Below are 144179 nucleotides of genomic sequence, written 5' to 3'. Positions count from 1 at the left end.
GTTTGATTATCAGTCCAAAGATGTGCAGGTAAATTGCCTCTTAGTGTCCAAGGATTTGTAGGTTGGATGAATTGGCCATGCTAAATTGTTTTCGTTTAAGTTTAAAGTTTATTTATTAATGTCACAAGTAGGCTTACATTAACACTGCAGTGAAGTCACTGTGAAAATCCTCTAGTCGCCACACTCCGGCACCTGTTCAGATACCCTGAGGGAGAATTTAGCATGGCCAATGCTCCTGACGCTGTGGGAGGAAACCAGAGCACCCGGCGAAAACCCATGCAGACACAGGGAGAACATGCAGACTCCACACAGACTCCACACAAACAATGACCCAAGCGGGGATCGAACCCAGTTCTTGGCCTGTATGGCAGCAGTGCTAACCACTGTGCCACCTCTTAGTGTCTGAAGATGTGCAGGTTAGATGGATTAGCCATGGTAAAACACAGGATTACAGGGATAGGGTGGGGTGGTGGGCCTTGGTAAGATGCCCTTTCAGAGAGTCAGTACAGACCCGATGGGCCAAATGGCCTCTTTCTGCACTGTAGGGAGTCTATGAAGTGCATTCCGTTTTGTTTGATGATCATGTTTTAAGTCCTGCTGCTTTTGACCTGACTTGGTGTTGCTGTAATCAAACTCTTTAACCTGCATTTGTCTGCTGCTAAACTATAAAAGTCAGTATTATTTCGATGTCGGCACACGGAAGGTGCAGGTTAATGAAGCCTGTGGAGCAGTCTATTATTGAGATGTAAAGCTCCTCATTGTCCAGTGTGCTACTGAATGATATAAACTAGCAAGGATCCAGATTTGTCTCTTGAAGTAATGACATGACTCTGAAGTGATGTTGTGATTATTTCAGATGGCCTCTAATTTAAGGAGAAAGTTTCCCTGGATTCTTCCCATGGTTGAATAGCCCGGCAGTATTGTCAATGTGTAGATATGAAGAATGGCCACCTGAGTGAGGTACTGTGTAGCCCCTGTGAAACTGTACCAATTGCATGTGCCATTGCCTGCAAAAAGGAAGGCTGTTAAAAATACAGCAGCAACCAGAATATTATAACCAAGGCTCACACCCGTGTGAAATCTTTTAAAATGGAATCTTCAGTCAGTCTCCTGAAAGTTCCATGTGAAGGAGGATCTTACCTATATTAAACTGAACTTTCTCTACACTCTGGCGATGACTAGCACTACTGATGGGATTTTACAGCCTCACTCAAACAAACCAAGAAATTCTCGCCCGAGGGCAATGGAGATTTCCATTGTCCACCTCTTTGCCCACTCTGATTCTGTGGCGGGCAAGGCAGAGGAATTCCGGTGAATGTTCTGCGCCCTCTCCTTTCCTTCTCTACTATGTACTCTATGTACAAAGAACAAAGAACAAAGAACAACACAGCACGGGAAACAGGCCCTTCGGCCCAACGAGCCCGCGCCGCCGTCCCCCTGTCTCAGTGACCTATTCATGATTTTAGTCTACACCTAACGTGCGAGGATCAGGGAGGTCCAATTTAGGGACAATTTAGTACCCAATCAATCAGCCTAAAAGCACATCTTTGGGGGATGTGGGAGGAAACCGGAGCACCCGGAGGAAACCCACGCAACCACGGGGAGAACGTGCAAACTCCCACAGACACAGGCCCAAATCCATGTGTCCGCACAGCAACAGAGATAGTCTCTGAGCTGTCATGTTGCCCTCGAGATGGTCCAGTTTAAGCACACTAACGACATGAAGCAATAGGCAACTCCCGAAGCAACGTCCAAGAGCAGCCCACTACAACCTGCCGCATGTACGGTATGCTTTGTCTGTATCGCACGCAAGAAACAATACTTTTCACAGCATCCCAATACATGTAACAATAATAAATCAAATCAAATCAAACCTGAATGTCTGGTCTCTCCACAGATGCCAACTGACTGCTTTGCATTTCCTGTAAGTTCTATTTTGTGCTTTAAGTTCCATTTCACAAGCTTATTTGAAAAACAGTGTTCCTAAAGTAACACATCCAGTGAGGAAGACAGTCTGCTTTTATCATCTAGGCTTCTGTGAATTGTAAAACTGAAATACTTTGATCATAGATAACTTTTTGAATGTGATTTGCATTATGATCTTACAGGAGGGTTGGTGAAACCCTAGCAGAATGAACAGGAGGGGCAACACTTACCTCTCAGTTTCTAGTTTAGCCAAAAGAGCTATGCTAATTTTCCTGACTTGCTTTTACAGATGCTGATTGGCCTGGTGTGTATTTCCAGAATTTTCTGACTCCAAAATGCATCTCACTTCTTGACCTTCCCAAAAATCTCCACCCCCAAAAAAGCACAAATCAGATGTGTGAAGGAATGCTCTTCATGGACTCAATGTGTGCGCAACAACACTAAAGGAATCCCAACAACATTCAGGACAAAGTGGTCCCATTCACCGGCTTAAACATCCACTCCCTCCGCTGTGGCTACAAGGAGCAAGAGATACCACAGCAGCTCACCAAGGCTGCTCCCCAAACCTGGAACTCCATCATTTGGACTATTAAGGGCAGGAGATGCATGAGAACATCATCACGTCTTAAATTCGCTCCAAGCCACACACGATTCTGAATGGGAAATGCGTCCACGGGGCATGATTCACCCAGCCGGCTGTGCTGCTGAAATAGCATCGCCAGAGATAAGAACAAAAGAACATAAGAAATAGGAGCAGGAGTAGGCCATCTAGCCCTTCGAGCCTGCCCCGCCATTCAATAAGATCATGGCTGATCTGTCGTGGCTCAGTTCCACTTTCCTGCCCTCTCCCCATAACCCTTAATCCCCTCGCTTATCAAAAACCCATCAACCCGCGTCTTAAAAATATTTAGCGAGGTAGCCTCCACCACTTCAACGGACAGAGAATTCCAGAGATTCACCACGCTTTGAGTGAAGAAGTTCCTCCTCAACTCCGTTCTAAACCGCCCCCCCTTTATCTTGAGGCTGTGCCCCCTAGTCCTACTGTCCTTTCTGAGCGGGAAGAGTCTCTCCACCTCTATCCTATCCATCCCATTCATCATCTTATACATCTCAATGAGATCTCCCCTCATTCTTCTAAACTCTAACGAGTACAAGCCTAGTTTATTCAGCCTCTCCTCATAGCTCAATCCCCTCAACTCCAGTATCAGCCTAGTAAACCTCCTCTGCACTCCCTCCAAGGCCAAAATATCCTTGCGTAAGTGCAGCGACCAAAACTGCACACAGTACTCCAGCTGCGGCCTCACCAATGCCCTATACAGCCGCAGCAAGACCTCCCTATTTTTATATTCAACCCCCTCGCTATGAAGGCCAGCATCCCATTCGCCTTCCTGACCACATGCTGCACCTGCAAGCTGGGTTTTTGCGACTCATGCACAAGGACCCCCAGGTCCCTCTGCACCGTCGCCTGCTGCAGTTTTTCGCCATGTAATCAGTGTGGAGATCAGTGTGGAGCCGATTGGAATATTTAAAATCTAATTTTAATCTCACTAGCAGGCCCGGGACTGCAGTCTCCAGGCCCGCTAGCCTCTCCCCCCACCCCCCACCCCCCCTCCCTCCACCCGCCAGGAGTGGTTCACTCCAGCGGGGTTTACAACAGTTCCCCATTAACAGGGAGATGGCAGCCCAACACTGCTGGAGTGAAGAAAGGCCATGCAGGCCCCCACCCCCGCCTCAGGAGGTTGGGAGTAAGGAGAGGGTGTACCCTGGGCATTGCCACCCTGGCAGTGCCACCCTGGCCCTCTGGCACTGCCCAAAGGGCAAAGTGGCAATGCCCAGGAGGCACCTTGGCACTGCCTTCCATGCCTTAGGCGTGGGGGTGGGGCCTATTGGGAGTGGGGCTTCTAGGGTGCGAATGGTGAGAGTGGGGGGGAGGGGGGGTCCCGCTGCCAATCTGCATTCGGGATCGGTGACAGAGTGAGGGGGGGGGCCAGCAACTGAGGCTGGCCATCAGGATGAGGGGAGTGTCAGCCTGCTGGGGGGTGATGGCGGGGGAGAGTCGGGACTGTGATGGGGGGTACCTGGGAGATTGGGACTGCCAATGGGAGGATGGGGTCAGGGGGAGATCAAGGCAGATCCGGGGGGGGGGGGGGGGGGGGGGGGGGGGATTGGGGTTGGTCCGGACACATCCAGGAGCCCGATGATTGAGCCATGGGAGAGATTTGGAGAGACGGTGTTATGGGGTCATGGGGGGCTGGTCAGCGATCAAGCTGGTCAGTGATGGGGAGGCCAGCGGGGCTACAGTGCTTGCACCGATCTTGGCTCTGACAGATCAGCACATGCACAGTGGCCCACTCAGTGCTACTGCTGGCCTCTCCAGCTGGAATAGGGTCCACCCCAGCTCTTCATTGTGAGTCACGTCAGTGTGATGAAGAGTGTGGGGGATTTATTTTGAAAATCCCGCTAAAAAAAGCAACGGGATTTACTCTGGTGTTTGTGCAAATTTGGCACTCCGAAATTTTTTGGGAGAATTCCATCCCACATTTATTCATTGTCACTGGATCAAAATCCTTGAATTCCCTTCCTAACAGCACTGTGGCAATACCTCACTGCATCGTGCAAAAAGGTGGGCCATCACCACCTTCTCAGGGACAGTTAGGAGATCTGAACATACGCAAATGCACCCAGCTTTCGGAGAGTTTAGTCTGCTGGTGGGAAACAGATCTTGCATTTTTTTTTCCCACAGGGATGAGATTCAAGTTTGCCCAAAACAAAAATTGCATTTCTCTCCAGTTTTCACACTCGTTTGGCACTTTGAATTTTTTTGGAAGATCGCCCCTTGGTTCAAAAGCTGGCCTAGCACCACTTTCCCATGGGCAATTAAGGGTGGACAACAAATACTGTTTCTCTCCTCATTCCTCCTGTTTCTTTTTCTTAAAATCAGTGGCCGGAATTCTACTGTCCCGCCTACCACGGGATTCGGAGCGAGCGAGGGGCAGATCACGGGGAGGCCCAGTGACCTCAGGTGGGATATTCTGGGTTCAGGACGAGCAGAAAGGGGAGAAAGAAAATATTCTCTTTTTTTACTAAGTGCACGACAGAAGTTTTGATGTATTTGTACCTGTTATCTGTTTATCATGACTCAGCCCAACACAAAGCTGAGGAGACGGTACCAAAAACTCTGAACTCTCATCTACTGTGACTGTTACTTTCCAAATCAGTTCGCAAGCCTGTCTTATCAAACACTAAGTAAAACGAGACAGAAGGTGATGGAGGAGGGAGATTACCATTAGGAGCCTGTAATATTATCAACTCCACACAACCTCATTCCAGCAACACCACATCCTGCCACCCGATGCCCTGCCATTGATGGATTTTAGATGCTGCTATTTCAGGGCTCAGCCATGAATTGGACCTGCCTCATGCGCTTTTCTTATGTGTAGACTTGGAACATTATATCAGAACAACTTCCTTTCTGTACCTCTCCACAGCAGACAAGAAAAGCCTATTCAAATGCTTCTGGCTTCTCACTGGCGTGGCAGACGCTGACTCATTGGTCCTCTGACTGAGACATTCCTGGGAGTCAGAGAAATCTATCAGCAATGTAGAGATTTCATCAGTAATTCCAGAGCAATTCATTGCACGGTAGAGAATGGACACAAGAGACAACAGTCACCAAAAGACAGTAGCCCTTTTATTATTATCTGGGCAGCAACCTTGACAGAGTGACTCAGTTTTAACATCCATTTTGTCGTATCGGATGACTGTTTTACAGTACTGAAGATATTTTGGGGCGATCTTAAAACCTCATCCCGCCCATTTTTTGGCGAGGTGAGGGTTTAAGATCAGGAGTGATGATCAGGAATCGTGCTCATTTTTGCACCAGTTCCCATCGCTTTCCTGGGCGCGATGAGGAGTGCACCCAAAACGTCAATCTGCATGCATCTCGGGTGGAACAGTGACACAGTGGTTAGAATAGAATAGAATCCCCACAGTGCAGAAGGAGACTATTCAGCCCATCGAATCTGCACCGACTCTCACAGAGCACATTACCAGGCCCTATCCCCTTAATCCTATATATTTACCGCACAAATTCCCCTAACCTACACATCTTGGGACACTCAGGGGCAATTTCACATGGTCAATCTACCTAACCTGCACATCCTTGGAGTGTGGGAGGAAACCCATGCAGACACGGGGAGAACATGCAAACTCCACCCAGACAGTGACCTGAGGTTGGAATTGAACCTGGATACCCTGGTGCTGTGAGGCAGCAGAGCTAACCACCATGCCACCAGGATTTCTGACAATTTCTTATTCTGTTTTTCTGAGTGTCCCCAAATGTAATTTCTCCACTTTTGGTGACTGTACCTTCAGCTGCCTGGACTCTGGAATTCCATCCCGAAACCCCGCTATCTTTTGCTCTCTCCTTACTCCTTTGAGACGCTGGTTAAAAGCCACCCCTTTTGGCCAATGTTTTGTGAAACACCTTAGGGATGCTTTATTTCATTATAGCTGCTATATAAATACAAGTTACTGCAGTTGAAAGCAAGACCTGACTACCTGAGCAAAAAAGTTGCTGCCCTTGATATTAAAGCATTTTCCATTATAAGACTGAGAGGAATTCTCACATTAACTGGGGACCAGATGGAAAACCCTTCAGTGAATGCAGTCATACTTGTTGCAAACAATGGTTATATTTGTTGGAGTCTAATCCATACAGCAGCAGTTCGACCCTCTGTTACTGATTCCACTTTATTGTGATCACTCTAAACTTCTCTAATAATTAAAAAATCCATTCCACCCTACAGCAGATCTTAGAATCCGACAGTACAGAAGGAGGCCATTCAGCCCATCGAGTCTACCCCGACCACAATCCCATCCAGTCCCTATCCCCAGGGCCCCATATATTTATGCTAGCTAGTCCCTCTGATGCTAAGGGGCAATTTAGCATGGCCAATCCACCTAACCCGCACATCTTTAGACTGTGGGAGGAAACCGGAGCACCCGGAGGAAACCCATGCAGCCACGAGGAGAATGCGCAAACTCCACACAATGACCCAAGCCGGGAATCGAACCCGGGTCCCTGTTGCTGAAAGGCAGCAGTGCTAACCACTGTGCCACTGTGCTGTGCCTTGATCTTGATCAACGTCTATACTCAGTCTGATGACTGGTAGAAGAATTTGCAGCAAATGTGTGTCAGGTAATGGCCATTTTGACCAGCTATTTTCCCCCAAACTATAAGTGCAGCACACTCACTGATCACACTCTATCCAAATCCTAGGGGATCACTATTAACCAGAAGCTTAACAAAGCTAATCACCCTTACACAACTATTACGATGAGCTTGGCTGGTGTTGTGGGGTAATTTGAGATGGCTAATTATGTTTTAACTATTTGCAAAATTCACAAAACAACTATCTCTGTATGAAGATGTAACATTTATTTTAAAAGAAAAACATCAGACAAACAAGCAGCTGCCCGAAGAACATCAAAGGGTTAAGTAACTCTGGGATTAGAGTGACAGCACCACTCCAAAAGCTGTGATGGTTACAGCCAAATACAGATCAATTATAATTTTTTTCTTATCAATCATTCCACCTTTCATTAGCTTAAAATCAATCATATTTAATACTCACATACCAATACAAATCTCTGTCACGTACTTCAGCCAAGTGTATTGTACTTTACAGCATGATGGTATCTTATTCGTCCAATGAGTCCAGATGCTGTCTCCCTTCTTGAATCAAATTCCCTGTTGCCTGGTTATGGTAGACCATGGAGGTCAAAGTGGATATTCCCACCAGTTCACTGGCAAGCTGAATAGACATGTGATCCTGCATTCAGGAACATATCTATTCTGAGTCTATGCAGTGACTGTACCTATTTATTTGCGTTGCAAAATATGTTCCCTCACAGAATCCTCCTGGCATGAGTTTTACTAACTATTAGGTTCCCAAGCCTTTGGCTCTGAACCTTTTACTTTTACCATCATGCTTTTGGTAACTTGCCTTTGGCTGACATGAAGAACAATTCATTCAATATTTAAAATACATTTAAAATATCAGCATATATGTTTTAAATTCATGAACACTTATTTAATTCTCTTATTGCATCCACATGAGTGTAAACCTTTTGTTTCATTAGCTTATTACCTTTGCTTCAAGAGTCATTTAACTCTGTGCTGTCAGTGCCTTATATGTTCTGTCTAAATCCTTATTGTCTGGTTAATAATTTCTCTGTTCAGCTGGGTAGACCGGATTACCTCCTGACCTCTTCCAAAGCCCCTTACCGTCCATGAGACTGAAATCTAGATAGTGATAAAATAATCAGTTCTCACTGGGATGGATGAAGCTATAACACCATCCAGGATTTCGCAGTTCATTCTGGGAAGGACCCCTGCCACTGGATTCAGTGGAGGCCTGCGGTTATGTGCCATCTAAAATATCAATTCATTAAATTCACTTCCAAAGTTCCTCTGTCCCCGACAACCATTTTTCCTTGAACGCATACCACTGTTCCTTCACTGTCACTGGCTCAAAGTCTTAGAATCTCTTAACAATGTAACTGAGAGAGCCGTCACTTCAGGGATTGAAGGAGGCCTAACATTGGCAAGTAGGAATGCAGAATAAATACTGCCTTGCCAACATCAACCACCTCATGAAAACATAGCAGAAAACAAACATGATTTATAAACTATTCTGGAATGGCTGACTTCCTGATGGACACTTCACAAGGAGGCTTTCACATCAACCAACGCCTCATTATTTACTTGGTTCCAAAATATGACTCCCTTATGTAACTTTACACATCACTGGGAAATGTCCTTCTGTTTAGCAATCCCAATATCCCACCTGTATAGATCATAGAATCACTACAGTGCAGAAGGAGGCCATTTGGCCCATCGAGTCTGTACCCAACCACAATCCCTCGCAGCCCCTATCCCCATAGCCCCACTTATTTACCCTGCTAATCCCCCTGACACTAAGTGGCAATTTAGAATGGCCAATCAACCTAACCTGCACATCTTTGGGGTGTGGGAGGAAACCGGAGCACCTGGAGGAAACCCACGTAGAGAATGTGCAAACTTCACACAGACAGTGACCCGAGGCCAGGAATTGAACCAGGGTCACTGGCGCTGTGAAGCAGCAGTGCTAACCACTGTGCCACTATGCCATTCAAAATATTCTTTCAGCCACTAAATTTGCCCCACAAGCGTAGATGATCTTTATTGCCACCTCTTGAGGCAAAACATTGAAACTTCCAGCGTTGTAATTGCTCCATGAGACATGGGGTGGGATTTTCTGATCACGTCTGTCCCAAAGCCAATAAGTCCCATCCCATCAACCTTTGCATGGTCCGTGTCCTGCTCACTATGATTCCCGTGGCAGGCGGAATGGGGAAACTCCACCCGTGGAGTCAGATATCTGTCCAGGCAGGGTTTCATTTCCAGTTCTGTTTGATATTCTGCTGGCAGACAAACAGTTTGGAATTCAGAACAAAGCTTTCCTTTGATTTCACCGTTGGAGACTGTGAGGCGAACTATAGGGAGGATGTCCGAATGTGCGTAGGTTGGGTGGGTTCGCCGTGGTAAATATGTAGGGTTACAAGGATGGGGTGGTGGAGAGGGCCTGGGGAGGATGCTCTAACAGAGAGTCAGTGCAGACTCGATGGGCCAAATGGCCTGTATGGGATTCTATGATACATTCAAGTGCCAAAGCTGATCAATATATCTCATTCTCTCTGCTATTGAGACATGCGCTGGAATTCTATTGCCTCACCCACCACGGAATCGGAGCAGGCGAGGGATGGACAACGGAAATTTTGGTTGACCTCAGGCAAGATTTTCCGGTCTTGCTTGAGCAAGGCTGTAAAATCCTACCTATGACGTGTCACCGATTGTTTTGAAGAATAACGTTGGAATAAAACCTTTATAATGCTGTGTTGAAGTTCAACAAACTAATGGCAACCGCTCTGTTTATCGTTGTTCGCTGTGCGCTGCAATATCCACCTGGAATCACCACGAGACTCTCCCACTTCGCTATTCCAGAGATTTGGCTTCTTTTTTTTTATCCTGATTATTTGTCTGCTGCTTTCCCATTATCCCGCTCTTCTTGTTCAGGTAAAAGGATGAAATAGAAAGGTCCTGTACTTATAACCCCCTGGGGCAATGCTTGGAAAACCTGTGCTACCAAATAAGCCTGTTGGACTTTAACCTGGTGTTGTGAGACTACTTACAGAAAACGCCATGCCAAGGGTGATCAAAACTAGCTTCCCCCCCTCCCCCAGGCCCCCCTCCCTAGGCTCCCTAATCCCTCTTCATCCAAAGCTCCTGACTGACCTCCATCTGGGATCCATGTTAAGTTGATCTTGCAGCCTACCTGCAGTGCCAGCAGCAACCACTACTGAGCACTGGCGCTGTTGGGACCATTAGAGCTGCTGGCCAATCAGATTGGCCAGAAATAGTGAAGGGTAGCTGAAGTGACAGAAGTCCCAGTCTCAGGTTATGTTAAACAGTAGGCCACGTTAAACATCAACCGGTTGGGGACCAACATTTCTTCCTGGGGATGGTTGCGGTGAGTAGTTCCCGGATCTCAATTTCTTCAAGGAGTGTTCACAGGTCAGAATATCCCTCTGTGCTGTGGGCCCCGCCCTGTGGCCAGCTGCTCCTGCGGAAGACATTCTTCCAAAGTGTAAGGAATAGAGCAGTGGGCCGGAATTTAACCATCATGCCCAATATGGGAATCGGGCAAGGGGCGGACCATGGAAAGATCCATCGATCTCGGGCGGGATTTTCCTGTTTCTGGGCGAGTGAGGCCGGAAGTTATAGAGGTATAGAGCACAGAAAAGGGCCCTTTGGCCCAAAACATCTGCACCAGTTAAAGACAAATCACCCAACTATTCCAATCCCATTTCTCAGCACTTAGTCCATAGCCTTGTAGACCTTGGCATCGCAAGTGCAACATCTAAACACTTTTTAAGTGTGACAAGGCTTTCTGCCTCCACCATCCTTTCAGGCATTAAGTTCCAGACCCCACCACCCTCCGAACCTCTAAACCTTCTGCCCCTCACCTTAGATCTATGTCCCTGAGCCATTGATCCAAGGGGAAAAGGGTAGACTTGCAGTGCCAGTCATAAAGGTGGGCCAAGTAAGCATCCTTCCTGATCCATTTGTCCCTCAATCTGCTGTTGCAGTGTTCACCCTGAACTGGATCTTAAAGACTGAATTCTACTTTGATGCACTTCACCACCCAGAAACCCATTTTGCACAGGATTTACACCAATCGCTGCTCCAAAACACACACAAATGAGATGATTTAGAAACCACCACCCCCCCCACTCATGTGAATCTCTCCTCTGAACACTAGTTGGCACAAGTCAGGCTTGGGAGGCTAGGGAGGAAATTGCGGGTCCCCTAACCGAGATGTTTGAATCATCAATAGTCACAGGTGAGGTGCCTGAAGATTGGAGAGTGGCAAATGTTGTGCCTTTGTTTAAAAAGGGCTGCAGGGAAAAGCCTGGGAACTACAGGCCAGTGAGCCTCATATCTGTGGTGGGTAAATTGTTGGAAGGTATTTTGAGAGACAGGATCTACAGGCATTTAGAGACTCAAGTACTGATTAGGGACAGTCAGCTTGGCTTTGTGAGTGGAAAATCATGTCTCACAAATTTGATTGAGTTTTTTGAAGGGGTAACCAAGAAGGTAGATGAGGGCAGTGCAGCTGGTGTTGCCTACATGGACTTTAGCAAGGCCTTTGACAAGGTACCGCATTGTAGGTTGTTAAATCTCACGGGATCCAGGGTGAGGTATCTAAATGGATACAAAATTGGCTTCTTGACAGAAACCAATTGTGGTTGGCTCTCAACTGCCCTCCGAAACAGCTTGGCAAACCACTCAGTTGTACCGATTGCTCATGAAAACCATCTTCTCAAGGGCAACTAGAGATGGGCAATAAATGCTGGCCAGCCACCGACACCCATGTCCTACAAATTAATTTTAAAAAAATGTCGACAATGGAAGTGATGGCAGGAGATTGGGAAACACGCTGCAGAAACTCTATTGAGAACACAAATCAGGTCAGTTAGGAAATGCAGCATAACGCCAGCTATAAACAACTTCCCCAATGATTTATGATATTCTTCACATCTCCATTTGGACAATGTTCAGTGTTTCTGAAGCACTATTAAACAGTAAAGGTTTCTGGGTCATTTGCTAATCTCCCTGACTTGTCTTTTGCAGATGTGATATTTGATTGAAATAAGATATATGAATGTTTACAGACTGAGACTGCAATCCTTTTCGAATTGACCTTCCAAGTAAAATTGAACAATATCTTGAGCATATGAAACTGACATGATAATTTGTGAAGTTAAAGCTATACTTGCAGAGAAGTAGTGCAGTAGGCCAGGTGTTCATCTATTATGCCAGAAACTTTAGATAAGATGAAAATGTTTAACAAAATGGGGACTTATTCTTTTTTCTCAGAGCGCATTGGGAATGCTGGCCTCAAACCATCATAGAATCCACACTGCAGAAGGAGGCCATTTGGCCCATTGAGCCTGCACCAGCAACGATCACACCCAGCTCCAATCCCAATAATCCCTAATAATTACTCTCCTACTCCCCCTGACACTAAGGGGCAATTTATCGTGGCCAATCAACCTAAACCTTCAGACTGTGGGAGGAAACTGGAACGCCCGGAGGGAATCCAAGCAGACATAGGGAGAACATTCGGAGATGACACTAAGATGGGTGGAAAAGGACGCTGAAAGTCTACAAAGGTATGTAAATATTCTAAGTGAGTGGGTGAGGGTCCGGCAGATGGAGTACATTGTTGGTAGATGTGAGGTCATCCATTTTGGTAGGAATAACAGCAAAATGGATTATTATTTAAATGGTAAAAAATTGCAGCATGCTGCTGCGCACAGGGACCTGGGTGTCCTTGTGCAGGAATCTCGAGTTGGTTTGCAGGTACAGCAGGTAATTAGGAAGGCAAATGGAATTTTGTCCTTCATTGCTAGAGGGATGGAGCTGAGGTGCTGGTGAGGCCACACCTGGCATACTGTGTACAGTTTTTGTCTCCTTACTTGAGAAAGGATATACTGGCACTGGAGTGGGTGCAGAGGAGGTTCACTAGGTTGATTGTGGAGTTGAGAGGGTTGGCTTATGAGGAGAGACTGAGTAGACTTGGGCTGTACTCATTGGAATTCAGAAGAATGAGGGGAGATCTTCTCGAAACATATAAGATTATGAAGGGAATAGATAAGATAGAAGAAGGGAAGGCTTGATCTGGAGGCTTGATGATTCTTCCAGATCTTATTCTGGTCACATTGGGAGGAATGGCAGGCTCTGTTAATTTGGGCAATCATTGTTGGTCAGAGTTTGAACGTAGCCTGTGATTCTGGCATTGGTTGACTCCTAATAGATACAGGTAGAGGTTTGCCTTGAGAAGAGACTCCTCCTGATTGTACCTTTCAGTTACTGGCTGAGCTATGACCTTGGCTGGTCATTATCTAACTGAACTATTGAACATAAATGAATAACAGATAGGCCTGGATTTTCCTCTGAGTTTGCACTCCAATTTGGACTTAAATACGACCACCTCAAATCTACCATAAAAAACCACATTTGAATTCCCTTTTGAAGAAACTGCCTCCTAAGGCACAACAGATCAATGTATCACATTTAAATAGCATTAATGATATATAAATAGACACTCAACTCCATTCCACTCTGCTTTCACCCCAAACACATCCAAACTTCAGCAAAATATCCCTGAGGGCGACACCACAGAGAGGAGGCCATTTTGTTTCTTGCTGCCTGACAGTTAGTGCTTTTTAAAGTGATCATTTTAACATTTTGTGGATCAAGTTGAGATTTATTCAGCTCTGCTCAGTTCACTGCTTTGGTCTCCAAAGGGATTTCTCAATGAGATTCCCAATATTTTAATATGAGAAGACCAATAACATGGAGGAGAGACCAAGATGGCGACTTCTAATTCCCAGATTTTACCCACATACCTCCCTACCCTTGACCATGCCTGACAAGAATGCAGTATATAGTTATAAACATCCTTACTTCTGTGTTTGTGATGCCATTTTTGCTTCCAGGGGTATATGACTTATGAGGCCCTGATTTAATATCATTCAAAGAACAAAGAACAACACAGCATGGGAAACAGGCCCTTCGGCCCAACAAGCCCGCACCGCCATTTTAACATTGTGAGTTCCCTCTTCCACCCGTGACCCTTGCCTACGCTTATGGCACTCCACATTGGAAACCAGATTGAGGGGAGACTAATTTAGGGACAATTTGTTACACCAATAAGCCTAAGAGCACATCTTTGGGGTGTGGGAGGAAACTGGAGCATTCGGAGAAAACCCACGCAAGCACGGGGAGAATGCGCAAACCCCCACAAACACTGGCCCAAATCCATGTATCTGCACAGCAAACAGTGATAGTCACTGAGCTGTCGTGTTGCCCATCAGTTGGTCCAGTTTAAGCGTACACTAACGACGTGAAGCACTAGGCTACTCTCGAAACATCCAGCAGCCCTCGCACGACCCACCGCGTGTATGCCCCTCATTAGACAACAAGGTGGACCGAAGCACCAGTGGATTAAAAGAGAAAATTCAGACGCTAATATTATTTTATCTCACTGCAAAAAAAGACTATGGATAAGATACAGGCCTTTTAACACTGAACTACCATTGGAAATCATAGGAAGCCCCAGAAAAGTATCAACAAAATGTTAGAAACCTCGAGAGATTGAACCAACCGCCACAGAAATCCAGCCCCAAATCAATAAATGTTGGAGATGTGAAATTTAGAATTAAAGGTGCCTGAGGGGAGGTGATAGATGACTGCTTATTTCTTTTATAGATCCTCGGATTAAAACAACAAATAAAACATGAAATTGTACAATGGGATCTAACTGAAACCATTTATCTCTGTTACCGTGTCAGATTTCTGCAGCTTCGAAGTACCTTCACTTCCTGTAATGACTTTAATCAGCCAATTGAGGCTGGCCTGTTAGAATATGTATCCCCCAAGGTGATGGGCCAATTGGGGAGCCTCTTGCTTTGTATTTAACCAGGCGTGTCAGTTCCTCTGGGACCCCGAGTGTGGACTGCTTACTGAAAGCACTCTGTACACTGCTGTCAGACTTGTAAATAAAGGGTGAAGGGACTCCTGCTTCTGAAAACATATAACACTTCTATCATTCTAGTCAAGATGAGAAAATAACTCAACAAAAGCCCCCTCTACAGTCATGGAAAAAGAGAAATTTCACAGACTATTCCATGTTGGCTGTTAGTGTCCCATTGCTTAATTTCAGGAAGTCTACGGAATTGGAGAGGGTGAGGAGTGGACAATTGGAAGATCCATTGACGTTGGGCAGGATTTTATGGTTTTGGAACAAGTGAGGCTGCAAGATCCTGCCCAATACTTTCTGATATCTTCGCTGGTGGTTCATTCAAATCCATCTGTCACGATAAATAATATTCAGGCATTTATTTCCTAATCCAATGAGATAGATTCACTTTCATAGAATTCTTACAGTACAGAAGGAGGCCATTCAATCCATCGAATCTATACTGTCCACAGTCCCACCCAGGCCCCATTCCGGTAACTCACATATTTACCCTGCTAATCCCCCTGACACTAGGGGCAATTTAGCTTGGCCAATCAAACTAACCCACACATCTTTGGACTGTGGGAGGAAACCGGAGCACCCAGAGGAAACCCATACAGACACGGGGAGAATGTGCAAACTCCACACAGACAGTGAACCCAAGGCCAGAATTGAACCTGGGTCCCTGGTGCTGTGAGGCAGCAGTGCTGACCACCATGCCACCGTGCCGCCTGCTTTTTTCATACCTAAGGGAATCTGTATGAGCACCTTCATAAAGGCCCAGTGCCCACCTTCCCAAGGATAACCAGGGAAAGGGGAGAAATAATGGCCTTGACGATGACACCATAATCTCAAGTCCTTGTGTACAAGATAAATTGTTGAATTCAGTACAATCTAGCTGACCTTGAAATGTTCGGGGGGGGCTTCAGTGCAGTGGGACTGAATTCCAACCTGCCCTCACCTCAAGGCAAGGCTCAATCCAAACTTTGGAGTGGCATCATCCACATGGCCACACAAACACTGGAAACCATTTCAGCGCAAACAGATTATGCCACTCACAATTCATTGGATGTCTCCCAAGAGCCAAATGGGCAAAGAAGCTCACTGACACCTCTCCAAGTGGAGGAGGTCATCACGCTGTTGAAGGCTCGGAGACATTTAAAAGATTTCAATGGGATATGTGAGAACTCCACAGGAGACCTCAAGATGTTCCACTGAGGGACTGGAGTTTACAGGGCTCCCTGCTCTCCAGATACCTGGCTTGGTGCTGCGCTCACCCGCATGATGCAGTCGGAAAATAATGATGTCTGCTCCTAATCAATTTTAATACTAGGAGCTGTGCTGATTGCTTTAAGGCGAGACTTCCATCCCTCCCATGGGAGGAGCTATACTGTAGAGAGCTGCCGGCCAATTGGATGACCAACAAGCTGTTTAGTCCCAGCAGTGCCAGAAGGAGCAGTGACCTCTGTCGAATGACAGGCAGGCCTGACGAAGAGGAACCCGGACGCGTCTGGGGGATTGCTGGAATCTGGCCTGTTAGGCCCAGCAAGGGGGCAGGGTTTGAGAGGCCAGATCTGCAGGCGGAGGGGGAAAAGATGACCTCTGGGGAGGGGGTTCATGTCCCTGATGATATCTCCTTTGACATCAGGGGATGGCAAGGTAAGGGGTAAAGGGGGAGGGGGGGGGGGAGACTGGGAAAGGCTGCACTTAGTCACATGACAATGGGGGAATGATGTGAGGGAGAGTCCTCTGGGCCGGAATTGGGAGAGAGTCTCCTTTAGAAGGACATAAGCAGATCGGGTCAGGGTGGGAGGATTGCAGTGAGGAAGCACCTCAGCTGAGTTCCAAAGACAATCCTTGTCCCAGTGTGGGGTGGCAGTGGGCCTGACAGTCCACTGTCAGTCAGACTCAGCATAGTGTGTGCAGGGCATGGTCATAGAGCCATAGAGTCGTAGAGGTTTACAGCATGGAAACAGGTCCTTTGGCTCTACTTGCCCATGTTATCGTTTTGTTTTAACACTAAGCCAGTCCCAATTGCCCGTATTTGGCCCGTATCCCTTTATACCCATCTTACCCATGTAATTATCTAAATGCCTTTTAAAAGACAAAATTGTACCGGCCTCTACTACTACCTCTGGCAGCTCGTTCCAGACACTCACCACCCTCTGTATGAAAAAATTGCCCCTCTGGACCCTTTTGTATCTCTCCCCTCTCACCTTAAACCCATGGCTTCTAGTTTTAGACTCCCCTGCCTAGCAGTACGAACAGTCGCCCGAGCATTGCCAACCTGGCAGTGCCCACATGTCATTGCTAGGTGACACTGCCAAATCGGCACTGCCAAATCGGCACTGCCAGGTGGGTATTTCCAGGGTCATGAGGGAGGTGAGACCTTAGAGGTATGGTACATAGGGAGTCATGAAAGGGGGCCATGAAGGGGGTCATGATGGGGGATCAAAGAACCCCAGTGCCCTGACGCTGGCAATCTTTGTTGGGGGGGGGGGTGGGGAAACATGCCTTCAATGGGGGGACTAGGGTGTGGGGGGGCTGTACCCAATGTCTGTTTGGGGAGGGCGTGGGTCTTCAATTTCACTTTGAGATTGGGGCACCCTTTAAAAACCATGCCCAATCTCCGTGAAGCTGGCGTGTTTAGGTCTTGCCCCTCCCAGACCTGAGCACACGTCAGTCACCCCCCCCTCCCAAAAAATGACTGTGTCCCACGGGACATGTTGATGCAAATCACATCAGTTTTTCACCCCAAATTACACTTAGTCATTTTTTGGGAAAATTCCATCCGGTGACCGGAATTTTACCGCCTTGCCTGCCCCGGAATCGGAATGGGCAAGGCTCACAGAATGGAATTCTCCATTGGCTTCAGGTGGGATTTTATGAGCCTCGCCTGATTGAGATCATAAAATCCCTCCCGATGACTCCAAAATCTAATGAATATCTGGACAAATAAGAGAAGCTTCTTGGAAAGACCACCTCAGAACATTCCAGCTGCCAGGTTCAGAGAATTCCCAGGTCCCCCCTAAACAATCTCATCCCCTCACATGTGACCTCATCCATATTCCTACACATCCATATTCCTACACTAGAGAATGAGGTCATATAGTTTTAAGCTTATATTTATTACTTTACTTATTTGCAGGAAGACTTACATTAACACTGCAATGAAGTTATTGTGAAATTCCCCTCATCGCCACACTTTGCTGCTGCCTGTTTGGTTAAACTGAGGGAGAATTTTAATCATGGCCAATACACCTAGCCAGCATGTCTTTCAGATTATGGGAGGAAATCGGAGCACCCGGTGGAAGCCCATGCAGACATGGGGAGAATGTGCAAACTCCACACAGACTGTGACCCAAGCCGGGAATTGAAACCAGGTCCCTGGCGCTGCGAGACATCAGTGCTAACCACTGTCACCGTGCCATCTTAGAGTTCATGGAATGAGTAATCTATCATGTCAAATAAATGCAGGTCTTTCCAGCGCCTGACCAAATCCATCTTATGCAATAGATTGACTGAAATGGAGCCAACTATATGGTGGTGGGTAAGGCTTACTGAGACATGACGGGGACAGGGAGGGGCGTCTCCCTCTCGACATTAAAGCTTCCCCACTGCCCCCCTACCTTGCTTACCCATTAACCCTATTGTTATGTATGAGGGCAAGATGGAGGAATGTGCAGTTGACAGTGTGTTGGATAGAAAATGTCACGTGAAGATGCATTCATTGATTTTCGTCACCTGTGGGACTCCTTGTGACAATGCTTCCAGCTCCTCAAGGCAATTGATCTCTCTGACCATCTGCCCCATTCCCCTCTCAAGAGGGTGCTTGACACCCTCCTTCTCCCTGCCCCCGAACGTTCCCCAACCACATCCCACCCAGCTCTCACCCCGCACACACCCAACTCCAGTGAAAAACAACACGTCTCTCCTCCTGCCCACCATGCCCCAGCAAAACATTCAGTCCTTCATCCGTCACCCTGGGGCAAATGGAGAAAAGGAATTTCTAGCCCATTTTACACAACAGGACCAGTTTTATTGTAAAAAAAGAACAACAAGACAGATTCACCTTTATACAACGTCATTCGCAGCCTCAAGACATTGCAAAGCACATTACAGGTACTTCTCAAATGCAGTCATTCATTGAGAAGTCCCAGACCCTCCACGACAGGTTCTCCTCCGGCGCACAGGGCAAGCCATTCAAATTCCTGATGACTTTTGCAGCATAGGAAGATCCCACCAAGGGAGGGGCTGGAAAATTGTTATAAGGTAAGAAATTTTCTCAGCTAAAATTGAAACCTCGCTGAGAGTGCAGCATTCCCTCAGTGCCACACTGGTGCATCAGCCTGGGTTAATTCCATAAGGCTGCAGAGTACGACTTGAACTCACAATCACTTCAAAGGCAAGATTGTTATCACTGAGCCAAGTGCATAGTTTGCAAATTAATGCGAAAGCAAGGATTAAACAAGGCTCAATCAGAAGTGATGTTTCCTGGGCATAAGGCCAGGGACGGAGGTTGTGACGGGAAAACTACCTCTTACAAAAAGAACGTTCCTTCCAGTGCAATGCTTTTTATCTTTTCTTGAGATGTGGGGCCACTAGCAAGATAGTATTTACCAGCCATCCCCATTAACATGGAGGGCATGATTCAATTGTATAGTTTGAACTGCAGTCACAAGCAGGCTGGACTGGGCAAGGCCCTCCAGGTGATCAATCACTTTTTAACAGCTCTCACAGCCGCTTTCTAATGACAGTTAAGGATCCTTTGATTCACTTCATAGCTTTTTCCGTGATGAGATTCTGAACCAGTTGGCCTAGACATTGGTCTATATAACTTCAGACACAACCTGGCCTACTATGGGTCCAAGCAGGGGGCAGGACTGACATGCAGGAGTATGCCAACTGCCAAATTGGGGAAGATCAACTGAGAAGCATCTTTTATCCATGTCTGAAGGAGGCACTAGTCCCTCCACACACAAATGAGGAGTCTAACACCTGCTTGAGGTTCTCTTGTGGTCAAATGGGCAACAGCCTGAGCAACTAGGCCCAACATAAAATTAGACCCTTTAAATTGATACAGCTAAAACTGCTTCTACAAGGTTACCACAGGTCAAAAGTCAACAGGGACACATACCAGAGCTGCCTTGCACATCTAACAGGGGGATTTCACTTTAACAGTGGGGACGCCATCATAACCCAAAACCAGAATTCGGACCTCACATTTTGAAAAGAGAGGCTCAAGTTTAATTATGGAAGAATAGTTATGGCCTGAAAGTCATCAGGAGGTGCTGAGCCGGAAGACATTATGATTGCGTATTTCAGCCAGACACCCTGTTATTAACCACATCCTGAAAGGAGATAGGTATGACCAGGATGACTCGGCCTAACCCCATTGGGTGTTGTGAACTGCCCCATCCCCACCCTGTTGCTTCATTGGCTGAAAGCTGGAGAACATTCCAGAAGGGGAAGAGGAAATAAAAACTACCATTTTCAAGACAAACTCCAGTGAAGACTCCACCAAATCTTGGCTGATCTGAGATGATGCAAGAGGACAAATGAGATCCACCTTATGCTAAAAGGACCCTGAATTCATCTGTCATGAATTGAATCCAACAGCCCAAACAATTTCATCAGACCAGCTAATATCTATTTCTCAGGTAATTAGCCTACTTTGAGGGAAAATTGTCTTAATTTATTGTTTAAGAATTTTATTTTTTTAACTAAAGCTAAATTTGAACCACAGTCCTTTGTCTGTCTGATAAAGTAAAAGCACTTGGATAAACAAATGTATTTTGAGTGATAAACTAGTCAAAGCATCTGTATAAAATATTGCACAGACAACACTTCTGTTCCAGACTTAATTGCCAGGAGACAGCAGTAAATCACACTCAGGAAAACCAACCCCCTGAGATCACTTGTAATAAAGAAAGTAAGTCAATTACTTCAATGTGAAACCAGCAGAAGCAAGAAGGCTCCCTCTGGCCCCACCTTCCCTCTTGCTGCACCTCTACTTGTCTCAGCATGGGGTTCCTGATCACCCACATTGTGACTCCTGTCCTGCCAAGTCTCTCTCTCTCTCTCTCTCTCTCTCTCGTCTCTGTGCCTCCGTGGCCCCAGTCCTGGCCGTGATCCAGTCCCAGATTAGCTGTCACTGACTGCTCTCCTGGCCCCACGTTCCTGATCGTACCCTACACACCATCCCCACACCATTGAGTCCTCTCAATTAAAAATGAACCATTAAACAATTCATTGTTTATCTGGTGGTATCTGAAGAACGTCATGGTAACAGAAAGTTGCGACTAAGTGAGGTCTACCTACAACTGCTGCAGCTAAACACAGACATATTTAAAGACTTGTTCAACAAGAAAATGCAAAGAAAAGTCAATGATCAAAAATGGCTGTCATGAGTCACCTGATGTCTGACCACTTGCCTGGACAGTTTCTATGTGAATTGCACTGCAGACTTACTGCATGGAATTCCCTCCCCTCCCCTCTGCCCAGGGTGGGGGGCACTTCATTTCAAATGGTGACTTTTTTTGAAAGGAAGGCATCAAAATTGCTGGACTTTAGTCAGTTGTAGTTCCATCAATACAGTGAGAGCTTCCAACCAGTCATCGGACATTCAGAAATAACACCATCTCATGTTGATTTCTATCTTGAGATGTCTTGTACGTTTCGAAGAGTGAAAAGATCAGAAAAATGGGATTAACTGGTCCGCAACAATGACTGCAAGGCATGCTAATGAAATTCCTTCCTGGGAATATACAGACAAGAGCTTTCAAGGAACTGGCTTGCTAAGCAGAATCAGAAGGAGGAGGATAAAGAAACATCACAGTCATCTAAAAACACTGCTGGAAGGGAGCCAAGAAGTGCTCTCTCTCTATCTGTCTGTCTCTCTCACTAAAGCTTAGAGTGTCTGGCCACGAGTGCAAACCTGAACCAAGTCAATTCCAAAATTCTACAGGAATCCAACTTCTGTATGGCTGCATCCTTCAACATACACCTCAAAGGCAAGCAAAGGACTGAGTGGTATATATTCTTTCAACTTTTTGTTGGGCATAAGGGGAAACCAATTTTGGAACCTGTGCTGTGACCTAGCGAGGGGGCTGACAATCTCACTCCTCACCTGGTCTTCAGAGGAAATAAAGTGGGGTGATTGCTGTGGCGGAGTGCTCAGACTTGACAGCAGGACCTTCCAGCCATCAGCTTCCCTGGCAATCCCTCTATACTCTCCCATCATTGCTCTGGTTGGTGATTGGTGGAACTGCTCAGGATGAATGAGTGGCTTTGGGCCTTCACCATTTCCTGGTGAATCCTGGAAGGTTTATGAATAAACCCCTTTGGGATTACTGAAGGCTATCCGGTCTGCAGAGATGTGAGCCCCGCCATGGGGACTCTGGGGCAGCAACCTAGACTCCGAGAGAAGGGAATGAAAAGAAATAGGGGGTGATTTTCCCAAAAGGCTTCTAAGTGTCATGACAGCGTGGAAACGGGAGTCCTCTGCGCCGCTCTCTTTTGGGCAAGTCCGGCACTGTTAATTCTTCTAACGTTTGGTTTTGGTGCGCTCCGATGCCCACGTGCAGCTGATAATGATTCAGGAGACCACCTCCTACACTCCCAGCCCCTCCCCAACACCCCCACTCCCCCCTCCTCCACTGACATTGGGTTCCCCCCTCCCCCCACCATCATTGGTAACATTTCTACTTCCCCCTCGTGCCCCCCCCCCCATAGGTCACCAACATTGGGGTATCAGGACCCTCCCGATGAGAACTCCCTGGCAGATCATGGTCACGATCCACTCTGCAGAGCTCCCCCTGCACAGCTCCCCTCTTACATAACACCCCCCGCCACATATCCTCCCATCACTGTCCCAAACCCACTCTGACCCCACCCTAATTTAGGCCCCACCTCCTTGGCACTGCCCCGGCACACTTGTGATAGCAAATGGACACTGTCAGGTGGGCAGTGCCAGGGTGCTAGGTGGGCACCATCAGGATGCTCAGTGGGCACTAGCCAGCCATGGTGTCCAATCCCTCCGGTGTGGCCTAGTCCCCACGACTATACAGCAGTAGTGATTCTCTCCAGTGTGGTGTCTCGCAAGCGAGGGGCGGGGTCGCATCTGTGAGGGTGGAAGCACTCCATCAGTGGATGGTAATGCAGTCTATCCATGTTAAGTTGTACTAGCCGGTAAAAAGATGGCGGTGGAGGAGGTGGTGATGGGTGTGGGTGTGATGTTGGGTTGGGGGTGGAGTGGGGTTGGGGGTGGAGTGGGGTTGGGGGTCATGGATAACCCCACTCTGAGGTCAGTGTAAGTCAATGTTTCTGGGTGCACAAGGCAAGCTGGAAATATTCCTCTCCTCATGTGAATTTGCCTCCCTCACATCACCCCAAAGGGATTAGTGTTAGAGTGCATCCACAGATGTTATCCCTACACAGCAGCACAGTGGTTAGTACTGCTGCCTCATGGTGCCAGGGAGCTGGGTTCGATTCTAGCCTTGGGTCGCTGTCTGTGAGAAGTTTGCACATTCTCTCTATTTTCCTCCCAAAATACAAAGATGTGCAGGTTAGGCGGATCAGCCGTGCTAAACTGCCCCTTAGCGTCAGGGGGACTAGGTAGGGTAAATGAGGCTTACAGGGATAGGGCCTGGGTGAGATTGTGGTTGGTACAGGTTCGATGAGCCGAATGGCCTCCTGTTCTGTAGGGGTTTCTGTGAAAGCTGGCAAGATAAGATCCTGAGAGATTTCAGTCCCACACCTCACAACTATGACAAAAATTTTCCTCCAAATATATTTCAGCATGTTGATAAGATAGCCTAGATTTGATTTGTAAAACACACAAGGCATTATTTTACAAAGTGATATTTTCAAATGGGGGGGGGGGGGGTGGGGGCGCTGAAAATGATAAGGCTTTTTAAGTATAAATTGCCGTCCTGCTCCTGAAACTTCAGTTGCTGTGTGTGTGTTTAAATTTGCCTTTCTGTGCTGCAGTGAATGGAAAGGCAGCGAGGCAGGAAAGAGAGTCTTGGCAGGGCTGAGGGAAGGGCTGCATTTGGCAGCTGAAAGCTGTGTGTGTGCACACACAGATAAACGGAGGGAAACTCTTCCAGGAGGGCAGAGCCAGTCAATGTCTCAACTATTTTGCCGCTTGGATTGAGGGCTCCATTCAGTCCAGCCGTTGGATATTTGAGGCTGTAATACCAGCAGCCAGTCCAGGTGATCTTATCACCCACCACAGGGTTACCGAGAGGCCTTTCCCTCAGGTAAAGTAACTACTTTCACAGCCTCACACAGTCTCGTTTCATTTACCTTCAGCTCCCCTCACCCTGAACGTACAGGGAGTTCAAACAGGGACCGGGGATTGATTTAAATCTGAGAGGGGGGGAAAAAAAAAGAAGCCTTCCCTTTCTCTTGTTTGCTGAAGCATTTTCCTCCTTTTCATGTACCCGGTTGCTTGTGTGCATACTTTAGTCTGATGCTGCGGTCCTCTCCCTAGCAGGGGAGGTTGTTCCTTACAAGGGGGAATGCCTGGGCTTGCTTTGCAGAGGCTGCTTTCCAGCGAGGGCTGCTGCAGAAGGGGTGTGGGGGGGAGCGGAGGCAGGCTGCAGACAGCTTGCTCCTTTCCCAGCCCCGGCATAATTTGGCACAGACGGTCAGAGAATTCCGATGAATCTCTGCTGCTGGTGCGGGGAGTGAACTAAATCCAGTCATTGTGCTGGGGATGCCATTTGCTTCAGACACTGCACTGTGCAGAACTGGGGCACGGTAACACAAGCTTTTCAGCATGTTTTAGATATGAAAGTCTGGCAGAGTCAACGCCGATTGACTTTTAACCATTAATCCAGTCATTAGATTCAATCCAGACTTTTTTTTTCATTTACCCAAGGTATATGTCTGCCCTGTTAGTTGTGCTTCTTTTTTAAGTGTTTGCTTTGTGTGCTTTCATTGCACATTTCCCAGGACCCCTTTTGCACTATTTGGTGGTTTTGTTCCGTTTACACAGCTGCCACTCATAGTCCAGACAGAGGAAAACCTATTCTTGTAGTTCTTAAGGAGCAAGGGGAACATCTGTGACGTGTCCTGGTCTGCATATTCAATCTAACAAAGGTTTCACTTGTGTTTTTTTTTTAGTGACATTACATTTCTGATCAGTTTGGAATATATTACTGCAGCTATATCTAGAGAAAAGCTCTTCCTTCAATGTTATACTTTGTTTCAGGCGGTAGAAGATTGATGGTTGGCTGGTTTTTGTGACATGGTATTTGGAGGGTGGTGTGGTGGCACAGTGGTTAGCACTGCTGCCTCACTGTGTGCCAGGGTCATGGGTTCGATTCCGGGCTTGGGTCACTGTCTGTGTGGAGTCTGCACGCTCTCCCCATGTCTGCATGGGTTTCCTCCTACGGTCCAAAAGACATGCTGGTTAAGTGCATCAATCATGCTAAATTCACCCTCAACAGGAGTGTGGCAACTAGGGGATTTTCACTTCATTGTGGTGTTAATGTAAGCTTACTTTGTAAGACCAATAAATAAACATTAAAAAATTATGTGGCATAACAGAAAAGCCAAGTCAGTCCGAAGAAATGGTGATAATTCATATTAATAACTTCAAAGTGATTTCAGATGCTGCACAAAGATTAGAACAGCTGGGTTAATTCCAGATGTTCCATTATGTGTCCTTCATTCATGGTCTGATGTTTGAACATTTTAAACATGGATTACATTCAAAACATTAATATGTAACTTCAGGGTGAGCCAGCCATGCAACTTGTCTAACACCTCATCAAAGGCAATGCCAGACAGTTTTAAGCACCAGTGATAGAGTAATGTGAGTTTTGTTTCTCTTGGCTCTGGGTTGGACACTGGGAAACATTAGATTGTTTGCACTCTAATTATGCAGATGGAGTCAGGATGTGATCAGGAATGAGCCACATGGACACTGCCATTGGAACACAAGGATCCACGGACTGAGAGGTGATACTCTCATGCATTGCATTGGTGTCATTGTGCTGTATCCCACAGGGGCAAAAGACTTGCATTTATATAGTTCCCATCACGACATCAGGATAACCCAGTGCACTTTGCAATCCATTCGAACTGTACACTGTGGTTATAACGTATTGGGTGGTACAGTGGTTAGCATTGCTGTTACACTGTGTTGAGGACCCAGGTTCAATTCTGGTCTTGGGTCACTGTCTGTGTGGAGACTGCATTTTCTCCCTGCATGGGTTTCCTCCGGGTGCTCCGGTTCCCTCCCACACTCCAAAGATTTGCAGGTTAGATGGATTGGCAATGCTAAATTGCACCTTAGTGTCCCAAGATGTGTAGGTGCAGGCAGATTAGAAGAAAAAAATTCATGGGGATAGGGCCTGGGTAAGATGCTCTTTTGGAGAGTCGGTGCAGACTTGATGGGCCAAATGGCCTCCTTCTGTGCCATAGGGATTCAATGATAAAAACAGCATGCAACATGTAGAAACATAGAAAATAGGAGCAGGCCATTTGGCCCTTTGAGCCTCAACTGTCATTCATTTTACTCATTGTAGATCATCAAATTCAATATACTGCTCCCTCCTTCCCTCCATATCCCTTGATCCCTTAAGCTCCAAGAGTGAAATGTAATTCCTTTTTGAAATCACACAACATGCAAAGCAAGAGCCCACGAACAGCAACATGCAATTGACCAGAGAATCTGTTACTCTTTTAAGTACTGGTTGAGACACATAAGAGGGAACTTCAGTTCAAAACGTGGGATCTTAAATGGAAATGGACACCTGGGAGGAGAGGCGAGTCCTGAAGTGGGAGCTAAATCTCCAACCTTACCACGCAGAGAGCTACCACTGAGCCATGGCTGCACCTTGTGCTGAGTCATAGCTAGTTGCTCCCACATGGTGAGCGCCAAATATTGCAGGAGGTACTACGTAGAAACTCAGTTCGTTCCGACAGGGAAAACAGAGTCACTTTTTACGCTCGCTTCAACAGCTAATAATACAGCAGCAGGGACAGAGGCGAGCAAACAGAATGTAGTGATAGAAAGGAAAGACAATAGTGATGATGGTCAAGTTACTGAGTAGAACAAGGCAAGGGGCTGGACTTTCCATCTGTGGGACAGGATATAGAGCGTGCCAAACCCACCTGCAGGATGAAGCAGTCATTCATTAGCACTTTCACCAAGCATCCCCTTAAGTAGCATGGAGGCGGTAGGTGGAATTATCTGGCTGTACCTGCCAGCAGGTAAATGCCAATTCCGCCGACAGTGGCCACATCAACCCCATTACCCTCCTTCGCATTCTCTCTATACCATTTAGAGGTCCATACACACATCAACCCCATTACCCTCCTTCATACTCTGTTAGCTCATCAAAAAACTCAGGCAATTTAATTAAACACAATTTTCCCTTAGGAAATCAATGCTGACTTTTTGCCATTTATATTGACTTACTCAAGAGACTGTTAATTTTGTGTAGAATTACCAGCTAGAGTTCTGTGATCTCGCTCACAGGTGGGATTCTCCAGTCCCGCTGCAGTGAATGGAATTTTGGCTGAATTATCTGATTCGCTGGCAGCAGGAGCGGGGGTGCGAGACTGGAGAATTCCAACCATTATTTCTAAAAGCTTCCCTACCACTGAGGTTAAACTGACTGGCCTATAGTTTGCTGACCTTAATTTTTTTATGAATGAGAGTTCTTTTTTTCAGTTTGAAGTGTGTTTGACTGCGAGCGCTATTTAGAAGTTTCATATATTTTCATCTCCATTTCAAAGACATGGTGCCTGAGGCCTGTCCATATTGATTACTGGGGTAATGGCTGTGGACAATACATGGAATGGAGACATGGGTGGTATGGGGGGCATGCAGGTGGCATGTGCAGCATGAGGGGGTGTGTGGAGTGGGTGGGACAAGCGGCGAGGATTGAAGGCCTGTTTTTCATCATTTAAAATTGGGCCAATGTCCCAGTAAATGGAGGAAGGCTTCCCTGTCAGCTGGCCTGGCCATTCACCATTCCTCAAGTACCACCTCGGACCTTCATCTGGACCCTACTCCATAGGGCCTTGCCTCCCTGGCATGGGAATATAGCAGGTGGGACCATTTTGAAGGAAATGAGTCAACTCAGTCGATGTTCCCACCCGAAAGATCTGTATCCTTATATTCAAGACTAAGTAAGCAGTCCTAATCTTCTTTGAGCCAGGTCTCAGGTGTCAACACAATATCATATCTCTATGTACGTATAGTTCATCAAACTCGTTTACCACACCCCATGCATTCTATGTATAGTAATCTGAATTTAGAATTTATTACATTCCCTCCATCTAATATCTTACTATTTACTACTGTAATGTTAGTTGTCTTTCTCAATTCCCTCTAATGTTACCTCCTGTTCTCATATTTCCTGCTATGTTAATTTAAATCCTCTCCAATAGTTTGAACAAACCTCTCCTCGGGGACATTGGTCCCATCTCTTCTCAGGTGAAATCCGTTCACTCTGTACTGGGTCCCATCTCCCCAAAACTGATCCCAATGTTCCAGGAATCTAAAACCCTCTCTCCCGCACCAAGTCTTCAATTAACATTCATCGGTATTCCTATTTCTACAGTCCCTCACATGTGACGCCAGCAATAATTGAGAAGATAGTGACCTTTGTGATCCTGCTTGCTAATTTCTTTCCTAGCTCCCTAAACTTCACTTCAAGATCACGTCTCTCTTTCTGCAAAAGTCTTTGTCTGTGACTGTTGCCTGTTAACCCACCCCTACTTCAGCCCTGTGGATTCTGCCCTCGGGTTACTATCTGTGTGGAGTCTGCATGTTCTCTCCATATCTGTGCAGGTTTCCTCTGGATGCTCCGATTTCCCCCGACACTCCAAAGATGTGCAGGCTAGGTGGATTAGCCATGGTAAATGTGCTGGGTACAGGGACAGGACAGGGGTGTGGGCCTGGTCAAGATACTCCTTCGGAGAATTGGTGCAGACTTGATGGGCTGAATGGTCTCCTCCTGCACTATAGAGATTCTATTCTATGCAGCTGCTCAGTGGCATCCTTTATCTTGTACCAACAGGGCAATGTACCATGCTCGATTCATGTATGTAGCTCTGGAAATGCCTATCACCATTCTTTCCTAGACTTCCTCCTGCTTCAGCCCTGTGCAGCCCATGCCATCCATGGACTCAGACTTGGCTTGGCTGTCTTTCCCCGGGGAACTTTCACCCTAATCGGTATTCAGAACTGAATACTGGTTGAAGAGCATCACACACACGTGCACACCTCCTGTTTTTTTTTTTTTCCCCCCCACCCCCAACCTTCCCCTTGGGGCGCGAACCCAATTTTTCGCCTCTCGCTCAATTTTACCAGCTCGCCCTGCCCACCAACCTGGTTGGATAGTCTACTAGTGTAAAAAGAGATGTTCCCCCTGTGCCGAGGCCATTGCTGGCAGGAAAATGCAACCTCTTTTGACAAGATAACCTTCCAGCTTTGATCAGTCATCCGTGTTCATTGAACATGGCCTGACCCAGTTGTGCTGGCTGTGTGACAGGAATGATTTACTACGTATCTTTTGCAACTTATTTGCCCAAGTATGAGCCAGCAGGCTACTTTAATAAAGATAAGAACATTTTGTTTATACGGTCTGTGCATCACCAAAACAAGTCTTCAGCCCAACACCTTCCGTCCCTTTTCGGGGAACCTGACAAGGATCAGGGATTCTGGCCGGTGCAAAGCCCCTTCTTTATTAGGGTGGCACGGTAGCACAGTGGTTACACAGTGGCGCTGGGAGGTAGTACACTGCTACTTCACAGCACCAGGGAGCCGGGTTCGATTCCCAGCTTGTGTCACTGTCTGTGTGGAGTTTGCACGTTCTCCCCGTGTCTGCGTGGATCTCCTCCGGGTGCTGCAGTTTCCTCCCACCCTCCGAAAGATGTGTAGGTGAGGTTGATTGGCCGTGCTAAATTGTCCCTCCGTGTACCCAAACAGACACTGGACTGTGGGAATTTCACAGTGACTTCATTGCAATGTTAATGTAATCTTGTGACTAATAAATAAACTTTAAGAAAACTTAAGGATGTCCTTGCTTAAGTTTGTTTATTAGTGTCACAAGTGTGCTTACATTAACACTGCAATGAAGTTACTGTGAAAATTCCCCAGTCGCCACACTCCAACACTTGTTTGGGTACACTGAGGGAGAATTCAGCACGGCCAATGCACCCTAACCAGCACATCTTTCAGACTGGGAGAAAACTGGAGCACCTGGAGGAAACCCACACAGATACAGGGAGAGCGTGCAGACTCCACACAGGCAATGGCCCAAGCCAATCCCTGGTGCTGTGAGGCAGCAGTGCTGACCACACTGATTCCTGGCTTGGGTCACTGTCTATGCAGAGTCTGCATGTTCTCCCCATGTCTGTGTGGGCACTCTGGTTTCCTCTCACAGTCCGGAAGACGTGCTGGTTAGATGTATTGGCTGCACTAAATTCTCCTTCAGTGTACCCGAGCAGGCACCGGAGTGTGGCAACTAGGGGCTTTTCACAGTAACTTCATCGCAGTGTTAATGTAAGCCTACTTGTGACACTAACAAATTTAAACACTTCAACTGGTTTTATAAACTGCCTCTTCACTTAATTTATTGAGTCAATAAAAAAAGCAATCAGACTTTGAGTTTACAATCACTAGAGAAAAGAAACTATTGGTTTAGGAAGTGAATGGAGAGCAGGTAAATGCTGAAAGTTCACCCACAATGGATAAGTTATATGCCTCACACACCTCACCTAATATTCAGTCCAGGACTCAGGGGCTGTGATCTGATGTAATGTAGTTGCCATTCAATGGTGTATCTGTCTTTCCTCCCTGAAAGCCACTACCTTGTTGAGATTTGAAGGAATTACCACACGCAAAAAAAAAGTTCCCTTGTTACTATTTAGCTGGTCCTGGATGTGAAGTCCTAGGAGGGACTCTCACTGGGGTGGATTTTTTTTCCATTTCTAGACCCTGGGTCCAGGCCTGGTCTTGTAATAATTAGAGGCTTTGGATTACTGTGGGCAAAGATTTTGTTCTCTATTCAAAGTGGCACTCCCTTAAACGCGATGTGTTGAAATGGGCGCTTTTAATCATCCAAAGTTAATCACCTCAGGGAATGGCCATCTGACAGACATCACTTTTAATGAGGCTGCTGACATCACCATTAAACAATGAGTGACATTCAGGCACAATATTGGAATGACTGCAGACTCGAGCCAAGAATCATAGAATCCCGACAGTGCAGAAGAGGCCACTTGGCCCATCTGCAACAATCCTACCCAGGCTCTATCCCCATACCCCCACATACTTACCTTTCTAACTCACCCTGACATTAAGGGTCAGTTTAGTATGGCCAGTCAACCTAACTTGTACATCAGCAGGAGGAAACCTGAGCACCTGGAGGAAACCCACGCATATCCGGGGAGAATGTGCAAACTCCACCCAAGGTCAGAATTGAACCCCGGGTCACTGGCAGAGGCAGCATTGCTAATCACTGTGCCACCCAAAAGAAACAAGCAATTATATGAGAGAAAGCAATGTGCAAGGAGAGGTAAATACTGCCCTGCCCCAAAGGGAAATGGCACAATGAAAAAAAAACAGCAATTGGTGGAAGAAAGACCACTTCATGCTCCTTCAGAAATGAAGAGGCTCCATAAGTTAAGGTGGCACAGTGGTTAGCAATGCTGCCTCACAGTGCCAAGGATCCAGGTTCGATTCTGGCCTCGGGTCACTGTCTGTGTGGAGTTTGCATGTTCTCCCCATGTCTGTGTGGGTTTCCTCCCATAGTCTGAAAGGTGTGTAGGTTAGGTGGATTGGTCATGTAAAATTGCTCCTCAGTGTCAGAGGCACTAGCAAGGGTAACTAGGTGGGGTTATGGTGTTATAGCCTGGGTGGGATTGTTATCAGTGCAGGCTCGATGGGCTGAATGACCTCTTTCTGCAATGTAGGGGTTCTATGATTTTATAAGTAGATTTGGGCCAATAAGCTCATCACGGTGCCATAGGTTAGCAACAATACATCAGAATGCAGGTATTATGTATGGGACAACACTAACTTGATCAAAAGTCAGACCAAAGACATGGGGACCAATTATGGTGCGTTACCTATTCAAGCTCCTGATTGTAGCAGAGGCCTGTACAGTTTTGATAGTCAGGCTTTATCACTGAGATTGAGGTTGAATGAGCAGCCCAGTCAGAGAGGGTGGGAAATGGGCTGATGCTGGACTGAGGCGCCTGACACTACGGAACTGGGAAAAGGAGGCTGAGTTGGTGTGGGCCCGGTAACAAGCCATGGTATTTCTATGGGATGTGAAGGAGCAGCCCTGTTCCGAATGGAAATTTAGGTGCGGCCTTCAGCAGCTTCTTTAAGGACTGTGGGCTAGGCCACACTCAGAACCAGTGAGCAACGATGGGAGGCCCAAATCACCTTTAGGCTCAGGCCTTATTTGAATGCAGCCGGTGAGCTGCAAACACCAAATGAATGCTCACTGCAGCCTCCTGCCTGGGGCGGGGCAGGGCAGGAAACTCAATCCTTAGCCGGCCAGCAGCTGAACTATCATAAATAGACTTTAAAAAGTGATTGTTTTAATAAAGAAATGTGACATTCCACAAATATGAAATTTTGTTTTTCAGGGCCAGAGAGCTTTTTAAGCAATAACTATGGTGCTGTATATCATTAAAAACCCAGTTACACCTCATTCAAACCCTTTATAAGGTTGCTACAGCGAGATTAATAAGTTCACCGAATCCCGACAGTGCAGAAGGAGACCTTCAGCCCATTCAAATTTGTACTGACTCCTATCCAGGCCTTATTCCCATAACCCCATATATTTACTTCACTAATTCCCTCTAACCTATGTATCTTGGTACACTAAGGGGTAATTTAGTATGGCCAATCCATCCAACTTGCACACCTTTAAAGTTTATTTATTAGTCACAAGTAAGGCTTACATTAACACTGCAACAAAGTTACTTTGAAATTTCCCTAGTTGCCACAGTACGGTGCCTGTTCGGGTCAATGCACCCTAACCAGCATGTCTTTCAGACTGTGGGAGGAAACCAGGGCACCTAGAGGAAACCCACACAGACATGGGGAGAACATGCAGACTCCATACAGGCAGTGACCCGAGGCCGGAATTAAAACCAGGTCCCTGGTGCTGCGAGGCACAGTGCTAACCACTATTACCATGCCACATGCTTTCATTATTTTACTGCTATCAACTTGATTGCAATTGGAGGGACCTCAGCAGCATTCCCTGTGGGGAATTGCATAATTGGAGCCAGAAACTTCTGAATGTCTGTGTTTAAGTGCGAATGTGTGGACTGCAGAAGTTGCTGTAACTTTCAGAGCAGTGCTGATGGTGTATGCTAACAGTCATTAAAACCACCAAATCTGGGCCAGTGAGAGACAATTTATCCAAAATCCAATTCTCGAAGTTTGAATGGTCTGCACTGCTAAACTTCTGTTCAATAAATCGATCCTGTTCAGCGTAATAAGAAGCCTTCGTTTGGCTTGAGGATTCAGTCATTTAATTTTACAAAACGTGGCTTTTTCTCTATCCTTTTTTTAAAACGGGAAGATAGATGACCAAGCAATGACTACAGTCCATTGACATTTGAATATAGCTGAGGTTGAAGGAGCAGCCAGCCATCCAGGGGCAGTGCTGTCAACAGACAACCAGCCTGATAAATGTGACTGGGATCATGGGTCCTCCAGAGACTTGCTCTCACAGAGTCACATTCATGTCATATTGTTGAAAGGTAATAAATATAAACCTGGGAGTTTTCACAGTCACTTTAACACACAGGCTGTTAACTTTCTAGGTTACATTCGCTGTGATTATACACTTAAAATATTTTCTGCTGCGTAGTCACAAATGTGTCTGCTTGGAACTCAGGCACTAACACACGTGTGATGTTTAATTGACAGCGGAGAAATATGCAGTAGCTCAATTGACACCATGCTGGAGCTGGGCAGTACGGTCCTCTCTAACAGTGAAGCTTATCTAAATGATAGAACATAGAACATTACAGCGCAGTACAGGCCCTCAATGTTGCGCCAACCAGTGGAACCAATCTAATGACCCTCGAACCTAAACTATTCCAATATTATCCATATGCCTATCCACTGACCATTTGAATGCCCTTAAAGTTGGCGAGTCGAACAAGTTTCCAACAAGTCAAATATTTAGCAGATCCGGTAAATCATTTTTAAAAACCCTGTACAACTTAAGTGAACTCGACAGTCTACGCCTGTTTTGAGCAAGAGGTCAGCGAGAGGCCACCCCGGAAGCCACAGCCAAACTGGTATCTGAGGTCACTATTGCACACGTCAGATCAGCCGTCCCAAAAGTCAACCCACAAAGTGACTGGCCCAGATGAGGTACCCAGATAAGCACTCAGATTCTGCGCTGACCAGCTGGTGGGGGTATTTGCAAACATCTTCAACCTCTCCTTACACCAATCTGAGATCCCTATCTCTTCAGAAGATGATCATTATCTAAGTACCAAAGAAAAGCCAGGTAACATGCTTTAATCACCCAGTGGCTCGGACATCTATCATTATGAAGTGCTTTGAAAGGTTAGTCATGGTACAAATCAATTCTGGCCTCCCAGACTGCCTGGATCCACTAAAGTTCACCTAACTGCTCCAAAAGTCCACAGCAGACATCATCTCCATGCCCTACACTCAACCCTGGAACACTTGAATAACAAAGAGACCTTTGTCAGACTCCTATTTATTGACTAAAGCTCAGCCTTCAACATTATTATTCCTACAAAATGCATCTCCAAACTCCATGACCTGGGGTTCAGTTCCTTCCTCTGCGACTGGAAGTGTAGACAGAATCAGTGGATGGGAGTCAGCGTGATGGACTGGGCTTCGTTCATGACCCTTTGTAGTGGTTTTGTCAGAGAAGGAGTCATACCAAACTGTGATACAACCAGAAAGAATGCTTTCCATGGTGCGTCTGTAGAAGTTGGTGGCCATGATGTGGGAATGCCGGCATTGGACTGGCGTAAACACAGTAAAAAGTCTGACAACACCAGGTTTTAGTCCAACCGATTTATACTAAAACCTGGTGTTGTCAGACTTTTTACTGAAGTTGGTGGCAGCAGATACACCAAATTTCCTTTAGTTCCCTGAGAAAGTGGAGGCTCTGGTGGGCTTTCTTAACTGTGTTGGCATGGGGTGACCAGGATAGGTTGTTGTACATTGGGATTTTTCAGTAAAATTTCAAATAGCTGATCACGATTTTGTTTATAAATGTTACTTTGATAATTAATGACAAATTTAATTGCTTGATTATGAAACTATGCGCAGCTTGGGATGCATCATGATAAAGATGGCTTTAGAGAATTCACCATGCACATTCACCAGGGTCGGGAAACTAATTTTGATGAGGGAAGACTTGAGATACTGGGTTGGAATTTCATCTTTGACATGGATAGTGGGATTTAGCCTGGGTTAGCTAAAGCCTTCGAATACCAGGGTCAGAAATTTCCAGCCCAGCCATGATGGGACCCATGGTGGGGGAGGCAGTGACTCAGCCAAAAATCCACTGGGGATCAATCTTAGCAAAAACATTGCTGAACGAGCATGAAAATGGGAGGGTTTCAGACCTGTTTATTTGGTAAGAGAAAAAGAATGAAATCTTATGACGCTTAGAGAAAATAAAGCAAAGTGTGATTCTCGCCAGTAGTGGGAGTAGACAGAGCTGATTTATGCTGGGAAGCCAGCTGCTGATTGCTAGAGGGCACTGTTGCACATGCGCTCTGATCTCCCAATGCACTGTGTCAAGAGTACAAAATTCCTGGGCACAAGGCTGGCAGATTGGGGTCAGTAAGATTGCTTTATGTTATATTACATTGCTGTATAAACATGCAAATTAACTGAAAAAAGATTTAGGTTTTAGATGTTTCGGCTTTTGGATGTCTGAATGAAGGATTGAACTCTTGCGGTGGTTTAAGGGAATAGTTAGCACAAGTCAGTAGCTGTTGGCCTTCATTATCAATGACACTGCCCTTTTGGACAGTTTATTGCACACATGACATAGGTCTTCCCCATAAAACAGCAAAATTATATCAATAGGTGTGCTTTTGTTATATTCTCAAAGTATAATATTCTAAAAACTGAAGTATTGGTTAACTAATCCTAGATTAGTGCACCAATTGTTTCTGCTTACCATTCCTACTGATAAAGTGACTGACTGATAGGCTGAAAGATAAGGATACACATGGAAATATACTCCTCACTCTTAAAATCCTGAGTGTTTGGGCAAAATGATTACTTCTATCCTGTAGTGATTTAACCCAAGAGATGTAATTCTCTACTTTAATTGTTTAAATCAGTACAAATAGATATGTCAAAATAACACAAAATATTGGTTAGCCCGTTACAGAATATGTTGATGTGGAGATGCCGGTGTTGGACTGGGGTCAGCACAGTAAGAAGTCTCTCAACACCAGGTTAAAGTCTAACAGGTTTATTTGGCAGCACTAGCTTTCGGAGCCTAGAAGGAGCTTGAGACTCTGAAAGTTCATGCTGCCAAATAAACCTGTTGGACTTTAACCTGGTGTTGTGAGACTTCTTACAGAGTATGTTGTCAGTGATAGGTTAATGCCTGAATGTCCAGTGTTTTTGTGGAACTCCTGGAAAAATTCACACCAACAGAAGCTTCCACCTTCTCCGACCTCACAATCCCTAAGGAGTGATAAGATCCTTCCAGTGCTGCCCCACACAATTTTACAAACAGAGGCACTTAAGCAGCATTTCTATCAGAGTGGGGAAAATCTCCTGTTGTCAGGAGTAGCAGGACACGACCGCAGGTCACTGCAGGAAGAATGGCAAAAGGCATTGGTATTGAAAAGTTTTCCTGACACCAGGATTTGCTACGGAAACTCTAACTGCCACCCATCGAGCTGGCACTGGTAGCAACATTTCTCAAACCAACTCACTCCGAGTGTGTAAACTGGAAACTCAGAGCACGTGGGTTCGAGTCGGCCCAACTTATCCATGCCGATTGGGCTTCCTAAACTGGACTAGTCCCATCTATCTGCATTTGGCCCATATCCCTCTAAACCTTCCCTAGCCACATATTTTAAATATAATTGTATGGGCAGCATGGTGGCACAGTGGTTAGCACTGTTGTCTCACAGCACCAGGGATCCAGGGTTCGATTCCCGCCTTGGGTTCACTGTCTGTGTGGAGTTTGCACGCTCGCCCTGTGTCTGTGTGGGTTTCCTCCCACAGTCCCAAAGATGGGCAGGTTAGATAGATTGGCCATGCTAAATTTCCCCTTTAGTGTCGGGGGGGCTAGCTAGGGCAATTGCATGGGATAATGGGGATAGGGCGTGGGTGGGATTGTGGTCGGTGCAGACTCAGTGGGCCGAATGGCCTCTTTCTGCACTGTAGGATTCTATGAATCGTAATTGTATCTCCCTCTACCACCTCCTCTGGCAGCTCATCCCATATATGCACCATATACACTCAGGATTCATGGACAGGCTTAAGGGAATGCAGAGAGATCCATTTTGGAATGGAAAATCAATGGAAACCATCCATTTTACCACTGAAACATCTAATTTTCCCTGCTTGCCCACTGAAATTCTGCCAATCCATCCTAAAATTTCAAGCCCCACAGAAACAAAATAGGGGCAACAAGATCTAATCTAATGAGTCAATTCAATCTTTCTTCTTCTCCCCATGGCCATCTTGCCACTCAACTGGAACGTCATTATAATTACATTTTTCACAATCTACTCAAGCTCAAATATTCTTGCTTCTACAGCCTGAGGAGAGTATAGCCTGGGAATGTGATGGAGCTGTGCCCATTTCACTGGCTGGTGATGTGGCACATGCCATTCTGCTTACAGTAGCCTTTAGGCAATCCGGGTGCTGAACTGGAGCTGACACATTGCAATCACTGTTCTCAGCCACCTGAAAGCCCGGTCCTTAAAGGGACATCACACTGCAATGGCTAAGTTTCACTCGTCTTTCATTTGCCTCAGCTGGAGCTAGAAAATGCAAAGTGCTCCTCCTAGCACCCCATGAAACCCATGGGGCAATGACAGCAGGACACCCCACTGAGTTTGAATATGATTAATTCAATGGCTGAATCCTCCAATCTGGTGGTGGGAGAGGAGGTTCTGCTGGGCTGGAACAGCTCATCACCTTCAATCTGTTCACCTCATTAAATATCAGCAAACTGATATTCAGCAAATCTCAGGTGGAGGCGGGGAGGAAGTCACCATCCACGCCATTAACTCAAAGATCCAGGCATCATGTATAAAGGGCATCTCTTTGTAGACACCCCGCGCTATCCCGTCCCCGATATTCTGTACTATCCTGTCCCAATACTCTGCACTATCCCATCTCGGACACCCTGCTCTATTCCTCCCCGGAAATTCTGCCCTATCCGTTTCTGAATAGCCTGCACTCTCCCATCATCCCCACTACCCATCCTACCAACCAAACAACTACCCCCCCAACCCCAGACAGCCGGCATTATCCTTCCCCAGTCGCTGCCCCTTCCCCAGTCGCTGCCCCTTCCCCAGTCAGTCTACACTATGCCCTCCACCCTAACCCACTAACCTAGCTGACATTCCTCCTTCCTTTTGGTCACCCTCTATGTAATTTGCACAACCACTGTCCAGTCTCAAGCCAAGGCTTGTCTTCAGTCACAGCACTCAAGAGGTTAAAGCACTTCCTCTTTAATGAAACATCTTGTTGTGACTGCCACAGAGCTGGAAAACAGGGGAACCATCTTGCCTTGTCTCCTCTGTAATAGTATGATGGGAATATGGGGTTTAGAGGGGCATGGGTGATATGAGGGAGAATGGGAAGGACATGGGAATGAGGTGGCATATTGAGCCTGAGGGTATAAAAGTAGCATGGGAGATATGAGGACCAAGAAGATGGCATGGTGTGTATAGGGAGATGTGGGGGTCTAGATAAGGCATTGGAGATATGAGATGTTGTGGGAGTGTGATAGATATGGAAGGGTATTGGTGATATGAGGGGAATGGGTACGAGTTAAGGATGAGGGTTGGGGTGGTCTAACGTACTTGAATAGAACTGGTATTTCAGTGAACAGGGTTGGGTCTTCTAACCTGCTGCCTTCTGCATCTGCCATCTCCATTCCCACTCCGACCTTGTTCGGGAGGCAGACACTCCAACTCCCACCAGGCACTGACTTCTCAAAGAAAAGATAACATGTTCCTGTAGTTTAATTCAGAACTCAGAAATGTGATATCGGAAAATGGCCTGATTTGCGATTCCCAAGCCTAACATGAAAATCTGCCCTATGGACTTTCAGTCAAAGAAGTCAGGAAACTTCAGGTTTTTACAAGAACTCAACAAATGTCAGACTTTCGATCTCTACAAAAATCAAAGTATAGGGTTTGGATAATACATTGCTCTGTAATCCCCAATACTGTTTGATGTAGTTCAGCACTTTATCCACTGGAGAAAGTACCCTAATGCATCTGAATACTTACACAATGCTGGTCAATTTAATCATCATTGTCCATTTAAAGACAGAGCCTTTTGACCAATCACCGCATTAAAAACATATTTATCATATAACGTCTAACTATGACATTTGAAGTTAGCAAGACCTTTTAAACTTTGCAAAGGGTTTCTAATTTCATGACAGCCTTACCCCAAGGTTCACAAATTGATCAACCTGCAGGTTCCACACAGGCTTCAGGAAGCCACTCAGCTGCTGAAGACCTGGGACTCGGAGAAATTCAGAATTGCGGCTTTACAATTTAACTTTAAAAGGCACTGAGTGAGCAAACCCCTCCCATTAGTCAGGACCCACTGTGTTTTTCAAATCAATCAAAAAGTCAAGCTGATAGGAATTGGCTGGAAAATTTCAATTTCCAGTCCCCCCCCCCCCCCCCCATCTATTTTTCAGCCACTCACATCTTCAGTTTGTACCATGTGAAGGTGGCATTTGGGGGCAATTTTATTTTAAAGTGCTGAACGAGTGAGAAAAGGGGAGAGATTCTGGCTTTTCTTTTGGTGAGTTGAAAAAGGCAATCTTATGGTACTTAGTCAAAAAATCTGCTGGAATGGGGCAGAGTCTAACCACACTGGTGAAGCTGGCCTCTGAGCTCTAGGGGCGCTGTTGCGCAGGCGGCCTGATTTTCCAATGTATTGTATACACACGGGGCACTTTCAGGGTGTGAGGCTGGCAGTGTAAAGCTGGCACTGCCCAAAGGGCAGTCTCGGCCCTGCCCAACCACCCAGGGGCTTCAGTGGCCTCTGATCACCCAGTGAGGCCATCGCATCGGGTCCCTGTTGATGGGGATCATACGGGATCCTTGCTGGTGAGGATTTCGATCAGTGAGCAGGTAAGGTCAGGTGAGCCCGGGTAACAGTGTCTGCGATTCACTGGATTATAAAATGAGTATTGAACTTGGCTTCACACTTTTCTGAGCCAGCAAGACTGGACTGGCAAGATCACGAGAGGTGAAAAACTGGGCGCGATCCTGCTGGTTCGCCTCTCGCCCAGTGCTCGCCATACTGAGTGGGACAGATTGGTAACATCTTCCCTTTTGAGTCTGAATACCAAAATATATCTGGAAATTCAGAGATGTAGTTAGTGCTATAGATATAGATTTGAACAGTGCTGTTTGCAGAGAGCCACAAATGATTAAGATATAAGCTCTGAAATCCTATTTGTAGCCCTTCCAACTTGGAGTCTATGCTTTTTTTCTTTGCCCTACCATTCTCGGTACAATGTGTTACTTATGATGCATGCAGACATGAACTAATCTCTCTCATACTGAGTGTGTGCTGGTGAGTTAAGGGCAAACGCTTTGTCTACTTTAGCAAATAAGCTCCTGTACCAGGCTTTGATATCAGGCCAAGGAAAGAGGAATTTAATTAACTTTCAACAGCTCTCCCCGGCCAAATTAAATCGCAAAGCAAACTGCTTCCACTGAACTAGCAAAGTGGTGATGCTAGGTTTCTGCTCGATTTGCTGTCTGATTACAGTGCGCAAATCTAATGAAAAATGGAGATGTGCTTGCTATAAAACATCTGAGGATTACAATCAGTTGGTTGACGCCAGTAAACCTGCTGCCCGTCAATTCTGGGCTTCCATACGGGTTAGCAAAGAAATGGCAAATAAAGCCAGAGTGAGTGAGTCTGAGCAAGACGTAAGCCATGAGAATGGAACGGGTAGTCTACTTAGTTGTACAAATATGCTAGATACAGCTTTCTGATCCCATTTTGGAGGCGAATGGGATCAAAGGTTATGGGGAGAAAGCAGGATGAGGCTATTGAGTTGTTCCTATCTTCTATATTTCTATAATTGCTGAACTGCTTCATTGTTAACGCTGTACTGAAAGAGAAGGTTTGCTTCATTGTAATGGCTGTTTAAGTTTATTTATTAGTGTTACAAGTAGGCTTACATTAACACTGCAATGAAGTCACAGTGAAAACCCCCTAATCGGCATCTGTATGGTCCTTGAAAGATTTGCTCTGCAGTTCATGAGAAATGGACATTTCAGGAAAGCACTAAACAGCTTGTTTTTATTTTTCAAAACTCACGAAGACATTGAGAGCAAAACAGCAGTCTGACATAGCCAATGTGGGGGACAAAAGATAAACTCCAGCACTTAGAAAGTTCCAGGTCATGTCTGGTCTAACTGGAGGCAGGTTTTTGGCTTATTGTCTGCTGAAGTTTCATTCTGAGCCATTTTTCCAGCAGTTTTTTTGTCAATGGTGGTTTGCCATTGCTTTCCACTATCAGAGGCAGGGCGAGGGGACAGATCCCAACTCTTCCTCAGTCAGAATGGGAATTGAACTAATGCTGTTGCCATCATTCAGAACTATCTGAGCTAACCAATACTTCCACTTACCCACCCATTAAAAAATACTGTAAGAATAACACATACAGAATATATTCATCTTTTGGAGATGTGGGACAGGCCTATCTTTATTTCAGCACCAAATGGACGGTGCAGTGGCACAGTGGTTAGCACTGCTGCCTCACAGTGCCAGGGATCTGGGTTCGATTCCCAGCTTGGGTCACTGTCTGTGCAGAGTCTGCACATTCTCCTCGTGTCTGCGTGGGTGCTCCGGTTTCCATCCACAGTCCAAAAGACGCATTGGCCATGCTAGATTCTCCCTCTGTGTGCCCAAACAGGTGCTGGAGTGTGGCAACTAGGGGATTTTCATAGTAACTTCATTGCAGTGTTAATTTTAGCCGACTTGTGACGCTAATAAATAAACAATGTAGAGCAAAGAAGATATTGAAATTGTGAAACATTGAGTAATGATTACAGACAAAATAAAGATTTTTGAGGCAGGTTCAACGATTTGACAGTCAAGCATTCAGACTGCTGGACTTCTGATATTTGGGCTCATTCTGCTGAGGGCTTGTACCAACTGTCCCTGCCTAGTTTCCTGTAGACAGTGTTAAAGGTTCAGTCAAAAGATTAGTTCTTCAAAGTGCACAATCATGATTTGTAAAGGCTAGCTGTACTTGCTTTTTTCCTGTGGACACAAACTCAGCTACACGTTAAACCAAGACCCTGTCTGTCTTCTGTAGTGAGCAGTAGCAATCCCATAGCATTATTTGTCTAAGAGCGGGGGAGTTTTCCTGATATCTGGGATACTATTTAACTCTGAACTAACATCATCATTGAAATATCTGGGCCATAATCACATTGTCTTTATTGGTGCCTGGCTGACTTCTCTTTTCTACAGTGGCAATGCTTTGAAGGAACTTCATTTCCTACTTTACCACACCCTGCAAGTGTGAAAAATGTTCTTTAAGTGCAGGAAAATGCACCCTTGACGGGTGGCATGGTGGTTAGCACTGCAGCCTCACAGCGCCAAGGACCCAGGTTCAATTCCTGGCTTGGGTCACTGTCTGTGTGGAGTTTGCACACTCTCCCACAGTCTGAAAGATGTGTTGGTTAGGTGCATTGGCTATTCTAAATTCTCCTTCAGTGTACCTGAACAGGCAGCAGAGTATGGTGACTAGGGGATTTTCACAGTAATTTCATTGCAATGTTAATGTAAGCCTACTTGTGACACTAATAAATAAACATTTAAACGTTAAGCCTTTTATTTTAATTAATACTAATAAAAAGTGAGCATTGCTGCTTTCAGCTGGGAACCTCTCCATGTGGAGAACCCTTTGACAACCTCTCCTCTTCAGCTGAATGTCTTGCTCATAATTGCCTTGAATCGTGTAGACTGTTTGTTTCACCTTTGCCCTTCCTTCCATTTGTACTACTTACCACTTGCGGCATGGAAATACATTGTTCACACTCAGACATTTACGTCAATATGTGTTCTGTCAGTGGGTAGATTGGCCCATGCACACTGGCCCTCCCATTGCTGGCTTCCCAATTGCCAGGCCCCCAGCCTTCCCCCTCCCCGATTGCCACTCTCCATGACCATGACCACCACCACCAACCACATCCCCCCCCCACCCCACATCGTCAGATAGTCAGCCCAACAACTCCCACCCTCATGGTCAGTCCCGATCACCCCCTTTCTCCCAACCCCACTGATCCACCCCTTAGTACTGCCCGGCACCCTGTGGGATAAGCCAGGGTTCCCGTAATCTTTGACCAGGATGTCAACGTATACCAGGAGTGCCACATTCAGTGAATACCTGGAGGACCTAGTCTGGCCCCCCCCCACTTAATATGGGCCACGTTCAGCAGAAATGATTTGACTCAAAATTGATACCAATTTTAGTCCTAGCCAAATATTTTTAAACGGTTCATTGTTTTGTTGAGCTGGAACCAGTCCACTCTTTTTATATTTTACATATCTGAGAGCGTTGAATATTTAAATATGTTTTATCCTTGTCATTATCATGTTTACTTTATACACTGCATTGCCTTCCTTATCTCCCTTTTTAATATCTCTGCTCTCTCCTTCTATAGACACCTTGTAGCCCTTACATTTATTTTTCCTCAGTGTATATTTGTATTTCACATTTAATATTTAAATCAGCTAACTATTTAAAATAGTAAAAAATAATGATGAAACAGCTGGTTGTATTTCTTCATTAACCTGGTGAATTATTGCCTGGGTTTATTGATTGATTGACATGGCAATGTGTATGTGGCACTGACCGGTTTAAAAACTAATGCTGAGGTGACTGTAAATTGAAGGAATATCTTTTAGAAACTGCATCGCTTGTCAACTTATCATTGACAGCAGCTAATAAAGAATGCAATGACTGATTAGTGGTTTTCCTACTCAAGGTGTGGCCCAATAAAATTCACCCCTCCCTTAAATAGTCTGGTGATTTAATAGTTGCTGTTTGATGACAGGTATAAACTCTCTGTTTGGGTGACAGAGTTGTAAAATTGGTGAATCCTTATTTTGATATTCTTGCAAGGAATAATCCAGCATTTGTTCTCTGTTGCTGTAAACAACAGATATTGGTCCCACACTGCCAATATAACTTTAGGGGTGACATGGTGGCACAATGGTTAGCACTGCAGCTTCACAGTGCCAGGGGCCCGGGTTCGATTCTCAGCTTGGGTCACTGTCTGTGTGGAGTCTGCACGTTCTCCCCATGTCGGCGTGGGTTTCCTCTGGGTGCTCCGGTTTTCTTCCACAGTCCACAGATGTGCAGCTTAGTGTCAGGGGGATGAACTAGGGTAACTGCACGGGGTTATGGAGATAGGGACTGGGTGGGATTGTGGCTGGTGCAGATTCAATGGGCCAAATGGCCTCTTTCTGCACTGTATGATCCTATGATAATTAGAGGGATTATTAACATATTCCAAATTTTTGAAGATACTTGTAATGAGGTATTTAAATTAAAGATTAAGCTTCAGAATTACTCTGAAAGAATATACAGAAACAAAAGCTTAATACGTACAGACCAAATTCCTTTTCTCAGTATTTTAATATTTAAAATAAAGAGGCAACTGCTTCAATGGAGTGGAGTAGATAGGGAAAAACTGTTCCCATTGGTGGTCGAGGAATGGAGAAGAAGGTGGTATAGATCTAAGGGGAATTGCAATGGAAGCCAATGTTGCTGCAGTGAGTGATGGGGATTGAGAATATATTGCCTGGGAGTGTAGTGGAGGCAGGTTCAATCAAGGTGTTTGTGGAAGGATTGTTATCCAGATAGGATATGTAAGGTTATGGGGAGAAAGTGGAGGAGTGGCACAAATTGCTTCTAGGGAGAGTTAGCACAGACATGACAACTGAATGGCCACCTGTAACAATTCCGTGAGGGACTTGTCCTGCTAGGTTTACACTCACCTTATGTTGTCCAAAGTCCTCTTCTGAAGCAGTGTGGAATGTCTCTGCCTCTGCTGGGTACATGCATTATAATGTTACGGAATGAGGTGGGAGCTTCATTGTGTCTGGGGAGTGTATGGTACAGGGCTGGAGTACATGGGATACAGACCACTGCATTTTACTCCTGAAAGGATCCTCTGGGGAAGGTGAGATTCAGTTTACTACTGAGCCATAAGGAACAGAAAGGTTCACTTCCCCATCTAATGTTTGCTAATGTAACTGATCTCATTCACAACAGAGATATAGGTGTATTCCTGAACGGCAGAAGGAAAGAGTTAGACTATGCTGTGGTCTATAGGCTTTCCACAGAACTTAGACACAATTGGTTCCTGAAAACCATGTTGTAAGTTGAAACATTGTAAGTCAGAACTGAATATCCCACAGGAACAATGGTATAAATAAGGGTTGGTTTCTGAACCAAGGCTGGATTTCACTCATGGGGTGTCCAGTGGTGTTAAATATTCTTGCCCTGTAAAGTTGTCAAGGTCACTGTTGATGTCTGCATGTCATAGTGTGCGGTATATAAGCTATCACTGTCAGTTGCCTTTTTAACCTTGAACCCCTGCACATTTGAGCAAATGTTAAATACAACTTAAGCAATTAATGTGTTAAAATAATAATGGCTGTACCAAAAAATTTAACACAATAAAACACTCATTTTCAACCTAATAAAGATGGTTTGATCTGTCCAGTCAGACAAATGGGCAGCACAGAGCATCAATGTATACATAGGAATCTGCCAGTGAGGCACCATAAAGTCAAAACCAATATTGTAAAGTCAAAACGTAAAGTCAACTTATAAGCACTAAGTGCAGTTCATTGTAACTCGAACATCGTGGAGGATTTTCTGAATAAGATTCAGTTCAACGATAGTGGGCGGTGGCACAGTGGCACTGTGCTTAGCATTGCTGCTTCAACCCCAGGGACCCGGGTTCAATTCCCGGGTCACTGTCTGTGTAGAGTTTGCACGTTCTCTCCGTGTCTGCATGGGTTTCCTCCGGGTGTTCTGGTTTCCTCCCAGAGCGCAAAGATGTGCGGGTTAGGTGGATTGGCCATGCTAAGTTGCTCCTCAGTGTCTGGGGGACTAGCTTGGGTAAATACATGGAGTTATGGGGATGGGACCTGGGTGGGATTGTGGTCGGTGCAGACTTGATGGGCCAAATGGCCCCCTTCTGCACTGTAGGATTCTATGATTCCACTCCCTTCCCCGTAACTGGCTTGCTGATGCTCAGCATCTGAATGTACATGGAAAATGGGCAGGAAAGGTACTGGAAGGTGACCGATGCTCCTGGAATCAGACTTCACCAGGAGCTTTTGGAGCAGAGTAAGAAAAAAGAGAGGATGAAATGGGATCATTTTCAATTATGGTTGAATGGGTAAATAGACCGAAATGTATGGCCAAGAAAGATCCATCTGTGGGTCACTCAGGAAGTTAAGGATGACATTAATTAAAATAAGAGGTTTAAAGTTTATTTATTAGTGTAACAAGTAGGCTTACATTAACACGGTAATGAAGTTACTGTGAAAATATCCTAGTCTCCACACTCCGGCACCTGTTCAGGTACACTGGGGGAGAATTTAACATGGTCAATGTACCCTAACCAGCACATCTTTCAGACTGTGGGAGGAAAACGGAGCACGCAGAGGAAACCCACGCAGACATGGGGAGAATGTGTAAACTCCACACAGACAGTGATCCAAGCCAGGAATTAAACCCAGGTCCCTTGCACTGTGAGGCAGCAGTGTTAACCACTGTGCCACCCATAACAATGTTGCACAGAACAGTACAATGTCTGAGGATTGGGAATATTTTGGAAACCTGAGTAAACTGCCAAAAAGTTGGTAAAAAAGGAGAAAATACAACATGAGAGGAAACTACAGAGAAACTACTATCCCTATCGTGCAGAAGGGGGCCATTCAGCCCATCATGTCTGCACTGACCACAATCCCACTCAGGTCCTATCCCAATATTCTCATGCATTTACACTAGCTAGTCCCCCTTTCACTAAGGAGCAATTTAACATGACCAATCCACCTAACCCGCACATCTTTGGACTGTGGGAGGAAACCCAATCAGACATGGGGAGAATGTACATACTCCACACCAACAGTGACCCAAGCCAGGAATTGAACCTGGCTCCCTGGCGCTGCGAGGCAGCAGTGCTAACCACTGTGCCAACCCATGTTGCATTTGCAGAATCTATAGTCCTGGAGTGCAAGTAAAATCAGTTCCCCGGGCTTCTACATCATGAAGACTAAAGGTCTGGCGCTTGTAGGTTTACTGACATGTTTTGACCTTGCATTAGTGACAGTCCATGTAATCAGTTAGACCTCAGCGGCTAGATAAACCTCACAAACTATTCCTATTAATCTCACTTCATCACCTAATGTAGAAATGTGCAAAATGCTTCAACAAAATTGGCAGTTTCAAGGGAGGAGCAATGTTACACTTGCAGGAGAATACAAGTCTGTCAATTGGTCTGGTACATTTTGCACAATGCAATTGCCAGTGGCTACAAGAAGGAATGGCAAAATATTCCACAATACAGAAACTGTGGAAGACCATTACTGAAGGTTGGCCATGTTCAATTCAGCAAGTCCATGAACACATGAGACCATTTTGACTTGACCAGGGATGAGCTAGGCATCCCTCAAGGAGTCATTTTTAAAGGCGGGCAGGCCATGCAATCTGATATTCTTTAACAACTTCATCACTCACCCATGGGTGTAGATCGAGAAGGCATGGCAAGAGCATGCCAAGTCACCACAAAAAGGTTCCTTCCCAATCTTGGGCCAAAATCATACCTGACCTCTTTCATTTCCAAGACACTGACTTCATTGGCATCACCGCTAAATCACTGCACAATATATCCAGGACAACTGTCATACACTCTAAATACCAGTGGTACTTTTAGTTTATTCGGTGTACCTAGAGAAATCATTATGGATAACCATTCAAAACCATTTTAGTATATGTATGAGAAGTGAAATATCAGTCACATTACTTCCCTTCATTACCTTAGATCCAACAACCCAACTGAACAAATGTTTCGCATGGTGAAATCCCTAAACCTCAAATGTAGACAGGCCGAGCAAGATCTACACATCGCAATGTTACATCAGAGAATGACACCTTTTAAGTACGGCTATTCCATCACTGGCAGAGCTCATGTTTGGCAGATCAACACATACTAATTTATCCCATTCTACTCTCTCAGAAACCAGACAGCAACGTTTAAAACATGCAAGAGAGGATAGCCAACATGCGTGATAAAAATGCGGGGACTGAATTGCCAAGTTTAGAGACAAGTTCACATTCAGGATCCCACAAAGTGCATGGCAACCAGGTGAAGCAACAGGGATTTGTTCAGAAACAAGCTCCTATGAAATCATTACACATAAAAAAAATGTTGAGGTGGAAATGAGAAAAATCAAATCCATTCCAGTTCCTCAGGTACCGTACAGTCCTGTTACATTGAGGGCAAGATCCCAAAGGAAATCAGGAACAACATCCAGGAATGATAATCCCACAGATCCCTGTGATCAAATAAACTTCCAGGTGAAGTTACCATGACAACACCTTGGTGAACCAGCAGATTACCTTTATGCTTTCAAGCCTCTTAGATTCACCAATGACACTGAACACGCTCACTCTCCTAAAAGATCTGAGTTTTTAATTGTTCCTCATGAAGTCTTTATGCCGTGTTCCATTCAAAAACTCTTTTTAAAAGTTGAATTGCAAAATACTCTGAAGCTAAATGTTATGAAAATGAAGTGAGTCGCTCTGACCGTAGGGCAGGTTGTGATGCCCTTATTGTCTGGCTGAAGCAGTTTTAGAAATGAACCTTGTGCTATTTCTAAACAAGCACGCTCTCATCGAGCCCCTTCATTCTTCCTATCAGCTGGGAATCTTCAAGCTTGAGCAATCTTTATCGTGGGAAGTTAAAGTAGTGGATTCAGTAACATTGAAAATTACATTGTTAGAAATGTTCCTTTGTAAGGTGAAAAGTTCAGTACAGTAAAACCATAAAGTAGCCTGTAATCTGATGACCCAAATGATGATCTCAGCAGAAATAACTTTATCACCTTTCTTCCCTTTAGTTTCATTGACACGTTTTGCCACCCTTAATCTAACAGTAATATTGCAAATAGATATAAATTACTGTTGGTAACAAAGCAAATTCTCTATTATCTATGTAAATGTGCAACTCAACATTATTTTACTTTGTATTAGCTCTGCAGACTATGATGAAGATCGTAACATTTCATAAGAACATAAGAAATAGGAGCAGGAGTAGGCCATCTAGCCCTTCGAGCCTGCCCCGCCATTCAATAAGATCATGGCTGATCTGTCGTGGCTCAGTTCCACATTCCCGCCCTCTCCCCATAACCCTTAATCCCCTCGCTTATCAAAAACCCATCAACCCGCGTCTTAAAAATATTTAGCGAGGTAGCCTCCACCACTTCAATGGGCAGAGAATTCCAGAGATTCACCACCCTTTGAATGAAGAAGTTCCTCCTCAACTCCGTTCTAAACTGCCCCCCCTTTATCTTGAAACTGTGCCCCCTAGTCCTACTGTCCTTTCTGAGCGGGAAGAGTCTCTCCACCTCTATCCTATCCATCCCATTCATTTCACAACACACTTGTCCAACATTGTAGGAGGTTACTGAGATCATTTAAAAATACTCCCAGATTTTCGTTTGATTATTAATCAATTGTGTTTGGAGAAAAAGGGGAGACCTGACAGAAGCATAGGCAGGGTGGATAGTCAGAGGCTTTTTCCCAGGGTGGAAGTGACAATTACAAGAGGGCACAGGTTCAAGGTGAGAAGGGGAAACCTAAGAGAGATGTGCAGGGGACATCTTTCCCGCAGATAGTGGTGGGTTCCTGGAATGTGCTGCCAGAGGAGACGGTGGAAGCAGGCACATTAGCAACATTTAAGAGGCATCTGGATGGGTATGTGAATAAGGAGGGAATAGAGAAATTCGGACCAAGTAAGGGCAGAAGGTTTTTCTAATTTAGTTAGGGCATCAAGATCGGCATGGGAGGGCTGAAGGACCTGTTCCTGTGATGTTCTTGTTCTTTGTTTTAGAAGTCTCAATGGAGTGTTAGGAATAACATGTATAAAATCTGTTTAAACAATGATCTGCAAGTTCTATGTTACCGGTGGCAGGTAGGTGGAACTGAAAGGCCTCTGACCTGTCTTATTGATGGAATATAAATACAGGGTTTTGTGTCTGAAAGGAGAAGTGCAGACTCCTTGGTCTTTAAGTGGATATCTGTGCGCGTGGAAGATTATAATTTTAAGGCCTCTGATCTGTCTTATTGATGGAATATAAACATAGGCTTTTAGGTGCTTAGTTTCTCATTTGTCTGTCCAATCTCTCATGGTTAATTGTAAGGCAGAATATGCAAACTTGTTCCTAGTTTTTGTGGGATCGCTGTAACAGATTATTAAACCTTAAAATTATAATCTTCCATGTGCACACAGATGGCTACTTAAAGACCAATGTGTCTGCACTTCTCCTGAGAAATATAACAGCAGCAGCCGGGAGAATCACATTGTCTGGTCACCACTTTCTTGAATAATTTTTGCAACTGGATATTTCTAAGCAGCATCTGGTAACCTTTGTGACATCAGTTAGCCAGAAGCTCAGCACTACATAAAGAAACCACTGATGTTCTCTTTAGGCAAGTCACAAACTGTATACCATTGTGGGCGGCACAGTGGCGCAGTGGTTAGCACTGCTGCCTCACAGCACCAGGGATCCCAGGTTCAATTCTGGCCTTGGGTCACTGTCTATGTAGAGCTTGCATGTTCTCCCCGTGTCTACATGGGTGTTCTGGTTTCCACCCACAGTCCAAAGATGTGCAGGTTAGGTACACTGGCCATGCTAAATTGTCAGAGGATTAGCAGCGTAAATAAGTGGGATTATGGGGAAAGGGCCTGGTGGGATTGTTAGTGCAGGCTCACTGGGCCGAATAGCCTCTTTCTGTACTATAGGCATTTTATTATATTCTACAAGGAAATGGAACAAAGGAGAGAGAGTTGTATAATTTCAGAAACTGGCATGATTCTTGCTGGTGCAAGGAGAAATTGACAGATGCGTGTAGCACTCAAAGCTCCATTGAACCTCTCAATTTCCTCCCCACGGGAATCTTTAATCTCATGAAGGTGCGGCTACTTGTGTGACTCGAGTCATTTTATTCTGCACATAAATACCAGTGTCGAGCAGAAACACTTTGTGACATTTGCATTAGGTGATAACTGACATTGCAATGTTGGATAACTCGAAGTGATGTGTCAGGATGGGTGAAAGATTGACCAACGCCACAGTCATAGTGTACAACTACAATAAAATTTCTACAGAGGGATGCAATTGATATGGAGGCCCAGATTATGACAAGAGTTGTCCTAGGGGAAATAAGAGGCATGCTAAGACAACAATACAAACAGAAAATGCTGGAAAATCTCAAAGCGTCATTCCAGCTTGAAACGTTGGCTGTATTCTCTCTCCACAGATGCTGACAGACCTGCTGAGATTTTCCAGCATTTTCTGCCTTTGTTTCAGATTCCAGCATCTGCAGTATTTTGCCTTTAATTTATAAGAAACATTCTAAATTATTTTCTTTGCTGCAAAGATAAATGTTGTGGATCCAAGCAGGGCAACAGGATGAGAGTTTTCAGAATAACCATAACTTGCTGTGTACGGCAGGATATCACCACAAAGAAAGGCTTTGAAGCTTTTTGCTTCATTATGGCCATCATATTCCAACATGCATTTTAATTTCTAAACTACTTCAGGTGATGTTTTTACTTAAAGTCATAGAGTCATAGAGATTTACAGCATGGAAACAGGCCCTTCGGCCCAAATTGTCCATGCCACCCTTTTTTTTTTAAAAACCTTAAGCTAATCCAATCGCCCGCATTTGGTCCCTATCCCTCTAAAGCCATTGTATTGTTTAAATGCTTTTTAAAAGGTAACATTGTATCTGCCTCTACTACTACCCCTGGCAGCTTGTTCCAGACACTCACCACCCTCTTGTGTGAAAAAATTGCCCCTCTGGACACTTTTGTATCTCTCCTCTCTCACCTGAAACCTATGCCCTCTAGTTTTAGACTCCCCTACCTTTGGGAAAAGATATTGACTATCTACCTTGTCTATGCCCCTCATTATTTTATAGACCTCTGTAAGGTCACCCCTCAGCCTCCTACGCTCCAGAGAAAAAAGTCCCAGTCTATTCAGCCTCTCCTTATAACTCAATCCATCAAATCCTGGTAGCATCCTAGTAAATCTTTTCTGCACTCTTTCTAGTTTAATAATATCCTTTCTATAATAGGGTGACCAGAATTGCATACAATATTCCAAGTGTGGCCTTACCAATGTCTTGTACAATTTCAACAAGATGTCCCAACTCCTGTATTCAATATTCTGACCAATAAAACCAATCATGCCGAATGCCCTCTTCACCACTCTGTCCACCTGTGATTCCACTTTCAAGGAGCTATGAACGTGTACTCCTAGATTGCTTTGCTTTGTTCTGTAACTCTCCCCAATGCCCTACCATTAAACGAATAAGTCCTGCCCTGGTTCAACCTACCAAAATACATCACCTCACATTTATCTAAATTAAACTCCACCTGCCATTTGTCAGTCCACTGGCCCAATTGATCAAGATCCCATTGCAATTGAGATAACCTTCCTCACTGACCACCATGTCATCAATCTTGGTGTCATCTGCAAACTTACTAACCATGCCCCCTATATTCTCATCCAAATCATTAATATAAATGACAAATAACAGTGGGCCCAGCACTGATCCCTGAGGCACACCGCTGGTCGCAGGCCTCCACTTTGGAAAAACAACTCTCTGTAACCACCCTCTGGCTTCTGTTAAGAAGCCAATTTTCTATCCATTTAGATACCTCACCCTGGATCCCATGAGATTTAACTTTATGCAACAACCTACCAGGTGGTAACTTGGCAAAGGCCTTGCTAAAGTCCACATAGACAACATCAGCTGCACTGCCCTCATCTACCTTCTTGGTTACCCCTTCAAAAAAACTCTATTACATTTGTGAGACATGGTTTCCCACTCACTTATGATTGAACCCCCAATGATGCTGCTTAGAAATAGCCAGTTGCTGAGGCGCTACCCCATGGACTTGGGTATGAGGGGATGCAGGCCTAACGCTGTGCGCTTTCAAGATGGCAGCCTGTATGCTCCCACCCCTGCCAATCTACAATACCCTTGCTGTAGCCTGTCAGCCACTTGGCCCATTGTGCCCTCCTCATGCCAAGGTGGTGCGGTCTGAAGCTGGGACCTCAAGGCCTGGAGAGGCATTAATAGATCAAAGGCAACTCATTGTGACTCCAAGTATAAAAGGGTTTGTTACCAATGATAAATAGTTATTTACAAACAAATGCCTTTCTTCTGCGCTGTAGGGATTCTATGATTAAAACCTGACAGTTCTGGAGAGAATGTGGAGAGGATGTTGCCTCTTGTGAGAGAATCTAAAACTAGGGGTCACTGTTTTCCTTCTCTGAGGGTGATGGGTCTTTGGAACTCGCTTTCTGAAAAGGCAGAGGAAGTCTTTGGGTGTTTTGAAGGCAGAGTGCGACAGATTCTTGATAAGCAAGGGACTGAAAGGGGATAGGCGGGAATGTGGAGTTGAGGTTAAAATCAGATCAGCCATGATCTTATTAAATGGCAGGGCAAGTTTGAGGGGCTGAGTGGCCTATGTTCGCCCCTAATTCATATGTTTGTATGTCCTTATGATTTGTTTGAGGAGCCGGAGCTGCTGGATAGTTTTAACTGGAGGAGGACAACGGGAAATAACAATATATCTTTAATATAATTTTTTTTTTGGTTTTAATGAGGTTTCATAGCCCCGCTGGGTTTGCTTATGAATATGTGACAATTTCCTGGCTACTGCCAGAGATCCATCTGCTCCTGGCTTCAGTTTTTTTGACAATGACATTCAGCTGACTGGGTGCCAAGGGAACAGCTGGAGGGAAGAACCACTTTGGGTGGGCTGTAAACAGCTGACGATACTGTTATAAATGTTTCAGAAAACGGAATTAACTGTTAAGAAAATGGAGCCTTGTGATGACTTAAAAACATTCGACTATGAAGTGGAACCAAAATGATTGCCCACAGCAGCTATTTATTTTGTCCCCAGTGCGTACAAGGGAGGCTTCAGAAAGCAGGGAAGCGTTTGGGGAGGTGATGGCCTCGTGGTGTTATCACTACACTACTAATCCAGAAGCTCAGCTAATGTTCTGGGGTTCGAATCCCACCACAGCAGATGGTGGAATTTGAATTCATAGGACATAGAAAAACTACAGCACAAACAGGCCCTTCAGCCCACAAGTTGTGCCGATGATATCCATACCTACTAGGCTTACCTATAACCCTCAATTCTATTAAGTCCCATGTACTTATCCAGAAGTCTCTTGAAAGACCCTATCGAGTTTGCCTCCACTACCACCGACGGCAGCCAATTCCACTCACCTACCATCCTCTGAGTGAAAAACTTACCCCAGACGTCTCCTCTGTACCTACTCCCCGGCACCTTTAAACTTGTGTCGTCTTGTAGCGACCATTCCAGCCCTTCGAAAAAGCCTCTGAGAATCAGTGAAAAATATCCAGAAATAAGAATGATGAAACCATTATCAATTGTCAGAAAAACCATCTGGTTCATTGATGTCCTTTAGGGAAGGAAATCTGCCATCCTTACCCTGGTCTGGCCTACATTTGACTGCAGAGCCACGGCACTGTGGTTGACTCTCAGCTGCCCTCTGAAATGGCCTGGTAAGCCACTCCGTTGTTAAGAAGGCAGCTCACCACCACCTACTTAAGGGCAACTCGGGAGAGGCAATAAATGTTGACCAGCCAGCAATACCCATGTGCCATAAAATGAATTTTTAAAATTGTTTGATTTATTTTTTTTAACCGGGTTACTTCCTATCTGATAGTATCTTCTCTGCATGCAAACTCACTTCTCCTGAAGGCAAGCAAATGGTCTCCAGTCTCCACATAGTTTGTAATCATTGCATGGCAGTGTAAACTGGGAGGTGCCAACCAGCCACTCATTACATACCTTCCTTGTTCCAGTCCCATGGCTGGTCATAATCTTTCCTCTGGGTTAAAAAGTTGTGGGTTCAAACCTCACTTAAACACTGCAATATGAACTGAAACGGAACTGATATGACTGGGGATTTCATCTGTCAGGCCCAATTTTTACCATTTTCATTCTAAGTGCTGAATCTGGGCATAATGCAGATCCGACTTGGAAATCTGCTTCCAGGCGCGCCCCCTGCCCTCCATACACACTCAGCCTGAAAAATAATCTCCAGTCCCATCCGAGCTGTGGGCAGGGCTTAGCACAGCCGGAACAATCGGAGCTCTGAAAGGTGCATGTGGAGTTCGAAGAAGATTGGAAAAAGCGCGCCCGTGTCAGATCACTCCTGGGCAGCAGAAAGCAGCCCGGGAGCGACAAGTGGGAGCAATGGCCCTCACACGTCACTGTCCCCCTTATCCAACCCCCCACTACCCACACACGTCACTGCCCCCCCCCTTATCCATCCATACGGAATTGAGGAGGAACTTCTTCACTCAAAGGGTGGTGAATCTCTGGAATTCTCTGCCCGTTGAAGTGGTGGAGGCTGCCTCGCTAAATATATTTAAGACGCGGGTTGATGGGTTTCTGATAAGAGAGGGGATTAAGGGTTATGGGGAGAGGGCGGAAATGTGGAACTGAGCCACGACAGATCAGCCATGATCTTATTGAATGGCGGGGCAGGCTCGAAGGGCTAGATGGCCTACTCCTGCTCCTATTTCTTATGTTCATCCTCCCCCACTACCCACACACGTCACTGTCCCCCTTTATCCGCCCCCTCCCACTACCATCACACGTCACTGCCCCCCCCCTTATCCACCCTCCACTACTCACATATCGCTGACCCTCTTATCCATTACCTCCACTACCCAGACCGATCAACACCCACCCCCCTCACTGATTTGCCTGCAGAGTGACAGCGGAGCCTCCCTTTCCACCCCCGCCCTACCAGAGGTCCATCTGCCTCCTCCCCCCCCCCCCCCCCCCCCCACCAGTGAGCAATCAGGCCTCCTCCTCCTCCTCCCCCCTCCCCACCCCCACCTCCAGACAACAATCTGGCCTCACTCATTCTTCCCCTCCCCCGCCCCCAATGGAACATCTGACCCGCTTCCTCCTCCTCCTCCACCCCCCCCCCCCCCCCCCCGTGGACAATGACCTGACCTCACTCCCCCCCCCCCCCAACCACCGTCCAACCAGAGAATGATCTGACCCATCCCCACCCTCCACCACTGATCTCAGCCAGGGAGCCATTGCAAACACTGAACACGTCCTTCAGCAACTGGAGCACCTGACTCAGACTTTTATTCAGCAGGTCCATTACGGCGCGATTCCAGATCGGTGAAGGGGGAAATGCTGATAGAGTTGGGCGGGCAGTTCATTAATTCAATTTAAATGTATGCAAATACATTTAAATTGCCGTTGCGCCTGTTTCAGGCACGAATTGGATCTCCGCCATTCCTGGGTCTTGGTAAAGTGGCCATCTGCGCGGACGTGGGCGCAGATCACGTTAGTGGCCCCACACCCGACTTTACCACATTCTCACGCCCATTTTCAGGCAATGGTAAAATCGGGCCCATTGTCAAACTGAGATCCATGCTGAAGCGAATTTACAATTATGTGACTCTTCTGTTTTACCCTACTCCGGTGAAGCACCTTGGCACGTTTTGTTGCATTAAAGGTTTCGTTCAGGGGATGTGGGCATCACTGGCTGGGCCAGCATTCATTCCCAATCCCTAATTTCCCTTGAATTGAGTGTCTTCTTAGGCCATTTCAGAGAGCCTACAAGTGACAGCCATATTGCTGTGGCTCTGGAGTCACATGTAGGCCAGACCAGGTAAGGACAGCAGATTTCCTTCCCTAAAGGGCATGTGTGAACCAGATGGGTTTTTATAACAATTGATTCATGGCATTTCAAATTCAATTTTTATACTGAATACAAATTTCACCATCTGCCGTGGTGGGATTCGAACCCAGAGCACTGGCCTGAGTTTCTGAATTACTCGGCCAGTGACAATACCGCTACACCACTGCTTCCCCTGCTATATGTAGATTATTGTTGTTGTGAAAAAAATCACACTGCTCACTCAATTCAAAGTGTTATTGTAGTCAATATCCACCCGTATCGATTAATTGGCCATTCATCTGATTCACCGCTTGTGTGACATTGCCATGCAACAAAATGGACTGGAACAATTCTTTCCGTAACATCAGAGACTACACCACATAAGTCATTCAGTGGCTGCCAACCGAACGACGATAAGACTTCTATATAAATGCAAGTTGCTTCTTTTATATGGTGAAACATCAAGTTAAAGCTTATGTGTTGGTCAGAAGTAAGCTTACATTAACACTGCAATGAAGTTACTGTGAAAATCCCCTAGTTGCCACACACCAGCTCCTGTTCGGGTACGCTGAGGGTGTATTTAGCATGGCCAGTGTGTCTAAACCAGCACGTCTTTCTGACTGTGGGAGGAAACTGGAGCACCCGAAGAAAATCCATGCAGACACAGGGAAAATGTGCAGACTCCGTACTGACAGTGATCCATGCTGGGAATCGAACGCGGGTCCCTGGCACTGTGAGAAAGCAATGCTAACCACCATGCCGCCCCTAAACATGATGATGGGGGTAGGTGAGAAACATAGCAGAATGATTGAGTTTGTCAAGATATGAAATTCTGATCCCTGACGGTGGGTTCATAGATCATAGAACCCTACAGTGCAGAAAGAGGCCCTTTGGCCCATCAAGTCTGCACCGACCACAATTCCACTCAGGCCCTACCCCCATATCCCTACATATTATACCCTCTAACCTCCGCATCCCTGGACACTAAGAGGCAATTTCTTAGCATGGTCAATCAACCTAACCCGCACATCTTTGGACTGTGGGAGGAAACCGGAACAAATCCACGCAGACATGAGGAGAATGTGCAAACTCCACACAGAGAGTGACCTGAGCCGGGAATCGAACCCAGGACCTCGGAGCTGTGAAGCAGCAGTGCTAACCACTGTGCTACCGTGCCGCCCATAGGTTGAAATAGGGAGATAGCAGCGTGTGCACAGGCCCAGAGGCAGATTGAGGAAGGTAACACGTTTGCATGCTCATTAAAGTTTTCAATAAATTCCAAGCGTCGGGATAAAGTTAATGGCACAGGAGAATCTGGCGGCACCCAATTCACAATCCTTTAAAGGTGGTGTGCACCAGGAGGGTTGGGCAATTGTGACTAAAGGGAGCAGTTGTTCATATTGAACACAGTAGTCCACGATGGTGGCTGTTGAAAGGTTGGTGTTTGGGTGCAGGGATACAGGAATAATTGCTGGCTCAGCCAGCGACGCCCACAATCCCATGGGTGGGGTGCAGTTCAAGGCAGAGATTCAAAGGATGATAGGTCTAAAGGGTGGTGTCAGTCCTGAGGGTTGACTTGAGGTTGCTGGGAGACAGAGGAAACAGTCACAAAGGGAGGAGTTGTAATTGGCAAGGAGGTATGTCCAGAGTTAGGGTGGAGTATTGGAAGATCTTTTGGGTGGATAAAAGCAGGGAGTAGGATAATGGGAGAAAGGGTTTAAGGTTTATTAGTCACAAGTAGGCTTATATTAGCACTGCAATGAAAATCCCCTAGTTGGCACACTCCGGTGCCTGTTCGGCTACACTGAAGGAGCATTTAGCAAAGACAATCCACCTAACCAGCACGTCTTTCAAACGGTGGGAGGAAGGCAGAACACCCAGAGGAAACCCACACAGACATGGGGAGAATGTGCAGACTCTGCACAGACAGTGATCTGAGGTCCCTGCTGCTGTGAGACAGCAGTGCTAACCACTGTGCCACCATGTTGGTCAGAGTGGGCACTGGGATGGTCACGGGTATAGTTAGGCACAGGGTAAAAGATTTGCAGGGAATTCTTTGCCGGAAAATGGTAATAGGGTAATGGGAGGTGGAGGTTCACGGGGAACAGAGAGGAGAGAAATGGTTACGTTGGGTGGATCAAGGGTGTTGGGGGCTAGTGTGAGAGTGACAAAAAGAAGGCAGAAGATACAGGAATGGGTCTCAAAAGGCACATGCAGCATACTTTCAGATATCAAACACAGCTTTCCGAACTATAAGCTCACTGTGGGTGGAATTCATGTTGCACACAACTAGCCCATTCAATGAACATCCTATTCATTAGTTAAATGAATGAGAACCATGGACAAGCATACTCTCACATGACTGCCCTCTTAACAGTGAAATTACTGGGTCTCATTCACTTCATATTCCTGCAACCCCGGAGCAGGAGGAAAGAATGCTCTTGCTGTTTAATAACAGAGGGCACAAGGACAACAAGAGGGGAAAGTTGGTCTTGTTGCAGGCGTCCCGGAATAGCATCAGTGAAGACGGGCACTGCACCCCGGAAACAAGAACTACCCATGTCTCGATGTCAGAGAGGTGTTGCCAGAGGAGGTCCTGGTGTGTTCATGGAGATGTGTCAGATTGCTCATCAAGACGCGCAGCCTAGCGGATTTGGTGGGAGTTCCGTACCCGTGGTCCTCGAGGTTACAGTGGTGCTCAATTTCCATGTTAGCAGTGGCTTCCAGGGTGTGATGGGTGACACATGTGGCATCACACAGGCTGCCACAACTGCTGCATTAAGGAGGTGACCAATGCCCTACTTAGCCATGCCGATGATTTTATCCACTTCACCACCAAGGAAGACACCCAGGCTGTAAGATTAGCTGTGTCTGCAGTTATTGCAGGGTTTCCTCAAGTCTAAGATCATTGACTGCACTCATGAGGCCAATAAAGCTCGCTGGGAACAGCCAAATACATTTGTCAATTGTAACAGGTTCCACTCATTGAATATACAAATGGTGAATGAGTGTAGGAGAAGAATAATGCAGATCTGTCGCGTATATCCTGAGCAACTCACAGCTCCCAGAGCCCCAGCCCAGGTTAAAGGATGAATCCTCAGTGACAAGGGCTTTCTCTGCATACATCAGTGCAGTGCACTGTGATCATTACAACTGGTACAAAGACTAGGTCCAACAATCACTAGGAACAATTAAAGGAAACAAATTATATCGTGCATATTTTAATATATTGGGGATGGGGGTCCCGCTGCCACTCTGCAGACAGGATCGGTGGGGGAAGGAGAAAGGCCAGGGTGATCAGGGCAGGGTGGGGCGGGGGGGGTGGTGTGTGTCAGGACTGGGGAATCGGGGGAGTTGGGGGGTGCTGGAGATTGGGACTGGCCGGGGTGTTTCATGGCTAGCCTGGGGGCCAGTGATCACGCTGTTGGGTGGGTGGTGGGGCGGCGGGGGTGGGGGGTTGGGAAACGGGTTCAGAGGGTTGGCAATGCGGGGATCTTGGGGCTGGCCAGCGATTGAGCTGCTCAATAATCAGGAGACCAGCAGTGCAGGGCTACTGCGCACACACCAGTCTCAGCACTGACAGATCGGCGCATGTGCAGTGGCCCACTCAGCACTCTGCTGCCGGCCTCTCCAGTGGGAATAGGCCCCGTCCCCTGGGTTTTTAAACACACTAGTGGCCTCTGCAGTGCACAGAGTGTGAGAGGTTCTTCTCTGAACTCCCACTGAGAAAGCCAGCATGAATTACTCCAGTTTTCACGCGAATTCGATACGTAGAATTTTTGGGGGAGAATTCCAGCCCACTTGGGAATGGCACACTGCTGACTAAATCCCGTTCTGAAAGCTGTCTCTGATACAGCACAACTGGTGTGTCAGAGACTTGGAGACAATTTTCTGTTGTATTAGACTTTGTAAACTGCTGGACTGTAAAGTTTCAACATAGAATCATAGTGTTCATAACCAGTAAGTTCAAAAAACAAATTGCATGAAATATGAGCGATCTCGTGATACGAATTGTAACTTCCTTTGTTCAGGAACAATTTCAGATTTATGCTCCGCATAACCTGAGGCTTTTTTCATGGAGCCAGAAAGTCCGCTCCTCATCACAATGCTGCTTAAATGAAGAAGCAGCAAGAAGGCCGAACCACTGATAAATAAGTCCACTGGGGTGAAGAGAGACAAATGTCTTTCCAAACTGTTCCTCCTGGAAATGGAAAATGCAGTGAGTGGAGACACTCAGACAGCACAATGCTCTCTGCTAACCTGGCGTCTCCGTTTCATGGCTTTTTACTTTCCTTGATCACTCGATTAAAATGATAAAAATGAATGCAGTAAGTTAACCACATCGGTGCCATATTAACAACCGATTCTTTATGTCAAAGCGAGAAAAGATGGATGCCTTTTGGGACCATTTTCTTCTCACAGAATCTCTTTGGTTACGAATTGCGTTTAAAAACGTTTAGTAAACATTTTCATTGTAATCAGGCAGCCCTGACCCACTGGCACAGCTGAGAGGTGTCCACTCTGCACTCTTTCCAGGGTGTCTGCAATGCATTGATCTGATTTGGCACACTTAGCAATCAGGACAAAAGAGGCAGCTTTGATAGATTGTCAGCTCATAACCCATCCAGTTAGTTTTTGCAATACTAATAAATGACTAGTGCCATCTCATCAGAACTCATTGTCGGAGCAAACCATGGGTGGAGTTTTCCGGGCCTCCTGTTGATGGGATCTTCCCAGTCCTGTCAAAGATGACTCTCCCCATCCCAACCCCCCTCCACAACCGGTTCCCCAGAGCAGCACGGTGGTACAGTGGTTAACGCTGCTGTCTCACAGTATCAGGGACCTGGGTTCGATTCCAGCCTTGGGTGACTGCCTGTGTTGAGTTTGCACATTCTCCCCGTGTCTGTGTGGGTTCCTCTGGGAGCTCTGGTTTCCTCCCAAAGTGTAAAGATGTGTGCATTAGGTTGTTTGGCCATGCTAAATTGCCCGTGGTGTCAGGGGTACTGCAGGGGATTGGGTCTGTGTTGGATTGTGGTCAGTGCAGGCTCAATGGGCCAAATGGCCTCCTTCTGCATTGTTGGGATTCTATAAGCGACGCAAAACATCATAGACATTGGCAGGATTGGAAAATCACAGCAGTGGCAAGTTGCCTCAGCCAGTGGAGAACACAGCACAGGGGTGCAAAAAATTCCCGCCCACAGTTTTTCCATGGAAATACATGTTGGCGTTGATTTTAGCTCTTTTGCAACTGATTTCTGAAATGTGATGAGGCTCCCCTGTACATACAAAGCTGAAAAGTGATGCTAAATATCAGGAGTTTCCAGATGAGCTAGAACTCTGAGAATGAGATTGAATCCAGTCAACCTTCTCATTCAGATTTAAAGAGACTTTGGAAAGGGGCCAGGATTGAGCAATTCAGCTGGCCAGTTAGCAAATATATTGAAGATGTGAGCGTTTTAACTTCAAAACTCTTTAGAAACTTTCTGAAAATTGCAAGTGCCTCTAACCCTTCACACTTAATTACTGGAATGTCTGCATGGTTGAACAGTACTCTCTCAAAAGCTCCCCTGCTACCAATGACTGTCAACAGCAGCTGCCACATCAGCTGTGCCGTGGCCAAGGGGGCGTTTGGTTCACCAGGCAACCGACAGCATTGACCTGCTGTCAAAATCCCTTTCAGAGCAGGATGGCCATGCCTCTAACAGTAAACACAACCAGCCTCGGCTAAATAGGTGAGATTAGCAGTTACAAAATTAACCAGTAAGGTGCTATCTAAAATGTTTCTGTTCTGACGAACTGTTTGCAAAAATCTGTCAAGTTTGATACTTACCAGTCGGTTTAGGAAAAAAAGCAATTTGACTTCTCTGATCTGGATGATGAATTATCAGTCAGATAATGTCTGTTTAACATTAATAAAGAAAGACTGTTTATTCCACAACTCACCCAAAACACACTTAATAGTGTTGTCAACTATGATTAACTATATTCCTGGGGGTGCTGTCACCAGACTTCCCCCATCTTCCAGCCGTAAGTCAGCCAAAATATCCCACCCTTGTGATACACTGCCTTCCTATGCCAACTGGAAAGCAAAAAGATTCATTCCCCATTTGGATGATACTTGACTGTCAGACTCATTTTTCCTCATGATTTATTTATTAAATGTCTGACAAAGTTCTGACAAGTTCCACTGGATAGCAATGAGGTAAATAACCATATCATCTGCTTGTGTGCTGGTTGGTTGTGGGCTAAACGTTGTCCAGAAAATTTGGAACCACCCTCACCACCACCCCCACCCACCTAACTTTTCAGTCTCCCCCTTCACTATTTGAGATTGTCAGCTTGTGTGCCTGATTTCATAAGAACATAATAAGAACATAAGAAATAGGAGCAGGAGTAGGCCATCTAGCCCTTCGAGCCTGCCCCGCCATTCAATAAGATCATGGCTGATCTGTCGTGGCTCAGTTCCACTTTCCCGCCCTCTCCCCATAACCCTTAATCCTCTCTCTTATCAAGAACCCATCAACCCGCTTCTTAAAAATATTTAGCGAGGCAGCCTCCACCACTTCAACGGGCAGAGAATTCCAGAGATTCACCACCCTTTGAGTGAAGAAGTTCCTCCTCAACTCCGTTCTAAACCGCCTCCCCTTTATCTTGAGGCTGTGCCCCCTAGTCCTACTGTCTTTTTTGAGCGGGAAGAGTCTCTCCACCTCTATCCTATCCATCCCATTCATCATCTTATACGTCTCAATGAGATCTCCCCTCATTCTTCTAAACTCTAACAAGTACAAGCCTAGTTTATTCAGCCTCTCCTCATAGCTCAATCCCCTCAACTCCGGTATCAGCCTAGTAAACCTCCTCTGCACTCCCTCCAGGGCCAAAATATCCTTGCGCAGGTGCGGCGCCCAAAACTGCACACAGTACTCCAGCTGCGGCCTCACCAATGCCCTATACAGCTGCAGCAAGACCTCCCTACTTTTATATTCAATCCCCCTCGCTATGAAGGCCAGCATCCCATTCGCCTTCCTGACCACCTGCTGCACCTGCAAGCTGGGTTTTTGCGACTCATGCACAAGGACCCCGAGGTCCCTCTGCACCGTCGCCTGCTGCAGTTTTTCACCACGTAAATAATAGTCCTTCCTACCATTCTTCCTACCAAAGTGGACCACCTCACACTTGCCAACATTAAATTCCATTTGCCATTTCCTGTTCTGGATGAGCAGAAGTTTCTTCAAATTAAACGGTGTGATGGCTGAGCCATTGTCTCCAGTCTCTGCTACAAATTCTGTTCACTAGTGACCAGTTCCATTCCACCTCCCTGGCATCTGATGCTGGAGTAGACCCGTATTTGACCTGTGATGTCCATCCAAACACGGATCCTCTCCTCACCAAGACGACCTTCTTCCACCTCTCTGGCGTGGCCTCACTGTATCCCACCCCAGCTCATCCTCAGCTGAATCTCTCATCTATGCTTTTGGTTACATCTAGATTTGATTACACTAATACCCTCCTGACCATTTAGTGGGGAGGAGAAGGCTTAGATCACTAGACTATTAATCCAGAAACTCAGCTAATGTTCTGGAGACCTGGGGTTCAAATCCCACAGACGGTAGAATTTGAATTCAATAAAAAGTATCTGGAATTAAGAATCTACTGATGACGGTGAAACCATTGTCAATTGTTGGAAAAACCCGTCTGGTTCGCTAATGTCCTTTTAGGGAAGGAAATCTGCCGTCCTTACCCGGTCTGGCCTACACTTGACTCCAGAGCCACAGCAATGTGGTTGACTCTCAACTGCCCTCCAAGGGCACCTAGGGATGGGCAATAAATGCTGGCCAGCCAGTGACATCCATGTCCCACAAACCATCCAAGGTCCCTGGGTCTCTCCAATTCTGTTTCCTTGCAGATCCTTGATACTGAAGACCTGTACTCCAATGCTAACCATGCCAGAAGAGAAGCCATTCCACCACAGTTACTGATTTCCATTCAACAAGATGGAAAATTGCCCAGGTTAAATTCTGTCCACACCAAACAGATCCAATCCAACCCAAGTAGCCAACACAGCTTCATCAGTCTACCCAAAATAATCAACAGAGATGGAAGGTGCCATAGACTGCTATTCAGCAGCACTTACTCGATTCTTTAGACTGCAGAAGGAAACCAGAGCACTGAGAGGAAACCGGGGGGGGGGGGCACGGTGAGGAATGACACAGGGAGAACGTGCAAACTCCACACAGACAGTGACCCAAGGCTGGAATTGAACCCAGGTCCCTGGCGCTGTGAGGCAGCAATGCTCACCACTGTGCCGTAATGCCTTGATGGCAAGGATTCATGATAGCCTTGGTCCAAACCTGGGAGAAGGAGCTGAAATCCAGAGGTGAGATGAAAGTGACAGTCCTAGGTAACTCACCTTCTGCCTCCCCACAGCCTGTCCACCTTCAGCATCACACAAAGTCAGCAGTGTGGCTGCTTCACTCTCCACTTGCCTGGATCAGTCCAGCTCCTTAACTGGTATCATTGTGCATGTCCCTATCCCAACACAGGTTACAAGAAGGTGGCAAGCCCTCAGCTTCTTATGGTTCATTAGGGATGGGCAATAACTGCTGATTTTATCAGTGAAGCTCACACCCCCTGGATATTTTTAAAAGAGCTGTGACAATCTGTTCATTTCAGCAGTGCTCCCATTGTTTTAAGTTTGATTTACAATACTCTGCCCCTGCCACTTGTATCTTTGTTCAAACTATCCAAATTCAAAGACTGGAAGATCAGATGCAATTATCACAGGAGAAACAGGCAGAACCTGAAGTAACACTCTCATAGAATCCCTACAGTGCAGAAGGAGATCATTCAGCCATCAAGCCTTCACCCACGCTACGACAGAACATCTTACTCAGGCCTTATCCCTGTAACCCCACATCTTTACCCCATTAATTCCCCTAACCTATGCATGCCAGGACACTAAGGGGCAATTTAGCACGGCCAATCAACATAAGCTGCACATCATGGGAGTGTGGCAGGAAATCGGAGCACCCGGAGGAAACCTACGCGTATTGGGATGGCATGGTAGCACAGTGATTAGCACTGCTGCTTCACGTTGCTAGGGACCCGGATTCGATTCCCGGTTTGGGTCACTGTCTGTGTGGAGTTTGCATATTCTCTCCGTGCTCTGATTTCCTCCCACAGTCCAAAGATATGGAGTTTAGGTTGATTGGCTATGCTAAACATTGCCCCTTAGAATCCTGAGATGTGTAGGATTAGCAGGTAAATATGTAGGGATAAGGGGGCAGGGCCTGGGTGGGATTGTGGTCGGTGCAGACTTGAGGGGCCAAATGGCCTCTTTCTACACTGTAGGGATTCTATTCTATAATTCTATAACTTCATTGCAGTGTTAATGTAAGCCTGACTTGCGACTAATAAATAAACTTTACTTTTGCAACATGCAAGCTCCACTCAGACAGTGGCCTGAGGCTGGAATTGAACCTAGGTCCCTAGTGCTGTGAGGCAGCACTGCTAATCACTGCGCCACCATGCCGCCCTTACATTAGAACCGGCTGAGGCCAAGATTCCCCAATCTCATCCGCCAGGGCTGCCAGCATTGACGGAGAATTGGTGCTCTGCCAAAATGCCATTCACGGCAGCGGGACTGGAGAATCCCACTGTGGACGAGGTTGGAGAATTCTAGCCTGAAGGTGGAAAGCGTGTCCCGGGTCACAGGGACATGTGTCAACAAATTACGAGCAATGTAAATATGTTACGACATTGCTTTCCACTTTTAAATCAGAGCACCAGGTCATTTTTCTAAAATTTGGCTATGTTCTTGTCAAGGAAGTTTAACAAATCCAATTATAATTTATGTGTAAGGACAGTCAACAAAGACATCAAAAGACATCATGTCAAATGTGAATGTCATTGTAACCCAAATGACACATCTTTCCTCAGAGGGAAGATCTGCCAAATATTTGTTCATGGAGAACAGCACCCTTTCAATATTAAAGGCATATGGCCAGTCTGTCTTTCTCTTTTTATTTCGAACTCCCTGTGCTGAGGTTCAATAGCTTTATTTTTCTAGTCTTCCCCTCCAATTTTTTTCTCCCTTGGTGGTTCAGTCACTGAAGCCAATTGACCATTCTGTGTGTGTGTGAAGCTAGATAGCAAGTTACTCAAAAACGTAGCTAAACCCAATCCGGTGACATATATTTGTGAACACTTCCAACAAGTTACATTCTTATAGCACCCTGATATGGCAAAATCTTTCAAAGTGCTTCATAGTTGGATATCAGAGTCAAGCGAGAAGAGGAGTGGTGGAAAGTGGGGGTGGGGTGATCTACAGATACAGTCAAAAGAATCATACAACCCTACAGTGCAGAAAGAGGCCCTTTGGCCCATCGAGTCTGCACCGAACACAATCCCACCCAGGCCCTACCCCCATACCCCTACATATTATACCCATTAATCCCTCTAACCTACGTATCCCTGGACACTGAGGGGCAATTTCTTAGCATGGTCAATCAACCTAACCCGCACATCTTTGGAGTGTGAGAGGAAACCGGAGCAAACCCACGCGGACACGAGGAGAATGTGCAAACTCCAGACAGACAGGAGGGGGTGGGGGGGGTTGGGGGGTGGGGGATGGGGGTTGGGGTTGGAGGGGGTGGGGGGGGATTGGGGGTGGGGTTGGGGAGATGGGGAGGTGGGGGGGCGGAGCAGGAAGAGAGGTGTCAGACTGTGGAAAGGTTTAGGGGAGAGATTCAGGAAAGATGGTCAAAACTCAACACCATCTAAGAGAAAGCAGTAGGTTTGATTGGTATCCCATCCACAAACATTCCCTCCCTGCAGCATCAACGTGTACTAACAGCAGTGTGTACTGAAGCTGCATTGCAGGAACACACCAATCATCCTTAGGCAACACCTTCCAAAACCATGACTGACACCATCTAGAAGGACAAGGGCAGCAGACACATGGAAACACCACCACTACCTGGAAGTTCCCCTCCAAGCTATCACCTTCCTGCCTTGGAGATGTTTCCCTGTCTCAAGGTCCAAATCCTGGACCTCCCTTCCTAACAGAATTGGACACAATACTCCAGTGTTTTATGTACGTTCAGCATATCGGTCCTGCCTTTTAGACGCTGCTTTTATGTTAAAACCCTGGCTCTCCCATCCGTTATTAATTGCTTTGTTAATTTGTCCTACTACCTTTAAGATTTGTGCACAAACACTCCAGGGTACCTAAATTCTTCCACTGTCCTCCTCCCCTCTTCAGAATTGTATCTTGCGTCTTGTATTGTTCCTCCTGATTCTACCCACTGAAGTATACTTTGCTGGATTGAATTTTATCTGATGTGGAAATGCCAGCATTGGACTAGGGTAAACACAGTAAGAAACACAGTAACACAGTTATTGAATTTCATCTGCCATGTGTCCGACCATCCCACAAGGCTGTTGATGCAGAATAAACAATCCTCGCATGTGTGCATTCAATTACTGAGCTGCTAAAGGATTATCTAATTAAAGGATTATCTAATCTACTGGAACGGCATGCTGGCACAGTGGTTAGCACGATTGCCTCGCAGCGCCAGGGACCTGGGTTTGATTCCTGGCTTGGGTGACTGTCTGTACAAAGTCTGCTCGTTCGTCCCGTGTCTGTGTGAATTTTTTCCGGGTGCTCTCACACCTCCCACAGCCGTGCTGGTTAGGTGCACTGTCCGTGCTAAATTCTCCCTTAGTGTACTCGAACAGGCACTAGAATGGGCCGACTAAGGGATTTTCACAGCAACTTCATTGCAGTGTTAACGTAAGCCCATTGTGACACTAAGAAATAAACTTAATGAATGGAATTCTACCACCTTGTCTGCTACTGAATTGGAGCGGGTGAGGGTCCAACAACAGAAATCGCTGATGACCCCGAGCAGGAATTTCCAATCTCACTCGAGCGAGGCTGTAAAATCCCGCCCGATGGGGTGAAGGGATAATGGAAATGATTATCCTGCATACAGCAAGATCTGGACTGCATTCAAGCTTGGGCTGATCAGCAGCAAGTAATATTCACGCCATCTAAATCCCAGGCAATGACCATCTCCAACAAGACAGAAGCAAATTACTTCCTCTTGACATTCAATGGATTAAGCACATCCCACCAACATCCAGAGTGGTTACCATAGACCACAAACCTAACTGGATCAGGCATTATAAAGGCAGGTCAGAGGTTGGGAATTCTGTGGTGAGCAACCCACCTCCTGACTCCGCAAAGCCTGTCCACCATTTGCAAGGCGCAAGTCAGGGGCATCATGGAATATTCTTCACTTCCCTGGATGAGCACAGCTCCAGCAACACTCACACTGTCCAGAACAAGGCAGTCCGCTTGGATTGGAACTCCTTAAAACACCACCTTAAACATTCACTCCCGTCACCGCTGGTACACGGTGGCACTGTGCACCATCTACAAAGTGTGCAGCAATAATTCACCGAGGTCAAGGCAAAACACTGTGGATGTTGGAATCTGAAACACAAACAGAAAATGCTGGAAAAACCCAGCAGGTCCTGACAGCATCTGCGAGCAGAGAACAGCTCTGACGAAGGGTCATCCAGACTCGAAACTATGGCTCTATTCTCTCTCTACTGCCGTTGGCAGCATCTTCGAAATCTGTGACCTTTACCAGCTGGGGAAAGAAGGGCAGCAGATGCATGGGAACATCAGCAGCTGCAAGTTAGCCCCTGAGACACACTAGCATCCGGATTTGGAAATACATCGCCGTCCCTTCATCCACACTGCCTGAAGCTCCCTCTCTCACAGCACTATGGGGTGTACCTACAGCTCCCGCACTGTGGCAGTTCAAAAAAGGTGCTTGCCACCACCAACTCGCGGGATGGGCAATAAATGTTGGCATTGTCAGTGGTGCCCACATCCCATGGGTGAATAACAATACAGAAGTTCTCCCTGTAGCATCATTGTGACTGGCGTGGCCTGTGTGAGCAATGAGATCTCCTTGTCCTGCTCTCAGTCAGGGCACTGGGACTAGGCTGTCATTTTTAACCCCCAGCAGCCACACTCCAATCCTTCACAGTTTAGAAACACGTCAAGGCCATAATCTAAGGTCAGTAATTCTCTGTGCTCCTCATAATGAAAACTGAAGGCTCCAATTAAGAAAACTATTTCAGCCATTGTTTGTATCAGGCTTTATTGATCCTTGCACTTTTTATTTTAAACAGTGCTGCATCCCAGCTTTGGAAAGCAGATCATTGCAGCCTTGAACCTGTGTACTCTGTGTCATTGAACGCAACTGAAGCCGATCTGTCTGCAATCATTCAAAAGCTCTGGGAATTGGCTGACCAGACTGAGTTTACACAGACAGTAGTAGATAACACATGAGAAACCTGGGTTGGCCTGGTTACACTCTATTACAGGCCTGGGCTCCGCAATGCGTGTTGGAGAAGAGTAAAGTTTCTCATAGCAGATTAGTGCTGGTAAAATTGTGCAAGTGCGATCATCATGAAGGAATTAATGTGGGCAGCATTTGTATTACTGTGACAATCTCATCTGGAACGTTTGTGGAAAATTAAAAATGTATTTATGCTGTTGTTGGGGGAGCTTTCTTTACTCTGCATTTGGAGTGTTTATACCTGACCCGGAAGTGATTGATGCTAATACTGGAGACTGGGTTTTTAATCCCAAGATCAGGAATCCAATGCCTGGATCATTTCTTGGTTCCAACCTATCACCATTTTCTGCATGGCTCTCACAATGTTATTTCGATAATGCCAAGCCCCTAATTGGGCCAGAGGTGATACTGGATGCTGTCTGGAGACAGGTACTGAGGTTGAATTGCCAAGGCAGGCAGTAACCTCTGAGATTTCAATTGCCTTGCAGAGTGGATCACAGGGCCATCAGCCACACAGACTGTAATGTCCTAACTGCGTGAAGGATTGTGGGTTTTAACAGAAGGAAAGAAAGACTTGGTTTGCACATGTAGATTCACAGAAACACACAGCATGTTTTATTGAAGAGCTGCTCTCTGCTCTGTACCAGAATACGAAACTGAAAGTAAAACAGCAGCCTAAGCACATACCCTAATGACATCACCATCGTGTGATCATCTCTTAAAGCAACCACGCAACCCTTTTAAATACAGAACGCAGATAATACATATCAAAGGTGAGACCTAGTGGTATTACTGCCAGATTATTAATTAATTCAGAAACTCAGCTAATGTTCTGGGGATCTGGGTTCAAATCCCATCATGGCAAATGGTGGAGTTTGAATTTAATAAAAATATCTGGAATTAAGAATCTGCTGATGACCATGCAACCATTGTTGATTGTTGGAAAAATCCATCTAGTTCACTAATTTTCTTTAGGGAAGGAAATCTGCCATCCTTACCCGGTCTGGCCTACATGTGACTCCAGAGTCACAGCAATGTGGCTGACTCTCAACTGCCCTCAGGCACCTAGGGATGGGCAATAAATGCTGGCCCAGCCAGCGACACCCAAGTCCCATTAATGAATAAAAAAGACTGCACCTCAATAACAAGCTAATGTTCATGTAAAGGATATGTGACATTTATTGTATACTTCAATACAATGCAGCATATTGCACAGCAAAGCAGATGTAACTTCCGTATGAAATTTAGTGACCACGTCATGTTTAGGGGCAGATCATCTTGAATGTAAATTGAGGTATAAACAATTAATACATTAGGAGCACTGAAAAGATGGGTCACTCTGTAAGTTTGACAAGAGTCAGCAAAAATCTCTCAATAAATACTTTCTATTAATTTCCAAAAGTAAGTTTTATTGTCTTACAAGGAAAGTAGTGTTGTGTGCATAGTGGGCAGCCTATCCGCTACTCTTAGTGTTATGCCCCCCCCCCCCACCCCCCAGCCCTCCCATTTTTGTTTAAAGTTATCCTGATGATTATCTACTTGCGCTATCCACTGTTAGAGGCCCAAAATAGAATCCATTCAGGGACAAAGAGACTTTTGGTCTAGAAATTCCACACTGTTCCTGGCCCCTTTTCAACATATAATCAAGGCAAGTTGCTTTCTCTGGCAGCAAATTGCAGAAAAAGTCACTCACACCGCTTTCCTCTTCCTAATTCAGAATCAATGGAGAGGAAAATTGGATAGGCTAAACAGGGGGTGACTGATCCACCAGTGCCAGTTTTCTGCCTGAGACCAAACTGAAAATTATTTCATGGTCACTGAGGGGAGGGAATCTAACAGCGTTCCTGGTAATAGTAATGGGTGAAGATGCATTTAGGCCAAACTGTGGCATAGTCTTCAGCGGATGCACATTACTCTCTTTCCAAATGTTACTGGGATTATAGAAGGTGCGGTTTAATAAAGAATCTAAAAGAAAATAATTATGGGGGGGGTCTTTTAGTTAAGAAAATAATTATGGGTAGCATTGTGCTCATGACTGATAGATAATTTGTCCTTTTAATTGGGTAGCTAAATTTGTTACCCTAATTGCATTTTATGCATTATGCAAATACAGACTGAAAGCTAATTGAACTATGTATCAGAATGTAATTGATGGTAATGACTTCAATGAGCCATGTAAGGTTGGCCTCTTTGAATATGAGCTCCCTGATTGAAGTCATAATTGCCTACCCAATCAGGGAGCTCATACTCCAAGATGCCAACCTCACATGCCTCATTGAAGTTATTACAAACAGTACTTAGATTTCAGAAGATTTTTGCTCAGAAACCAAAAGAACTGATTAATTGCACTACCTGAGAGGCCTTGATGAAAATTAGCACAAGGATGGAATAGAGAGGACAGCATAAACAGACTTCTAGTACTGGCACCAATTGTCAAACAGGGATCTGCATAAATAGTCTTAGAAAAATAGAAGCTGGGGTAGGTTATTTGGCTCTTGTTGGTGAGATGATGAAATCAATGTGTAGAATTGCGGATAATTCAAAGAATGTGGGAAAACCAACCTGTAGAATCAGCGTAAAAGGGTTTGGCAGAAGTTCCCATTTGAACATTCAGCTTAAGTTCCTTAGACTCTGCAAAGTGCCGTCAGATTGGGAAATAGCAAAAGTGATTCCTCCATTCAGGAAAAGGAAGGAGACCAAGAGTGGTGGAGGCAGGGTCATTGAATATCTTTAAGGCAGATGTAGATAGAGTCCTGCCTAACAAAGGAGTCAAAGATTATTGGGGGTTAGGTGGCATGTGGACCTGAGACCACAATGTTCCAAAAAATATTGAATAGTACGTCAAGAGGGACGAAGTAGAAATGGTTGAGAGCTTCATGTTTTTTTAGGTGTCCAGATCACCAACAACCTGTCCTGGTCCCGCCATGCTGACACTATAGTTAAGAAACTCCACCAACACCTCTGCTTTCTCAGAAGACTAAGAAAATTTGGCCTGTCTGCTACGACTCTCACCAATTTTTACAGGTGCACTACGGGAAAGCATTATTTCTGTTGTATCACAGCTTGGCATGGCTTCTGCTCTGTCCAAGACCACAAGAAACTACCAAAGGCCATGAACGAAGCCCAGTCTCACTCAAACCTGTCTCCCAACTATTGACTCTGTCTAAGCTTCTCACTGTCTCAAAAGTGACCAGCATAATTAAGGACCCCATGCACCCCAGACATTCTCTCTTCCATTGGGAAAAAGATATAAAAATCTGAGGTCACGTACCAACCAACTCAAGAACAGCTTCTTCCCTGCTGCCATCAGACTTTTGAATGGATCTACTGCACACTAAGTTGCTCTTTCGCCACACCCTGGCTATGACTATAACACTACATTCTGCACTCTCAACTTTCCTTCTCTATGAATGGTATGTTTTTTCTGTATAGCACGCAAAAAACAATACTGTGTACTAGTACATGTGACAATAATAAATCATATCAAAATAAGATTAGCCATGACTGTATTGGATTTGTATTCTGCTCATCTTTATTAAGTTTGTAATTCCAGCCGAGTGATGTCTCTCAGTCCTCAGTAAAAATGTCTCCACCCTATCTATTCTAAAGCATGTAGAACATTACATTCTGTTGAACCAGGAATTAAAACTTTCACTTTGTTCCATAGAAATGAAAGGATTGAGACCACAGGATAATTTCAGACAGGGGGCAATTTTGAACTTGCGTTCTCCATCTGTGGGAGTGGTAGTATGTGCTCAAAATCCAGAGTGTTCAAATCCTGCCAGTCCGTTTCCGAGTTCCAGTCTTCCAGCCCCCTCGATGGTGGAGTGGTCTGATACATGCCGCAGAAAGCTCATTTTAATATATTAGCATGTTATTAGCGAGCACTCTTTCTGCGACTTTCCCCCTCACCAGATATTCAGTGTGATGGCTAGCTACTGCCATTGGAGTGCTTTTTTCTTATTAATAAATAAGATGAGAAGCTCTTCCCGACATGTATCCCTTTCAGGTATGTGTAAAAAAATATTTAAAATGTCAAAGAGTGCATGCCGGAGAAGTTATTAATGAGGTTTCTGGAAGTGCATCTCTACAGAAGGTTAGGGTGTGGCCCAAAATGTGGCCATGATGTGGAGATATAAATCGGTTGGACTTAAACCTGGTGTTGTCAGACTTCTTACTGTCCAAAATGTGGCCACAGAGATGGTTCTGATGGTGGGTTGATGGTCCAATGATGGTCAGAGGAGGGGAAGGAAGTATACAGATTGCAAGGGTTTGACGGTTTACTGGCAAACTTGTTGGGCCTGGAGTAAACACGTCTGCTCACCTGACCCATAAGCAGTGCTGTAAAGGTATTTACCTCATAGGTTCAACCCTTCCGGCGTCCTGCTTGGTTTTGCTAAGAAACACAGCCAACATGAGTTAAACATAGGATGGTTTGTACTCTAAAGGCAGGGCAGCTTGGTTATAGTATATGAATAATCAGCCCAGTACCTGTGGATGAATTGGTTGCTATCTCTGTCAAAACCGGAAATGAATGGGGCTCAAGGTGGGTTGGGTTCCTATTTTGGGTTTTCTGAATTCTAACTTCTGATCTGACCCCAACTCAACCACTCTTGGAAGTTATAATTCAGAATTCAGCCCAAAGAATTTGCCATGAACTATTGCTTTATTTTTGGTGTTCTATCATGCAATTCTAATAGCTTGTGGAAGATATACTGAATATAGCGAGATACTGCTAATTAGACATTGTAGGATAAATGTAACTAAAGTGAACAGTGAATGATCGTGATACATGGAATTTTTGCCTGAGTAGACACAGGTACTAATTGGAGAAGAAATAAAATTCCTAGATCATCGATACTGCTCTTTTCAAAGTGTTTTGCGACGTTCCTTAGTGCACGATTAATACTTTAACAGAATGTAAATAATCATTACTGCTGAGCGAAGTCCTGATCACATCAACAATAGAAGAATTTATCAGACATGAAGTTAATGGAATGAAGAACCCACTGTACAAATGTGATTAATGATATTTGCCTCAAAGCCGTGTTAATCTTAAATTGTCTCTAACATTAGTTGAAGGATTGGTTAATTAAGACACAAACTTAAGTGACTGACCTTTGTGACTGGTTATTCCTGCAGGTCCAATTGGGGTTGCGTTTGACTTCAGGTCAGCAGCAATGTCTGAAAGCAATATTCAGGAAAAGTTCAAGGAAAAGGTAAGAGTTCAGCACAATACTCATCAATGTATTGCTGCTACCTGTAGGGTTTAAAGAAACAAGGGGAGAAACTGTTGTGATAGGCTGACATTGTGTAACATAATAGGGATTTATATTTCAAATCCAACATATGTAATTACATTGTAATTGAGCCTTTTATGTTGATTATTTTTTGTAAGTTAGTTTAATTCCATTACTTTTTGTACTGTAGCTTGTTTAAAGAAATAGTTTTATTGTTTCCTAAGCATTGTTAGCAGAGTGTGACTTCTCTGACCCATTGGTTCCAATATTAAATTTCAGGACAGTTAAAATGAAGATTTGATTTATTATTGTCATAAGTATTGGGATACAGTGAAAGTTGTTTATTTTTGGCATGCTATACAGTCAAAACATACCATTCGTAGAGTACATAAGGGAAAAGAAAAGGAGTGGGTGCAGAATGTAGTGTTACAGTCATGACTAGGCTGTAGAGAAAGAACAACTTATTATAAGGTAGGACCATTCAAAGGTCTGATGGCAGCAGCGAAGCAGCTGTTCTTGAGCTGGTTGGTACGTGACCTCAGACTTTTGTATTCTTTTCTCAATGGAAGAAGGTGGAAGAGAGTTTGTCTGGGATGCATGGGGTCCTTGGTTACGCTGGTTGCTTTTCTGAGGCGGTGGGAAGTGTAGACAGAGTCAGTGGATGGGAGGCTGGTTTGGACTGGGCTTCATTCACAACCCTTTGTAGTTTCTTGTGGTCTTGATCAGAGCAGGAGCCATACCAAGCTGTGATACAGCCAGAAAGGATGTTTTGTATGGTGGCATCTGATCCATCTGCCACTGGGATATCTGCCATGTCCCAGTGTTAAGCTAACCTTTTGAGCAGTACAATCACATCTAAACAGTTAAGTTCTTCATTAAATAAGAGTCCAGTGGCGCCATCAGGAGCTGACTGCAATATTACACAGTGGATCAATGATGGCTGCTCCATCGGGACAAGTTGCCAAGAAAGTGGATCACGCTCAGATGGTCACTCAGACCATCCCGCATGCTCTGGTGCTAATTCTTCAACTGGAGTCGCTAACACTAATCACATTTCCATTTCTTTTTCATCCTGTTAATGATGTGCCATGGTGGCACGTAGTTAGCCCTGCGGCTTCACATCTCCAGGGACCCGGGTTCAATTCTGGCCTTGGGTGACTGTCTGTGCAGAATTTGTACATTCTCCCTGTGTCTGTGTGGGTTTCCTCTGGATTCTCTGGTATTCTCCCACAGTCATGATGTGGGTATGCCGGCGTTGGACTGGCGTAAACACAGTAAAAAGTCTGACAACACCAGGTTTTAATCCAACCGATTTATTTGATAGTAAACGCACAAGCTTGTGCGTTTACTATCAAATAAATCGGTTGGATTAAAACCTGGTGTTGTCAGACTTTTTACTGTATTCTCCCACAGTCCAAAGATATGCAGGTTAGGTGGATTGGCCATGCTAAATTCTCCCTTAGTGTACCCAAATAGGCACTGGAGTTTAGTGACTAGGGGATTTTCACTGTAATTTCCTTAGCTCCTTAGTGTCCCAAGATGTGAAGATTAGATGGATTAGTCATGGGAAATGTGTGGGGTGACAGGGATAGGGTGGAGGAGAGGGCTGCGTCAGAGATTCAGTGCAGACTCGATTGCCTGAATGGTTTCTTTTGTACTGTAGGGATTCTATGGTTCTATATTGTAGACTCTCCCTCATGAGCCTCACACAGAGACGGGCAACTTGCCTCTCGGGTACATGAAGCCTTGGACAGTAAAGAATGGGGTGGGACAGCAAGTGTGACCATGAAAACATCATAATAAAGAAAAAGTGCTAACCATTTATCAATGAATCTGTTCCACATTCCAGATCACTGCCGTTCGAACTGTGGTTCCAAACAGAAGTAACAATGAAATTGTTTTAGTGCTCCAACATTTTGATAACAACGTGAACAAGACGGTTCAAGCTTTCATGGACGGTAAAGGGATTGCTTCCACCTTCGTGGTCACTGTTAATAAGTTTGACAATTCCCTCAAATACTTAGCGCTCTCTCTCCTTCAGCATAAAACTCTTCCTACCATACACTGCACATTGATCACATCCACTTCTCAGAAGCAGTTCAGAATATAAAGTTGGTCTGGTGATGTGATACAGGGGGCTTCTTCGATGTCAAAGAGGTGGAATTCCCCTTTTAATGGGAAAAGCAAGCACATCACATCCCTTCTGTTATTAATCACCCACTAATGAAATGAATTTTTCAATTACCATTAGCACACATTGGTAATGGAGAGAAAAATGATCATTAAGGAGTTTCATGACTACGCAGACCCTATTATTAATGGTAATGAAATTAAAAGGGGACATGATAGAATTTGTGATAGCAAGTTCCCAACAATCCATTAGGATGGGGTCAGTTTATGTACATACACAAATTTATAGCTTTAGTTATCCACGACCTGTCTTAATTTCAAAACTTTCAGCGTGTTGTCAGGATTCCTGTCCAACAGTCCAGTGTGGATGAGTCACACATTACTTACACCTGAATGGTGACTACTGAAGTCATCCTGTTAGAATATAAGAGCAGGGAGATTATGATGGAGCTGTATATAATGTTGGTTAGGCCACAGCTAGTGTACGTGTACCTCACTATTAGGAAGAATGTGATTGCACTAGGAAAGGGTGCAGAGGAGATTCACCAGGCTGTTGCCTGGGCCGGAGTGTTTCAGATATGAAGAGAGGCTGGTTAGAATGGGGTTGTTCTCCTTAGAGCAGCGAAGGCTGAAGGGAACCTGATTGAGCTGTAAAAAATTATGAGGCAGGGTAGATCGGAAGAAATCTTTTCCCTTGGTAGAGGGATCAGTTAATGGGGGTGTAGATTTATGGTAAGGGGCAGGAAATTAAGGGGGATTGGAAGTGAAACCTTTTCATTTGGAGGATGGCAGGAACTCACTACCTGAAAGGGTGGTGGAGGCAGGAACTAACACAACATTTAAGAAACATTTAGGTGAGCACTTGAAAGCATAGCATACAAGGCCAAGGGCCAAATGTTGAAAAATGGGAATAGCATCGGTAGTTTGATGGACAACACAGACATGATGGGCCAAAGGGCCGCTTTCTGTGCTGTAAAACTGTATGACTATGACTCTGAACAGAAAAGCTGTGTGTTATCCCAGCCCAATTCCTAATGTCCACTGGAATTCCACCCAACTATGAAATCTTGGTGTCCTGCTTGACCCTGATGTCAGAGTCTCCACTGGACCATTATTCTCTCACCCTGAACATCCCTCCCAGTTCAAGTTCACTCTGTTAAGTTCTAAGGATGCAGACTTGAACGCACACCCTCAGATTAAATAAAACACCTGTCTTGCCTGTCAAAACAGCTCAGGATTTCAAAGATAATCTCTGCAATTTTTCCCTCTATGCTAATCCCATTTTTTCCCATCTCTTCCACCCTCACTTCTAACCATCAGTGTGTAGAGCTCATTGACTTTCCCATCAGGAATATCTGATCACCTGTTTCTATTAATTCCCTCCCTTCTCCTGGCCCATCAGCTAAACCTTCTACCAAGCACCTAGCCTGACCCTCAACTTGAATTTAGTTTCTTTCCTCGTATCCTGTCCAAGCTTATCTGATCGATGTGACCCTCCTTTTGTCCGCTTGCTCCTATTCCAGTAGTCTGTCCATACCAAGCGTCCCTCTGCTGTCCCCATGGCAACTGCTTTTGTTAATGTTTCCCTCCCTTCAGGGCACATCTTTTTCTCCTTCACATCTGCCATCATCATCTTTCTCCTCAAACAAAAAACACAACCGTTGACCTCGCTGTCCTTGCAAACCCTTGCCACATCTCCGACTTCCTTTTTCTTGGCAAAGTCCTTGAGCATGTAGCCAACTCCCAGTTCCATTTTGTGTTTGGGTTCCTCCAATAAGGTTTCCACCACGCCACAGTTCTTATTGAGGTCAGAAATGACATGCTAAGTGACTGTGACAAAGGTAAACTTTCCCTTCTCATCCCTGGTGAGCAGTCTGCAGCCTTTGACACAGTGTGCCACACCGCCTCTTCCAATGCCTCTCCACTGCCAGCCAGCCGACTGGGACACCTCCTATGTGGTTCCATTCTTGTCATGTAACCATAACCAGAGAATCATGTGCAGTGGCTTCTCCCTCCATTCATCTCTATGGCCTCTACTGCCACCCGTCTTTCCCTCAATCCTTGGATCCCTACTACTTCTCTTTATGTTCTTAGTAACATCATTTGAAACTAGTTTTCACACGTACTCTGGTTGCACCAGCTCTATTCCACGACTGTAACTGTGCCAGAAATGCATAACTACAGCTTTGTGAACAGAATTTCTGCTGTACTCCCAACAAAGTTATAATAGTGGGAGTGAGGCAAGTGCCAAGGAAATTCCAGACCAAGGCATTAGAACAGTGGGATGCATGGCGGCACAGTGCTTAGCACTGCTGTCTCACTGCGCCAGGGACCCAGGTTCAAACCTGGCCTCAGATGACTGTGTGGAGTTTGCATGTTCTCTCCATATTTGCATGGATTTACTTTGGGTGCTCCGGTTTCCTCTCACATTCCAAAGATGTGCAGATTAGCTGGATTGGCCATGCTAAATTGTCCCTTAGTGTCAGGGGGACTAGCAAGGTCAATACATGGGTTTAGGGTCTAGTTGGGATTGTTCTCGGTGCAGGGTCGATGGGCCAAATGGCCTCCTGCTGCACTGAGGGCATTCTATAAATAATAACTGCTGAATAAACAGAGAAACACATTCTGTAACATAAATGCTTTTTCCTTCAGCTTTAATTTTAACTTAATTGTTAAACTGTTAATTTTACTTCATTGCTTGATAAAACTGAAGCTTGATTATTGATGTTTTTTCTCCCGTTGTGTGTCAGGTAGTGCAGCGGAGGTCTTAAAAGAATGGAACGTGCCAGGCAAAAAGAAGGTAAGATTCAGAAGCCTTGCTGTCAAATGTACAATACCAAATTGTCCCTTTCCAAGTGGCAATATGAATAATCTAATGATTACTTCACCCAGCACAATAAGAAAAGGAAAAGGAAAGGAAAGCAGCTGAATGGGCAAGTGAAGGAGGAGACCAAGGGGTCTGATGGACTGGGAGAGAATGAGACTCTCCCTCTCTCCAAAGGTGGACTGAAAAGCTACCATGCCAACGGCTCTGCAAACGACGATTCCTCCGTGGATTCTCTCAGTGAGAGGATGGAAACCGTCTCCAACGATGGGAAGGTGGCAGTAAACCTGGAATTGCATCAACTGGGAGCACCGGGAAAAGCAGGTCAGCCCCACACATTTCCCTGTCTGTTAAAATCAATCAGCAAATACAAAGCGTACAAAAAGGGGCGGGCACGGTGGCACAGTGATTAGCACCTGCTGCCTCACAGCGCCAGGGATCCCGGTTCAATTCCAGCCTTGGGTGACTGTCTGCACGTTCTCCCCGTGTCTGCGTGGGTTTCCTCCCGGTGCTCCAGTTTCCTCCCACACTCCAAATAGTGTGCGGATTAGATGGATTGGCCATGCTTAATTGCCCCTAGGTGTCAGGGTAAATATGCAAGGTTACAGGGATAAGGCTTGGGTAGAATTGTGATTGGTGCAGACTTGATGGGCCAAATGGCCTCCTTCTACACTGTCGGGGTGCCATGAAAAAGGGCAAATGCTAAACAGCATGCGAGAGAAGAATCTGTTACCATTCATGTAGAATCACAATGGTCAACGGTGCAGAAGAAGGCCATTCAGTCCATCGAACCTACACCGACACAGTCCCACACAGGCTCCATCCCATCAATCCCAAGTATTAACCCTGCTTCAACCCCCGATACTAAGGGGCAATTTAGCGTAGCCAATTAACTTGACCGGCACATCTTGGGAGGAAACTGGAGCACCTGGAGGAAACCCACACAGACACAGGAAAAACTTACAAGCTCCACACAGACAGTGACCCGAGGCTGGAACTGAACTGGCGTCCCTGATACTGTGAGGCAGCAGTGTTAACCACTGTGCCACCAAGATACAAAAAAAAATTTAGATTGCTGGAATGTTCAATAAGCACACTGCTACTGTTGTGGAATTTATAAAATACACTATAAAGGTGGGTGTGGAAGCTGGAATGTCATTCAGGGCTTATTTGGGTCAAAGTCTCCAGTGAACATATTGAGCTAATTTTTTTGTGTTGTACACTGTGTTCCGAACAGAAAATGACAGGGGGGTGAAATTAGTCTTGGGCAGTAACATAAAATGGACGATCATAAATTTGGGTGGCTGTTTTCACAGCCTGCCAGACTTCCTTTCCAATGAAGTCAATTGAAAAAGCAACTGGGAGATGTGTGAAATGGCTACTGTGCTAAATTACATGCACTCACTTGCACTATTGCCCAAAACTAATTTCGCCCCCGTCACTCCGGACTGCTTGTGAGAATTCTCAGCACAGATTGCCTCCAATTATGAAGAAAAAATCTTCTCTTTCTGGTTATTTTCCCATAGCAACGGGGCCAGGGTGTCTGTAGCCCAGCAATTCAATGGCATAGTCAGTTCGACATCTGGCCCTTTAAGCTTCTTAAGAAGCTGGTTAATGGGCTGGTCCACTACAGAATGGAATTTTTAAACTTTATTTTGGTAACCCCAAACATCTTAGCGCACAGTTATTCAGTTCACTGCGAGGCCAGTTAATGTTTATTTGTCTTAACGTTGAAATTGTTTTCTCTTAGCGAGTTCAGTGACCACCAACCCAGGCAACAATCTCCACATTGCGAATTGAAAATTGCTAATTTTTTTTATTCATTCGTGGGACTCGGGCATCGCTGGCTAGGCCAGCATTTATTGCCCATCCCTAATTGCCCTTGAGAAGGTGGTGGTGAGCTGCCTTTTCGAATCGCTGCAGACTGTGTTCTGTGGATTGATCCACAATGCCATTAGGGAGGGAATGCCAGGATTTTGACCCAGCAACTGCAAAGGAACAGCGATATATTTCCAATCAGGATGGTGAGCGGCTTGGAGGGGAACTAGCAATCTGTCGCCCTTGTCCTTCTGGATGCAAGCGATCGTGGGTTTGGAAGGTGCTGTCTAGAGATCTTTAGTGAATTGCTGTAGTACGTCTTGTAGATAGTACACACTGCTGCTGAGTGTCGGTGGTGGAGGGAGTGGATGTTTGTAGATGGGATGCCAATCAGGTGAGCTGCTTTGCACTGGATGCTGTCAAGCTTTTTCAGTGTGTTTGGAGCTGCACCCATTCAGGCAAGTGAGAGTATTCCATCACACTCCTGACTTGTGTGTTGCAGATGGTGGACAGGCTTTGGGGGGTTCTCTGTGTCCTCCACTGAACCCTGTCAGGGGGCAGTCTTCAATGATGTGAGTCATCGGTTGGGGTGCACCACAGCTGCAGCATGGGTTCCCTGCAAGGACTCCCTTGTGACAATTTGCTGTACAAAGGCCTTAGTCGGTATGGAAATGACTGAAGAGTGCCCAATGTTGGCGTGTTGAAGCCTGGTGAACAGGCTGTGGGATTCATGATGAGGAAATTTTTTCTTCCAGGTGGACAAGCTTTGAAGGTCATTGGAACTGACAGAAGTGTCAAAATGAACTGTCAAAGGTAGCTGTCAAGCTGCCAAGATGTTTAATACTCCTGCCCTTTAAATATTTGAACGTCTGGAGTGTTTCATAAACAACACTTCTTATCGCTTAACATAAGCCTGTGGATTACCAGTACTGCATGATTGATTTAATGACCTTCCATTATCACAGTGGAGTACCTTCTCTTTAAGTTTAATTGATAGCCCCCAAATGGTTAGTAACTCTTTGAAGTAGGACTCTGAATTCCAATACATGTTTTCGCAAGGCATTAAGCACTTGAATATAATGCTTGTTTTATGAAGAAGTGGTTGAAGGAATTTAAATATATTTTTACGATGAGTGTTTTTCAAAATAAAGTTTGCAATAGTCACTTAGAACTTTATTTTGTTTAATCTCAACATGGGTCCTGAGATCTACCCATGGTGGATAATGGGTGAGTTGGCACGTAGGTGTAAGGGCAAAGGGTGATGGGTGGATTGGGGGATTTGGGTGAGCATTATTTGCACCAAATTAGCAAGAGGCCATAGAGGGGCATGAGTTAGTTTGGAGGGTATGAGGGAAAGTAGGAGATAGATAGAGGGGTGTAGTTTGGCATGGATGGTATGAGGGGACACAGGGGAGGGTAGAGGGGCATAGTTTGGCATAGAATGTGTGAGGGGCCATAGAGGTACGTAGAAAGGCTTAAGGTGATGTAGTTTGACATGAATGGGGCATGGGAAACATGTAGAGGGTGTGTGGCTGAGAAATGGAGGATTGTCACTTGTTTTACCCCTTTTCTTAAACTCTTGCACACGGTGCTGGCTCAGAGGCAGGCCTTCTGTCCAACCCGCCTCTGTAGCTGCCAACCTCCAAACCCTTTCCAGAGAACCTCGTCACCCCAGAACATAAATCCCAACCTTTGGAGCACTTTCTTCCAGGCCAGGTTTGGAGAGCCAGAATTGCTGCAACTCAGCACTCCCAGATCCACAATCGAAAACCTGGACCTTGCATTTGAAAGTAGTGATGTGGGAGTGACCCAGCTGAGACATAGGCGCACCCAGAATTCGTCTTGGTGTCAGGTTTTTCGACCCACTTTGAAAATCCGGCCTCGCGTCTCCAAATTTTCAAACAGTTGGGTGCATGCTGATATCAGGTAATGATATAAAAACCTTTCTGGAAATGGCAACTTTAATTAAACTCATTCAACCATGACATCAAATGACAAGATCAGTTGCAGCAAACAAATTCATTGGAAAATGGTAAAATAAATTAACCTTTTTCATCACAATTGAAGTCTTGGAGTGCACGTGATCAGTTAATTTAACAGTTTTCAACCAACAAAAGTCACTTTGTGTGAGTTTTATACATTGGATTATTTTAATAATAAATGGCTCAGAGTGTGGTGGAAATTGTATGGTATGATTTACACTTGGTTACCTCTATTTCAGTAACCTGCATTGAAATTGTTAACTTTCAACCTTTATCTAGCCGGGTTCACTCCTGAGGAGGACAAACTGCCTTTAGAGCCAATACCTCAACCACTTCAGGACACTCCAAAATGTCAGATCAACAGACCCACCGCAAACAAGGCAAAACCAAGAGCTTTATCTGGTTCCCATTCCACTGTTCCACAGTCTCCAACAACAACGGGAGACCTGGCATCAAACAAGAAAAGAGGTAAAGGTGTAACTTCTTGCAATGTGGATAATTTCTGAAAGGCAGTGTGAATTTAATAAAGGTAAACTACCAACAAACACACAAAATAGGAGAGAAGTAGGCCATTGAGTTGCTCGAGCCTGCTCCACCATTCAGTAAGATCATGGCTGATCTCTCTGTGTTTCAAATTCTACATTCCCATCTACCCCCGATAATCTTAGATTCTCTTATCTAACAACAACCTTCATGGCAGCATGGCTGCCTTGCAGTGCCAGGACCCGGATTCGATTCCTGGCTTGGGTTATTATCTGTGTAGAGTTTGCACATTCACCCCATGTCTATGATAGATTCCTCCGGGTGCTCTGGTTTCAGTCCAAAGATGTGCGGGCTAGGTTGATTGGCATGCTAAATTGCCCTTAATGTCAGGGGGATTGTTATCGGTGTCGACTTGATGGGCCAAATGGCTTCCTTCTGTACTATAGGGATTCTGTGGTTCTAACTATCTATCTCTGCCTTAAAATCTTCAATGGTTCCACCTCCACCACCTTCTAAACAGAGATTTCCAAATCTGCACAGCCCTCTCAAAGAAAAACATTCTCTTTATCTCTGTTCTAAAATGGCGACCTCTAATTTTAAAACCATGCCCCTTAGTTCTGGATTCAGCCAGATGATGAAATTGGGCCAGATTTTCTGCTCTCAGGCTGGTGGACTGTTTGTTGTTGTGCATTAGGACTGTGAGCAAGTCCTGACATACGCATTGGTGCTGTAATTACTCAGGAAGCTTCTGATGGGCTGCTTTGTCTAGCCCAGAACCCTCAGCAAAATTCTTTCTCACTGACCTGAATGTCAGAGACTTTGGACTAAATACAGACTATTTACCTAGATACTTGTCCTAGAATAACTGGGCTGTTTAATCTCTGGTGTAATTCAGTTATTGTAGCTCAACCCACCACACCTACAGAAACACGCACACATTCAAAATATCCCTTCCGAACCTAAACACCTACTCCCCACGACCCAACTCCCCCTCTCCTGCTTTCCTCCAACCCATCAAACCACCCCTGGTTGTGCTTTCCAGTAATTGTATTTGAGCAAGTTGGCCAGTGTTTAAAATATCTCCTTGCAAACGCAGAGTGACAAGAAAGTGTTGGCTCCTCATCAGGCCTGTTGGCCTGCCTCCAGCACTGACCCCACGCTGGAACTTGTGACCTGCATCAGGCAAGTGGGCCCAGCCACCTTCGTCTATTCAAATGCTACTTATCACTTAAAGCAGTCAGAATAAGAATGACCGCAGGTTCTTGCCAAACCACACAAATTCTCGTACTGTGTGATAATGTTGGGCAGGAACAGATCGGATTCCCTTACTCAATAAACTAGTCTGCTCTCTAACCTACACAAGCCTTCCTATTAAGATCATCCCTACAGTTACAAGTCATAATTACCTATGGCCTGACAACTTAGGCCATCTCCCTACTCTCTTGACCGCAAATGGCACTTTGCAAACATGCAGGCCTGTTTCCTATGACCTGGGATATACACTGCTATACATGTGGGAAATGGAATTAGTTGGTGCTCTGTAGCATTTATTATTGTTTTTGATTTGATTATTATTGTCACACTTATTAGCATACAGTGAAAAGTATTATTTCCTGTGTCCTAAAGAGACAAAGCATACCACTCATAGAGAAGGAAAGAATGCAGAATGTAGTGTTACAGTCATAGCTAGGGTACAGAGAAAGATGAACTTAATGTGGTCATTCAAAAGTCTGATGGCAGCAGGGAAGAAGCTGTTCTTGAGTTAGATGGTACATGATCTCGGACTTTTGTATCTTTTTCCCAATGGAAGAAGGGGGAAGAGAGAATGTCCGGGGTGCGTGGGGTCCTTGATTATGCTGGCTGCCTTTTTGAGACAGTGGGAAGTGTAGATAGAGTGAATGGGTGGGAGGCTGGTTTGCGTGATGGATTGGGCTTCATTCTTGACCCTTTGTAGTCCCTTGGTCAGAGCAGGAGCCATACCAAGCTGTGATATAACCAAAAAGGATGCTTTCTATAGTGCATCTGTTGGTGAGAGTTGTAGCAGAATTTCCTTAGCCTTCTGAGAAAGTAGAGGCGTTGTATCAGGAGACTGGTAATTGCTTGGCTACAACTTACAAATTCCTCTGTATTTGAAACGACAGGGAACACCATGCCATTAGACCACAACATCTGTGCCAAAACTAGTTATTGAATTTTATTTCAGAAAGTACACAGGAGTAAATGGGATTGATGCAAACTAGTCACTACTCTAATATATGGCTTGTACAGTCCTAACATGAAAATACTTAAAATATCCAGAATCTTGAGATCCGTCTCAAAATCTTTTAGTCCAGGGTGGAAATATACTGCTCCTCCTGTTGATGGTGGGATTTGGCAGTCCCTCCAAGGCCAGTGAATGTTTGAACAGCTTGCCGCATTTCCCTCCCCCACCTCCACTGTGTGGAGCCGTAGGATTCCACCCCAGGTTTTTTTAAATGTGAAGTTCTTCAATCCATCTGACCACCACAGCATTCAAACAAATGGTGCAAGAAACTGAACATCATCCCCTTGGAAGAAACAGGTTCTCGACGCTCAGGCCACTATAGTGTTTTCGTGTTGGGTTTCTTGACTAAAGGTCCAGACTTGTGGTTAACGGGCAGGGGAATAGTTTATTCATCCAGAATGAAACTGAAGCCATGTAGGATTTTCATCTGACATTCCCTTAAAGTTTGCAACAGTTATGGACCCTGAGTTGAACTACTTCCACAGTGGTATTGTTGCAACTCCATCATTTTCTGATTTTGGAAATTACGTGTCACTAAAAATGGCAGCCCTGTGTGTGAAATATTCTCAGAATATAAGGTGTGTGGGGAGGATGAGGAAAGAGAGGAGGAGGAGTGGTGACAATGTTTATTGAGGGAGAAATTATAGTGCAGGAGAGAGGATGTCCTTGTGGGGCCAGAGACAGAATCAATCTGCTCCGACTTCGGCAGCAACAGAGCCTCCATTAGACTAGTGGGTGTATTCTATTAATCTCTCCTTTTTTTCAAATGTGCCCCCCCAGGGAGGAGATGGCGGGGGGTGGGGGGACATCCCTTCTGCGCTTTCCCTGTCAATCCCCTCAATCTTGTGTTTTAATAAAATTCTCTCTCATTCCTGTATAGAATCATAGAGGTTTACAGCATGGAAATAGACCCTTTGGCCACCCAGTTTTTGCCCCTAAGCTAATGCCATTTGCCCGCATTTGGCCCCTATCCTTCTACATCCATCTTATCCATGTAACTATCTAAATGCTTTTTAAAAGACAAAATTGTACCCACCTCTACTACCAACTCTGGCAGCTTGTTCCTGACACTCACCACCCTCTGCATGAAAAAATTGCCCCTCTGGACACTTTTGTATCTCTCCCCTCTTACCTCAAACCTATGGCCTCTAGTTTTAGACTCCCCTACCTTTGGGAAAAGATACTGACTATCGATCTCATCTGTGCCCCTCAATATTTTATAGACCTCTATTAGCTCACCCCTAAGCCTCCTACACTCCAGGGAAAAAAGTCCCAGTCTCCTCATAACTCAAATCATCAAGTCCTGGTAGCATCCTAATAAATCTTTTCTGCATTCTTTCTAGTTTAATCTTTCTATAATAGGGTGATCAGAAGTGTACACAGTATCGAATGCCTTCTTCACCACCCTGTCCATCTGTGACTCAACCTTTCTCATAAAATAATCCCTTCATCCCAGGAATCAATCCAGTGAATCTGCTCCCAGTTGAAATATATCTCCTTTAATTAAAAAGGCCAAAACTATACATGGGACTCTAGTTGTGGTCTCACCTACTAGACACAACTGAAGGGACATTTGCTTAATAAAATGAAGAATGACTTCAATATTTTCAAAAGGATGTGAGCTTCTTTTGGGAACTATAAAACCTCATGACACTTCCTCAGTCAGTGAAACCCCAGCCAGCACTAACAGCTGATTCCCTCTGGAAGTCATTCATTCCTCATGCTTTGCTTCATTCACTTTGAATGTCTATCGCATTTTGAAGAAAATACATATTTATTTCCAGCTTAGCTCTTGCTCAGCTCCACTGCTGTTCATCAGGAGATGTCTAAACCCATTGAGAATTTGCTGCACTAATGTTTATTGCAGGATTGAAATTCAGAAGCTTGCTGCACAATAACACTCTGCAAACATTGAAAACTGAAGGCGAAACATTGGCAAGCTGTCAGTGAATCCTCCTGGCTACAGTTATTATTTCACACCTGCTGTGAACTTGACTGCTTAGCCCATGGGATACTAACCATGTGATCTGTGCCCACTTCCATATTGACTGCCAGAGCCGCATTAGGAATGGTCCCATCGTTCCTGGATTGCGGAACATACAATTGGCAAAAGTTCCTGCCTGTGATTGTTATTCACCAAGCCCTGGTACCTGTGTGTGTGTGTGTGTGTGTGTGTGTGTGTGGACAGACAGGTGAAAACAGCATCAGGTTCAATCATGAGGTTTTCCCAGGTTGAATAGCCAGCCAATTCCCGGAGTGGATTTGCATGTTTTATGCTGGATGCAAAGTTGTTTTGGCTTTGCAGCTGGTGCTAAAGTTGTGGCGAATAAATGGAGTATCAAGATGTTGAAATGAAGCAGAGTCTGACACCCCCAGGAATTCCCAGTCCTTGGCTCTGGTATTGAGTTGGGTCTTGATGCTGGATTCAGGCTGCATTTACATTGGGAGAAGGTTTGCAATGATGCTGCTATTAAGATTGTAAAGGCTATGTGTGTGACCAATGAACAGTTGGGCATTATACTGGAGGGAGCCACATTCCTGTGGAACTCTAGTCTGGCAGAAAGTTAATGAATTCTGATGAAGGGAGGAAATGAAAGGGAGGAAAGAAAGGGAGGAAAAATAATGAAAATTCTCCCTCCCACAGTGCCTGGTCAGTGCAAACTGCTGGTTGGCTGTCCTCAAGGTTGTCTTGGGAAGCTTGTCTGCCCCATTTGTATGACTTCTGACACTGTCCTATTAATGTCAGTGCAAAACTCAGACAACTTCAGGCCACAATGCGTGCTGCAAACCCTATCAACTAACCATAGGAATGGGGATGGGCAGCTCACAGAGGGAGGGAGTGTGGGCAGCTGGGCTCAGGAGTGAACAGGGGGAATGGCTCTCGTAAATTGAGAAAACTTTGGAATGACGGATCAAGGAAAGGGAGATTGGGAAATGGAGGTTCAGGAGAGAGGGCATCTGAAGCAATGGGAGCTTGTGAAGAGGCTTCTGTGCATTGGGGATGTGAAAGAGACTGGGCAGTGATGGCACAAGAGGCTGGGGAATGGAGGGACAGGAGAGGGGGAGACTGGAATAGGGGCTTTGTTAACCCCACTGTGGCCCCCCCCCCCCCCCCCCCCAGCAATTCAGTCTGAACTCAGGGAATGGTTTGGTGCTGGGATAAGTTTAGGATTGTGTGCAGTTTTGCTTCCTCATCTGAGGAAGGATGTTCTTACACTGGAGAGAGTGCGGACAGTGTTTACCAGACTGATTCCTGGAATAGTGGGACTGATGTCTGAGGAGTGATTGAATCATTTGGGATTATATTCACTGGCATTTAGGAAAATGGGAGGGGGGATTTCTCAGAGAAACTTATAAAATTTTAACAAAGCTAGACAGGGTAGATGCAGGAAGGAAGTTCCCGAACATAGAGGTGTCCGGAACCAGAGGTCACAGACTGAAGATGTGGGTTAAACCTTCTAAGACCGAGATGAGGGGAAACTCCTTCACTCAGAGTGGTAAGCCTGTGGAATTCTCTACCACAGAAAGCAGTTGATTCCAAAACATTGCATGTTTTCAAGAAGGAGTTACATATAGCTTTTGGGGTGAAGGAGATCAAAGGATCGCCTTAATGGCGGCACGGTAGCACAGTGGTTAGCACTGCTGCTTCACAGCTCCAGGGGCCTGGGTTCGATTCCCGGCTCGGGTCACTGTCTGTGTGGAGTTTGCACATTCTCCTCGTGTCTGCGTGGGTTTCCTCCGGGGGCTCCGGTTTCCTCCCGGGGCTCCGGTTTCCTCCCACCATCCAAAGATGTGTGGGTTAGGTTGATTGACCATGCTAAAAAAAATTGCCCCTTAGTGTCCTGAGATGTGCAGGTTAGAGGGATTAGCGGGTAAATGTGTAGGGATACGGGGATAAGGCCTGGGTGGGATTGTGGTTGGTGCAGGCTCGATGGGCTGAAGGGCCTGTTTCTGCACTGTAGGGTTCTATGTTCCATGGATAATGGTGGGGAGGCAGGATCAGCCTATTGAGCTGGATAATCAGCCATTATCATCATGAATGGTGGAGAAGGGCCAAATGGCCTACTCCTGCTACTATTTTCTATCTTTCTATGATTCAGCCTGTGAGAATGGTCCCAAACACACAACTCGTAGGTTTTGTGCAATCTCTATTTGATTTAAGCTGTCCAGATTTGATGTGTGAAGTCCAAGTACAGGTCAGCTCTGACCCAGGCCACAGTTGTCATCTTCATACAGAAGTTGAGACCAAACCAGAATCTAGGGAAACAGGCAGAGAGATTGGGCCTATTGAAAGTGGCACAGACTGAGAAGCCTGATCAGACCTCAGGAAGTGCTTTGGCATTCTGGCAATGATTTCAGGACAGGTATAATTATTGATACAAGATTACTACTAGTTACAGGGAAGGTTAAGTAACTGAAGAGAAAAATATTTGCAGGTATAATAACTATAATCTTATAATTATTGATACAAGATTACTACTAGTTACAGGAAAGGTTAAGTACCTGAAGAGAAAAATATTTGCAGATGTAATAACTGGAATCCAACTCGATGTGGCTCCAACAACAATAGGGATTTATTAATTTATATAATTACATACACTCAAGGATCTGACAGAAACGTCACACAGGTCTGTTCTCCTCTTCCCTGCCTCCTACTGAGCTCTTTCCAGTGCCAGGATGCACCCTCCCCATAACACTGGCTTCTTGCGCTTCCATTCCATAGGGTCCAGCCCAATAATGTGGCCTGCAAAGGATCACCGCTTAAAGGGTCCACATTCTCTCAATGGGGCTACTGAGAAAGGGCAGGAAAGTGTTCTTCACAACATGCTAAACAGCTTCCTTCTGTGCTGTAGCCATTCTATAATTTTATATGGGGACATCATTTCCATTGTTACCAGTCACATGTAGACCATCTGAGTTTTCATGTTATTGTTGCTTATAAAGGGTTACCAGGCAACAACTAACTCCAACAAGGGAGAAATTCAAAGACGTTACTATCAGCATTCTGGGGGATACCATTGTCTAGAAACTTGACTGGATCTCAGGCAGATAAATACTGTGGGTACAAGAGCACTGAGAATTCTGGGGCGAGTAACTCACCTTTTGAACCCCCAAAGTCTGTACACCACCAAGTACAAGTCAGGAGTGTAATGAAATATTCTCCACTTGCCTGGACATCTATAGCTGCAACAACACTCAAAGTTCACCATCATCCAGAAAAATATGGACTGCAGCGGTTTAAGAAGGCAGCTCACCACCACTTTCCCAAGACCTATGAGGGATGGGCAATAAATGCTGGCCTAACTAGCAAGGCTCATATTCTGGGAAAAAAATTTAAGGAATTACAACATTACTATTTATTATCAATGCAATTTAATGATTTCTGGTGGAAGCAAAATTCCTTCAACCTGTCATATTCCCTCTGTGAACAGTTCCCTCATCTTCAGATTCTCCATCTCCTCAGTCTTCCTTTTCCCCGATTTAGTTCCTCCTCTTAATCTGAGCATGATAGCCTCCAAATTATTGGAACTCGTTACCACAAACCTAAACACTTGACTATAAAAAACCCCAACAGTGAAATAAACACAAAGGCATTTGTAAGAGTCATATGATTAGCTGTTGTGTGATTGGGCATTTGACTGGTCAGAGGTCATGTGGTTAGAATGTCATGTGATCAAACATCCAGGAAATGCCTCCAGCCAGAGTTGAACAGTGAAGAATGACATGAAGACCACAATAAGATAAGATATGAGAGCAGAATTAGGCCATTCAGTCCATCGAGTCTGCTCCACCAATTGATCAATCCCATTCTCCCACCTTTCCCCTGTAACCTTTGATCCCTTTACCAATCAAAAACCCATCTCTCTGACTTAAAGTATGTTCAAAGACCTGGCCTCCACAACCCACTGTGGCAATGAACTCTGTAGATTCACCACCTTCTAGCTGAAGAAATTCCACCTTATCTCTGTTCTAAAGCGTTGTCCCATTATTCTGAGGCTGTGCCCACCTCGTAATGTCTCTCCTTGTAATGGAAACATCTTCCCCATGTCCACTCTCTCCATCACTGATGTAGATTTGTCTGGCAAAACAGCCGGTCCCGTAAATTCTCTGCAATTCTAGGTAAGTAGGTCAGTGGCGAAGAAAAGAAGGCTAAGGGAAGCTTGCCAATGGGATTTTGCAGGGGAAATAAAGTGTTTATATTGCTTGGAAAATAATTGTGCCGCCCCAGTCTGTCAAACCTGGTGCACACTAATCAATGACAGCTGGAAAAATGCACCCAATGATCCCAGTGCAGATCATGATGTAAAATGTTACTACCCACCTCCAGATGTGGCCAGGGAATTTTATGGAGCCCATTAAGCAAAGCTGTTCACAACAAAATGTCCTCAGAAACATTGCTCAAAAATGTGAAACTCTTGGAGTTTAGCTGCAGAATCCAGGGCCTAGCATTTTATGAAATATGATGTGGAGAGGCATTGGACAGGGCGAGCACAGTAAGAAGTCTCACAACACCAGATTAAAGTCCAACTGGTTTATTTGGTAGCACAGGCTTTCAGAATGCTGCTCTTTCATCAGGCGATCAGAAATCTTATGATTCTTGCCCTTAAATCTCAATTTTAAGGTTGGCAGACCCAGGTGCCGAATACAAAATTTGAACTTTCTTGATCTCTGGGAGGACGGGGAGGTTGGGGCCTCACACTGAAAGCCTTTTCAGATTTGGAGCACCTTCCCCTCAGGGACCTGGGAGTTCTGTCCTCTTTCCTCTTCTGGCCTATGCCCACAACACTGAAACACTGAGATTATGCACTCCGCCCCCCTCCCCCCCCCCCCACCCCCCGCCTCAGACGAACACCCCCCAAACCTCCCCTTCACTGGGCATTCCCTGGTGGAATTTGGAGATGGAGATTGAGGAGGAGCTGAGGGACAAAGTAACCCAGCAAAGGTTTAAAAATTGTTACGGAAGTGTTAACAGCATTTAAAAGTCAACGACACTTTTAAAAAGTGACATGGCTGTTGAAATTATTAAAATGATTGTGGTCAGTGACTTTGTAATTGAGCTGAAGACTTAGCTCCGCTCAGGATGCCACTTCCCTTCCCAGGTGCCATGTTGATCTTGTCACAAAAGTGGCCCAGGAGTGAATCTGATTCTTGGACTCTTGTTGAAATTTCTCACCCTGCTACACGTCCAGCACAGCAGGGAAGGAAAATCACACCCCGTAACCTCGTCTCATTTCATATTCACATGTCGGCAATGTTTAGAACATGGATGTAAAGGTGTGAATCAGTTGAGGTAATCTCCCTCAGTGGCACAAAAGGGTGGCACGGTGGCACAGTGTTGAGCACTGCTGCCTCACAGTGCCAGGGACCCGGGTTCAATTCTGGCCTTGGGTCACTGTCTGCGTGGAGTCTGCACGTTCTCCCCGTATTTGCATGGGTTTCCTCCGGGTGCTCCAGTTTCCTTCCACAGTCCAAAGATGTGCGGAGTAAGGTGGATTGGCCACGTTAAACTGCCCCTTAGTGACCCAAGCTGTGTAGGTTAGGGGCATTAGTGGGGTTACGAGGATAGGGCACAGGTGGGATTCTCTGGCGATGGGTTGCTGTAGACTTGATTGGCTGAATGGCCTCCTTCTGCATTGTAGGATTCTACAACTTTAATATATAGCCCCCTGGGAGAGAGGGATGTACCCAGCATAGGTCGGCACTGCCTTGGCACAGGTTGGGGGGCGAACCCTTGGGGATGTCCCACCTGGGGGAGGACGGTTCTATTATTTTTGCTGGGGGGGGGTGGTGGGTTGGAGGGTGGAGTCCTTGATGCTAGAGGTGGGGTGGTGGAGAGCCCCACTGTTTGTGGGTGGTGGAGCGAGGGGGGGGGGGGCGGTCCACCAAATCTCGTGTAGTAGTGGAGAACGGGGGAGTAAGCCCCCAATTCCTGAGGGGGTGGCTGTCCCCCCTTTTCTGTTGGGACGGGGGGGAGGTGCTGTGGGGAGTTTATTTTTAGTTCATATTGGAATATCCTTTAAAGATGATGCTCCAATCTCTGTGGAGCCAGCCTTGCCAGCTCTATCAGGCGCTGCTGCAGTGACAATGCAAAATACACCCTCAAATTTCCTTTTGCTCAGTCTTTGTGTAAGAAATCATAGAATCCCCACAGCGCAGAAGGAGCCCATTGAGGCTGCACCGACAACAATCCCGCCCATGCCCTATCCCTGTTACCCCAGGTATTTACCCTACTAATCCCTCTAACCTACACATCTTGGGACACTTGGCCAATCCACCTAACCTACACATCTTTGGACTGTGGGAGGAAATCGGAGTACCCGGGGAAAACCCACCCAGACACAGGGAGAACATGCAAACTCCACACAACAGTCTACAGAAATCCAAGGCACTGTGAGGCAGCAGTCCTAACCACTGTGCCATCCTGGTCTGAAAATTTGGCTTTGCATCTGGAGTGATACAAGCAGGCTTTCAGTCAGAGCCTGGCACTCTGACAGATTATGGAAACATTCCGTTCTTGTTGTAAACCTCATCAATGTGATATCACGGCAGCAAAGGGGGGTGGTGGGATCCCAATGTGGAAAGAACATGTGGTGGGGAATCCCTTTAAATACATGAGAGTTTATTTAAATGAGGCTCCTGATCTTCCTGGGTGGAAACCTTGTTTCGTCACAGGGAGAATCGTAAAACTGGATCTTGTTGGCGAGATTCTCATTTTCTGAATCTTGCGATACTTTGTGCCCACATTGTCCATTGCACTCACAGCAAACACGGGTACAAAAATCATGGCAAAGAGTCAGCATGTTACACAATTGAAAAATGGTATTGAAGGCATATCTGGGGACAGTGGGGAATTCAACCACCAGCAAGAGGACTGGTAAAATTACACATTTTGCTGAAAATGTGTAAAATAGCAGATGAAAATAAAGTAAATGTTTTTTTTTGCCAGTGATGGGGGCCAGGTGCTTTTTGGGGTGGTGTCTAGCCAGATGTTGTCAGTCAGACCCCAGTGCTATGGGTTATTCTGACATTAATGAGACTGTGGACTCATGTTACGGCGTGGCTGGGAGTGAGATTCCACCGAGAGTGAAAGGAAGCAGTAGTCAAGTGAGACTGTTGCAGATTATATTCTCAAATTGAAGAAACTCTCTCCTTAACTGTGGGTTTGGCGTGAATTTAGAAATCAACCTTAGAGACACTGGAGGCTGAAAGAACAGCAAAGTCCAGGCCAAGCCTTTGAGCAAAGCCAATAAACTGACAGGAAGGAAGCCAGCAATGAGGCCACGCCGTGGAAATAGCATGAAAAAGATTGCTGCAAGTTGTAAGGGAGTTCTTTTCCATAGCCAGCAAGGAAGGCCTATCAGATTTCAGCAGGATCAGAGTCAACAACTCACATACTATAGTTGCCATGGTAGCCATCAATGATTTGGGATTGCCCACGTTAAATCAGTTTTAAAAATTTAAGTTGCTGGTCTTGTTCAGAGCCCACCCCACTCGCCTGATGGCACGGGATCTGCCCCTTCACTTTCTTTTGGCAAAGAGTTTAAAAATACAGCGGGAAGACTTGCTGCTGGCAAGCCACCCTTTCTTTTCCGACCCGGAATGCTGCCCAATGTCACAGCCCCAACTATTAAATAGAATCATAGAATTCCTACAGTGCAGGAGGAAGCCAATCAGCCCATCAAGTCCGTACCAAACACAATCCCACCCCGGCCCTATCCACATAAGCCCATGCAGTTACCCTAACTAGTCCCCTTGACACTAAGAGGCAATTTAGCATGGCCAATCCACCCTAACCTGCACATCTTTGCACTGTGGGAGGAAATTGGAGGACCCGGAGAAAACCCATGCAGACACGGGGAGAACATGCAGACTCCACGCAGACAGTGACCCCAGCTGGGAATTGAACCCGGGTCCCTGCTGCTGTGAAGCAGCAGTGCTAACCAGTGTGCCACCGCGCCACCCACAAAGTTGGTCGTCAAAGCCCAAGTTCAGGTGTGACACATCAGAAATGTTGAAAGGGCAAAGTTAATGGGTAAACACGGAGTGTCGCTGGTCCAGAGGCAAAACCAGAACTGTGTTCAGGTCTGGGCATCTGACATTTGGAAGGATGTTAAGGTTTTAGAGAGGATGCATAAAGATTCATAAGAATGGTGCCAGGGAAAACAAATTTCAGTTCAGTTGTAGATAGATTGAAGAAGTTTATTTATTTGTGTCACAATTAGGCTTATATCATTAACACTGCAATGAAGTCCCCTAGTCACCACACTCTGTTTGGGTACACTAAAGGGCAACTTAGCATGGCCAATCCACCTAACCAAGACATCTTCAGGACTGTGGGAGATAACTGGAGCACTTGGAGAAAACCCACGCAGACACTGAGAGAGCATGCAAACTCCACACAGAAAGTGCCCCAAGCCAGAAATCAAACTCTGGTCCTTGGTGCTGTGAGGCAGCAGTGCTAACCACTGTGCCAACCCCAGTGAGCATTATTAAAGGTGAGTTGTTCTCCTCACAGAAGGGAAGATTAAGAGGAGATTTGATAGGGGTGTTCAAAATCATGAGTCTGGATAAAGTAGGTAGGGAGAAACTGTTCCCATTGATGGAAGAATGGAGAAATGAGGGGCATTAACTTAAGGTGGTTGGGAAAGAAAACAGCGGTGACATGAGAAGCAGTGAGTGATTAGGATCTGGAACATACTGCCTGAGAGGGTGGTAGAGGCGGATTCAAAGGAGTCCATAAAAGAGGATTGGATAATCATGTGAAGCCAAAATAATGCAGGATTATGGAGTGAAGGTGGGGGCATGGGACTAGCAGAGTTACTCCTACAGAGAGCTAGCATGGATACAATGGGCTGAATAGCCTTCTATGCTGCAACCATTCACTGATTCTTTTAAATAATTCACATGATAATCATCTTTTTGAATGGCTTCAAATCATAACTGTAAAAACGTGTGGGGATAGATATGAATATTGTTATCTTAAAAAACCTCAAACCATCTTGCAGAGAAGTCTGGCTTGCAAAGCAGAAATTCCCAGCAGTAACGCTGCTGATATTTTAACTGCTGCATTAATTTTGGAGCATTAAGCAAACTTTCCAGTGGAGTTGGGTATTTGATTTGAGTTCCCACATATTGTACCCTGGAACAGACCTTAAGACAACAGTATTTTCTATATATGCTCCCACTGGTAGGTAGTTTGAATAGTACTGGAAGAGCAGAGACCATAGAGGCAACACAAAGGGAGTGAAATAATAATGCAAAGAAATCAAAGTTTGTCAGTGGACACTGAGTTTGTTTTACATTTTGAATACCTACTGAAGAAGTCCCTTTACATTGTTATCCAGTGGAGTCAATAAATAGGACTTTTGATTCTCCCATTCTGATGTATGAATTGAACAAATGGGCAGGTTTGTTACAGATCGGTGCATGGTGCCCATCCATACATGGTGCATAAAGAGTTACATGGTTCAGTTTAATCAAAGCAAGGTGACATTTCCAGGATAAATGTAGTATTGGGATGGCACAGTGTATCTTCATTTTATCCAAAGGCCGTTACTGAGTTTAACTTCGGGGAAGTTTAATTTATGGGTGGCACGGTAGCACAGTGGTTAGTACTGCTGCTTCACAGCTCCAGGGACCTGGGTTCGATTCCCAGCTTGGGTCACTGTCTGTGTGGAGTTTGCACATTCTCCTCGTGTCTGCATGGGTTTCCTCCGGATGCTCCAGTTTCCTCCCGCAGTCCAAAGATGTGCGAGTTAGGTTGATTGGCCACGCTTAAAAAAAAATTGCCCTTAGTACCCTGGGATGCAAAGGTTAGAGGGATTAGTGGGTAAATATGTAGCGATATGGGGGTGGGGCCTGGGTGGGATTGTGGTCGGTGCGGACTTGATGGGCTGAATGGCCTGTTTCTGTACTATGGGATTTCTGTGAAGTCAAATTTGGGCAAGGTGGCACAATGACTAGCACTGCTGCCTCACAGTGCCAGGGACCCAGGTTCGATTCCTGCCTTGGCTCACTGTACAGAGTCTGCGTGGGTTTCCTCCGGGTGCTCCAGTTTCCTCCCACACTCCAAAGATGTGCAGGTTAGGTGGATTGATCATATTAGATTGCCCCTTAATGTCCAAAGATGTGTAGGTTAGGGGGATTAGTGGGTTGAATATTTGGGGTTACGGGGGTAGGGCAGGAGCATGGGCCTGGGTGAGATGCTCTGTCGGAGAGTCATTGCAGTCTTGATGGGCTAAATGGCCTCTTTCTGCCCAGTAGGGATTCTATGAGTCTATGATTCTATGAATGCATTGTGGACAGATTGGAAATGAAGAATTGTAATGAAGCCACAGTCAAGTAATTTCTTTAAAAATTGACTTCTCCAAGGCATATCTTCATTTCACCCAAAAGTTATTCTTAAATTTAACTCCGGAAAGGCTAATTTGGGCGTGCAAATGAGTTCAATTGGCAAAGATTGTTGATGGACTGAATGAGCCTCTGAACCCAAGCCAGGCTTGGGATACAAATCATTTCTCGGTAACAGTTATAAGTGCAGCTGTTGAAATTTTCTAATGTTCAAAAAAAACTACTCTCAGTTAAATTCTTTAATGTTCTCTGAAAGTTAAAGAGCTGCTTATGTATCTACTCAGAGCTGTGGCTGATGACAGAGTGAAGAATTACATTTACTATAATCCTACAACCATGTTTGTCACAGACACAATTCATAATTACTCCACAAAAAAAGGGAAGGTATTATCTAATGATGACAACTGAACTTTGTGTGCCTCTAAACAGGTACAAGCATTGAAAAATCAGTGAAAGACCTACAGCGATGCACTGTCTCTTTGACCAGGTACCAACTCCTGATCAAAGAGGAGATGGACGCTTCTGTGAAGAAAGTCAAGGCTACCTTTGCAGAGTTGCAAGCCTGGTAAGTGATTCTCAATTTAATACATGGCAAAGGAAAGGTTTAAGGTTTTAAAAAGAGCACCTGTTGACAATTTGCTTCATATAATACATTATCGTCCACCATTGCAAAATTATAGCCCTAGATTTCAAAACTCATGAACATGAAATAGTTTGATGTTGTTTAAACCAGCTGTGGTAATTCATGAGTTTGCACTGCAGCTCCCCACTTGTGTCAGCAAATTGATCCAGTTGAATTGTTGAGACAGCCAGACTCGGTGGCACAGTGGTTAGCTGCCTCACAGCGCCAGAGAATAGGCTTCGATTCCTGGCTTGGGTCACTGTCTGTGGGGAGTTTGCATGTTGTCCCTGTGTCTGTGTGGGTTTCCTCCGGGTGCTCTGGCTTCCCCCCACAGCGTGATCACAACTGCAAAGCAGCAGCGGGTGCTCCTCCCTTCCCCCACCGATCACCTGGTAAGCAATGAAAGGTCAAGGTGCCAGACTGGCAGTGCCCAAAGGTATTCCCCCCTTGACCTCAGCCTCCCTGGGGGGGCCTCAATGGCCTCTGATTCTATGGCAAGGGCGACTCAACTGTTCCCCCTTCATGGGGAGCAGTTGTTTCACTTGTCGGAGAGAACCTCTTCCGACAAGGCCATAAAGGCAAGTGAACTGGACGATTGAGCATCAGGCTTGGCTAAACACATGCAAATGAAGATTAGAATAAATTAACATATTATAATCAGCCTCTGGCTAGAATGGGTGAGATGCTGACCGCGCTGGAAATCCGGTGCCAGTAATACCACAAAAACCAAGCAATCGGGTGTGATCCTGATTTCTCGGCTCTCACACAATTTTACTGGCTCACTTTGCCCGTCGATGGGTGGGGTGAACCAGTAAAATCAAAGTCCATTGCTTTTTAGGCATGTACGCACTTATACTACTGACCATAGATTATTCTATAGAGTTTATGAAATCCTTAAAATGATTGAGTCAGAAGTCAACTGTTCACATATTAATGAAAAGAGTGCTAAAGAGGAAGAATTTCTCGAGCATAGAAGATTAATGTGTGAGTAAAAGATTTGATAGGTTACATTGGGGGGTGGTGCCCCTCGCACCTTAAACTTATGCCCCCTAGTAATTGACTCTTCCACCCTGGGGAAAAGCTTCTGACTATCCATTCTGTCCATGCCTCTCACAATCTTGTAGACTTCTATCAGTCGCCCCTCAACCTCCATTGTTCCAATGAGAACAAACCAAGTTTCTCCAACTTCTCCTCATAGTTAATGCCTTCCCTACCAGGCAATATCCTGGTAAATCTTTTCTGTACCCTCTCCAAAGCCTCCATGATAATTTTCTTTTTATTCATTCGTGGGACATGGGCGTCGCTGGCTGGCCAGCATTTATTGCCCATCCCTAGTTGTCCAAGGGCAGTTGAGAGTTAACCACATATAGGCCAGACCAGGTAAGGATGGCAGAATTCCTTCCCTAAAGGGCATTCATAAACCAGGTGGGTTTTTCTGACAATCAACAATGGTTTCATGGTCATGAGTAGATCCTTAATTGCAGATTTTTAAAAAAAATTGAATTCAAATTCCACCATCTGCCGTGGTGGGATTTGAACTCAGGTTCCCAGAACTTAAGCTGAGTTTCTGGATTAATAGTTGAGTAAAAGTACCACCAGGCTATCGCTTCCCCAAATGTTGCAGGTTCGTCAAAACACCGACAACAAGGAATCCCAACAAAGCTAGTTTATTACCAAACCCATCATCCACATACAGTACTTGTGTCCTGTCCAAGATCGCAGGGATGACTCCCGCACTATTGCCACATGACCCCCCTATATCGCCATGTCATCACGTTTTCATGAGGTCACTTGGTCTACACATTCTAAATCCTTAAATGGTTAAATTTTTGAACTTAACTATAACTTGTCTGACTAGTTTCACCCCAAAAGCATCCTGAACAGGGAGATGAATTTTGAGCTGTTCATTGTGACCCATAACTACATTTTAAAATTCCACCTAATATCGGGTTACCAATTCTCTAGTGTTTGTTGGACTGGAGCGATGATCATTGCCTGCCATGCCAGTTCACAGTAAGTGGTTCCTTTATGTGGAAAAGTCTGTTAAAGAGTTAAAAACATTAAAGTTTAGTTGGAGTCTGAAGTAAACTAGACCAGATTTTTGGAAAAGCCATGTGAGGTCATCTGGATTTGAAATAATATTACTAATGCTGGACAAAATAAACTGTGGTCTTAATAAATCATTATTTGGAGCTGACTATGATATATCCTGTTATTGTCAAGTTCTTAAACAATGCATCCATTTCAGGAGAATTTGGAGCTATTGGTTCAACATGAAGGATTTGAAGTGTAGCCCCCCTGTGGGGGCTGGGATCAGGCAAGAATTGGAGCTAGAAGTAGCACCCCCGGTTGGTGTGCCAATTCCCTGGCTCCATCCTGGAACATTTTTGTGGAGGGGGATTTGGAGAGTGTTAGAAGAATCATAGAATCCCTACAGTGCAGAAGGAGGCTATTTGGCCCATTGAGCCTGTGCCGACAGTCCCACCCAGACCCCATCCCTGTAACCTCACGTATTTACCCTGCTAATCCCTCTGACACTAAGGGCCAATTCAGCACAGCCAGTCAAGCTGACCTGCACATCTTTGGGCTCTGGGAGGAAATCGGAGCACCCGGAGGAAAGCCACTCAGACACAGGGCGAGCGTGCAAACTCCACACAGAGACTCAATGCCAGAGTTGAACTTAGGTCCCTGGTGCTGTGAGGCAGCAGTGCTAACCACTGTGCCACCTGGATTGGGGTGTGCCAGGATGCATGTGGCAGAGCCACCTGTCCACATGTGGCAGGTAGTCCACATGGCTTGTTAAGAACCACTTTGGGCCATAAGGTGGCTGACTGTGCTTTGATGTGGGTATGCCGGCGTTGGACTGGCGTAAACACAGTAAAAAGTCTGACAACACCAGGTTTTAGTCCAACCTATTTATTTGATAATATTCTCACAAGCTTTCGAGGGGTTACCCTCTTCGTCAGGTGAATGGAGAGTTCTGGCCTCAGACAGAGCATATAAAGCACAGACAGTTTAGAGACTGTCTGTGCTTTATATGCTCTGTCTGAGGCCAGAACTCTCCATTCACCTGACGAAGAGGGTAACCCCTCGAAAGCTTGTGAGAATATTATCAAATAAATAGGTTGGACTAAAACCTGGTGTTGTCAGACTTTTTACTGTGACTGTGCTTTGCCAGTAGATCACCATCATCCTGCAGGTTATTGGGGACAGTTTCCTATCTGCCTGGGTACGGGAAGATCATCCACTGGGCACTGTGTAGAAGGCTTCCAGTTGGTGGCCTGGCTACAGAACCCATTTTATAATTTAAACTTTAAAAAAGGTCAAAGGAAGGTCATTTCCATTTTGAAGTGACCTCTCCCCTTTGCAGCTGCATCACAGCCTGTTGCTGCTTTTTTATTAGACCTCCAGCTCTGAGGATCTACCCACTGTCCTCAATTGGATGGCAAGCACGCTCTCTGGATATTAATTGGCCACCCTGGGGAAAATCAGAATGATTGACTGTCTCCCCTCATGCTGCAGGTTTTGACCACATATATTTCACCCCAATAGTGGCCTTTATAGAATCATAGAACCCTACAGTGCAGGAAGAGGCCATTTGGCCCATTGAGTCTGCACCAACCACAATCCCACCCAGACCCTACCCCCATATCCCTACATATTATTACCTGCCAATCCCTCTAACCTAAGCATCTTAGGAAACTAAGGGCCAATTTAGCACGGCCAATCCACCTAACCTGCACATCTTTGGACTGTGGGAGGAAACCGGAGCACCCGGAGAAAACCCATGCAGACACGGGGAGAACGTGCAAACTCCACACAGACAGTGACTCGAGCTGGGAATCGAACCCAGGTCCCTGGAGCTGTGAAGCAGCAGTGTTAACCGCTGTGTTACCGTGCCGCCTTATATGCTCTAAGGGAAAATCCTGTCCTAAATTCATGATTTGTCAGAGTTTTTAATCTGTTTATTTGAATCACTGGCATCTCCATTACCCACCTTGCCAACTAACTGCCTAAATGCTGACAAATCCTTGCGAGATGTTAAACCAAAATAGGAAATACTAGAAAAATCTCAGCAGGTCCGACAGCATCTGTGGGGAGAGAATAGAGCCAACGTTTCAAGTCTGGATCACCCTTCTTCAGAGCTCACTCTATTCTCTGTCTAGAGATGCTGGCAGACCTGCTGAGATTTTCCAGTATTTTCTGCTTTTGTTTCATATTCCAGCACCCGCAGTATTTTGCCTTTTACCTCGCAAGATACTGGGGGCGATTCACCAGGCCCAATGCGCTGCCAGAGGCGTGAGATATAAGTGGAGATTGTGAGGTGGAGTTCCCGCTGGGTGCCACTGCTTCCTCGGATCTCCAGCTGCCGGATTTCCAGCATCATCAGCTCAGAAATCGGCGCAAAGCTGAATAAATTATGTAAATCAGCATTTTCACCTGATTAGCGGGCCCAGGACTGAAGTCTCCGATTGGGGGGGAGGGAGTGGTGTGGTCAGGTTTGGGCCCACAGACATCCAGGAGGCCACTGATCGAGCTGCCCAGTGGTCAGGGGGCCAGCAACGCAGGGCTACTGCGCATGCGTCGATCTCCGCTCTGACAGATCAGCGCACATGCACAATGGCCTGCTCAGCGCTATGCCGCAGGCCTCTCCAGCAGGAGTAGGCCGCACCCCCATCTTTTCAGCATGATTCACACTGAGGCACTCTGCCCTTGTGTGAATGTGGGAAACTCATTTTGAAAATTGTGTTAAAAAAACCTGTGGTGATGTACTCCAGTTTTTACGTGAATTCAGCACTTAAGATTCTTTTGGGAGAATCCCATCCAATATTTATTACGCAGTCTACAGCATCAGTCTTCCCCTGTTTGATACAAATAACTTCACAGCACCTTTTGGATTCCATTCAAACATACACGTTTGTTCCCACTAGGGAATGCTGTGCCAGGAGTCAAAGACGAAAATGTGAATTATCTTGCGTATTCATCAATTACCATGATCACTAGGGGAGTTTTCCCATTATGGCCAGTCAAGGAGGTTCTACTCATTGTGATTCACACTGAATGATATTTATTTCTGTCAAATGTTTCAGCCCATGTTTTCAACTATCAGAACACATTCTGCATGATTCTCAGCAATAGCCCAGCTCAATACTAATGTACTGTCAGTATAACTTGTTGACCAGTGTTACGTTAGGTTTATTTTTCTCAAAGTTCATTTTTAGTCTTTACAATCGTGGAACTTTATGTATTTGTAGTGCAGAAGGAAATAAATCAGAACGTCCAGCTCCAGGGCTCTGGAATTGCTTCCCTAAGTCTTTCTGTCTCTTATCCCTCCTCCTTCAAGAGCCTTCTTAGAGTTTACCTTTGCGACTAATTTGTCCAAATGTATTCTTCTTGGTCTTGGGCCCTGATTTTAATGGCAAAACAGCATTCTCCGTTGGCCTTGGGCACGATCTTACGCGCTTTGGGTGGGCGTGCCGGTAAAATTCCAGCCTTGGTGTCAATTTCCATCTGATAATGCTCCAGTGAAATTCCTTCAGACAGTTTCCTGCTTTAAAAACTCTCTAGAAATGTGAGCTATTATTGCTATTTTCATGGTGTTCAGTCAGCAGACTAAGTTTGGTTAATGCGGGGGAAATTGGTTTTTAACCTTCGGTATCATGGAACCATAAACATTAACAGCCCAGAATGAGACCATTCGACCATCAGGTCCATGTCAGCGCTTCACAAGAGAAATATCAATTAATCTTACTTCTCCACTCCTCTTTGTGTCTCAGTCCCTCGAGTTTTATGATCTGTGCCTCTCTGATAATGTAATTCATATTTTATCTCATGTGCTCTGGCACATCCAATTTATCAGTATTAAAGTTTATTTATTAGTGTCATAAGTAGGTTTACATTAACACTGCATTGAAGTTATTGTGAAAATCCCCTAGTCGCCCACACTCCGGCACCCGTTCGGGGTCAATGCACCTAACCAATATGTCATTTGGACTGCAGGAGGAAACCGGAGCACCCGGAGGAAACGCATGCAGACACAGAGAGAACGTGCAGACTCCGCACAGACAGTGAATCAAGCTGGGAATCAAACCCAGGTCCCTGGTGCTGTGAGGCAGCAGTGCTAACCACTGTGCCACCGTGCTGCCCTTTACTACATCTGGGCAAATTGGACACAAACGCAGGAGTTTGTAGAGTTCTCTAGAGAAGTCCAGACAGAGCTTTTCTGCCTATCACCCACGAAACACTTGGTAATGCAATGCCATGCAGAACAGAAAGCGTAGACAACAAGCAAATTCTGATGAAGAAGTTTAGGTAATAGCAGATGTATTTGAGAGCAAAACGTTGTGTGATTTCAAAAAGAAATTAGATATAGCTCCAGAGCTAAAGGATCAAAGGATATTGAATTCAATGATAAAATGAATGATGGAGCAGGCTTGAAGGGCTGAATGGCCAACTCCTGCTTCTAGTTTTTATGTTTATTTTTGGATCCCAAAAAATCTCTGGAAGGTGAGGCCCACAGAATGCCTCTGACCATTGTCATAAGCATTTTTGTGCCACATGATGAAGAACCCTAAAAGGCAAAGTGCTTGTTGTAGGAGAAATGATCTTAAATTGAAACAAGGGGTGTGATCTTACTGGCTGTTCATGCCCCACTGCCGCTGTGAACGAGGACAGAGAATTTGGCAGTTAGCCAGAAAATCCTGCTGGTGTAAACTGCCAGAAAATTCCTCCCAAGTTGCTTCCCATTTATGGGATGTGGGCTTCACAGGCTGGGCCAGAAATTACCTAAACACCCTTGAATTCAATGGCTTGCCGGGCCATTTCAGAGGGCTTTTTTTTGTAAAGTCAACCACATTACTGTGACCCTGGAGCGTAGGCCAGACCAGGTTAAGGCAGCAGATTTCCTTCTCTAGAGGACATTAGTGAACCAGATAGATTGGTCCAAGGCCCAGAAAGTGCTGACAACTCTGATCGACAGGACCAATCCTTCAAGCTGCGATATACACTTCTGGTAAATGGGCTGAAATGCAGGGCTCATGGAGCAGGCCCAAGGGGTTGAACTGTCTATTCCTGTTGCTACGTTTTTTAAGATCGAGGTAATGCAATTGAGTAATTATATAAATAATGAAAGTCAATAAATAGCTGACTGATTTGTTTACTTAGAAAAGTAAGATTGTAAAATACACCCATTTACAAATTGAATTCCTTCCAGTATTACAAACAGAACATGTATTGGTACTGGTCTAATCAAGCCTTAATTTCTATAGCTGAATCCTAATAGCTGCACTGGAAGATTGGATCATATCTATAATACATTGATCCATGCCCTGTGACTGAGGTGGCCCCTCTTTACATAGTGTCAAGAGCACTTTGTGCTGAAATCTCATTTGCAAATTGGCAAGAGGATTTCCTGATGTTCTGCCAGTTAGATATCAAAGGCGGAGTTCATAGCGTCTGGGAAATAACCATCCAGTTTGAGGCTCTAGTTTGGGATTTTATCATGTCAGTTGTCTTTCCAATATTTGCTGTGCCTTGAATTCTTTTTCTAGGTGGGAGCAGGTCTTTAGGAAATACTTTTCACTGTTATTGTAATGCAAAGTAAATCCTTGCACCATTGATAAACCTTTGAAAGTTCAGCTGAACTTTAAGATCATCACCAAAAAGACAAAGGGAGAGAGGTTAAGAGATTTTTTGTTTTTCTACCTAAAGAGTTCTTGGGACATGAAATCATCATAGAATCATAGAATCCCTATGATGCAGAAGGGGGCCATTCAGCCCATCGAGTCTGCACCGACCACAATCCCACCCAGGGTCAATTTAGCATGGCCAATCAACCTAACCTGCACATCTTTGGACTGTGGGAGGAAATTGGAGCACCCGGAGAAAACACACGCAGACACGGGGAGAATGTGCAAACTCCACACAGACAGTGACCCAAGGATGGAATTGAACCCGGTCCCTGGCTCTGTGAGGCAGCAGTGCTAAGCACTGTGTAAGTGTTCCACTGCATAATGCCCTCTTGTAAACACTGGCATAAATTGAATTCGGAATTGATTTGAAGGGAAGCAGAGAAACATTTTGAAAAAAGACAAAAGTTAGAAGTGTTGGAAAAACATGAGGAAATGGGTGCAGCTGGATAGCTCTTCCAGAGAGCTAGTTCAGGTGCGATAGGCTGAATGTACTGTAAAACTTTGATTTATAAAGCCTCCAGTCACATCCGGTACCGCAGAATCAACATCTCTCAGCAACAAATTGTACTTATGGTCAAGTTTTAATATCTTGAACTTTCAGATGATTTCACGATTGAAGCATGACCTTTTCACTGACAGTCGCCATTTTATATGCCATTTGTTTCACTTTAGTTCTGACCAGCAAAGTGTGGTTGGCAAAAAGAGTTCCCTTGTTAGTAGCTAAGGTACATCTTAATCAAGACATGTAATCCTTCCTAAGCTATAATGAATGAGAAAGCATGGTTACTGCGGCATGAAAGCAGGACTATAAATTTACTGAATCTTTTATTGTTTAATTTATAAAGTAAATAAAGAGCAAACCTATCTACTTTCAGCACTAGCTGCAGAAAACAGATGTAGTTTGCATATATAGATATCATAGAAACCCTAAAGTGCAGAAAGAGGCCCTTCGGCCCATCGAGTCTGCACCGACCACAATCCCACCCAGGTCCTACACCCATATATATTTTACCCACTAATCCCTCTAACCTAAGCATCTCAGGACACTAGGGGCAATTTTAGCATGACCAATCAACCTAACGTGCACATCTTTGGACCATGGGAGGAAACCGGAGCACCCAGAGGAAACCCATGCAGACATGAGGAGAATATGCAAACTCCACACAGACAGTGACTCAAGCCAGGAATCAAACCCAGGATCCTGGAGCTGTGAAGCAGCAGTCTGTGAGGAGAGAAACAGAGTTAATGGACTGGATTTTTATAGAATCGGAGAGATTCTGCACACTCTGGAAGTTGGGAGTGGGAACCAATCCATCTATTCCCCACCTGCTGACTCCTTTGCAGGAACAGGCATTTCCTAGTCCTCCACAATTTTTGTGGAAATGGCCAGTTTTTCAAGTATTCATGGTTCATGGCCCCTCAGAAGTGTGAGCCATAGTATGGATAAGGGAAGGTTTGGCCCTGTTGTCAACGTATGATCCTCCATTCACAACCAGTGACCCCTCATGCACACCAACCTATGGCACTTCCATACCTATTCACCTGTACACATTCTGTGCAGAACTACTGAATATCGTAGGAAAAAGGGCATTGTGGAAAAGCCTCAACAAGTCTTTCTTTCAGATTTTCTTTAAAAAACTGCTTTTACTACAGCCCTAAAGAAGTGTCAATCACTCAGACTTTAAACTGTCAATAGCAGAAACTATAGACACTTGATATCTCTTTATCTTCTGTAAATAGTCACTGTACAATTTACAAAATAGATCTAAGAGAAGGAGCTATCAATCAAACAATATTTTACCTTGGGTCCAGCTGTTTCATCAGACTAAGGGATGGTTAGGCAAGCCTCATTATGCATTCTTGGTTGATGATATGAAGGGTCAATAGGGGCAGGTGGGGTGGCAAATGTTGGTATGGAGAGTATGAGGGGCCATTGAGTATGGATGGAGGGACATAGGTTTGCATCAGAGGCATGCCATCCATGGGGGTTGGGTAGTGGACATAAGGTAGCATGAGTTGATATGAATGGGCCATGGAGAGTTTATGGGGCAGTGTGATTGGGATGAGGGTTAGATGGTCTTTTTATTATAACTTTGACTAAGTCACGTAGCACTGAGATGGGCCTTTTCACCAGCCTGCCTTGACATTCAGCTGCCCCTGTTGCTGTCTCCAAATAGTTTCTGGGGTGGGCAAGACTGACTCCAGTCAGCATCTGCAGTCCCTGGATTGAAAATCCCACCTTTGTTGGCACTTTCCCTCAAGCTGAGTGCACTGAGCTGAGAAATTTCACTGCACCCACTAACAATCTCAACAATGAAAACCCAGCCCAATGTTTCAGACGAGCAACCTTTCATTAGAATTCAACCCTTTGCATACAACTTTACCTTCAAATACCAAGGTTGTATTCAAATTTTTTTTGTTTGTTTTTTAATCTAATTCAATCCAATCAAGTCCAATTCAGAGTCCCAACAAGTTGGGACATTCCCAATCCAGGCTGACAAGACAGGGCTCTCACCTCCTGTCTTGGGCTTGATCTACATGATCCACTCTGATTGGAGTAGGCATAGCTCCTCCTCCAAGGCTTGATCTTATTTGCATCTTAGCCAAAAGGCCGAGATGCCACTTTTAAAAATTGCTTCAAATGAAGCTGAAATGTAACCTAATGACTTCAACCAAGCACAGCATGTCAATACTACACTTGTTCTTAGCCAAAAGGCCAAGATTGTATTCAAATGCTAATTTGAGGAACAGTTTAGAATCCTTAGAAGCAGAAGTTTATTTATTCCCTGACCTACTGTAGCAATGAATGCCATTTTTGAGTTTCTTTCTCAGTATCTTTTATTCATTACGACATAAGTGGATGATATTACTGTTTATCAAATGCTGCCAGATTTGCAAAGTACAAAATCCGATGGGGATAAGTTTAGAAATGGGCAGCAGGTGGAATTCTGTCTCTAGTGTAGACACTTGCTTTGTCACTGATGAAAGTTCATTCACCAAAAATAGCAAATATTATCTCCTCAGTAGTAAGTGGAAGAAAGGACTTCTGATTTAAAATCCAATTTGAAGAACTCTGAACATCCAATTGAGAAAACAAACTGATTGAGTTAATGTTTATTATTAGTCACAAGTAGGCTTACATTAACACTGCAATGAAGTTACTACGAAAATCCCCTAGTCATCACACCACAGCGTCTGTTCAGGTACACTGAGGGAGAATTTGGCATGGCCAATGCACCTAACCAGCACGTCTTTTGGACTGTGAGAGGAAACTGGAGCACCCGGAGGATGGCACGGGGAGAATGTGCAAGCTCCACACAGACAGTGACCCCGGAATTGAACCCGGGTCCCTGGCACTGTGAGGCAGCAGTGCTAACCACCGTGATTGTTATGTTACACAAGGTGTAGCATTTATACGATAAATGCAGTTTGCAGACAGTTCTAATATCCTCCTTTTTAACATTGCAGCATCATGGATCGGGAGGTTGCACTGATGTCAGAAATGGATAAAGTCAAAAAGGAAGCTAGTAAGTAATGGACGATGTTTTCTTTATCAGAACTGCTTGCCATTTGCAACTTCACACATCAGCTGTACCACGTTTAACATGTCTGATATTCAAGTGAGTAGTAACTGGATTATTCCAATACACTTCCAATCCAGCATGTGTCACAGCGTTACCCTGTGTTTGAAAGCTTTCATGTTGGGGAAAGTTTTTAAACCGACTTTTCAATTCTTGTCAGACATCAAAATGTTGGCCAGTCTTGTGGCTGGGGAGCAAGAGAAACAGAATTTACAAAGAATTCCACTCTGGATTTGTGTGTATTTACAAAGCTGAAGTCCACAGGAACCTATTTAACATACTGTGGGTGCTGGTATTGTGAAAATTTATTCATTTGTGGGACATAGGCGTCACTGGCTGACCAGCATTTATTGCCCATTCCTAGTTGCCCTTGAGAAAGTGGTGGTGAGCTGCCTTCTTAAATCACTGCAGCCCCTGCGCTGTGGGTTGACCCACAATGCCGTTAGGGAGGGAATTCCAGGATTTTGACCCAATGAATGCAAAGGAGCAGCGATATATTCCCAAGTCAGGATGGTGAGTGGCTTGGAGGGGAACTTGCAGGTGATGATATCCTCATGTATCTGCTGCCCTAGTCCTTCGAGATGGAAGTGGTCAACAGAAAATTCTGGAAAATACATAGCGGAACAGGCAGCATTTTTAGAGAAAGAAACAGAATTAACACCTCAGGTCACTGACCTTTCATCTGAAATGCTTAATAAATTAGAGACTTTATAATCTTATAACAGGAAGATGGAATCTTGTTCAAAGTCTTCCTTTGAATCAATTAGTTCAATTAATTAAATACCATTTTCTAAAATGTTATTCCCTGCAAGTACACCTAAACAAATGTCATTTGTGACAAAAGCTTTGTAATCTGCAAGCTGTAAACAGCTACCCCACTTCCCACATGCCTTAAGTTTCCTCAGACTGTCATTAATACATGGCAGTATTAACAAGTTTATTTTATTCATCAGTGGGACATGGGCATTGTTGGCTGGGTCAGCATTTATTGCCCATCCCTAGTTGCCTTATTTAGAGGGCAGTTGAGATTCAACCACATTGCTGTGGTTCTGGAGTCACATGTAGGCCAGACCAGATAAGGACAGCAAATTTCCTTCCTTAAAGGACATTAGTGAACCAGAAGGGTTTTTATGACAATCGACAATGGTTTCATGGTCATCAGTAGATTCTTATTCCAGGTTTTTTTTATTTATTGAATTCAAATTCCACCATCTGCTATGGTGGGATTCGACCCTAGATCCGCAGAACATTGGTTGAGTTTCTGGATTAATAGTCTAGGGATAATACCATCACCTCCCCTTAAAGGAAAACTAGCCTGTTAATTCTCTGTTCTTTATTTCCATACACCAGCTCTTCATGAAAAAAAACACAAACATTTGTTTAAAATACCTGTCCATGTTCAATTAAATTGCAGCATGAGCTAAGGATATTGCCATTGAGTCAACATCTCCATCTGTCTCCAAACACTGCTCTGGGAGCATGTTAGTTAGTTTATTCCCTTCGAACAAAGTTTTCCCATTCACCGAATGCCTACTAAGTGATGTATGTTAACCATAAAATTGGTGTACAGGGCACAGTTTCAAAGTTTGCAAATGGTACAAAACTTGGAAGCATTGTGAACGCTGAGGAATGATAACTAAAGAACTTAAGAAAAGTGTCAGACTTAAGGAAAAAAACATATAACTGTGCAAAGGTGAGTGGCAGGTCAGAATATAAAGAATGGCAGATAGTGACAAAAATGTTAATTAGGAGAAAGAAATTAAGAGAATGAGAGGAAGTTAGTTAGGAATCTAAAAACAGATAGCAAGAGTTTCTACAGATATTTTAACAGGAAAGGAGTAAGTAAACTGGGTGTTGGCCCTCTGGTGAGTGAGAATAAGGAGTTAGTAGTAGATAACAAGGGAATGGCAGATGAAATGAACATATATTTTGCTTCTGTCCTCACTATTGATGATACAAGAAATATTTCAATAATGGGCAGCACGGTGGCACAGTGGTTAGCACTGCTGCCTCACAGGGACCTGGATTTGATTCCCAGATTAGGTCACTAGCTGTGTAGAGTTGCACGTTCTTCCCACGTTTGCGTGGGTTTCTTCTGGGTGCTCCGGTTTCTTTCCACAGTCCAAAGATATGCAGGTTAGGTTGACTAGCCATGCTAAATTACCCATAGTGTCCCGGGTTGTGCAGATTAGAGGGGTTAGTGGGTTAGAGGGATTAATGTGTGGGGTTGTGGGGATAGGGCCTGGGGTGACTCGATGGGCCAAATGGCCTCCTTCTGCACTGTAGGGTTTCTATGATTCTTTCTATGAATAACTGAAAATCAGGAAGTGGAAGGGAGAGAGGGACTAGGTGAATTACCATGAATAGGGAAGCAATATTAAACAATCTGATGGAGCTGCAGCTGACAAGTCCCTGGGTCCTGACTGACTTCACCCTAGAGTCTTAAAAGAGGTGACTAATGAGCTAGTAGATGTGTTGGTGTTAATTTTTCCAAAATCTGGAAAGGTTCCATCAGATTAGAAAGTAGCAAATATAACGAGCAAATCCTGCTAAGTCAGGAAAATTCCATGCGAGTCCAAGCTGGATTTCAATCTCATTAATGGGTTTCCCATGCAATCTTTTCCCAGAATGTTTCCCCACCCTCCCAATGGGAAGTCACATGGGCATAATTCACTACTGGTTCCTTAAAGTGTGGACCAAGTGCCTTGGACTGCGAGGGTAAGCGAGGAGGAGGTGGGGAGTGGGGGGTGCCACTCAACACTTACCTCCCGGATGCACAAGGTGGAGTTGGCTGCTGTCACGGTGCAGAATGAGGTGGGGGCCCTCAGGTCGGGGTTCTCCACCAGGGTGGGGGTGTCACTTGGCTAGTTTATCCCTGCCTGATAAATGACCTTTGAAGGATTTCATTTTGGGTCAGTTTCAAAGCTCACTAATGTTGCACTAGTTACTCTGCTCTATCTGCTTGAAAGACTCTGTGGTTTAACTGACATTTCATTTCAGGCCCTACTAACAATTACAAGCATCATGTCTGGTAGCTGTTGCCTCGAACAAAGGAGCTTGTCAGATAGTAACACAGTTCTTCATCACATTGTATAAACTCTGAAGTGCTTCCAACAATGAGCACCGTAATGTCTAATCACATGAAAGCTAAAAGGGTTTTTTTCCTATCTGATGTCTGAACTACATGCTATTCCTGAAAGTTAATTTCCGCCATACAACCAGGTGGATACGCCTTAGAATTATACTGCAGGGGTCCCTCACGGACGACCTTCTCACAGCCACTCTCCTGAGTGTCAGAGAGCCCAGTCTGCCTCATGTCGCTGTCAATAGCCAGGGGTAACAGGGCACCTTATTTGGGCAGGAAAGGCTCCCATAACTGAAGCCTGCCAACGCAATCCTTATACTGAAAAGGCCCAGAGCATTCCTGCCTCCCCCTTGCTCCACAACAATGGGTTCCTTTTTTTTTAAGTAGTTATTTTTTGATAGTGGTTGTCTTAAGAATCCAAAGATGTGCCGGTTAGGTTGATTGGCCATGCTAAAATTGCCCCTTAGTGTACTAGGATGCTTAGGTTAGAGGGATTAGTGGGTAAAATATGTAGGGATATGGAGGTGGGGCCTGGGTGGGATTGTGGTTGGTGCAGACTCGATGGGCTGAAGGGCCTCTTTCTGCACTGTAGGGTTCTATGATTCTATGAATCCAGAGTGGAGGTTTACTGTACAAAAGCAAGAGGGCTAAAGCAGATATCAGTCCCCCCATCAGGAAGACTGAAATATCTGAATATTCTTTTGGGAGCATACAACATATGAATTAGGAGCAGGGGTAGGCCACTCGGCCCCTTGAGCCTACCCTGCCATTCAGTAAGATCATGACTGATCTAACTGTAACCACAACCTGACTTGGCAGGATTTGCCCCATTATATCTGCTGCCAATAATCTTTCTCCCCCTTGTTAATCAAGAATCTATCTGGCTCTGCCTTAAAAATATTCAAAGAGTTTGCTTCCACCGACTTTTGATGAAGAGTTCCAGAGACTCACAACCCTCTGACAGAAAATGTTTCTCCTAATCTCCGTTTTAAATGAGCCATGTCTTATTTTTAAACAGTGATCCCTGAGTTGTAGATTCTGTGACAAGAGGAAACATCTTCTCCATTTCCATCCTGTCAATAACTCCCAATCCTTGAAATTGACTCTTGCCATGCTGTAAAAAGATGCAATAAGGAGAGATTTCTACCTCTTTATATTTTCTGTGTACATTTGGAGATTAAATGTAAGGTGGTGTGTCAGAAATGTTAAGAGAGAGGGGCTATTATATCACCATGATGTTAAACTACATACAGTGCAGAAATGGAGACATTTTGTACCTCAGCACTTTTACACTCACTGGCTTGTCAAATCCTTTAAAGAGTTGCTTATTTAGGACAGATGAATCCCTCTTTCATTAGTTTCTCTTGCTTAAACAAGTGAACAAAAAAAATCATTCCAGCTGCTTGATTGGGTACTACCTCAGAAACACATTGGCGCCCTCATGCTGTGTCCTCAGTTGAACTGACTCCGTTTTTACAGTTCTCTGGCACCACTCTCCACATTTTTCTCGGCCTTCTGTATCTTCTGGCTCAAAATGTTATTTTTCTTTAAATAGATGTTGCACAAACTTTATTGGCTGCATATGTCTCGTGTGCTCAGCTTGGTTTAATCTCCTCTGCCTCGACACAAGAAAGGTGTGTTTCTTCAGGAAAAAAAACCCATCTCATTTAGCAGTTCAAATGTACACCATGTTGTTATATAGCCAGGTGTTTCATAAAAGAAAACTAAGTGGCTCAAGGTCAGCATTGTATTTTGTTTTAAAACATCACATTCATGGCCTCCAAGCCCCTCCCAGTGTGGCCATCGCACCTGATCTCCACCAGTGGGGAACAGTAGTGATTCTTGCTGGTCTCACCTGAGGGTCAGAATGTTCTAGGAGCTGAGAGAATCTCAGCTATTAAATAGCACAGTGGTTAGCACTGCCACCTCACAGTGCCAGGGACCTGGGTTCAATTCCAGCCTCAGGCCACTGTCTGTGTGGAGTCTATATGTTCTCCCCGTATCTGCGTGGGTTAGCTCTGGGTGCTCTGGTTTCCTCCCACCCTCCAAAAGATACGTGGGTTAGGTTGATTGGCCACGCTAAATTGCCCCTTAGTGTCGGGGGGGTAGTAGGGTAAATACGTGGGGTCTGGGTGGGATTGTTGTTGGTGCAGCCTTGATGGGCTGAATGGCCTCCTTGGGTACTGTAGAAATCCTACAAATTCTACTTTAAAAATGTTTTGCAATCCGGTTTGCACCAGTAGAAAGGAACCGGGACAATTACAAACCATTTGGTACTGGGGGTGCAACCGACTTTTAGACCCACACACTATTTTCCAGGATCGGCGCAATCTGTGTCAGGAGCGGCAAGGCTGGAAAATCACCCCCGTGATTTATCAGAAAGAGCCACTTCTGTAGAGAAAGGCCATTAACAAGCTCTTACAATGTGATTCTTACACCCTGTCCCGTTGAAACACATTGGCTGGAATCTTACTGGCCCACTCACCAAGAGAATCAAAAGGGGCAAGGGGTGGACCATGGAAAGGTCCTCAGGTGGGATTTTACAGTTTCAGAATGAGTGAGGCTGTAAAATCCTGCCCATCGTCCCGGAGGCTGGGTTAAACGCTCAAAGATTGTTTACTGTGACATATTCAATGAAGTTACATAGCAGAATTCTGGCTTTGATAGGGTATATGTTAATTGCTCCTGATTAGCTGTTAACATACAGAGACGAAATCCATTAAGTATTAATATTGTCAATTTCCAAACACTTCATGGCCCTGTAACTATAATCTCTCCTAACACTCCAAATTTCCAGACAGTTCTGATTGTGTTCAAATACACAGATGTTTATTTTGAATCTCTCATTACATACCTGTTTGTATTTTAAATCAGCCCAGCTCTTAGTCTTTGTTTTAACATCTCCAAGTGAAATCTTGCTCTGCAAGGGATCCTGGGTTTCAACACCAAGATGTATAAGGGAATGTGAATTCCCTATCCAGTCCAGGACTGTGGCTCCCTCCCTGAAATCCACAACAACAATAGACTCCAATAATGTCCGCACCACAGGTGTTGGGCTAACCAATCTCTAATTCTTGGCTTTCCTCTTTCATCCTTCCTAAAAAGTGAAGCGACATGAGCAATTTTCCAATCCAGAGGGACGAGTCCTGAATCTAAGGAACTCTGAAAGATTATAGTTAAAGTAACAACAACGTGCTCCCTTACTTCCTTCAACATCCACGGATGAAAACTGTCAGGTCCTGGGGATTTGTCACTCTAAAGTGACAACTAAATGGAACTAAGGTTCCATTCATTTCCTCATTATCAATGTACTACTTACATTAATTTGATTTAGACCCTGTTCCCAATCAACTATTAATTTACTCAGGACTTCTGGCAAGCTATCCTCCTTTTCTACTGCAAGTACTAAAATAAATAATTCAACTTGTCTGCTACCTTCCCATATCATTGACAATATCCCCATCTTCAGTCTTCATTGGGCTAACATTGCTTTTCTTAATGTAACAATAAAATGTCGTATTAATGATTTTGATGTCCGTAATGAAGAGGTGGCAATTCAGGTCAGGAAACTAGGGATTGTTTAAATGATATGGGATGAGAGAAGAGGCATAGTGTAGGTGTAAAAAAACCAAAGAAAGGGAGAATAAAAGTTTAGTGGGGAAGGGACAGGCTTTGTGGATTTTGGGAAGAAGGGAAATAGGCTGGGGGGGTTGGGGACTATGAAGTTAGAGGCTGTGGAGGGAAGATCTTCAGAGGAGATGAGATCTGGAAACAATGGCTTGATGTTCAGTGATGGAGTCACGGTCCGGGGGAGGTAGGAAGAAATGCCTGAAAGCAGTTGCTCAGCCTCTGCAAGGTAGAGGTTTGTGTGCCAGTCAACAACAGCACTGCCCTTGTCAGTGGATTTGATAACAATGTTGGGGTTAGACTCGAGAGCACTTTTGACATAAGATCACTGTTGTAATACAGGAAATATGGCAGTTGATTTGTGTATAGCAAGCTTCTATAAATAACAACCTGAGATTATCTCTTTTGGTGATGTTGACTGAGGGATAAATATTGGTCAGAACACAAATGGTAACTTCTTTTTTCTTACATAGAAATATAGAAACTAGAGGCAGGAGTAGGCCATTCAGCCCTTCGAGCCTGCTCCACCATTCATTTCGATCATGGCTGATCATCAAATTCAATATCCGGATCCCTCTTCCCCCATATCCCTTGATCCCTTTAGCCCCAAGAACTATATCTAATTCCTTCTTGAAATCAGGCAATGTTTTGGCCTCAACTACATTCTGTGGTCATGAATCCCACACATTTACCACCCTCTGGTGTAGACATTTCTCCTCACCTCAGTCCTAAAAAGGTCCCTTATCAACTATGACCCCTAGTTCTGGACTCCCCATCCATTGGGAACATTCTTTCTGAGTCTACCCTGATAATTCTGTTAGAACTTTCTAAGTTTCTAGGGAATCTTCTCTCGCTCTTCTAAACTCCATTGAATGTAGTCCTGACCAGTGAATATAATCTTCTAAGATAGTGCGATTGGATCTTTTAACGCCACTTGTGAAGACAGATAAGGCCTCAGTTTAATCTCACATCTGATGGACAACACTCCTCCTGTGCCACATTCCCTCAGTCCTGCACTGGAGTGTAGTCAGCCTGCATTTTGTGCTCAGGTCCTGGAGTGGTTTTTGAATGTAGAATCTCGTGATTCAGAGTCAGCCGGGGCATAATAGATTTTGAAAGATGCTGCACTTACAAGAAGTGTGGAAACTTAGATTGTGCTCAGAATCTGGATCAGCATTTTCTTCATTCAGTCAAAGGGTTGTGCTTCATCCTTTAACCCTCTTGGATGCCATTAACCCTGGACAAATTTCCAAGAAAATGTATTCAGCTGCATTGCAATGAACAGACATTTACAGAACACATATGGTGGAATTCTTGCATTTTGGACTAAGCCCCATGGTGGGAGTAGGGGCGAGGATTGATTCCCACTGTGAAGGCTGATGGGAAAACATGTCATATCTTCTGGCTCTGACTGTATTAATTAGACGTCCAGGTGTTTGAGCTGAGTTCCATAATGGGTTGAAATTGATGTCATATCTGGGTGCCATATTTAACAGTACGTTCTATAACAATGTCCTTTTGGCTGAAACCTTACAGTAATAGCAAAAAAAAACTTACCATAACATCTTTATCAAACGAAGCATAAAAGCAAAACTGAACCATTTCCTTCTTGTAGTATCCTCATCTTGCCTCATGCAATAGCGCCTCTAGTGCTACCTGATTGACTGGCTGGTGGAAGGCAGCTGACCTTTCTTGGGAGAAACTGCAGATTGCTTGACAGAATATCCTAGAGTAATTCTGAGCCATGAGGGTCTAGCCTTAGATATCCCACCTCAGCATGGACTGGGCAGTCTGGACTAGCTGGCTGTGAGGCAACAGCAAGTGCACTGCTGAAGTGATGGGAGATTGAATGCTGGCATCCTGAGAGAGATGTCCCATGGAGCCATTGCCACTCCCACAGAGTGATGTCTCAGTAGTGCTAGTAACCTGCAAGAGTACAGGTTCCTAGGTATCTGTCAGAGCCTTTGAGAACTGACAGCCATTGACTTGTTGGCAGAAATCTGAGCCTGCATGGATCTAATGACTGTTGCAGCCCCTTTGGAAGCTGACATGTTGGCCAACTGACACTGCAGCTGAGAGTCCAAGTGCTAGCAGGGAGCCAGCCCCCATTCCCATGCCTTCAAACTCTGATGTTTTGTGTCACTTTGGAGCCAAACTCATTCCTCCCAGCCACCCAAGATCAGAACTGAACTCAGGTCCCTGGCGCTGTGAGGCAGCAGTGCCACCCACTGTGCCACCCTTTGCATTGCGGAAGCACCGTCATACCCGTGACTCAGCACATGCAGAATCAAACACTATACAAAATTATAAAGGGCACACACTACCACTGTCTGGGCAGGAGGCTGCGTTTGAGTGACAATGCTTCTTGATCAGTGATAGGATGTTGCTCAAAGGGCTGAATTACCTACTTCTGTTCCTACTTCCTATGTTCCCAGCCTTCCTTTGAGATCAGAAGAAAGGGCGAGAAGGGAGGGAGAAAAATGGAGATCTGCGAGGTTAGAAGATGTGGTGGGGGGGCAGTGAAAAGTGAATATTTTAAAAGGCTATCATTGTAGATGTCTTCAAATAAAGAGCTTTAAAACACTTTATCGATGTTTTTCTTACGTGTAATAGATTCCTTAGGGGTGCCAGGGTGGCCCAGTGGTTAGCACTGCTGCCTCACAGTGCCAGGGACCTGGGTTCAATTCTTGGGTGATTGTGTGGAGTTTGCACATTCTCCCCATGTCTGTGTGGGTTTCCTGAAGGTGCTCTGGTTTCCTCCCACAGTCCCAAAACGTGCAGATTAGATTGGTTAGAACATAGAACATTAAAGCGCAGTACAGGCCCTTCGGCCCTCGATGTTGGGCCAACCAGTGGAACCAATCTAATGACCCTCTAATCTAAACTATTCCAATGTTATCCATATGCCTATCCACTGACCATTTGAACACCCTTAAAGTTGGCAAGTCCACAACTGCTGCAGGCAGGGCATTCCACGCCCTTACTACCCTCTGAGTAAAGAACCTACCTCTGACATCCGTCCTATAATTACCACCCCTTAATTTAAAGCTAAGTCCCCTCGTGTTAGCCATCACGTTGGCTATGCTAAATTGCCCCTCAGTGTTAGGGGGATGTCAGGGAGGATTAGTAGGGTAAATATGTGGGGTTATGGGGATAGGGTCTGGGTGGGATGGATCGATGTGCCGAATGGCCTCCTTCTGTTAGGGTTCTATTCCATTCTATACTATGAATGCAATCATGAAGGGTTTACCTGAGAACAGGCTCCCCATTTAGTCTGAGCTTTTTGCATGCTTCTTAATAAGCATGTAAGAATTAGCCCGACTGCAGTTGATCACAATGCAGCTGCTTTGTACAATGAACACAGCTTTACATCTGCATGTCATTTCATTAAGTAACATGAGAAAAATATAGTTCTCTGAAGCTGCTAATATTTAAACACATGTCAGGATGAAAGGAGGAGATCTCTCAATAATCACAACTCAAAAAATAGAGATTTTTTAAATGATAAAAAATTTTGGAAAAACAATTTTGGAAAAAGCCTGCCTATCTTCTTTGGAAGTCAGTGACAAGGCTGTCACCTGTTTAAAATTGGCACTGAGAGATTCGGAGAAACTCTTTTATGAAGTAAAAGAAATAAGTTATATTTGTACACTGTCTTTCATGACCTCAGGATATATGAAAGCACTTCACAGTTCATGAAATGTTTCTGAATTGTAGTCACTGCTCTAATTGTTAGCGCATGGAATACTTTAATATCTTTTAAGAGAACAACAATTAAACATTCAAAACAGAGGAAGATACTGGGCTACGGGAAGGCAAAAGATTTGTTTTGGACTGTTGTAGTGAAGAATTGGCACTGATAAATGACCCAATTTTTTCCTATAGTCCTGCAGAGCACAGATTAGTTATGTGGCATAGACAGCATTTCTGGCAAGTACCAAACACAAGACCAATAGAGTGGAAAGCATTGAATGTGTCTGTATCAAATGGAGAAGTTGTACAATTATGCAAAATGACATTTCAGAATGCATAGCTGGCTCGTGAGAAACAAAGGGTAAAAGAGAGGGATAAATGAACACAAAGGACATATTTGAATTGTTTGGTTTCTGCTATTATCTCTTTACTGTGACCCGGGTTCAATTCCCAGCTGGGGTCACTGTCTGCAAATTTCCACGTTCTCCCCGTGTCTGCGTGTGCTTCCTCCGGCTGCTCCAGTTTCCTCCCATGGTCTGAAAGACATGCTGATTAGGTGCATTGGCCACGCTAAACTCCCTCTCAGTGTACCTGCCGGAGTGTGGCGGCTGGGGGATTTTCACGGTAACTTCATTACATGTAAGCCCGCTTGTGACACTAATAAGTAAACTTTAAACTTTATAAATTGCCCTGATTGTAACAGAGGCTGCTTTATAATCACTTAAAGGACTTGGCAATAGATGAGAGAGTAATTTGCTATGGTCATGAGTGTGTAATCTGTTACTTGGCTATAATTCTTGCATTTTTTTGAAAAAAACATTGTAGAAATTTGGCAATTGAGGTTTTAGGGTTATGTATGAAAATGTTTAGATAATTATTCTTGAACTTATTAGCATTTTGTTCACTCCTCCCTCCCGAATACTATTTTACAAATTTTTGGGAACATGTTGCAGTCACAATGTTAAATGTGTTGGAAAAATTGGGCCAGAAGACATAAATGGACATTTGTGAAACATATGTTAGGAACCAATAGCAGGGAAAAAAAATCCTCACTCAAAATTAGATTTTTGCAATAGTCTAGCAACTGAGATAATTAGAACACACTGAGTAATTAAAATCAGATATCACAGTGAAGAATTGAAGGACAGAGTTGGGGAGAGCGGTAACTTCAAATGTGGTCAAATGACTTCTTCTCAACTTTTGGCTTTCCGTATATTCTTAAACGAACCCAGTGACCTGAACTGGATGACACGTGGATGCATTTGTAAATGTGTCCCAATTCCAGTGGTTTGCGTGCCAGCACAAGACACATCTGGTCCTTATGAACATTTGAACACTTCCCACAATGTACAGACATTCCTGCTACAGTTTTCAGCACGTAACAAACGGATACGTCTTGTAAAATGGTGTTAGTTGGGAGTCACACCATAAATGAGTTAAGAATCCAAACTAGCTTTACATGCAAAGTTTATTGTTTTTGTTAGTGCTTGTATAAATGTGCAACAGATACTGTCACCTTTGTACAATGTGTTAGCAGAATTATTTTTATCTCCCTTTCCGTACTCATCAATAATGTGATTTGATTTGATTTATTATTGTCAAATGTACTGGGATACTGTGAAAAATATTGTTTCTTGAATGCTATACAGACAAAGCATACCGTTCATAAAGTACTTAGGGGAAAAGGAACAGGATAGGGTGCAGAATGTAGTTTGCAGTTTAATTTCAAAACCATTAATGAATTTTTGACACTGGGCAGAATTTTCTCAAAGATGGGCAGAGTGGCTCTGCGGGCTGGAGAGACAGCAAGGAAGCTGCCAGCTTCAGTGGCGGATTTCCCCACATAATTGACACCAGCGGGACATCTGTATTGTTTGCCACATAGCCAAAAGCAAAATGGAGGGGCAGGTTCCACAACGTCATACAGGCAGGAAAGACCCTGATTAAACCCATCCCACTAGCAACATAGGTTTGAAAAAATGGGGGTGCCTTTTTTATGGGGCGCCCGACACCAAAAATCAAGAATAGAATCCCCCTGCCCACAAACACCAAGCTCACCCCAACTACTACCTCTCCCAAACAACAACACACCCCCACCCTCACCACAAAACACTTCCCCTGGGTAGTGCCAGGGGACAGTTCCCAGGCAGTGCCAGAGGGCAGTGCTGAGGCAGTGCCAGGGCACAGTTCCCAGGCAGTGCCAGAGGGCAGTGCTCTGCCAGTACCAGGGCACAGTTCCCAGGCAGTACCAGAGGGCAGTGCTCAGACAGTGCCAGGGGACAGTGCCCAGGCTTGACCCTCTCCCTGAGCTTAGCATCACCTGAACTCTTCTGTTTGCCAGGAACATGCTGTGGGAGATCTGCCATGACTCCTCATGCTGATATGAATGGACAATCTAACGATGGGGTGGGGTGGGGTGGGGCGATTAGCAGGCATTGAGACCTGGTAATGATGTTTAGGTGTGATCTATTGAGGACCCTGACATTTGCTGTTGGATTCCTGATATGACATTGGTGGAGGGATGGGGACAATTGCTACAGGAAGTCCCACTGGTGTCAATTACATTTCGGAATCCCCGTGGGATTTTCCATTCCCACTGCGGATACTGCCCCCTGAAAACGAGAGTGGAAAATATCCCCCACTGATGCTTTTGTTTAGAAATGAGAGAAATTCAAAACAATTAGTTGCGAATTGGATTGGATGTTGTTCCTGATATTTAATCTAGTTACAAAGAACAAAGAACAACCCAGCACGGGAAACAGGCCCTTCGGCCCAACGAGCCCGCGCTGCCGCATCACCCTACACCTATTCTACCCTGCGTGTCTACGAATGGAACCCCTAACTTAGCCAGATTCAGGGGAGAATAGTGTCAATTTGGTAAAACCAATCAGCCTAAGAGCACATCTTTGGGGTGTGGGAGGAAACCGGAGCGCCCGGAGGAAACCCACGCAACCACAGGGAGAATGCACAAACTCCCACAGACACAGGCCCAAATCCGTGTATCTGCACAGCTAGCAGATACATGGCTCCTCTCTGCATTATTCCTTCCAAAATGCATCACCTCGCATTTGTCAGGATTAAATTCCATCTGCCACCTATCTGCCCAATGCACCAACCTATCTATATCCTGTTGTATCACTTGACTTTCCACTTCAGTTCCCGCCAACCCTGCCATCTTGGTGTCATCCGCAAACTTGCTGATCACACCACCTACGCTCTCTTCCAAGTCATTTATGTATACTACAAAGAGGAGAGGTCCCAGTACTGAGCCCTGCGGCACACCACTGGTCACTGGCCTCCAGCCCGAAGAGGTCCCCTCCACAACTACCCTCTGTCTCCTATTACCCAGCCAGTTCTCAATCCACCTAGCTAGCTGACCTCGTATCCCATGTGCCTTAACCTTTTCTACCAGCCTACCATGAGGGACTTTGTCAAACGCCTTACTGAAATCCATATAGATGACATCAACGGCTCTCCCATCGTCAACCGTTTTTGTCACCTCCTCAAAGAATTCCACAAGATTCGTAAGGCAAGACCTCCCTCTAACAAAGCCATGTTGCGTATCCCTAATCAGATCGCAACGCTCCAAATGCTCATACATCCTAATCCCTAAGTATTTTTTCCATTAATTTCCCTACCACCGATGTGAAACTCACCGGTCTATAATTTCCAGGGTTATCCCTACTACCTTTTTTGAACAGCGGTACCACATTTGCTACCCTCCAGTCTTCTGGGACCTCACCTGTGTCCAATGAAGAGACAAAGATTTGCACCAGAGGCCCAGCAATTTCATCTTTCACCTCCCTAAGCAGCCTGGGATAAATACCATCAGGCCCCGGAGCTTTATCCGTCCTTACGCTACCTAAAAGCCCTAGCACTTCCTCCCTCGTAATAGTTAGGTGAATATTTCCTATGTTCCGCCAGTGGGTTCAACGGGGCTGGGGGAGGAGAGAAGAATTCAGCGGGAATCCAACTGTCGTGCTGCCGTGAATTTCCTGCAGGATCTTCTGCTGGTGCCCGTCATGGTGGATCGGGAAACTAGCTGGGTGCCGGGGTGAAACTCATTTGCATCCCGCCAAATGCTTGCAGCTGAAGGCCCATCTGGGACCTTCCCCCCTCCGCTAATTCAAATTCTGTACGATGCCGGCGACACGCTGGCACATTGCGGCGGGCTGAGGTTGCGACTCATCTGAACAATGCCTGGGGCTGCCTCTGGGTTTCAGAATGCAGGCCGCCAGCTACTCTGGATCCCAGATCACCACAGCAGTGAGTGGGGGGAAGCACATCTACAAGTGGATCTGTCAGATTTCGTGTCATGGGGTAGTCCGCCTTCCATCTTCAGTGTCTTCCTGAAGCTTTTCAGGAGATCTACCTTCTTTCTGCAACAATGGATCGGTGATGACAGACGTCTTTTCAACATGGCACCCGGATATGATGGTGGAACTCATGCCATTGTGTTTCCCCAGCTATGGAATATGGTGCAACGCCCTCAGGTGCATAATTATTGAGGTCAGAGCCAGACCATATGGCATGGTTCCTTGCTGGCCTCCATGACAGGAAATCCTTCATGTTTTTGCCTCTATCATGGGACTTAGAATTGTATTGTGTTCATAGGGTCCCTACAGTGCAGAAGGAGGCCAACAACAATCCCACACAGGCCCTATCTCACGTATGCTAATCTCCCTACACTAAGAGGCGATTCAGCATTGCCAAATCAACCTAACCGGCACATCTTTGGAGTGTGGGAGGAAACTGGAGCACCTGGAGGAAACCCATGCAGACACAGGGAGAATGTGCAAACTCCACACAGACCCGAGGCCAGAATTGAACACAGGCCCTTCGCGCTGTGAGGCAACAGTGCTTGCCACTGTGCTTTCCCTGATGGTCCCAGATGGGAGGATTCCACCCTTAATGTTCTAAATACTTAGTCAAATAACAAAATATACTTCTCTAACAGGTGGAATTCAGAAGGTATTTTGGTAAAGAATGCAAATATGAAACTATGGGATTGTTGTGTAAACCCATCTGATTCACTAATGTCTGATAGGAAAGGAATTAAGCCGTCTTTACCCAGTCTACTCTAAACATGACTCCAGACCCATAGCAGTGTGGTTCATCTTAACTAACAAGCCACTCAACAGTATCAAATTACGATGAAAATGTCAGATAAGAATAAAATAGGACTGACCACCTGGAATCAACCTAGGTACCAGATATATCAAAGCTGCATCCAGCCCCATCTGGAGATGTGCCAAAATTGGGACAGCTGTTCCACAGACTAGCTTGGCATAGTTATACTCATCAAATCATAGTCTACAGCCATTCAGCCTGACACCTCCATTACCATATCTGGCTGTGTCCTAACACTAAACCTGGCAGTGGAATGGTATTTACTGAGACTGGTTCTGGAAATCCTCAGCATTAACTCATTTCATCAGCTCAGATATGGGCAGAAACATTTCTTGCTAATTACTGTGTACTGCCCTCTGTCAGCTGATGAATCGATGCTCTCCATGTTGAGCATCATTTGGAAGATGTATTAAGGGCAGCAAAAGCCCAGATCTACACTGGGTCTGACACTTCATTGTCCACTGCCAAGTGTAGTTCAATTGTGTTGACCGAGATCCTTGCTCCAGCCAATTGATAGACACAGCGGGTGGGATTTTCCGGCTTTGCTCACTCCGAAACCGCAAAATCCCTCCTGAGGTGAACTAATCTTTGCATGTTCCTCTCCCCACACCCCACTACAATTCCCAAGGTAGAAGGGACAGGAAAATCCTCCCCCAATAACTTTATCTTTAAATCAAATCCCCCAAAACCTTAAATACTTATGACTGCTATAATGCTGATTCTCTTACACTGTATCACAAGGGAATGCTTACATTCCCCTATATATCGACTATAATAAGTTTACAAGCATAGATTTTCAACTACTGATACTTATCTAATGAACTTACAGGGACATCATCAGCCACTCGTGCTGCCTAGGCGTGGAGAGGGATCAGACTTTGTCAAACTTTTAATGTTTTCCTCTTCCTTTCTTCACAAGGCTGTTTACTAGTTTCATTTTCTAGCTGCTCAGCTGCAATAACCTCTCTGCTGACTGAGCAGGCTAAGACCTGATAGAGTCATCCAGGTTTACAGCAGGAAGCAGGCCCTTCAGCCCAACGTGTCTATGCCACCAGCTTTTACCACAAAGCTAGTCCTAACTGCCTGTATTTGGTCCATGTCCCTCTATACCTGTCTTACCCATGAAACTGTCCAAATGCCTTTTAAAAGACAAAATTGTACCTGCCTCTACTACTACCTCTGGCAGCTCATTCCAGACACTCACCAACCTGTGAGTGAAAAAATTGTCCCTCTGGACTGTTTTGTATCTCTCCCCTCTCACCTTAAACTTATGCCCTCTAATTTTAGACTCTCCTGTCTTTGGGAAAAGATGTTAACTATCTATCTTATCTAAGCCCCTCATTATCTTATAGACCTCTATAAAATCACCCCTAAGTCTCCTGCACTGCAGGGAAAAAAGTTGCAGTCTATTCAGCCTCTCCTTATAACTCAAACCATCAAGTCCCAGTAGCATCCTAGTATATCTTTTCTGCACTCTTTCTAGTTGAATAATATCCTTTCTATAATAGGGTGACCAGATCTCTACACAGTATTCCAAGTGTGGCCTTATTAATGTCTTGTACAAATTCAACAAGACGTCCCAACTCCTGTACTCAGTGTTCTGACCAATGAAACCAAACCTGAAGTACGTAACTGACATTCTGCACCTGCAGCAAGTGGGGGAAGTATCAACATGAGGCAGAAACCTCTGCTCGATGGAGAAATGCAATCCTGCTCCTGATGGTCAACAACACCACATAGATGTCACTGTTTTGGACTGCTTGATCCATTCTGAAACCATCTGTTTTAGCATGGTTGTAGTGTCACATAATACAGATACACAAAACCGTAGATCCTAGTTCTCAGAAATAAAACCAGGAAACACTGGAAATACTTGGTGGGCAGGATGTTTCGGCCATTCTCATCCCAAAACCGGAAAATCCTACCTGAGGTCAATGGACCTTTCCATGGTCCTATCCCTCCTGCGATGATCGCCATGGTGGGCAGGGTGGGAAAATTCCACCCAGTGAGTCATCTGTGGTGAAAGAATCAGAGTTAAAGTTTTCAGGTCGCGATGACCCTTCATCCATCGATGTGCCAAATAACATGATCGAGGTTGTCTTCTGTCTGAAGACAGAACTTTGCCTCCCCAGTCCTACCAACACCTCCATTGATAAATACTCATGCAACAAGTACACTGATGAGAATGAGGACAAGGACAAGTACGCACATCTAGTTGTGAAGGGTAGACATCTAAGCAACTAATGGGAAAAATCTGCTCCATGTACTTCCATCTCCAATGATGGCAGAGACCTACTTTCTCCTTCACAGGCATAAATCCTGATAGAGAAACAGCACTGACTCAATTCTAAGCATGGCAAAATAGAGTGAATTGCTGACTAGTTGTTCAGAGACACAGTATAAACCACTAACCATATACTGCTCAAAATTCAAGTGCCTTTATTAATTCATGTTATTTTTCTGTCATGTTTCTCAGTGGAGATCCTGGATGCAAGGCAGAGGAGAGCAGAGGAGCTGAAGAGATTGACAGATGTGGCCATTCAGATGTCAGAATCCCAGTTGGCTGAACTTCGAGCAGAGATTAAGGTGAGTGAGATGGACCACAAACGCAATGCTTTGCTGGAGTGCAGTGAAATACACCAGTCAGATGAGGGAGAACTTTATTCTGCAGAACAGATTTCTTCTCTGTCCCTGCCTCAGCAACCTTACTCAATGTTTTGTCGTCACTGCTCTCTTGTACATTGAGGGGTGTAACCTTCTGGACAAGTGTTTTTTACAACTGAAGAACAATAACATTTTATTTTGATCCATTGTCTCAAAAAGCATCTTGTAGGATACGGAAATACTTTAACCTAGCAGATAGTGTCATTAACAGTCCACCTCTCCTACAGCATTCTGCCATATCATAGGTTGGTGCATCTTATCTGTCGTTGGAACACAACTTTCCTTCAGCCTCATTCACAACCATCAGCAGCACAATTGCTATAGTCATGTTAATACGCTTCACACAAGAACATTTAACGCTTGTCACTGCAAAGGTATTCTAAGCACCAAGGACCTGGATTCAATTCCCAGCTTGGGTCATTGTCTGTATGGAGTTTGCACATTCTCACCATGTCCGCATGGGCTTCCTCCTTGTGTTCCAGTTTCCTCCCACACTCCGAAAGACATGCTGGTGAGATTGATTCTCCAAACTAAATTGCTCCATAGTATTAGGACGACCAGCAGGGTAATATGCGGGGTTACGGGAATAGGGCTCGGGTGGGATTGTGGTCAGTACAGACTTGATGGGCCGAATGGTCTCTTTCTGCACTGGAGGGACTCTATGATAAGAACCATTCTATTTGGGAGGCCTGATGAGTACAGACAACAGGCTGGGCAAGATTGGCTAAGTGAGGGAGAACAAATGAATTTTCTTATATTACTCAGTTTGGGTTGATGAAAACAAACATGTTTAAAACATTTGAAGTTCACAGTTCTGAAAATTGCACACCATTCCATTAGGTTTTGGGGTGCAGATTGTATAACGAATGCAGGAAACTGACCTATTTAAATTACATTGTTTGTACTGATGAAGGTGAAAGAAAATGGTGGGAGCAATGTTTAACTGTTGGTCTTCTGTTTCTTGCCTGAAAATGGGTGTCTGACCGATAAAATTCAGGAGGGCTCCATGATGTTTAATGCTTTTAAATGGGCGCCCAAAGCTTCTACACAAAATGAACATCAGGCTGTTGAAATATGAAAGTGAGGAACCTATAGTGGTTATAAGACTCACCCATGTGTTTCAATTGGAGTTTTATACATAGAAACATAGAATCATAGAAAATAGAAGCAGGAGTAGGCCATTCAGCCCTTTGAGCCTGCTCCCCCATTCATTTTGATTATGGCCGTTCATCAAATTCATTATCCTGAACCAGCCTTCCCCCCATATCCCTTGATGTCTTCAGCCCCCAAAACTATATCTAATCCCCTCTTGAAATCGCACAAAGGGCAGAATTCTCCCTAAAAATTCTAAGAGTTGAATTTGCTGGAAAATTGGAGTAATTCACATTGGCTTTTTCAGCAGGAGTTGCCCCCTGGAATATCAGTAAATTTCAGGGGGCAAGGCCTATTCTCACTGGTGAGGCTGAAACCAGCATACTGAGCAGGTCACTGCGCATGTTGATCTGTCAGTGCCGAGATCAGCAAATGCACAGTGGCCCCGTACTAATGGCCTCCCAATTGCTGCCAGCCCTGCGATCCCCACAATGCCAGCTTTCATCAGCCTGACCGCTGGCCCCCCCCCAACCATTTCCACGCTAGTTCCAACTCCCCCCTGTACTCAAATCGTGGGTCGGACCACACATTCCCCGAAAGTGGGGAGCTACTGGAGTGGAAGACTCTGGTGGAGGGGAGAGGGTGGGGAGATGCTAGCTAGCCCAGACACTCAGTCCTGGGCCCACTATTAGCATTTAAATCTCATTAAAATACGGATTTGAGTATTTACCCCGCCTCCTTCCATACTTCCAGCAGATGCCAAAATCTGGCACTAGGGAGACGATATCGTGGCGGAAACGCATGCACGAATCCCATGCATCATCCACTGCAAGATTCCCCTAGCCCTCTGTACTTAAAAATTAACACAGTGGGATGGTAGAATCACCTCCAACATTTTGGTCTCAACTACATTCTGTGGCAGTGAATTCCATACATTTACCACTCTCTGGGTGAAGAAATTTCTCCTCACCTTAGTCCTAAAAGGTTTTTCCCTTATCCTCAGTTCTGGACTCCCCCAGCATCAGGAACATTCTTTCTTAATATACCCTGTCAATTCCTATTAGAAATGATAAGTTTCAATGAGATCCCCTCGCACTCATCTAAACTTCAGTGAACATAATCCTAACCTGATTTAGTCTCTCCTCACGTGACATACTTGTCATCCCAGGAATCAGCCTGGTAAACCTTCGCTGTACTCCCTCTGTAACAAGAACATCCTTCCTCAGATAAGGACACCAAAACTGCACACAATACTCCAGGTGCGGCCTCACCAACATCCTATACAATTGCAGTAAAACATCTCTACTCCTGTACTCAAATCATGGGAAACATGTTCTCAGCAACGGTTTCCATCAAATCATGCTGCATTCCTCTATAGCATCCCTGCATGAATTATTTCCTGGACGTTGGAAACTCCATCTCTACAGCATCATTTGAAAATGTTTTTCCTGGTACATGGTCATAACCATTCATTTGGGCCGACCTATTTACTGCTAAATGAGCTTTCTTGCCAAAGCTATAAGAAGCATTGGCCTTTGCTCATTTGCAGAAATCCAAACATCCAGATATCATACATCGACAAAAGGTAGTTTCCTGCATAATTTAAATGATTACTGTCAAACAAGATCAGTTTACGTGGACGTCAGTCACCCTGATTTACAGGGACTTTTATTCAATCCTTTGTGGGAAGTGGACATCGTTGGCAAAGTTTGTTGGCTTGCAGTTAAGAGCCAATCACATTGCTGTGGGTCTGGAGTCACACGTAGGCCAGACCAGGTAAGGGTGGCAGATTTCCTTCCTCAAAAGGACATTAGTGACCCAGATAGGTTTTTACAATAATCAATGATGGTTTTTTTAGTCACAATTATTGAGATTTTCAATTCCAGACTTTTATTAATTAAATAAGCTGCCCCGACAGGATTTGAACCTGCCCCAACAGAATTAACCTTGACTGCTGGATGACTAGTCTCGCAACGTTACCACTGTGCTACAATCTGCCCTCTTCTAACAGCTGGTGTAATAGCTGAAGAATTCAGTACTGTCGTAATGAGAGGCGTAATACTTTATTGTGGCAAGGACTTACATGGTGAATAGGGTGGAAAATGGTGTGATATGGTAGCATAATGGTTATGTTACTGGGCTGGTAATCCAGAAGTCTGGACTAATGATCTGGAGACATGAGTTCAAATCCTATCACATACCCTGGGGAATTTTAATTCAATTAATAGATCTGGAAGGGTTTTCTGTTTAACATAATAGCCCACCTGGTTCAAGAACATCCTTCAGGGAAGGAGGTTTTCTGTGCCTCTCCAGTGTAACCTCTGTATGACTCCAGACATACAATCAGGCTGTTGACTTTCAATTGCCCTCTGAAATGTCCGAGCAAGTGTCTCAATTTGCAAAAAGGTCGAAGATGGATAAAAGCAAACTACTGTGAATGCTGGAAGTATGAAATAAAAACAGGAAGCGCTGGAAACCCTCAGTAGTTCTTGCAGTGAAGAGAGAAAGAGTTAATATTTTGAGTCCAATATAACTCTTCTTTGGAAGACTAAAAATAAATAAAAAGAAAACCAGATGGTGCACCTGACATCGGCCAAGACACCAGACATTTAGACACATGTACTTAGTCCAATCAATCCTGCAAAGGTTTCCTCAGTGATAACTAGGGATTTGTGCCAAAATTGGCAGAGCTGTTCCCCAGGTGAGTCAAACAGCAGGCTGATTTGGAAACATAAAGTGGAATTTCCCATACTTCTTACAGTGTCAGGCTCTGACTGAAACCTGGCTCTCCAGCTGCACGGCCGAGTCTTTAATCCAGATCTTCAGCCTCTCTGAAACAGAGTGAGTGGGTGGGGGGTTTTACCATCAGTCTGGCGTGGTGGGGCCTGATAGAACCAGCAATCCGGCTGCACAGAGATCAGGTCTCCATCTTTAAAGAGCACCCCAAACAGAACTGAAGGTCAACTCAGCGTCCCCCCCCACCAACCACCCCCACCCCACCCATGAAGGTAACACCACGTACAATCATCGGGGGCTCCCCCACTCTGCACAATCATGGGAGTATTCCCCCCTCCTTCCCCTCCACCAAATTATTGGAGGCTCTCTTTCCCCCAATTCCATCCGTGCCCACCCACCATGGCAGTATCACCAGCGTTTCCCCCCCTTTACTGCCCCGTCCCCCACCACATCCCTGCCCACTCCCATACCTGCAGGTTCCCCCCCTCAATGGTGTTGGCGTTCTTCCACCCACCCCTCTTCCCTCTCCCCACCCCACCCCCACAAGTGGTTCCCAAAGAAACCGTTCCTGGCACTGCTCCCTGATACTGCCACAGGTTGGCCAACCTGTGCCCACCCCCTACAACTCCGCATCCCCGCCCACTCCCATACCTGCAAGTTTCCCCCCTCAATGGCCTTGGCACTCTTCCACTCCCCTCCCCAACCCCACCAACAGAACCAGATATACCGAAGAACGAGGTGCCAAGCTGGTGAAGCTACAATACAGGACTACTTGCAAACTAATAAGTGGAAGCAGTTATGAACAGAGTTGAGTGAAGCCATAGCGAATGGATCAGATCAATGCTCTGCAGACCTACCACATCCAATGGCTGGTGTGGACAACTAAGCAGCTTGTGGGAGGAGGCAGCTCTGAAAATAACTCCATCTTCATTAATGTGGAAACCCAGTACATCAGTGCAAAAGACACTGTTTGCAACCACATTCAGTCAGAAGTGCAGAATGCATCATCCATCTCCATCTCTTCCTGATATCCCCAGCACTACAGATTTTTAAGATGTATTACTAGTGTCACAAGTAAGCTTATATTAACACTGCAATGAAGCTACAGTGAAAATTCCCTAGTCGCCATACTCCAGCGCCTGTTCAGGTACACTGGGGGAGAATTTAGCATAGCTAATGCACCTAACCAGCACGTCTTTCAGGCTGTGGGAGGAAACCGGAGCATCCGGAGGAAACACACACAGTAACTGGGGGAACGTGCAGACTCCGCACAGACAGGGATCCAAGCTGGGAATTGAACCAGGGTCTCAGGCGCTGTGAGGCAGCAGTGCCACCATGCTGCTGTCAGATTTCAACCTGTTGGATTCATTCTACATGGCATCAAGAAATGATTGTGTGCACTAGATACAGTAAACGCCATTGGCTCTGGCAACATCCGGGCTGCACGTTGAAGACATGTACTACAGAACCAGCCACACTTTTAGCCAAATTGTTTGAGTACAGCTTTAACAGTGGCATCTACCTCAGGTGGAAAATGACCCAGGTTTGCCTGTCCACAGGACAAATCAATTCTGCCAGTTACCATCCCATCAGGCTGCTCTCACTCATCAGCAAAAAAATGCACAGTGTCACTGTCCTGTTGTTGTGTGGCAACTACTCACCAATACCCTGCTTGTTGAGTTTGGATTCCACCTGTACCTCGTTACAGCCTTATTCCAAACATGAACAAAGGAACTGAATTCCAGAGGTAGGTCTCACGTTCGAAATCAAAGCAGTATTTGATTGATTATTTCACCAAGACACCCGAGTAAAATTGCAGCCAATGGGAATCATGGATAAACATCTCCACTGTCTGGAATCATACCTGGAATCATGAAGGAAGAAAGAAGAATTCTGCAGAGCAATGTCCTAGGCCCAGTCATCTTCAGTTGCTTGATTAGTGACATTTTCTCATTTAAAGGGCCGAAAGTGAGGATATTCACTGATGACAGTGTTTGGTTCCATTCACAACTCTTTGGATGCTGAAGAAGTCTATATCTGCATGCAGCAAGACCTGGGCAATATTCAGACTTGAGCTGTTAAGTGGCAAGTATCCTTCATGCCACACAAGTGCCTGCAATGCCCATCTCCAACAGATTCCTTCATTTGTTGCTGAATTATAATCTTGAAACTGCCTTCCTCACAGTAGTGTGTGTGTATTGCTGCAATAGACTGCAGCAGTTCACCAAAGTAGGTCCCCACCACCTTCTCAAAGGCAATTAGTGATGGGCAATAAATGCTGGTCTTGCCTGTAGCCCATCACATCACATGAAAAGCTATGCACTACAATATAGTGGCAAAAAGCTATACTGAACATTATATAGAGAAGGAAATTTATAGTGAAACACAATAAATAAAGTGTAATGCAGCTATATAGCAATGCAATGTACCTTCAGCTATACAGCACTGTACTGTGTCTGGCTACTAGACAACTCTATAACAAATGCACTTGCATCTTTTCTCTTGGGTTGAGAGCATCGCTGGCAAGGATGGAATTTATAGCCCATTCCTTGTTGCTCTGACTTTGGTAAAACTGATTGGCTTATGAGGCAACTTCCAAGCACTTTTAAGAGTTAACTACGTTGGTGTGGAACTGAGGTTACATTTATAGGGCAGGCCAGGTAAAGATGACTGGCCGCTTCTGGATTGCAGGACAGTGCTGTAGGGGAGCAAAAGGGGTGGTCAAGTTGGTTTTAAAAGGCACAGATGTTTTGAATTTTGACTTTGTGTGTTGCAAATAACAATTTTTTGACTTAAACTGCAGATTTATCTGTTTCTAACAGCAATTTGTAAGTGAACGCAAATATGATGAAGACCTAGGGAGGTCAGCACGATTCACTGGTAACATCGACAGTCTGCAAGCCCAAATCCAGTTGTTTGGAGAAGGTAAGGACACAATCTCGGGTCAACGGAGGTGATTTGATTCAATATTATTGCAGAATTGTGGGAAATAACACATTTCCACTAAGTGAGCCAATTGGACTAGAATGGAGTTAGGAGGTGAGTTACCTGCTATGGAATGAAAGAATGGGAGGATTTGACGGATATAGGTTTACAGACATTATTGAGAGTATCTTAGATTGATAATGCTGTTAGAATAAACATAATGGAACTCTGGGGCCAGAATTTTATGCTCCCCCCGGTGAGTTCTCAGATGTGATGAGGGGAGAGGTATAGGGGAATGTGTGAAATTGTACAGGTTCCTAACTACCCAGACCTGGTAGCAATTTTAAATAAGGTGAGGGGAAGCCTGCCCTTCCCCCAATTAGATCCCTTAAGTGGCCTCTTTATGGCCACTTAGGGCCTTTCTCTGCTCAGTCTCAATGGGGCTGACAGCTCGGGGATGTGGGGAGGGATGCATGAACAAACATAGCTGGATCTCAGGTGGGAAGTGGGATGGGTCCCATCAGAAGCCTCCTTCTGACTGGAGGGTGGGGGGTTGCCCTTGCATATGGACCGATAACCTCCAGACCTCCATCCCCCCCCTACCTGGCCTATCCCCCAAGATCCTGATCATCTTCCTCCTGAACGCGTAGGTATTCCCTACCCTCTCCACTCTGAAACCCTTGCTACTTAGCTATCCTACAGCTCCCAGGATTTAGTGCCAGGCAGCCCCCATCAGTGCCTTTTCTGGCCTGGAGGAACTGAAGAGCTGTTGGCCAGTCTGATTGGCTGGTAGCTCCCCAAGGTCCTGAATAAGAGCTGGAAGCCCCACCTTATGCTAATCAATGCTCATTAGGATGTAATATGGCACAGGGGCTTCTGGAGTTGGTGAGGATTGTTCTGAACCCCCATTATCCTGAAAATTCTATCATAGATCTTTATACAAGAACCATAAACTGTAAAGCTAAGAGGTATATGAAAAATTAACAAGACCTCAACTGACCGTAGTAGTGTCTGCACTATAGGAAAGATATTGAGGCTAACAGCTGCTAAAGATTCACCTGGATGTTGCATTGTATGAGAAAACACAAATCTCAAGAAAGATTTGGGAAATAATCAGTTTATTTTTAAAACAATGCAGATTACCAGGTGATATGCTTGCAGTGTTTAAGGATAGTACAGAGATTGCACTAGTCGAAGGATGTAACACAGCATCATAGATACAGCATTATGGGCTAGATTTCACAGAATGGGGCTTCAGAACCCTTTTAAAAGTGGCAGGCAGAACCCAATTCCAGTATTCCTGGCGCCATTCCCCTTCCAACAATTTTCGCTGGTGCAGGCTGCACTCCCAACTTGACTGCATTGCAATCTACAATTTTGCTGGAGTCAGGCCATCTCCTTGAAGAAATTTTGCTCATGGCACCTCAGAGGATTCGCAAGCTATACACTGGATTCTGTTCAAAAGGTCTATACCATTGGTGCAGGTCATGATGGCCTAATTATGAATACTTGGCTCCAGGACTCACTTAGCAGGTGGGAATGGAATGATTTGATAGATTGACATCTTTGTCAAGTTATAATAAGTTACTCTTTCTTTGAACTCTTTCTCCCAATGTCTCTGTGGTTAATTAGACAAGATTAACAGATGGGAATGGAGGTAAAGCTTCTGTTATTGAAACTATAATGGCCAGAATTTTACCGGCCCATCCTCCACGGGAATCGGAGCGGGCGAGGTGTAGAGTGGGGAAGGTCCGTTGACCTCAGGTGCAATTTTACAATTTCGGGTTGAGCGAGGCTGTAAAATTCCGCCCAATGATTTTGATTGACATTTTTATAGGGGTGTTAGATAGATTAGCATTGTTTTCAAAGCAAATTTTCGACTGGGTAGTTTAAGTGCATTTCAAGACATGCTTTGTTATTATTTGGCTGACTTGTCCTGGCATTCTGGGTAAGTGGGCATGGATGATGGAGGTGGTTAGTGGTGTGGGTGGGGTATGAAGAATGAGGGTTAGAGGACCTAGTAGTCCATAAAGTAACTGAGAGGAAGTCAATTCTGGCCTTTTAACCAGTCCATCTTAACATTCACCCATCCCTAAACCAACTCTGCAAGCGTTGGAATCATAGATTCTCTACCGTGCAGAAGGAGGCCATATGTCCCATGGAGTCTGCACCGACAACAAGACCACGCAGGCCCTATCCCTTTAATTCCATGTATTTAGCCTGCTAATCCCCCTGACACTAAGAGACAGTTTATCATGGCCAATCCACTTAACTGCACATCTTTGGACTGTGGGAGGAAACCAGAGCACCTAGAGGAAACACACACAGACAATATGCAAATTCCACACACAGTTACCCGAGGCTGGAATTGAACCCGGGTCCCTGCCATTGTGAGGCAGCAGTGCTAACTACTATGCCACCATGCTGCCCCATGAACCTGACTTAAACGTGCCCATGCTCTCTGGAATGAAAATATTAGGGACGGTAAAGGTCACTGTTTAGAAGGTGGGTCTGCCAAATCGGAAAATTTCTGGACTCGAGCTTCCTGCCACAATGATGAAAATCCAGCCCTTTGTTTAAGAAGTTTGGAACAGGAAGCAAGATGAACTGTTATAGATGGATCTGGGAAGTTATGAAGCTATTAGAGCTAGAGGTTGAGGCAGAAGCTAGACCAACATTCAAGGTTAAATTAGGTAGGGAGAAACAGAGAATGAAACAAGTGTGGAAAAAGGGTGGATAAATGTGATGAGGTTCCATTGTTCAAGAAAAGTGTAAACGCTGATATGGGCTGGTCTGGTCAAGTGGGGTGTTTTCTGTATGGCAACTGTTATGTATTTCTGCGGTACTTTTTTTTGTGTAATAGCAGACTACAATGGAGTGTCATTTCAGATCTTAAGGTAATAGCAGCCTGTTCTTATATAGCACCTTCAGTTACTACCGTCAGGTTAGCACTGCTGCCTCACAGCATCAGGGACCTAGGTTCGATTACCGGTTTGGGTCACTTTGTGCAGTCTGCACGTTCTCCCCATGTCTGCGTGGGTTTCCTCCTACAGTCCAAAAGGCATGCTGGTTAGGTGCATTGGCCATGCTAAATTCTCCCTCAGTGTACCCAAGTAAGTGCCCAGGCAACTAGGGGATTTTCATAGTAACTTCATTGCAGTGTTAATGTAAGCCTACTTGTGACATTAATAAATAAACTTTAAGTTGAAAACTAGGTGGTAATAATTAGATGTGATTTAGGAGATATCTAAACTTGCATCTTAACATCCTTGTTTTAAATTTTACTTTTTATACAGTTTCACATCCAAAGAATAACTACTCTACAAGATCACAGTGCATCTCCTCACTGACTCCAAAACATCTGAATCCTCAAGGCAGTTCCAGTCATGTTCCTTCACTGCCGTCCTCACTTAGTGCATTATCATCAGTTAGTCCAAAAATAATGAATCCGAGGGACAGTTTTAACATTCAGAAGGGACCTGCAGAGAGACAGGTAAGAATGGCACATTGCTGTTGTCACTGTTTTCTACCAAATGTGAAAATGTCAATATAGTGCCTGCAAGAGGTGATGGGTGACATGGTGAGCTGGCATGTTGCCTTTTACTGTCCTATTCCAGAAAGCCTATTGATGAAGGATGGATTGGAGCAACTTTCATATTTACTTACAGAGCTACACATTATTAGCATAGATTTCTGAACCAAACAAGCATAGTTTTTGTCTGTCTATTTATAGGGGTTCAAATGAATGCTCAGTTAATGCGCAGCACTTGCAAACAATTTAGTACAGTTAATGTAGGAATAATATTTAGGGCCTGAGTTGGAATCCAGCCTGTTACAATGAGATGAAAGCTTTCATAGAATCTTTACAATGCAGAAGGAGGCCATTTGGTCTATTGAGTCTGTACTGGCTCTCCCAATAGAGCATCCCACCTATGCCCTATCCCCATAACCCTATGTATTTACCCCCTCAATCCACCTAACCTGCACATGTTTGGAGTGTGAGGAAACCAAAGCATCTCCACGCAGACACGGGGAGAATGTGCAAACTCCACCCAGACAGTCACCAAAGACCAGAATTGAACCCAGGTCTATGGCACTGGAGGCAGTAGTGCTAATCACTGTACCACTGTATCGCCCAATGTAAGGGTACATTGTGAAATGACTTGAGCAGTCCCAGTATAGTTCCCAGAGCTATAACTTTTCAACACAATCCGGTACATAGTATGAACTTAGCCATCTCAATTACTGGCAGGTTAATATTTGGAAGTTATGACAATATCCTACTGGTCCTGAAATGGGGGGAAAAGTGTCTTGTTGAATCACAGAACATGGAGTTTTGCTTTCCATCTGACAATGGGATCTAGAAATTTGGGATACATGTTGTAGACATCGATCACTGCTCCTGAATGGTGCAATCCTGGGGACGACCAGTTTTGGGACCCAATGTTAGAGAGTGCTGGTTATCTTGCCTTTTTCAGGTGTGGATGCTGCTACACATCTAAATTTATTGACATTAGTGTTGAAAGTCAAAATGTATTCCAGCTTGAATATTGAGGACCACCACTCAAAAAAGTTACATCATCCAGAGCACAAGTTAGGTTCAGGTGAAACATTTCCTTTACATCTTTCCAGAATACCTAGCTATTCTTTGCACCATCTAATTATTTTTATTTAATCTAATTTCAAATTTTAATTGAAAATAGAACTGTAACTTAACAGCTAGTCACATTGTAGCACTGAGATATGAACCTCAGTACTAAATTCTGTAATCATCAACTCTGATCGTTGTGTTCATTAGAAAGAATAGGAAAATGGTAGCTATTGCCCCTGAAATTAACAAAGACCATATTGAATCCTGGGAGGTGATTTTACCATTAGCTTGGGGGGAGACAGTGATAAGTTTCTATGCTTTCAGAGCACAGAACTTTGCACATGCGCAATTGCATCCTCTGCTGCTATCAGGTAGCTTTCCAGTGATTTATGCCCGGCCCACTTCCCCTGCTGATAGTAAGTCAGGTAAGATTCAATTTTTAAGTCATCCAAAAAAGTGACGCAAATGTCTCCCATTATTACACTCGTTCAGGAGCTAGAATATTTTTGGTAAGTTTACATCCCCCTTTCCCCAGTCAACCAAAATTTTCATGAACAGAACCTATCTACAGGCAAAGAGATAGAAGGCTTGATGTTTAATGGAAGTAGGGAACTTTGGAACTGCTGCTTATTAAGCTTCAGAAAATGCTACAATGTCATGTGATGGCTTTCATTTTAATATGCAGACAGGTTAACACAACAAGTTCAAACACGAATGCTCAGTTCCACCATTAGCTCAGACTGTCTGTTGGATGGTTTCATGAAACTGGAAGAGCTATTGGATCTATTGGTTATTAGATTTACTCATTTTATATTTTGCACTTTACCATGTTTTATGAACTAAATGCCTTACCTTTATCATATGAATTAGAACTACACCTGTTTATTTTAAATCAAGCATGATAATGTTGGCCTTTGTTATCCTTTCCTGTAGAATTATCAGCGTAGCACCCCATCTGGTCAAAAACGAGGATTTTACTCTCGGATGCAAGGTCACAGGCTCAATGAAAGTAGTTTTCCTGGGAAATCAGATGATGGGAGGAACAGGAGCCGAAAGGGACGTCCCCACGATGGCAATAAAAATCAACATCAACACAGCAGGTCTAGACATCAGGGCTTCTCGTACAATACAGAAAAACCGCTATTAACAGATTCTAACTCCAATGGCACTGTACTACCGGCTGAAATCAACTCCCAATTGACAACCCCCAAGTTAGCTACCACTGTGTCTGTAGTCCTCAGTGACAGAGTTTCTCAGTATATAACATGTCCTGTAAAACCAGAGACAGCTGTTGATACCAATGTGTTGTCTATACCAAATAGAATGACCGCAGTAGCTTAATTTATTAAAGTACTTTTTTTGCAGGAGCAAGTTCTTTCATAGCTTACCTTTATGCAACTTCTGCCAGTTTAAGACTGGAAAAAAAAGATTACTTTTTATGTCTCCTTGCCTCACATCAGAAAGCTCCTGAAAATAGACATCTAAAAAAAAAGAAATTAGCATTTATTGTTGAAAATTGCAGTGTTCATTTTGGGAGGGAAGACAGGTGAGTGAAGAGGGCTTGTAAACTAATAAATGCAATCTTCAAAGTTCAATGTTTTAATGTCAAGGCCATTCATGAAAACTTTTTGATTCAGTATCATCTTCTGAAAATTACACCCTTGCATCATGTTTATCAACAACCAGTAAAGTTTGTCCTTTGCAAAAAAGGACTTTGTGGACATATTTGATTTTTAGCTAAGCTAACATGCCAAGTCACGAAGCTAGTTGACAAAGCACTATAGCAATGTATGATTTCTTGATAGGAAATGTAAGAGTTAAACATTCCAGCAATTACATTGCTTTTTTTCCAATAAAAAACCTTCTATTCTCCAGCTCACTTTATCCTAGACAAAAGTCCAGATAGCGGAAGAGCGGTTCATGCCTATTGATCCAAGACATTAATCCTGTAACAAAAGCAGAAAATGCTGGAAAATCTCAGCAAGTCTGACAGTATCTGTGGAGAGAGAATAGAATCAACGTTTTGAGTCTGGCTGACCCACCATCAGAGCTGACTTAATCCTGTAAAAGTGCTCAGTGGAAGTGAATAAATTCTTTGTTATACTTCCAAGCATCACAAACCAATAGTTCACTGGGAATGTGGTGACTGCAATAGAGTTACTGAAGTGAGGCATTCATTTCCAGTATTAGGCAAAAATTTAAATGTGCTATCAGGAAATACACCTCCATTTGAAGAGAAAGAAGGCATTCCTTCGCCAGAGTGAAATATAGCACAATACATATTATTAGACTGAATTTTGTCAGGAAATGTTCCAGGGAAACACTGTCTATGACATATACAGAAAACAGAAACAGACTTTATTATGTGCAATGTTGTGAACATTCTACTCACACCAAACTATTTTTTAGTTCATTATTTAGCTGACCCAGAATCACAGTTTAAAACTGTGGTTCGCCGGTCAGGTACTTTCTATAGTTTAACTCCTAATGTGACTTTTGGTGATAATAGATGTCAAAGCCACCATTTAGGTTGTAGCACTGGGAAAAAAGTGGCAACTTTGAATGTTAAGGGAGTATCCCCTCCCCTCATCTTAAATATCACTTTTCTATTCATAGCTTTGCACAAGAGGGTGGAAAATCAGACATGTTCTATGAATATTTTTAATCATTGTTTAAAGTAATTCTGCATCTAAAAGTATTATCTATTTCTTCAATTTCTGAAGATCATTCTTTGTTGAACTTGAAAATATAGCAGCTATTTTAAGGATTCTCCTACAGGTCCTGTAAACTAGTGCAATAGTAACAAATCAGTCTTTTGATTCTTGAAAGTTAAATCCATCATCTCCACAACATACAGAAAAACCTGACAGAAACATAATCAGGAATTGTTGAAAATATATGGATCACATAAGTTTTTTTTGGTTTATTGATCCCCTTGTAAGAAACTGAAATATTTTCTC

The 144179-nt window shown here is 44.9% G+C and overlaps 1 protein-coding gene across 1 annotated transcript; it reads left to right on the top strand.

Annotated features, from left to right (window-relative positions):
* Positions 1 to 24241: 24241 nt before the first annotated feature.
* On the top strand, positions 24242 to 142578 carry LOC145349871 (spermatogenesis-associated serine-rich protein 2-like). The gene is made up of 12 exons (XM_080198485.1): positions 24242 to 24319; positions 75834 to 75910; positions 77781 to 77889; positions 80812 to 80861; positions 80954 to 81209; positions 84965 to 85153; positions 100212 to 100347; positions 111564 to 111622; positions 129688 to 129797; positions 136526 to 136628; positions 139925 to 140121; positions 142153 to 142578. The coding sequence occupies exons 2-12, from the start codon at positions 75872 to 75874 to the stop codon at positions 142558 to 142560; spliced, it is 1656 nt and encodes a 551-aa protein (XP_080054611.1). The 5' UTR covers positions 24242 to 24319; positions 75834 to 75871; the 3' UTR covers positions 142561 to 142578.
* Positions 142579 to 144179: the final 1601 nt, after the last annotated feature.

The sequence above is a fragment of the Carcharhinus amblyrhynchos genome, chromosome 11 (genome assembly GCF_965287045.1).
Source record: "Carcharhinus amblyrhynchos chromosome 11, sCarAmb.v2.hapA, whole genome shotgun sequence".
Classification (NCBI taxonomy): domain Eukaryota; kingdom Metazoa; phylum Chordata; class Chondrichthyes; order Carcharhiniformes; family Carcharhinidae; genus Carcharhinus; species Carcharhinus amblyrhynchos.
The sequence above is the reverse complement of the archived record's forward strand: the minus strand, read 5'-3'. Positions and strand labels throughout refer to the sequence as shown.

Coding starts and splice junctions, on each gene's coding strand:
- LOC145349871 (XM_080198485.1), top strand. CDS start 75,872: ATGTCTGAAAGCAATATTCAGGAAAAGTTCAAGGAAAAG. Junction 77,890..80,811: donor GGTTCAAGCTTTCATGGACG/GTAAAGGGATTG, acceptor GTTGTGTGTCAG/GTAGTGCAGCGGAGGTCTTA. Junction 111,623..129,687: donor TAAAGTCAAAAAGGAAGCTA/GTAAGTAATGGA, acceptor CATGTTTCTCAG/TGGAGATCCTGGATGCAAGG.